Genomic DNA, 118,277 nt, shown 5'->3' on the forward strand with positions numbered 1-118,277 from the left:
CGTTCTGGGCCCGTCACTCTCCTGATTCCCTTTCAAGCTGCATATTTCTCTTTTCAAAGGTGTAGTTACACAAGAGTGTCCCCCGCCACCCCAACCCCCCACCCCAAGCTCTTGGCCAAACACTGGGTCTGAGCGCCTTCCCCAAGCCTTTTAACCCCTTGCTTCCAGCCCGGCATCTGAAGGCGAAAACAATCCTCGGAGCCCGGCCCTCCCACTGCCTGTGATAGGCTGCCTGAAATAGCAACAGCCCGTGTCACCGAAAAGGGCAAAGCCTTCGGAAATAGAAACAAAGTTGGTTACAAATCACACTGGTTTTTTTTTTTTTTTTTTTTCACCCTTCTTTAGCAGGCGACCATGGGGAAAGTGACCACTGCCGTCAGAGCAGGCAGCCCGGGTGGCTCGGGGCCGCGGGGGCGCCTGTAACTTCTTCGCGACCATGGTACCTGTTGAAAACAGCGAGGGCCCCGGGCTGCTGAGCCCCGGGAGGACAGCAGCCGAGACCGAGGGCAGCGGCGCAGCCAGCGGCAGCCGGCATCCTCCCTGGGCCAGAGGTAAAGCGAGGCACGGGCCGGCGGCGGTACTCGGCTCTCGCTTGCGTGTGTGTGTGTGTGTGTGTGTGCGTGTGTGTGCGCACACGTGAGCCGGCGAGGTGCGTGGAGAGAAGGGGACAGGATCCGGTGGGAGCAGGAATGACAAGGAGCTGAAGTGTGATGATCCAGGTCCCACTCCTGGCGGGATGGATCCATCGGTTGTATTGGCTGAGTGGAGAACGCTTACATTTTGGGAAAACTGACCCACCAGAGAGTCCCGTGTGTAAACACACACACACGCACACACACGCACACACTTTTTCATTTATTGGCCCAAATGGGCAACCTGTAACAAGTGGACATTTAGAAACCCCGTGTTTTACATCAGTGTTTTCAGGAGGCTTCACATAAGTATTAGTTACGTAATTAATGAACACAACTTTCTTTTTCACGCTCCCAGCCTCCGTTTGTGAAGAAGACTTTGTAATGAATTCAAGCCTGAAACCGCTGCTTGATTTGCTCCTGCTCTCTTTCCAACAGGCCTTTCAAACTGAGGTGCCTTTAATACTCTTTCCTTTCTGAGGTGAAATCTGAAAAAGTTTTAATTCATTTCAGTGATCTTGGCTCTGCGGAATGCTGTTCTTCACCTCCACGTTGACAAATCCCACAAACACGCTGCAAGCTCTTGGCTGTCCTTTCCTACTCTTCCAGTTGGTTCCCAAAGGAATAGAAACCAATCATGATAGGAATAGAAACAAACACAAATAATTCTCTCTCTAAGGTTTTCCTCAGCTCTTCTCCCCTTCACCATTCGATAGGTTCCCAGGCCAGAGATTGGAATTTCATGAATAATCCAGAACACTAAACGATACAAAAGGCACCTACCTTTCACCTTGCAGTGGATCTATAAAGTTATGTTTGCACCCTGGGTTTGTCTGATCTTGGATTTGAATCCACGACCCCTCTGTTGGAGGCGTGGACTGGGTCCTCGGCAATGAGAAGCTATCGGCCCTCCCTTCCCTGCTCCCTGCTCAGCTTTTCTCCTGCTTTCCCACTTCTGGTCAAGAATGAAGGTCTGGGGTCGTCCTTCAGGATGGCTGAGTCCCTCTCTGAAGCAGAGCTGCCCCTTCCTCCACATGCGTTCTCTGGCTCATTAGTCTCAGAGCAGCCCAGGGAAGCTTGTATTTGAGGGTTCAGGGAAAGAATCGCAATGTTCTCTCTGAGTTCCTGAAAGACTGAGCTGCAGTGTTTGCTGAGGTGGCCAAATCAACAAAAGAGTTCACTAAATAGTCGTGATAATGTCACAAAGAAGAAAAGAAACTTTGTCCTGAGGGGGCCTCGGCAGCAACAATTAAAAAAATGTACTATTTAATTTTGATACAGCTTTGAAAGCATGGTGTACTCTTAATAGGTTAAATTGTGCAAGTGCACAAGTATCCTGAAATAAGGTCACAAGTATGTGTGTTTGGAAAGATTGAATATATTCACAAAATGAATTTAAAGTACAAGTGTTTGTGTTCTAAAGAAATGATAAGTGGGTAAGTACCGTAAGTTATTTTTAAAATTTAATTCTAAATGAATCTCTGTTATATAGAAAAGGAAGCCGAAATGTTTCCCCTAAATCTTAAATAAATACAACTGATTTGTGCTATAGTTTACATTTAGATGAATACATATATTTTAGTGTCACTTGTCAATTTTCCCAAGTTGTCTGACACATCTCTTGGTCCCCAAAGGCAATTATATGTCTACCGAATTCATAGTGCAGGCTCGCTGTGTGGTTTGGGATGATACTTTAGTCTGTTTTATGAAGATGTTGAGGCGTCATACAATAATGCTTGCCAGATACCTCTTTTGACGTCTTTATATTTCAAACTTTCATAGTTATATCCAGGAAATTCAGAGTATTTAAATATGCTCAATAATAATCATTCTAATCCTACCTTTGACGATTGAAGTTTTTGTATATTCCTAGATGGGAAAATTAAAGCACAAGGAGGAACTAGTCATACAACCCAGGGGAAGATAATTAAGTCATTCGAGAGACCGAAAAACAAACAAACAAAAAATTCCCAAACTCCATGATTGCACATCCAAATGCTTTTCTGCCCAATGAGGAGTGTTGGCAGATCTTGTTTGGCCATCCCTCCTTCAGCTGGTGAGAATGCTTTTTTCCAGTGATTAGAAGGTAATGAACTTAAATTCATTTTCAAGAAATTATGACACAAAGTGCATATATTTTCAGTAAATTTTTTAGTTTATAATCTACAGACATGTTATAATTGACTTCATAGGAAGGGTTGAGCTCAATCCTGGTGCCTACCCTAACATACATGTTATTGGAAAAGTGCAGTACCAGAACATCTCACACAAGAGAGCGAAGATGTGCAGTTGGCTTGAGTTCACTCAGTGCTGGTGCACAACTGAGTGTGGTGTTTCTGGCTCGGGAGGCCAGATGCCTGCTCTTCCATCTCAGGAGATGGGTCTCCCAGGCTCTTCTAATTTCATGTTTCGAATGACTGGCTGAGGGGATGATTTCCTTAAGGCCCCCTCTACCCCAGCAGCAACTGCCCCAATGTTCTGAAACCAAGAACAATATTCATTGTATGAATGCAGGTTCTCAGCACGTTAGATCCAGCTGTCTAATGCACTGGAATTCAGGTCACTAGAACTGGACTCACTGACCCAGCCGAAAGGGCTGGGCTCCATCCTCCTCAGACCCTTCTCAATCCAAAATGCCACAGCCTGAGACATAAGAAATGCATCCTTGGGCTAATCAGATGAGTGTTCAAAGGCATTTTTCTCAGACTTGTTTAAATCTGTGAAACTCCTTTTGATAAAGGAGAAGCTGAATAGGTGATCGATATGTAAGAGAAGTCATCATGTCGCTTCTCTGGAGATAAGAGGGGAGGTAGAGAAAGGAAAAACTTGAGGCCGGTGGCTTCCTGCTCCCTTCTCACCCCTTGTATCCCCGAGCAGACTCCTGGGTGGACCACATTAGCAAACCACAAGTCCATCACCTCTCTGTTCATGCAGGCCATGCTTAAAGAGGTCAGGGCATTCTTACTATGCTCCCACTGAGTCTTGGAGTCCCATGGTTAACCTAAACCAGGCCTCCTTGAATTCAGTCAGGCCTAGTTTTCTCAGGCTTCTTTAGGCAGCCCCATAGGAAGTCTACTTTTCAGAAAGCTGAGGAGACTTTTAGAAGCAAGCTCATCCCCAGAGAAGAGTAAGTCAGACCAACTGGCTTGACCTCATAACAGAGCCTTGGTTGTGAGAGGAACAGTTCTAACAATGAACCAGTCATTTTGGGAAGACCCAGGGCCTTAGCCATTACCATTCCTCCAGGCTTTCCATGTATCAAAGAATGACAAAACCTCTGACAAAAATTATTGTGTTTTAAAAACACACGTATTTAATAAATTAATGGCTGATAACAACAAAAAGTCATTGTATGAAGCTTGATATTGCCAAGGGAGGGCCAGGATTTATAGACATGTGAATCTATGAGGTGCTGTAGACTCTTTTGTCCGAAAGTAAGACCAGATTTAAAGATAACCACCTCTCTTCAGTCAACTTTTCTCTATGATTGTGCATAACACATCACTTGGAAATGACATCAAAAGTCTTAATTTGAGGCTTTTTGTGACTGTGAGTCTCCAGCAGGGGGCTTCTCCAAGATCTAGAAAGAGAGAAGGCTCTAACAAACATGGCGGCACGGTGTTTCACCACAAACACTGGGTGGAGTGTCGCTCACACAGCGGGGCTCTTGTTTCCTCTGGAGATCAGTCTGACCTAGAGAGGGCAGAGAGGTTGCCACTTGCCACAGACTAGCTCCCAGGGGCCACTGCGCAGCAGACACGCATTGGTGGGAGTCGGCTGGTGGCAAGGCCTGACAGACACTGACAGAGCCTTTATGCAATGTGGCTGACCTGGTGGGACTGAAATTAATCAGTAGGCACCAGTGTGCCCGAGCTGGTTTTACAGCTCATGTCTGTTCCAATAGGTAAGTGCCCCTTTCCCAGCTGTTAAACATTTGTAATATCACCCTTCTTTCTGGTAGGATTGCTGTCAGGAGCCAAGGTCTCTGAGATCCCAGGAACAGGTCTAGTGGTAGCCCTTTACTTACGATGTTTGTGAATTTTCAACGGGGTACTTTTTAGTGGGCTGAATCTTCTACTGGCTGGTTAAACAAGCAAAAAGAACAACCAGTCCCAACAAAGAATGACTCCGCCCTGGAGCTGCCTAAGGAAACTTCAACTGACATGTGGAAATCAAAGGTGAATTGGCCAATTTTAAAATGTTATTTTTAATTGCTGTAGATATGTGGGATTCTATTTTTCATTCAAAAATAGTTCTTGAATATGGTTTTGTAGGTAGAATTTTTTCAATAGTAGGAACCTAGGTAATACTTAGCCTAAGGGTGTGAAATGTTCTAAGAGCTCCCAGTGGCCCTCCATTAGTGTGCAGTTGGCTTGTGCCTCTAAGCATTGAAATGGCTCTTTACGCAGATTGGGTGGGAAAGCACCAGTTGTATGCGATTCTTAAAGATCCAGAGTTGGGGCTCCCTAGTTCATTTTTCTTCTCATGCACAGTCTTCCCCAAGAAAATGAATTATTGAATAAAATAGGGGATGAAAGCCATGTAAAAAGACACCGAATTTTGGAGGGGAGGAAGGGGGAAAGTCGACATAGACTTCTTCCCAAGGAGCTATCTGACCAAACTCCAAATAAAGATATTTTCTCATCCATCTTCCTTCAGAAAGTACCCAGTCTCTGTTAAAGGCAAAACTTGAAATCATCCCAGATATTTCCCAGCTGAAACTTGGAGTCAAATACATAATCTTTGTAGTAAATCATGAATTCATAGGGTTCTTTTCAATTTATGTTTGGTTTGTTTTGGCTCATTGGTATCATTTTAACCTCCTATGTCACAAGAACAGTCATTTATGCATTTGCTAAACGGCTATGCCTTGGTGATATACTAATATTTTATACAATTTAGTAGAAGTACTAATAAGACTCAGATAAATGATCACATAATTTTAGTTTTAGTAGCGTTCATTCTTTTCTGAACAATTTCTCACATTATATTGTTCTGCCAAAATACGAGGGAGAAAAATGCCATCCTTTGTTTGACTTTTAGGAATTTTTTTTTTCAAAGATTTTATTTATTTATTTGACAGACAGAGATCACAAGTAGGCAGAGAGGCAGGCAGAGAGAGAGAGGAAGAGAAGCAGGTTTCCTGCTGAGCAGAGAGCCCGATGTGGGCCTCCATCCCAAGACCCTGGGATTATGACCTGAGCTGAAGGCAGAGGCTTTAACCCACTGAGCCATCCAGGCACCCCAGGAGTATTTTTTAGCTGGAGTAAATCAAGTGTAACTCACCTTGAAGCTGTTATCTGGTGCTTCCCCTGGAAGTAATTCTTTCTCAGGAACACTCATGACTCAGGTCTGCCTGGCATAATGAGGGTCTGGGGGCTGTTGGTTACATCCATATTATTTGCTTCAAAATGTTATGCTCCTGCCTGTACCTGCTTCCACACTTTGTGGAAGTCGGAGTTAGTAACAATGTGCAGTGCTAATTTAGAAACCTGCCCGAAATGATATTTCAGCCTCAGATGTGCAAGACTTTTACGAATGGAGAGAAAAGTTGTGATTAAGATCAATTTGTAAGGTGAGAGAGCATTCCCAAACTAATGAAATATTTCAATTCCACTGGGAAACAAAATTGTTGAAACCCCAAGGCAAAATTACGGGAAGAATTTTTCACGAGGTAAGCCTAATTATGTAGGTACTGCCAAAAATGAAGGAATTCAAGAATTTATGGAAAGGCATAACTGTTATGCTGGGATCAAGGTATCATTTTACTTCCTGCACTATCAGTAAGGGAGACTGTTTCCAAGTTTTACTTCCGTGTTATGGCGATTTTACCCCACAGATTCAGGCTAAACAAATCTTTATGGTACGATTATTGTGGGTCAAAGGCTTCTATTACTATTATCGCTTCTTATCTTTGCAACAACCTCAATGAGATATTATCCCCAGTTCACAGATAAGCAAACTGAGGCTAAGAGAATAACAGCAAACATTACCATACCCAACGCAGTTTTCATTCTCATGGATTCTCGTAACAACTTTATGAAGTTGGTAATGTTGTTATCTACATCTTGGGAGTGAGGACACAGAGGAACAGAAAGGTTAGGGGACATGTCACAAACTAGCTGGTAACTTGTCAGGCACTCTGACTCCTGACTGTACCTTCACCCTTCAGCCCAGGCACCTCCAAGGGGGAAGAAAGGGATGCTCTCCAGGAAGCATGGGTAACGTGTGCCAGAGTCTCAGTATCCTAAAATCCAGTCCAGGGTTTTGCCCACCTGACCATTAATACCGTCCAGCACTGATGTCTCTACTTCCTGCTCTGTTCTGGGATCTGATCTGGGATTTGGGGTCTCTGTTACACTCCCTTCAGAACTTTATTGCTTTTTATTATAGCTACTTCCCTAATTTTCCATGCAACATGTCTTTGGCTATAAGGTTATGGGTTTCTGGGTAAATTATATATTCTGGTACCTATAGGAGTTCTGACCGAAGGTACTGTGAGTTTGGGCAACTCATGAGAAGTAGGAACTACGTCTTTCCTCTGTATTTCCATCAGGGGTCACAAGCACGTAGGACAAGGAAGCACCATCTTGAGCCATCAAATCCAGATATAAGGTAGGAAATCTCTCAGCGCAGTGCTCGCGGTGACCACCGTGCCGATTGCACTATTTATCCAGATGAACCTCTCACCATCTGTGCCCAACACAGTGCCGGCCCGTGGTCCATCCTTCATCGTTACATGGGTAAATGGATTAAGGGTTTGTTCAGCTAAACTAAAGAACATTTTCCTTCAGCAAGACTAAGTGAGCTGGATACTTCAGAGTGAAAAAGGACACAGAAAACCTTACCCATGGTTACAGATTTTTCCACCTCATCAGAAAGATAAGAATCTAAGTAATTACAAGATGATTGCTTAGCCAATGTTGAGTCCACTAAAACTCAGATATGATGCTAGACCCTAGGTCCAGTGGTGAATAAGAGACAATCATGTGATGTAGATGCTTATTACCAACTGGTGGAGAGAGAAAAGAGATCGGGGAGCCCACGATGGAGAAGGTAGCCGGATGAATGATACTCTGCTAGGACCCAGGTGGGGGGTGGGGTGGGCAGCTCTACCAGCTTTTAACAGATTCTGGGAGATAGGAGAGCGAAGCTGAGTTAAGAAAGCATAACTGAGGTCAATGCATTTGCAGAGAGCATTAGAAGCAGAGAAAATAGCTTGTGCGCCAGTTCTCAGAAGAGAGAATGGCACATTCAGGGACCTACGGATATTTCTGTATGACGAGAGCACAGAGTTCATCCAAGGGCCAGAGTATGGCAGAGGAATCTGAAGATGTAAGCAGGGACCATATCAGGAAACCTTCGTGCTAAGCATCACGAGAGGAAGGATTCTTCGGAAGAGGCTCTATCAATTTAGAGAAACCAAGCCAGTCTCCCCACGTGATCACAGTGGGGACAGGATTAGGGAGCCCCAGAGAGCCTCACCTGCATGTTGAAATCCGCTTCCTGGGGTCACCATTCTTTTAATATTTCAACAGACAGAGCTCCAGCCCCTCTAAGGTTAGATCCACATGCCTCCTTGCTCCCCACCCCTCTCTGCCCATCCTCAAACTCACACTGTCTCCCTTAGGAGCCTTGTGATCCTTCTGATCACTTTTTGTGCCAACTTCCCGCCTCTACTGATTGTTAACTTTCACCTTGTGCAGCGAGTCCTTTCCTCATGTCATTGCTCTGATCCACGTGTCAATCACCGCCCCTTTTCCTTCCCATTCTCAAATCCCATTCATAGGAGCTCTTTGTGGATCGCTATAGGACAATTAAATATTTGATGGGCCCATTAAAATTCTCCTGTCAAATCCACCGTAGGAAATTTCTTGTAAACTGACATATGTAAAACACATATGGCTGTGACCCTGTTGTTTCCTTATGTGGCTTTACAGCCCCCCAGTCCCCAAAACCCGACAACGTGTCCGTTCTTTTTCTTCCATTTTTCCTCTTTCTGGACATTCTTCTCCATTCTTTCTTGAACTCTCTTTCTCTTGCTCTCTCTGTTTCTTTCTGTCTGTCTGTCTCTCTCTCTCTCACACACACATCAGAATTTGTCCTTTATATTATATGAAACCTCTTGACTTTTTTTGTTCTCTCCCTTTCCCATAGTCCACCTGTGTATCATCAATGTGTCCCATGCTCCTCTCCCTTAACACCAAGAGAGCCATCCAGGTATTTACGTTTGGTAAATAAAGAGCCCTTCCTCAGAGTTTTGCATCTATAGGGTTTACAATCTTATTTGTTTCTTCCCATTGTATTTCCCTAATTTAAAAATTTTAAATGCACTAAGGGTAATTCGCTGTCATTTTCAAGTACGTAGACTCCTTTAACAACTCCTTCAACAACTTTAAATACTCACATCATAGTCTTTGAAGTTTTATATTTATTGATTTGAAAATATGGGCTGACAGAAACTTACTGTGAAATCAGGGGACCTTTGCCTTTTTTTTTTTTTTTTTTAATTTTTCATCATGTCTGCATACATCTGAAATCTTAAAGTTCAGGTACGTGTGTTACTATTTTCTTTCCAACATCCACTAATCATTGATGGGATGAAGACCCTTTTTAAATATTTTATTAATCCTCCAAGGTCCCTAGCTCACCCCAGCTTGCACACATTGAGAGCCCCGCCCAGGAAACCTCCGAGGTCTCTAGGTAAGATTGTCTGCTGGTTTGTTTGCCTCATTCATCCCCCCACCCCAACTGTCTGTTAAAAATATCCATAAAAACATGGAAAAGATGGAAAGAGATGCAAAATCGCAAAAGCATGAAAGCCAGATATAGTCATCAGTGAGTTAGGATTTAACCCTAAATAAGATGCAGGCATGGACTTAATTCATAAAAGGCAGTGAAATTTTAGCTTTGCACAAACTCGCACGGGGCATCCCTAATTGAAAGACTTTTCAGGAACCAGCTAAAGGGCAGTCATCTCCACAGACCCCTGGAGCCGCGCTGGCAGAGGGTCGAAGTTTTGCTCCACAGCCTGATCTTCCCAGCCATCTTGTTACCGTTCCTTCTCTTTCTCTCTCAGGAACTAGTTTCCAAGATGTCCGCACCTCCGGTCAGGTAGGAAGGACAGTGGCTTATTGAATTCAGGGACATGAAATCAGTGTTAAGAAGGGACAAAGCCCGGAGGAGCCACTGGAATGGTGCCTTCCAGAAGTTGTAGTTTGGCAGGTACTTGTTTTGACAAGCGAAGGACTATGGGCCCCTTTAAACCAAGCAGGAATGATACCTCTTATTCCTAGTCAGGGGCCTAAAAACTGGAAGCCAAAAAATTCCTTCCTCAATCCAATGGAGTCACACCAGAAGAATAACTAACAGACATCAGAAATTTGGCTAGCAGCTGCAATGTAGTTTTGAATGTTGGTGAGGTCCGGAGTTGACAGCCAAGAAAGAGTTCTTGAGACATCTTTGGTGCAAAAAGGTGGTTTTATTAAAGCACGGGGACAGGACCCGGGGGCAGAAAGAGCTGCTGCATCTGGGTCATGAGGGGTGACCGATTGTAGACTTGGGAGTTGGGGATGCAAAGAAAAGGGAGGTTTTCTAATGAACTTATGTATGCTGAAGATGACCTACGAGACACTGGAGGCCTTGCCATTGTCAAGTTAAGCATTAACTTGAAGATAGTTGGGAGTTTCCTTCTGGAAGTTAGGTTATGGATAAGAATACAGTTTTCTTGTAAATCACTAAGACACTTTGTAAACTGATAGAGGCTTCTGTCTTTTTTGGACTGTGATCTTTAGTAGTTAACCATTTGGTTTGTTTGTTCCCCCCCCCTTCCTTCCCTTAATTTTAGGGCAGCCAGGAGTGTCTGAGGAATGTCACACAGATCCCATCTGGGGCCATGGGGTGTCAGCTCACACTTGGCCCTCAGCTGGCCTTCTGCTCCCTCATCAACATTGCACCTCCTGGCCTAGCTAAGAGGGAAGTAGTGGCTAGAATGAGGTGCGTCAGACACTAAAAACCCACTCACTCTCACTCCCTTCTCATTTTCGGCCTTTCCTAGCTGCGGAACTAAAATATTCCAACGCTTGCATCTCATTCTCTCTTGCCAAGATGGACCATGGAACCCACTGGTTCTGGCCAATGAGACGTTTGGGTGAGTCTTCAGCTGGGTCTGAAAATGAAGCTGCCAAAGACAGATTAGAGAGAAAAGCATCCAAATGTATTTAATGTAGGTTCTGCACGTCATGGGAACCTCCACTAGGAAATAAAAACTGTAAGAAACAGCTAAGTGTGTGTACACTCGGTCTGATGATGAGTGGACAGGCATGGAGTAACATGGCAGGTCAAGCTGTATGAGGTTAAGCATAGGAAGCTAGGAGACGCTTGGCAAGGCATGTTTGTTCAGATCCTTCGTGGTCTCTCTGTGTCTTCAGAGATAAGATTGCTCCTTTCCTCTGGGTGTAGGGAGGGCATCTCTCATGTGAGGGTTTACTACCTGCTTCCAGGAAGAAGGGCAGGGGGAAGGTCAGAGGGATCCTCCTGCTTCTGCTATTTTCTCAAACTCCTTCAGCTTAAAATACTCAATAAGCCAAGGTACGTTTTAGGGGTAGCATATCCTGAAATCCATCATCTTCCGCGGTACTTCTAGACAGTTTCCTCCCTGATAAAAGCAAAAAGGCCTTGCCCCATGCCTTCTTCCATTGTCACCTGCCTTTGACTTTGGCTTTTTATGCGTGGAGCTGCAGCAGCCACCTTGCACATATGGTGGCAAATCGGGGACAAAAGCCAATCCTCTGAGGAGGCAGGAACAGAAGGATGGATAGAGTGTGAATCCTTGGAAACACCAAACTCAACTTGGTATTCTCACTAATTAAACCGTAAATGCCATAATGTTTTTAATCCTTGTTTTTTAGGTTTTGGTTTCTCACAGTCAAAAATATCATAACTGCTCTGGGGGCTGGGTAAAGAAAAGGCAGCAAATCTGGCCATTGGCAAGTCCATTTTAAAAACAAAGGCAAGGAAGGGATGCATTTTGAGATTTCTTTTTTAAGGGACCATTCGTAAGTTTTGGAAAGCATCTGATTTCTGTTCTCTGTAATTTTGTAAAAGTGGACTCTGAAAAAAGAGATTAGGACAATGTCTGACAATGAGAATAAATTGAGGTGATGACGGCGCTGAGGTTGGAGGTGCAGACAGACCCTTCCGAAACTTTAAGGAGTGTGAGGACGAGAAAAACCGCAGGCGTAGAATTATCTGGAATCTGTGACACGGAGGATAAATGGGAGATACTCCTCTAGGTGTACATAGAGAGCACAAGAAGATGGAGACCGGAAATGAGATGAATATATACGATGAACACCTACATAATTATCATAAACAAATAAGGGGAGCAAGAGCCAGGGACAGACGAAGAAGCCCACGTAAGCAGTGTCCCCTCTGTGCACCTGCCCAGACCACAGAAGTCAGAGAAGATTGGTTTCCGGAAAGTGTGTCCATACAAGTCCTACTGAATCAAATCTGAGATTTGAAAAATGAAAAAGAAAGCAAAGTTCCTATCCTTCTGTTTTAGAAAGGTCAGACCCTAGCAGGTGTAGAGGGAGGCCAAATTTTCCACTGGGCTGAGTTTCATTGTATGCTAAAGAGGATTAGGGGGCCCGAGGAGGGGGAGAGGGGTTAGAAGAAGGCTAGAGCCCAGTGTTTGCCACCACAGGGGGGCCCACACATGGCCTGGGGCTGAGAGGCAGCATCTGGGACCTTTTTGGCCGCTGTTGGAACCAGCTCAGCTCTCATGGGTCTGCGGGAGCTCTCTCTGGTCAAGCCAGTGCTCCTCCATGTGACATCCAGTAAGCCTAACGAGCTCTTGTGTCAGGCCCTGTGTGGGTCCCTTGAGGGTGATACTCCTACTCTCAAGGCGCTCCGGATCTAAAGTGACTGGCATAACTGAATAAAATGCAGGGTACTGTGAGGCCACAGGAGGAAAGGCAAGGGAGAGGAGAGAGAGCAATGCTAACCAAAGAGAGGCCGTCTGGAAAGGTTTTGCAGAGAAGGGGAGTTTCAGACTGTATCTTCAGAGATGACTCAGATCTCCCTAAGCTCCGAAGTTAGGGGAGAGACATGCCATGAGGGGGAGCAGCTCCCAGAGAAGCACAAGCCCCGGAAAGTGCATGGCATTTTCCAGAAACAGCAAGTGGTGAGGTTGGGCTGAAGAGCTGGTGCCTGGAGACCACTGTGGGGCCTGCAAAACTGAGTCCCGGATGGGCCTGCTGCATACAGTCTGAACATCTAGAGAACAAGGCCGTGCACAGGGCTGCTATTTCATAAAGCAGAAATATATGAGCGATAATGAAACAATTTATGGTCTCTACATCGGTGCTGTATTAACAGGCTAATAACAGTGCTGAAAGCTTTATAGAAATGCTAATGCTGTGCTGCTCAGACGCTAAGTATTTGTGTAAATACAGAGTTGTATATGCTCATTGTTCCAGAATATTCCGCATTCATCTTTTAGTCTACTGACAGGAACTTGGGAGGAGAGGACCAAGGATCCGTATTCTGGAGTGCTGTTATCATTCATTCATTTATGCAATCACTCAAGGAACATTCACTGAGTATTTATTTACCTTGTGCCAAAGACCAGAGATGAGAATACAGAGATAAAGAAAGCGGAGTTTTTGGCTTTAAGGACTTTCGGTTGAACAGAAGACAAATGAATAAATAAATGAGCACCTTGAATGACAGGCGCCCTAGAAACATACTCTTTGGTCAGGAGGACCACCCAGGGCTTAAGGGTGAGGCTGCAGAATAAGGCAGAACTGGGTGACTTTACTGGGAGAGATAGCACTTGAGATGACTCTTGAAAGACGAGTTGGGATGAAAGATACTCAGAAGGAGTGGAGAAAGGGGGAGACCACGTCTGCAAGGCCATTTGGGGGTCACTGCAAGTTTTTCTTGAGCAAGCCATGAAGTAGGGGGTCTTCTCCATTTCTGAGACCTTGGCATGGGGCCAAGTGGTCTAATCCCTTGGCTGCCTGCCAGAAGGACTTGCGCTCGCACGCTCTGCCGGGTGTGGTAGGGCTTGGTGAGCAGGCAGGTGTTCACTGTGTGTCCTTTATGCGCATAGGCTATAGTCAGTGTACAGGGAAGAAAGGAAAGCAGAGAGCCAGCAGCAACTCAAATATTATGGAAAACTGAGTGTCTCGTGCATGAGCCAGTTAGAACGTGGCTTCCTGTGAGTCACCGTGAACAGCAGACAATGCAGCCTTTGTGACCTCGCCAAGGCAGCAGAGGCTCCTGCCCTCTGTGTCTTCCGTGTGGGTCTCGGGCGTTCGTGTGAAGCACCTTGCTTGTGAGTGCCTCTCCTGTGAGCGGTTTTACCTTCTTACCTTGTTATAGAATCCTCATGACACCAGAAGGCACACTGCTGGTCTTCCGGCAAAGCAGCCAGACGCAGGGGGAGGCACGAGCCAAGGGACGGCGGGTGCCACTTGCATGTGGTTTCTGTGATGTCTGAAAAAGGCAGAGACGTCTCTGTGGCCCTTTTGGGGAAAATGAATGAAGGAAGGGCCCCTGTGAAGCAAGACCACGAACAAAACGGAGAGAGATGCTCAATTTCACCAAGAACGTAAAGTGCAAAGTGTTTGACTTCATGGCTGGATGTTCTTTGAAAAGACATTCATTGGAATTCCTTGTCCTGCCCTCTCCTTTAGCTCTGGCTGCTTTTTCTGGGCACAGCGAGCCGCCTAAACTCTCCCATCAGTGTTCAGGCAAACATAAAGCCCACCTTCCTGCCACATGTTCTTTCATTGTTCGTGCCCAGATCTCTTGGAAAAGAGATTCCTGCTTTCTGATGCCCATGGGATAATGCCTTGCTTTTATCATCATCAACCAAAAGTAGGTAGAGGAAAAAAAGCCCACTTTTTATGTTTCTCTTCATTGTCTTTATATGATCAAATAACTCCAGGAAATTGTCCTGTGGTGGAAGTCCCACGTTGGCACAGGGCCACAATCCCAGGAGCATTAGGCACTAACCTTCTACAAGCTGCTGGAATTCAAAATCCCAAATGGGCATCGTGAAACGTGTACAGGAACATCGGCAGTACTAAGTAGCAGTATCGAGATGAGTGGAAGTTGTTTTGGTCGGTATCCCTTAAAGCAGATCACAAGGAAGACAAACCCCTCAAATAAGATGCAGACAGTGAAGACCTTAGCCTAATTCTGTGGCATATAACGCATGTTGGTAGGCCCCTTGTGTGGGAATAAGGCCAAAGAATGTCTTAGTGTACATTTTTAGGCTTTTAAAGGCCAACTCCCTAGATAGATTGATCGATCGATCGATAGATGTGTTATGTAAAATTATTTTAGAACTTGTAATTTTATAAAAATAATTTTTAGTAATTCATATAGAAATAACTTTATTATATTTTTTTAAAATTTTATTACCATATTTTAAAAGAATTTTTATTATCATATTTTGAAAGGTTCTCATCCTTGTGCATGATAATTTATTATATTTTTAAAACTCTTAGCTGCTGGGTCTCCAGAGGGACATTGACAAACCAGAATGGGTTCCAGACCCTTTGCACACATCCCAATTCGGCAGTGTCCCGTGAACACGGACAGAAAGAACAAGGCATATGAACCTGAGTCCCGAAAATGGACAAAGAAGCAGGGTCTCTCCCCTGTCAGGAGCATTTCCCCCACAATACAAGAAGTAGGCTTGTGACTTGCCCCTTGCCTCACACCCACTCCTCCTCAATTCACTACCTCAGACTCTGTCTGAAGGAGAATGATAGAGCATCAAAGGAAGGGATCTTGTATCTCAACGGGTCTTTCTTTTGGTAGGAAACCCTATTTCCCACCCAGCAAAGTGGGAAAACTAGGAAGGTGAAGCAGAAGGACAGAGTGGCAAGGACAGTCTTCTGCTATTCAAGCGGCTCCAGCATCTGTTCTGCCCTGTCCTGGACTCTGTATCCCCATGCTGCCCTGTGTCACTCAAAATCCCCTCCTGGGTTGCCTCCCTCAAACTACCTTTTAAGTGTTTCATTCTCCGATGTTACTTATTTCTTTAATCTGAATATCGGTGACCAATTGCCCAAACACATAGAAGCTAATCAATATGGCAAACAGAGATAAAATGAATGACAAGTAGAGATACCAAGTAATAGGATATTCTTATCCAAATGTGAGAATTTGACCCGATTCTCCTTGTGCTACCACACAAATATGTTGTTTTAGCACTAATTTTGGTGTGTGTGTCTATGTGTGTTTGTGTATAGTGAAATATGAGGATATTAAGACCACAATGGGGAAAATATGTGGAAATTTAGGACATGAATGAACCTATAAGAGAGTGCTTTCAAGTCATTTTACAAGTAAAGATTAAAGCAGTGCATAATAAATGATAGATAATAGAGATATCACCAGAATGTTAAGTTTCTTGGGGGGCAACTACTAACTACATCTGGTTTCTTTCGTTGCTACAGATATGCCTCCCATACCTAGGAAAATGTCTGCTGTGTACTGGTACTAAATATTTGTTTTCTAATTCACTAGATAAACCACTGATTTAATTTTCACTTAATGGTTTGTGTTCACTATGCTCATGAATTAAATTCTATATTATTGTGGATTCTTGCATTTTTATTTGTTCCTCCCTCTACATAGTCGATCTTTTTTAGATTATTTTTTTGAAGTCACCTATGTCCCAGGATCCTGGAAATGTAAAATGCGTTGGATATTTCTTATGAGAGGAAATTCAGACCAACTTTATTTGACCTGCTCTTTTTCCTAACCCCCTACAATGGCAGGGTTAAAGGGCCCTTGCTCAGCCTATGATAAAAATGTGCCCGCATACATGTCTACTCCAGTCTATGCACATCTCAGGTCTTTTCTTCTCCATCTCCCTTGCTGCTTTCTCCTCCTGTAAATGTTGGCATTCCCTAGGTCCCAGTCCTAGTCCTGCTTCTCCTGCTCCTGCTCCTCTGTTTATTCTCCCTAAGTGATCTCATTCATTCCCATGATTTTAAATCCCAGATGCGTGCTGCTGAATCCCAAATACATATCTCCAGCCTTGACTTTTATTTTATTTATTTTTTTAAAATATATATATATATTTTTTTTCTTTTTTAAAGAATTTTAAATAGAAAACTGGGTTTTAAAATCACAGAGTGTGCATCACACATTTGCTGTACTAACATTAGATTATAAAACTGGGTGCAGTGTCAATTTAATTGCCAGCTGTAGAGAGACCAGATACATGGTAAATGATCAGTATTCATTGCTCGGTTTTCTTCATGTCCAAGATGCCATCACAGTTGTTAAGACCTTAAAAGATAAAATTAGGATTGGCAATTATAATTATAAGATGCCATTGAAGGTAAGATACAACTCTACTTCAGAGTTCCCAAAATGTAAAAAATCTGTATCTGGAGATCAATGAAATATGATACTGTTATTAGCCATTAAGAAATACTTACTGAGGGCCTTCTATTGTCCATAGTTTTAGCATTGGGAACTGTTAGGTATATAAAAATACTATACATACCAGCCTTGACTTTTAAACTCCAAATCTGTATATTAGTCTGAATTGACATTTTTAAAAAGATTTTATTTATGTATTTGACAGAGAGATAGAGAACACAAGCAGGGAGAGGGAGAGGGAGAAGCAGGCTCTCTGGTGAGCAGAGAGCCTGATATGGGACTCAGTCCCAGGACTCTGGGATCATGACCTAAGCCGAAGGCAGCTGCTTGACTGACTAACCCACCCAGGCACACTGAATTGACATTTTTAACTGAAGGTCTTATAGATAAAACAACAAAAACATTTCAGTAAATCTAAAACAGAGATCTTCTGATTTCTACTCCTTCTTTTACCCCCACTTATAACCAGTTGTCTTCTCAGTCTTCCTTTGGTCAGTATATTTCCCTGAACAATATATAGGCCTGTACACAGGGTATTGAACATTGTAAAATCACCCAGCCAACAGCTCAAACCATGGAGGCATCTTAGGTTCTGACCCACCTCTTCACATTCTAACTCCAATTCATGAACAAGTGTAGTCATTTTTACCTCCAAATTCCCTTGAATCTGTCTACTTGTCTCCAGGTCTACTCTGAACATCCAAGTCTAAGCTACCATCATCTCTTGTTAACTCTAAGGCAACATACTACTCTTTGTTATCAGTCTTGCTCCTGGAAGAACTAGTCTGCAGCCAGCAGCAAGGAACTCTGAAGTCAATGCCCCCATACCGCACAGTGTGCATCAACCCCTTTATACTTGGAAAACCATAAAAAGTTGTCACTGTGACTTGCAGAGCCCTGTCTGAAGCATCCCCTCTGCACCTCTCCAAATGTAGTGGATCCTATTTACCTCTCCAAGCTGCTGTGCCCCACATATGATGTACTGGCTGTCCAACAGTTCCAGAAACATGCTTTCCTGTGTTACACCTTGCAAACTATTGTTTCCTGTTGCAGCAATGCTCTTCCGTTGGTTAGTTTTTGTTTCGTTTTGTTTCTTTCTTGACAAGTTACAAATATAACAGACATCCACATACCTCTTTCTGAAAATTAATGACTGTTTAACTTTTGTTATTTTTCCTCAGTTTTTAACATTAAATTATAAAACAATATGAAGTCCCTTTTGTTCTTCTTCCCGCTAAGTTCCATTCCCCTGCCTCCTTATTCGGAACAAGTAATGGGTGCTATTAGTTCCCTCCCTTGCATCCATTTCTTTCTTCTTTCTGGTGCAACTTTAACTTTGTTAAGGCACACATGCACGCACACACGACCAATATCCTCATATGTTTTAGCAAGAGCCAATTGTGGCCGGATGTGGCCAAGGAGATATGAGGTCAGGTTTCCTGGAGGCTGTGCTTCATTTTTCCCCAGGTTATACCAGGGGACACCTGTAGCACTTCTTGAGGGTCCTACCCTCTCTACTCTGCCTCAGAGGTTTGCCTTTAGAGGACAGCCTGCAGCAGGATCTGAGGAATTGGGCTATCTGAATTTCTGATCCAACGCCAAAGCAGGAAATAAATGGTGTTCTTGTTTGCTCAGTCTTCATATCTGTCATCTGCTTATCTTGCATAGCTCTCTACTAGTAACTAAAAACAGCATCAGCAACACGAACAGAAGGAAGTGACTTCCTAAATGTATACCCTCTCCTCCCAAAAACGAAAGAAAAGGATTTTTCTTTTTACATCTGATCATTTTTGTTAATATATTATTTTATTATAACATGTTTTAATACATTCCTTATATATTTATTATTTTATTATTATATATTTATTTTGATATACTTTAATATATTTATCTTATTTTTATTATTATATTTATGTGTGTGTTTCTACTCAGTGCTCCGAGAAACTTCCTTATATAAGGTTAAGTCTCCATTCAGACATAAAGTGTTTAAAATAACAGTGCAGAATTGACCTCTCTGTCTCTTCTCTCTGCCTGTAGGTTGCGGCATGTTTACTCTCCTGTCATCTGCCACAGCTGCTGTCAGTGGCCTCCTGGTGGGTTATGAACTTGGGCTCATCTCTGGGGCCCTTCTTCAGATAAGAACCTTATTAAACCTAACCTGCCATGAGCAGGAAATGGTTGTGAGCTCCCTCCTCATCGGGGCCCTTCTGGCTTCCCTCACTGGAGGGGTCCTGATTGACAGGTCTGGAAGAAAGGCTGCCATCATCTTGTCATCCTGCCTCCTTGGCCTCGGAAGCCTAGTCTTGATCCTGAGTTTATCTTACACAGTTCTCATAATAGGCCGCATTGCTATAGGGGTTTCCATTTCACTCTCTTCGATTGCCACGTGCGTTTACATCGCAGAGATTGCTCCACAACACAGAAGAGGTTTTCTCGTGTCCCTGAATGAGCTGATGATTGTCACTGGCATACTTTTCGCCTACATTTCAAACTACGTGTTTGCCAGTGTTACCCATGGATGGAAATACATGTTTGGCCTTGTTATTCCCTTGGGAGTTTTGCAGGCAATTGCAATGTATTTTCTTCCTCCAAGTCCCCGGTTTCTGGTGATGAAAGGACACGAGGAAGCTGCTAGCAAGGTTCTCAGAAAGTTGAGAGGCGTCTCGGATACATCGGAGGAACTCACTATAATAAAATCTTCCCTGAAAGACGAGTATCAGTATAGATTTAGGGATCTGTTTCGATCAAAGGACAACATGAGGACCCGGATAATGATAGGCTTGACACTGGTATTTTTTGTGCAAGTCACTGGTCAGCCAAACATACTATTCTATGCATCAACTGTTTTGAAGTCTGTTGGTTTCCAAAGCAATGAGGCAGCCAGTCTCGCCTCCACGGGGGTTGGAATCGTCAAGGTCATCAGCACCATTCCTGCCACTGTCCTTGTAGACCACATTGGGAGCAAAACCTTCCTCTGTATCGGCTCCTCGGTGATGGTAGCTTCACTGGTGACCATGGGCATCGTGAATCTCAACATCCCCATGAACTTCACCAGTATCTGTAGAAGCCATAGCCCTATCAACAAGTCCCTGGATGAGTCTGTGTTTTATGGGCCAGGAAATCTGTCAGCCCGTGATGACTCTCTTAGAGAACTCTTTAAGGGGATGACTGCCCACACCAGAAACTCCCTAATGCCCACGAAAAATGATGTGGATAAGAGAGGGGTGACGACCTTTCCAAGTGCTGGACTGAGCCAAGCTGAATACCAGACAGTCACAGACCCTGCGGACGTCCCAGCTTTCTTGAAATGGCTTTCCTTAGCCAGCTTGCTTGTTTATGTTGCTGCTTTTTCAATTGGTCTAGGACCAAGTAAGTATTTTATTTTTTTATTCCTTCCTTCTTTGCCCTTATGAATGTTAACAAATTGCTTTTGACCATCAGAGCATCTTACGGCTATGGTACATTTTACATAAAATTACTAGAAGTAAGATGGAGATAATACTGGCCACCTGATGTTTCTACTAATGTGGAAAGTATGCTTGGCTCATACCTCCTTTGTGAAATGTGCAGGGCTGGTATTCAACAGAAAGATTAGTTTTCCATTATCTGTCACATGAGGATAATTTAAGAGCAATTGATTGGAGTAAACCAGACCTCGAAAGATACTTATTGCCCAAGAGAATATATTGTTTTGTGAAAGCAGTTTACTGGGATAACATTTTCTTCTGTATCATTCCTGAGTTCTTTATAAATGGAAGAAAAAAATCAATCATTCAGATTTTCTTAAAGGCACACTCCGGGAGGCATTCAGTAAAGAATGAGGAATAGGAAACAATGAGCTGGGAAGGAGGGTGGATTATTCCTTTAAGGACCATGTGTTTTATCACCAGAGTAACCTCCCTGAGCACTTTACTCATTAAGCAGGAGAATGGGAGTCAAGGTACTCCCATTCAATACAATATAAACAATTTACAGGGAGATAGCTACACGGTTGTCTTATTTTATACAGCCAGTCTATTCCAATGACGAAGCTTAAACACTTCTCTTGCGCAAACTCTCTAGAGTTTTCTAGAACAGGTTGTTGCAGTTCCTTGGCTTGCAGCCTCTTACCCAGTCTAAAACTCTCTTTAGCGAAGTAAAGTGCACCTCTTACACCTTTCTTTTATTCTCTCAGCCTTCTCTCCCCTTCTCCCTTTCTTCCCTCCTCCCTCACACAAAGTCTTGTTGTTGTTTACGAGGATCAAGGACCAAACAAATGTGCTCAAATAAAAGGAAGTAGTGGAGTTTGGGAACATGAGAAGACATAGGTTATGCTGAAGAAGAAGGAATCTCATGGACAAATTTTGGTTTCTGGTGTCAGTGTTTCCAGAAAGAAGGTCACTTTAGAGCTTGCTCTGGTGATGTACGGTTAAGTCATTAACTCTTCATTCAGGTGATATGTATCAAGTGGCTAGTTTTTCCCAAGAACAAAGAACTATGCCAGATGTTGGGGAAATAGTAATGAACAGACAGACACTGTCCCTGTCTTTAAGGAGATTACACCTGACGTCACTGAGCTATATTCCCTCTGTCTGCTGCTTTCTGGTCGGGGACTGGTGGGTTTGGCCTGCTTAATCTCAGTTATTGAATAACTGGATTTGCACAGGGCGGATCCGGCCTCTCCTGCAGCTCTGTTTCCTCACCGTGCAGTGGGCTGTGAGATCAGCCTCTGGATATTGACTCTTTCAAATTCTAGAATGAGAGAAGGAATCTTATTGACTCTGCTGTTTGCTATGCAGAGTCATAATTGGTTGTTCACGGACACCTCTAGGCCACATAGTCCAAACTATGCATGACCAGAGCTGGCCCTTCCTCTGGCATTAAGAATAGACGGGTCTGCTTACGAGACCTGTACATGGACGGATAGAGTAAATACTACAATACCATCAGCTTCTGATCTCTCTGACTTGTTTCTGAACCCTGGCCCATCTTGTTAGGACTTAACAAAGATAAATATTATTAATGAACAGTTTCCTAGAAACAGGTTTCTACTATATTTCAGGATTTAGTTATCTTGGGTGTGTACCTGGGAGACATTTGTCTTAATCAGTTTGGGTTGCTATAACAAATCACCAAAGACCATGGCTTAGACAACAAAGGTTTATTTCTCACAGTCTAGAGGCTGGCAAGTTCAAAATCAAGGTGCTGGCAGATTTGGTTGTTGGTGAAGGCCCCCCTCCTGGTTTGTAGCTGGCCATCACTTTCTTGGTGTGTCCTCACATGGCAGAGGGATGGAGAGAGAGAGAGACCTAGCTAGCTTTATTATGTCTCTTCTCACAAGGGCATTAACCCCATCATAGAGCTCTACTTGATGACCTAAGGACCCTCTACAGGCCCTACCTCCAAATATCACATGGGGAATCAGGACGACAACATATGAGTTGTAGAGAGGACACAAACATGTAGTCCAGACAAATACTTACGTCGTTACTCTGGTACAGGAAGCTAATGAACTTTGAAAAAGCATCTTATACTTTTATTTTTAGAAACTCTTTAAAGTCTACCAGAAGGGCAAGAAAGAAGTGTTGGTTTGTACCAAGGAACAACTTAACCTTCTTTGTGAACTTTCCTGTATTGATAAGTACAGTCAGTTTTGCTCATATGATAAACATCAGGTGATAGTGTCCTCACTAATTTCCTTTGCCAGCATCTTTTTTCTATAGATTTATTATAAAACAAAATATTTTTTACATCAATTTTCTTGATACGATTTTTTGAAATATCAAGAATCAACTAAGAATCTAAGGAAAGCTTAGCAAAAAGAAAAGGATGCTTTCTTTGTTTTAAGTCAGAGACGTTGATCTTAAACTTCAGAACCCACCCATTCATGGTCAGAGTTTTCCCCAGCTCATACTATCCTTCTCCCTTTAGTTTTTGGGTGACTTTGAAAAAAATGCAGCAAATTCTCAGCACTAATGTATCAATCGATGCATTATTTTATTAGAACAAGAATTCCTCTTTTCAGGAAATTTAGTTCGATTTTGGGAAAAAATATTGGGGGCTGTTAGTTATGTGCCTTTTAGGATCCTTTAAATAGTATTCTATGCTAATTTTTTAAAATGTGATTTGGGCTTTAGATTTGACTAATATTTATTGACACTTCTTACTTCTTACTTTTCATACTTTGGAGCATTTCATTTTACTTTCACCACAAGCCTGTGAAGAAAGAGTATTCACCAAATTTTATAAATGGTGGCACTCTATCTCAGAGAGGCTAAATAACTTTCTCAAATAGTTGAAAATATCTCCTGTCTTCTGAAATTCAGTGGTATTGCCTCGTCGAGGACACGAATAGACAGTCCAGTGTTGGTCTTGTTAGTAATGTTAATTCCTTTTAGTTCCCTCTACCATGAAAATACATTAGAAGTAAGAATGAATGGAAATAGTGAATCACTGTCCACTGTGCTTTGGGCCACTCTGCATTTTATGCAAGAAAGAGATAGTCTGTCTTTTCTGAAAATCTGCTCTGTAAGCGAGCATGTCTGTTTATGAGGCTGAGCTATCCCGGATAAGAGAGGGAGGATAATGATAAGTTTTGGTGTGTCTTCACTTGAATAACTGAACTTGATTCAGATAATGTTTTATCTGATAATGTGTATTTGGTTAGAATTCAAGCTCAGAAAAAAAAAAAAAAAAAAAAAAAGAATTCAAGCTCAGCCATAACAGAGACCAAAGTAACAGTGGGTGAACTAAGGGAGGAGTTTGTTTATCTCTCATTTAGCACCTGGGTAGTTCTGGGGGCTGTGGAGGCTTCCAGGGTCAAGTGCCAGAAGCCTATAGATGGTGTTCCCAAACCTCCCTGTAACCAGTGCTTTACTGTTGGTTCTCTATCATGATGACTACTTAGAAATACTAAGATGCATTTTAAAATTTCATCACCCTTTTCTGATGGCTAATGGGCCCTTGGGAAGAAGCAAAAGGCAAGAAGTACAGTCAATGAAAGGGAGGCTGGGTGTAGAAGGGCCTGGATAATAAGGCACTGTGAGCAATTCCACCAGGGAAGCAGAACCACTGTGAGGGATGCGGGCAAGGAATTTCCTACTAGGGTTGCGCCTCACACTGGGGAAGATGAGAAGGGAAGACAAAGGGGACGGTGAGAGGAAAAGAAGAAGGTTGTTTCTCAGGGTCACAAAGGGAAACTGGTGAAGAAGCCTGTGGAAGCCTGTGGAAGCCTGTTGCCTCTGCCTCAGGCTGTGGCCTGAGGTCTCTGCAGGTCAGCAGGGTACAGGGAAGAAAAGCTGGACTCAAAGCCAGGACAAACTGGAATCTGTGAGAAGCAACTGGAGCCCGTATCTGTCTCTCACCGGATCAACTCTGAGGACACTGGTCACCTTCAGAAAAACAGGTGTCCTTCTCCACAGAATCCTGACTGTGTGCCTGGTCTAGTAGTAGGAAAGGCTAGAGGAGGGGACCCATTCACTGGCTGCTTCCCCAGACCAGCGAGGAGAGGCAGCATGTCACAGCAATGTGATAAGCTGCCGTGATGTCTAGGACCCAGCACGGGGCTGATGTGTCACTTTGGTCTTCCAAGTTTCTTGCAAATATATTTTCCTACCAGCCCTCACCAAAAACTACACAGAGGAGGGAACTCTGGGAAATGTAGTTCCAGCTCTGCTAAATGGACACAGTATAGAACCGCCCAAGTAAGAAATTCTGGACTCAGAAAGAATAGCTGTAAATATGGAAAAAAAATATTCCAGAAGGTCAACGGCCCTGAATTCTCTCTTCAAATGCTGTGATAGGTATTTATTTCTTTTAATTAAAACATTAATTGTTAAAATGGATGACTAGCTTCCATTCCATCTCTTTCTGAAAAGAGATGAGGTCATTAAATTAATGTCTCTTGGCTTTTGTTTCTCTAGCTATAAAACCAAAAAACACTCATTTGCTAATGCACTGTAAAAGCCTCCACATTTATTTTCTCAGGGGCATTCATGATCTCCCTTGAGCTGATGATTCTCACTTATCTCTCCAATTCTATGGTGTCATATGGCTTCTAGTTCCTTTTCTCCTAATGAGTACTGGATTTTTCTACTTTTATGCTTTACTATCAGCCCAAGGTGAGAAGCCCAAATGTTGAATTATTTTCTGCTTTATGCCAGGGAAATGTCCCTTGCTGTCATTCAGTCTGGTGTCCTGGGCCTTTTCTCAATCCAGTCAATGACCAAATGTTCTTGCATTTCCCCTCACAAATGGCTCCTATGTGTATCTTTTCCTTCATTTCTGCCATCCTAGTCTATCCCATATAAGCTCATGCCTAGATTCCTGGAAGACCCTTCTTGTAGTTCTCTAAACACTGCAGGTCCTTCCCATGTTCACCCATCCGCCATGGGAGAGCACCTTTGTTACCATGTTCCTCATGTCAGCACGGCTCTCGAATCTTCCATGGCCTCCTACTTTCTACCAAATCAGAGAAGTCAAATAACTTTCAAGATGAAACTAAGATGAGAAATGATCTAGCCCAACATATTCCTTTTGTAGAAAAGGAAGAAGTCCAAGAAAAAGAGGTGACACAGATTTAGGACTAGAACCCCAGGCATCTGGAGCCCCATTCCATCCTCTTTCTACAACTATCTGACCCATCTCTGAGGGAAAGAGGGTGTGATTTTCAAGGCCCACCATCATCTTACCCAGCTCTATCTGCATGCCTGCACATCTCTGGGGGCACCATTTACCTTGTAGTCATTGGCTTTGTGCTCTGGGCTACCATTCATACAGAAGTACATGTAGACGCCTCCTCATGCCAGGAACTGCAAAGTGAGGGACACTCCCTGCCCAAGTGCAGTGCTCTCTGTGCTGCTTTATCTCCACTGCTCCACACCCCAGTCAAGGTCAAGGGACACAGGCCCTGGTGGCCCTTCTCATTCCCTTCTACTCTACCCAAATCCTTCCTATCTTTAAGATTTAGTAGAAGTCTTAATCTCCTTTATGAATTCACCCCGTTTCTTAGAGACCTTTATTTGTATGAACTAGGAAGTATTTCTAGTGTAACGTAGTTCAAGTCTGGGAGACCAAGAGCCTCAATTTAGAATCAGAAAAGCTGGGTTCTTCCAATTCCAGCCTTCCTGCCTACCGGCTGTGTGATCTTTAAGTTAGCTATCGTCTCTGAAGCTGTTTCACATCTATGAATTGTGCATAATAATGCTTGTTCCATCTCATGGGGTGTAGTGAGTGTCCTATGAGCTGATGCACGGGTGTGTTGGGGTTGCTGTTGCATATGGTGGGATTAGAAGTCACAACCGGTGTGATAACACGACTTAGTCCTTCATGATGAAATGTATTTCTTCTGTATGTTTGTTTTGGCTTATTAAACAAATATAGTTATTAGAATAAGCTCTTTAATGGAAGAAATGACATCTCATATGTTCTTCCTTCTCTGCCTCTAAGTGAGCATTGCGAAAGTCTGTTTGGAAACCACGAAGGAATACATTGCTCTTTCTAAGAGGGAGGTTGGGGAAGAAGGGGTTTAAAAACGAGATACGAAAATAAGATCTCGAAGTGTGTTTTTACATGGGTCAAGCTGTCCAGGGCAGGCCGAGTGCCACATCAGCTGAAAATTAGAAGTTTCTGCACACACTACTGTCCCTGCCAGTCACTGTCATGAGGCTTTTGGCAGAGCAATCCATCACTTGGCCATAGTTCCAAAAATCTCTTTCTAGTTTTGCTCCAAAGATAAAATGTTGGGAAGTCAGGAGCCTTTTGGCTAAGATCAAGTGTAGAAATAGGGCTTTTCTTCGTTAAATTGTGAGGAGTTCTTTGGGAATTTCAGACTCAGAGTATCTAAATGTAGCTCTGGGTTTGTTTTGGATACCTCTGCTTTTTCCTGCTGTATGGACAGTTCTTTTTTGCAAGTGAGATGGAGAATCTCATGGTTGAAGGAGGCTTGGGTATGGGAAAAAGAAATGACCCTTCATCTCATGGTTTCTCCAACTTATAACTGCAGTTCCAAGGACTGAGCTGGATTACATGTAAGTAACAAGGTATGGGTTCAATTTTTTAGAAAAGGGAAAGCATAGACTTTGAAGCAGAGCACCTCCCAGAGTCGAATCTCAGCAATGCCACTTACCAGCTGTGCAACCTTAGGGAAGTTAGTTAACTTCTCTGTGCCTTATCTTGTATCACTTACAAATGTGGTTACAATTCACGGTTATCTCATAGTATTGTGAGGAGTAAGTCAGCTCATAACAAAGTCCTTAAAGACTGGCCCTAAAAAGTGCCATATAAGCACTTGTTGAGTAAAATAAACAGGACTAAAGAGCTGGGTATTTACATGGGAGACGGGGAGGCATGAGTCGGAGACAGAATCCCAAATCTTCCCCTCTAAAGAGAAAAATCAGTTATTTCACACCCATAGTTTGGGATGTTGATTCTTCTAGAGTATTTAGAAGGGATCTGGTAATTGTCCTTGTTTTTCTTGCCAAGAGTCAGTCGTTTATGTCCGTATTTATGCAGTTTTTCTATTGTAAAAGAAAACATATCCTGGGAATTCCAATCCAGTCACCAAAATTGTATTCTTGAAGATTGGTATAAACTGCACAAACTAGAGTTTAAAGAACGCTTTTATTAGAAGCAACGTTTTCATACCAGATCTTGGGTGCATTATAAAACTTATAAACCTGAAGTGATTATTGCCCAGGTATTTCATTTACAGCGTTTATTGCTTGTAACAGATGCAAATCCTTTGCATAAACAGTAGTATAAAGGGAGAAGTACTTGCTTTTATAAAGTAAAATTGAAAGCAAGACTAAGACCATTTTTATTAAACCTTCTTAAATACAGGTTGGCTTAGAACAACATTCCTTCATCGTATTAGATCACAACATAGTTTCTCCAGCCAAAAAAAGTGTTTCTACTTTTAGGTTAAAGCATATGTCCTACATCATTTTACTTTCTGGTCCTCTGGTTCCCTAACTGTAAAATAATAAGGTTGTTTTAGAATCTAAATCCAGGAGGAGCCATGAATTTGACTGGTACCAAATAATCTCACATTATTTTATTTTATGCATTTAAAATGTTATTCAAAGGAATCCATAGTCTTCGCCAGCTTGCCAAAGGGTTCATGACCTGAAGAAGTTAAGAGCCTCTGACCTCCATTTGTCAGTCACTAATACAAAAACTCCTCCATCGAGTGAAATCAAGATATAGACTCCATTGTTTTTATTAGAGACCTTCCTTTATTTGACTTTCCATACTTCCTTTTTCACTTTAAAATATGTCCAAAATCTTAACCTTACCCTCCACTGTGTTTCTGGGCGGCTCCTGATCATCAGTTAGCTCCTTTTACTAGCTGGATATTCATCCATGATTGTTCAAACTTCAGGGTAGAACAAAGATTCCTGACATTGTGGGTACATGGAACTACACGAAGATGTCTCTTCTACTCATGCTTCAAAAGTAAGACACAGAAGAGCCCAAACCCAAGGCATGCAATTATTTTCTCATGAGTTCATCTGAGGTGATATTTGTAGAGAAACCCAGCCCTCCTTAAGTTAACCACTGTGACATAGAAAAAGTGTGTGGTTATTCTTTTCACAATAATTAGGGCTTTTCAAAATCCAAACATTCTTATGTTCATAAATTAATTAACCAACCTCCTCTTCCATCTCATGACTGGAATCTCTTCATGAAAGCAGATGGAAGGAATTTGTCCAACGTCACATGTCAAGTTCAGTAATGAGACCATGACAGTTATCTTTTAACTACCTTTGTATTCACTCATTCAAGCAGAACCTCACCCTGGAGGCTGAGAGACAGGTACCACCAAATCACCTCCCTGAGTTCTTCTACCAAACAGACAGGAGTTCCAGCAAGAAAGCAATGTGGGGGGGACCAACAGGAGAGGGAGGAAGTGGTGGGGATTCGTTCATTCACTCGTGTATGCAGCGTGTGTGTATTGCTGGCCCCAGTGCTCAGTGTGGCGATTCAGGGATGGGTGGGCGATTCGGGGACGGGTGAGTGGGGTACACAACTTGCCCTCATGGAGCCAGTGGTGGGAACAGGCAAGAAGCAAGAACATGAATACCTGTACAATACAGTGTCAGGAGGGGCGAAGTGTTCAAATCTAGGTGGAGGTAAGAGTGGTAAAGAAACAATGGAAGGATAAATGAAGGGGCACCTGTGGAGGAAGTCGAATGGTCACAGAAGGCCTTTCTAGGGTGGTGACATTGGGCCATGACTTGTATAGAGAAAGCAAAGTGAAGATCTTGGAGCAGGGAGTTTTAAGCAAGGGTGATGGCAGGTCAGGTGGCATTGAGGGGACACGAGCTTGAAAGTTTAGAGGCACAGTAAGAAAGCCTGTTGAGGCTGTGACACAGAATGCTTGAATTCTGATCAGGCTTTGGCATCTGGCTGCCTGGCCTTGAGTCCCAGCTCCAGTGTGTAGAACTTTGGGCAAGTGAGTGCCTCTTTCGAGTTTTCAGTTTCCTTACTAGAAAATGGGGCAATCCTGTCCGCTTCACAGAATAATTGTGGGGACAAGTGAGGCAATCTGTATAAAACATTCCTAGTTCATTGCCTCGTGTGTGGTATGGACTCTGTTCAGTTAGTTATTAGTGCTAATAAATGTCAAACTTTAGTCTACACATGACATGAATAGTTCTGATAATGCCAACCCTGACATTTTGCTTAAGCCGTGTCAGGACTTAAGCCGTGTCAGGACACGTGGGAAGTGCTCCATGGCCCCAAGTTGAATTATGATGCCATAGTCTTCCTCACCTCCTTCCCATACACTATTCCAGTTGGGTCAAGACTAAAAAGAATAGATTTGTACTTTGAATTATAGGCTAATTCTGGATTACTTACAGTCAGGAGATCTTCCTAGAAAATCAGACAGATTTTACAGAAAGCCCTGAGGCGTTGGGGAAGGATGAAAGGTGTCATATAGCCTGAGAAACACTCTAATGTCCACCCTTCTAAGTTGGTGCAACTGGTTTAGTTGTCCTGTGTGTCCTATGTGCACACAAATTCTGCCTCTTTTTTTTATTATTATTATAAACAGAGATCTCAAGTAGGCAGAGAGGCAGGCAAAGAAGAGAGAGGAGGAAACAGGCTCCCTGCTGAGCAGAGAGCCTAACTCGGGGCTCGATCCCAGGACCCTAGGATCATGACCTGAGCTGAAGGCAGAGCCTTTAACCCACTGAGCCACCCAGGTGCCCCCAAACTCTGCCTGTTTTTACTGCTGTTTCCTCCAGCCCAACCTAGAGCCTGGCCCACAACAGAGGCTCAATGGATATGTGTTGGATGGGTCAAAAAAGTGTTTCTGGGACTCTCTCAGCTTCTTGACTAGTGGTTGATATATCTTGATCCCCTGGTATATATCTGAGTCAGCATATAGGGAATTAGAGATAAATGTATGGTGTGGAGAACTCTATGTACATTGACCAAAAGTTGTAGCTGAATAAAGTTACTCAATTAAGGACACAAGGCTATCTCTAGTATTTGATAACCTAAAGTTTGTGTTTTTTAAATTTCCTAAAATTAAAGTCATTTTAAAAAGTTTATAGTGTTAAACAAGATCCATTTCCAGATTTCTATTTTATTTCTCCAAATACAAAACCCAGCCCTTCCCTTGAACACAAAGATTGAGATTAGCAATCTCATGGGTTAATTTTTCATACCTTGGTTTAGTAATTAGATGTATTTGAACCTGACTCTTTACAAAAGAAGACTTGAGACCATTTCTTCACAGTTTTCCTAAGAGAAATACGTGAAAATCTGAACCTGACATTTGGGGTTTGTTTTTGCTTATTTAATTAATATGAGAGTTTTAGAAATATTTCAGTGGATTATCTCAGGCTTACCAAGCCCATCAAATCCCTCAGATGTAAATGGGCACCCTGTAGTTAATAACGATAATAAAGGATCTTTGCAGGAAAATCATACCATAGCCACAAGTAATCAAACTCTCAAGAACTGCAAACTGGCTAATATTTTAGCTCACTTGCAAGCTAACAAGTTATCCTGTCATAGTTTTATGGATTTTGGAAAACAACAGAAGAGTTCTTGATCAGAGACAGAGAAAATTTATTACCCCCCAGAAGAGCAATGGCCAAAATATCAGCATTGCCCTGTCTTCTTAAGCCCCAGTACCAATAGGGCAACATGAAGGGAACCAGATGACATCTGCACATACACTGGGTCACTTTTGAGAAGAGGAGCCCCAAGTCTAGGGAACCCAAATGTTTTATAATAGACACTAAGCCACCCTGATGTCCTCTGTGGAAGAAGATACTCATTTACTGGTTAGTAAACAAGCCTTTGCTCCAGAGGAGAGACTGTCTCTGTCTTCCAAGGCAGTTTGTTCTACAAACATCCTTAGAAAAAGAGCCCAGAAAAAAACAGTCCCTGTTTTTGTTCCTAAGATATGCAGAACTGCAGGAGAGCCATGGAGAATTGTCTCACAAGTCAAGCATCCTAAAAAGGCCACTCTTCCTATTTTAAATAAAAATCTAGCATTTTTTCAAGGCTCAAAAACTGTAGAATCTAACTTTTTGTTTGGTTTAGATTTATGGAGTTTAGCCAGCTTTTTGGAGGATGGGTATCAGTAGGAATCAGAAGACTCATCTGCCATAACATTTAAATTTAGATTTTATACCCAAATAATTCTAGCTCTTCAAAAAGAAATTGTTTGTGTGATGGTAGCACAGCTAAAGATTTTGACAATTCCCAGGGATGTGAAACAGCAGGTTCTAATTTAGAGGTTTACTTAGCTGCTTTACTCCAAGATATACTGGGTTTACAAGGGAGAAGCTTACAGACCAGAAGTACACCCAATGTTTCAAAAAAGATTTTGATATTCTCCATATTTTTTTCCTAGAATCTAGGTCTTTAATTTTCAGAATCATCAAAGTTGAAGTTAGTTTTTGTGATCATCTTTTTTACCCCCCTGCCATTCCTATGGGATAATTACATTCCTTTAGAGAAAAGGCATACTACATAAATTATTATGCTTTAAATATGAGAGTTTCAGTATCAACTGTAGCCATTAAACAATCACATTCATACACTGGTTTGTGTTAAGGATAAGTTAAGTGTGTAAGTTTAAGATCTTTCACATTTTTTCTTTTAAATTTTAGGTTTTAGTTATCACCCATATTCCCATCCATATTGTTTCTTTTTCCCAATTAATGAAGTTAAAATCCATTTTCATTGATTAAAGAGATGAGTTATTCAGTCCTCTGATGTTAACCATTAAAATAATGTGAAGTAGATAAAAATTAGTGTCTGAATAGTTTTACACTAAGTTTGTATCCAGGCAAAGGAGGAAAAACTTAAAGACATATGTGCCCTTACCTAGTTAAATCCTCTTTTCCTCTTTTGAGTTAGATGATGGAGCCGGCCAGTACCTAACAGAACCAGTCTAAAAATTGCATTTTTGTATCCTGAGCACAACTCAACACACAGTGAAATGACACCATCAATTCTGTTACCATGGGCAACTGTTCACATAAAACAACAGTGTTGAACTTTCCTCTCAGTCCTGTGCCCTTGAGAACTGTGAATATCAGACAGTAAAGACATTACAGAAACAGACAAAAGTTTAAAACACTATGGTAATAAACACAAGCATTCCTTTTTTACTTTATTGTTTTCCAGAACACGGTGTTAAGAATTTTTCCAGGGAACATTTCTAACACTAAAAATTGTAATACCTTTCTGATTAAAGTGAAACATCAATCATCAAAAAAGCACAACATAATATACTTGAAGCATGACATTCCAGTTATAGTTTAAATAAGAGAAGGTTAATTTCTTGGAAGACATTTATTTTTCCATTTTGAATCCAAGTTCAGTGGTCTGAAAATTCAGATATTTATGCTCCTGAGGGTTGATTTTGCAGAGTACTGCCTCAAGGATATGTCAAAGAAAATCAGCTTCTTGATTTTTAGGAAAAATCTGTTTCCTACAATTTCTTCTTCCTCATCTCCCTAGTGATAATTGTCCTTCCACTTAAAGTGGAAGAAAGCACACCTATTATCCATTAGAAAACTTACAATGATACATGTTCCCAAATTATAAAAACCTCAGGAACAATAATCAAAAAGATAATTGGAAATATTAGTGTAGGTGTGGTATTGAAGAATGATTCTAATGACTAGATAATAGTCCTTTCAGAGGCCTACATATTGCCAACAATTTGCTTTCAGCAAAATTAAAGGATGACCTAACCAAGTGATCAGCTGATAGATCATTACAAATAACTTTTTTTGTTAATTCAAAGAACTGAGTGATTCTTGTATCATAAAATTTCTTCAACTCCCCATCTTTTTTCATTATTCTTGAGAATAATAAACTTCATCTAAAGAGTAGAAATATATCCTGTTATTCTAGAAGTTACATTCCACCCACACATACATAATAAACAAAAAACTCCCTGTCTGTTAAGAGAGGTTTCTTTCAATAAATTTCTCTTTTCGTATCTCACAGTTAATTCTAAAGATTTATAATATATTTCTATAATTTTGACCCATTTTGTGTTAATTATTGTGTTAATAGTTGAGAAAAATTACCTAAAAGTTTTTATGGAACATTAAAAAAAAACTAAAATTTCAGTTTATGTTAATTTTTGTCAGAGCACTTATGATGGAGTGATCAAAAGACTTTTGAGTTTAAAAATGCATTGAAAAAAGATAAAATACTGAGTTCAAGTGAAAAACAATATAAAATCTACTTTAAATACCTTATTCCTGTATTTTTTAAATGGATGATGACGAATATCAGATAGGTATTGTGTTTCAATTCTACCGGAAATATTTAGAAGAGTGAAAAGTGCTCTCTTTTATATGTTAGAGCTTATAATAAAATAGAAATTGCATTATTTGATGTCATTTATATTTACAGTGAGAAGAAAATTTGATGTTGACTTATAAATGAGAGAAAGTACTTAGTTTTTCAAATTATTTTAAAGCTACCCAGTAAGAAAATTTAAAGACCAACACCAAAAGCTTTTACTTATTCCCGACAGGTACTTGTTCACAAAAGAGTTTCATGATCAATTCTGACATTTTTAAAAATTGAGAGTTATTCCATTGAGTTCAATTTTCCCTAAAATGTTTTCAAAAAATTATTTCAGTTAGTGTTGACTAGAAGTCATTAAGAAAGACTGGGGAAGATTGAGGCTTTATTTTGTTTCTTTTCTTGGTTTATTTAAGTAATACAAGACAATATTGTTGAATGAAATATTTACTTTAGAAGGGGCCAGGCATGAGCCCAACTCAGAGTAACTGAGAGAAAGGGGAATATGAGAAATAAAAATAAGAACAAATGAAAGCTACCACATCATAGCTGATGTTGGAGATGGTGGTCCATGGTAGAGTGTCTTTTATTAAAGAGCATCCCTTTGCCACTTAGAGAACTTAATGAAGCCAGGATTTAAACATCTGTTTGGAAGGAAATGGGCATATGTCCCTTTCATATTCACATTTAAAGGATCTTTTGGCAGACAGAGAGCTGGGTGTGCCGTGTACCGCTTGCCTAGGCAATAAAAGCCATGGGATTTGGCTTCATTTGGGCAAAGTATCGGAACACCGACTCCTCTTCAAATCAAGTTGTTGAAAATTCTGCCTCCAGAGTTGCTAGGAATTCCCTGGCAAGAGTTTAAGACCTCCGTGAATCTTTCATACTTGGAGCTAGCATGCCAGGAGGTTGAGGAAGACTCAAACCAAGGCAAGACAAGGGCTTAAGGGACAGCCTCAGTGGCTTATAAGGAGGGGTCGAGGACGAATGTGGCATGTTACCTACCTGTTGACAGGCGAGGTCTTCCACATGGATTGCCCCTACTAAAGCAAAGCCATGCCTTCCACATCACATGGAGACACCTCAACATATTTGTCCTTCACATCTTTTCGTGATGCTCTGTGTGTCTATAAGCGCTGTCTGCAGATTTCATCTGGATCAGGCAAGTTCTGACGGGCGGCCCTGGTGATTTAATACCATGTGAAGGAAAGTGCCAGGCAACTTGTGTCCTGGCAAGTCCAAAATGTCCTCTATCCTTGCAGCACAGGGGAGGCCTTAACGACATGTGTGGACTCTGACATTTACAGAGGGGCATGCTGTTGAGCTCATTTTGGAGTGCCAAGGTAAAAGGTGGAAGGATGGAGGTCAAGGGGGATTGTTCCAGGGCCAGCTACACAGTTGTGGTGGCCCTCCCTGGAGAAGAGGTCACTGGGTCTCTGAATACTCCATGGATTCCTTACAAACAAATAGCGCAAGCATTCCCTGTGGGTCTGTCATCAGGGCAGCAGAGAACGAGGACACCCAGAGAGAGCCAGCACTTCTTCACCGTGGCGGTGGAGATAGGTTCATTTTCTCAGGGAGAAATGAGACCACCTCATTGGAAAAACCAGCAGTAATTTGCAGAAGTCTTCCACTTGTCCCTGCAAATGTCAACATATGAAATCTCCATGTGATGGTTTCCATCTCTGTGCTCTTGATTTATGAGTTGAAAGAGAGCTGCTGCATTTTTTCTACATTGGACATTCCCAGCACCTTTCCAGGGACCATGGACGCCTGTCAGATTCTGGCCTCATCTTGCTCCTAAGACAGCCCTAGGAAGACTCTTACCCTTTCAGTCAGTTTTATCTTGTTGCAGGAGCCATTTCAGGACTTTATTTCACTTTCTGGATTTGACAGTCTGTGATTTGGGGCTGCTGAAATCATCGTTAAATAATATTCTCTTTATTTTTGACTTGACAGACTCCTTTTTGGGAGATTTGACCATTCCTGTCAAAACCCTTGTCAACTGCTACAACACCCAGTTTGTCAATATTAGATAAACCAAAACATCAATTCTTGAATTCTTTCTATTAGATCAAGAAACAAGTAGAAGCTTTCAGCAACGATATATTATTTTTAGAAACGTCAGGTGCAAGGTTTGCCTGACAATGTCTCATCAAAGATAGAGGGAAGTCTCTCTTTCAATGTCCAGCTCGTGGCTCACTGGCTGGTTCGCATGCCCAGTTGAATGCATGCCTAGGACGGGCTTTGAGTGTAGACTGTGGGTCCTTTTAGGCAAGCCTTTGACAGTTTAAACTGAGTGCTTGTAACTCGAGATTTGTGATACAGTCCCATCTTCTTGTGGGTGAGCTCCACCACTTTCTGTGATGGTAAGATCAGCACATTCTCATCTGATGCCAACATGGGTCTCATGACCCCAGCAATGATTTTCCAAGATCCCACCAAGTAATTCCAAAAGGTGGTCACGGTGAAAGGTGGGGAAGGGAGGAAGAGGTTTTGGAGCTAATGAAGTGGGAATGGAAGTAGGTTAAGAAAACTTCTATGAACTCATCTAGAAAAGAAGGAGTGACACTTCCCCACCTCCTCCTCATGGCTGCTAGAGTAAAAGGTGATGAGGGATTCCCCACAACACTGTGACAGATACCAATGGCAGAGAGGGGTACAGGGCACTGGTCAGTGGCATAGACTATTTAACTTCAAAACATTGGATTTACATAATTTTATCTTGCGTTTGTCCAATAGCAGGTCATTACAAAGGCTTCAACAAACTATACGGCTGTCATTCTACTCAGACAGAACCAGATCCCCAGTTTCACAAAACTCAAAGACAAGTTTACCTGAGCACTGCATGGGTCTCATTAAGAGCAAAGTGATCCTACCAAGGATATAATCTGAAAGAACCTCATATGGTTTGGGTGGTAGGAAGTGGAGCGGAGGGATACAGAATTTTCTTTTCTTTTCTTTTCTTTTTTTTTTTAAGATTTTATTTATTTATTTGACAGAGAGATATCACAAGAACGCAGAGAGGCTGACAGAGAGAGAGGGGGAAGCAGGCTCCCCGCTGATCAGAGATCCTGATGCAGGGCTCAATCCCAAAACCCTGCAATCATGACCTGAGCCGAAGGCAGAGGCTTTAACCCACTGAGCCACCTAGGTGCCCCTGGGATACAGATTTTTCATTTTGAATTCCCTGTCAATTAGAATAGTAATAAACATGTTCCTTTTGTTACAGTTATCTTCCGTGCCCTAATGATAACCCTATGGTGGATTCACTTGGAAAAAGATAATCTAGAAAAAATGTTTATTCAACTCTCTGCTATAATCAATTTATTTTCCTTACTTTAAAAGAGCAAATTTAGTATGAGCAGATGTTTGCTGTCCGGAGTCTGGTCTTGTCAGGGGAGGTGAGTTGTTAAATTTGAGGCACATCTGACAGCCCCATACCCACAAAGGCCCATACCCACAAATGAGTGGTGGCTGGCATGGGGGAGGGGCCCTCCCCCACTGCCTCCGGTGGGCTAGGACACTGCAGCTGGTCTGTAACTGCTGGCTTTCCAGCACAAGTTGACTTCACCAGCAGTGAACGAGGGCTGAGACAGCTCCTACGTCCGTCCTTTCTGCAGAACCAAATGCTTATGTTCTGCATTTACTTATTCATTAACAAATATTTATTGAGCTACCACCAAGAGAGCACCATGAGTAAAAAGCATGAGTTTCATGGACTGAGTGCCAGGACTCAGTGCTCCCTCAGCCACTTCCGAGCTCCGTTGACCTTGGCAAATGATTAACTCTGGAAGCCCGAGTTTCTTCTCCTCTAAAGAGGGATAATAATAGTTCCTGACTTGTAAGATTTGGGGAGGATCACTAGAGGTAAGGTTCATAAAACACTCTACCTCTTGTAAGAATGTGTAGCTATTTTATTAGGGTGCGTTGGGCTTGATGGGCTGGAAGCAGAAGACAAGTGAGTTCTTGATCCCATCGGGCAAGTCCTGTAATGTTCCCTGTCACTCTCGGATCATGAGAAGTGCTCTGATCAGTTTCGGTGCCAACAACAGTCTCCTTTCAGAAATTCAACCATTCCATCAAGTATCATAATCGAATTTTGGAGCTCTGTTTAATTCAGAGCTACAGTCCACTCAGCTTGACCCCCATCAGGAAGACCGAGTGGGAGAAGAGAGAGCCGTGGGCCTCCTTCCCGTGCCTTCCTGGCTCCATCTCCTACCCACTCATTAACTGTGATGTTGGACTTCTCCATGGGAAGGGGGGGGACACACAGCAGGGGGAGCCCTGGTCTGGTGTGGGCTCTGAGCCGGGCAGAGGTCCAATGCTGCCCCTCTCGCTGCTCCCCAGCAGGTGACCCAGCCACCACCCTCACCACTTGCATTCTCAGACCCGCGTCCCACACCCCGCCTTCCAGGATTATTGTCAGGCTCTGTCAGTGTCCCTCCCAAATCCTTTCTCACTGGGCTGGAGATGAGAAGGAAGCACATTTCCTCTCCCCTCCTGCTGAGGAAGGACCCAGCCCGGCTCTCCAGCCACAAACCACGAAGGCCTGGCGCAGAGGGCAGAGGACAGAGGGCTGGCCCTCCGTTGCAATGGGTTTTTATCATTTTGCTGCCCCACACCCACTCTTCCCTTTCTTCTAGTGCACTGGCTGCTCCTGAGCGAGATTTTTCCCAGTGGAATTAGAGGACGAGCCATGGCTTTAACTTCTAGCATGAACTGGGGCATCAATCTTCTCATCTCTCTGACATTTTTGACTCTGACCGGTAAGGACTTGTTGTTTTCCTCTAACACCTTTTGTGCTCCTAGGACAAATATGGGAAGGGAAGCAGACTCACCTAAAGATCATTTTACTGTGGACGAATTCAGAATATGCCAAAGTAAAAGAAGGTACCTGATGCACCGACCACCCAGTTTAAAGTTATGACTCTTAATTCATTTTTGACCGCACCTGTTCTTTCCCCAAATTATTTTGAGTCACATCTTGAATATGATGTCATCCCAAACATGATTTTGTCTATAAAATTTCCACATGGACGTCTGAAAGATAAGACATTTAAAAACTCTACCTGTCATATCATGATCAAGACCCAACATATTAATAGTCATCCCTTGGTATCAGATATCCAATCTGTCTTCCCATTCTTCCAATTGTCTGATAATTATTTTTTTTATACTTTGCTTGAATCACGATCCAAAAACATAACTTACAATTGATTGTTTCTTATAATTTGTAGGTTTTGTCTTCATTTCTCCCTCTTCTTCCCCATCTTTATGTTTTTAATGAAGAAACAGAGTTATCTGTATCATAGAGTTTTTCCCATCCTGGGTTTTGCTGATTATAATCCTATCACATGACCTTCTGTCCTTTGTGTTTCCAGTGAACTACTATCTAGATCTGGCGGTTTGAACAGATTAAGATTTTCTCACTTGCTTGTTTGTAAACTCCTTCACAGATGCTGGCGTGCATCCTGCCATAAGGACACAACCTCTCTGTCTGTCTCCCACTTTGTCATGTAGGCTTCCCTGAGGATCATCGCCCGGATCCGTTATTTTTATTCCATCATTGCTTCTAACTTTTGATCATAGCTACTTCTCTAAGGAGAAGTTCTTCTCCTTATTTATTTGCCTGACCTTGAAGTGTGAATCAAAGGAAAAAGGCAAGAAAATTGCTTGAAACTTTCTCTTTATTTTCTAGTTTTCCAAATAATGAGGTAGTTCCCCAGCAGTCTCCAAAATTGACTGATGAGCTCTTTCCTTTCTTTCCTCTTTCCTTCATGCATGTGATATGAATATTAACGAATGCATATAATATATAAATTTGGAAAAGTGGATATATACTCAAAAAGGTATAGTACTTCTGAATTTTATCAACCACTTCTTTTTTTTTTTAGTACATCTACTTTAGGAAATAAACTTTCAGAGTTATTAATTAAGTATGGTTTGGGTTCTTACATAAAATTTCAAATGTTTATGTCCTACATTTTTAGAAATAGACCCAGATTAAAGGAAATGAAGGAATTGGTTATTAGCACCAAGCATACCGATATTACTGAGATCACATGCATAGACCTGTGCCTTTTACCTTCTCTCTCTCTCTCTCTCTCTCTCTCTCACACACACACACACACACACACACCTTTATCTGCTCTTTGATATGGAAAAAGAGAAATATAAGAGAAAAAAATGGATGGAGCACAGCATAATGTATAAACCTGACAAATCACTATGCTGTATATCTGAAGCCAATGTAACATTGTGTGTCAACTATGCTTAAAAATTTTTTTTAATTAAAAAATAGAAGAAATAATGGAAATGATCAGGGGTGAAAAAAGAGGACACAAATCCCCGGGAAGGATCACTAATCTACTGGAGAGTTAATGCACATTGAGAAGCACTTCCGCGTTTAGAGCAAATTTTCAGAAAACACGTTCACCTAAAAATCCTGGAATGAACCTGTAGATGACATTTCACTAGACTAAGCTTGAAATTCAGTACAGGTTTCTCTCACTGTCTGAAACTAGAGCGTCTCTAGGAAGCTTTTCAGAAGCCAAGAGGGTGTGATGCAGAGGAGCAACTACCACTTTTGGAGAGCGAAAATCCTCTTGGGATTTCTCTCAGTTAGCAAAAACAGATACTAATGTGGATCTTTGAGAAAAGCAAAGTGGCATAACGCAAACTTGCAGAGAGCATGGAAACCTGTACTTACTTTCAAAAAATCAATTACCCAAGTAGAAGACGTAAGGCTTCTGATTGGCAGCAAGCCCTTGGACACCAGCCTTTTCAGGGCAACTTCAGCCGTATCAATAAAAGCAGTGTGTTCTGGGGAAACTGACCCACTGGGTGGTGGTCAGGATGCAGCTGCATTGAACTCAGCTCTGAGTAAACTATCCTAAGAGGATTGCTTAGAGATTTTCAGAGTGTTGCCCTGTGTCCACCATGGGGGGTGGGGGTGCACCTGAATGGGTGTGGGACCTGTGGTCTGTGTGGGCAGTTGCAAGAGTTCAGGGTGTTTGGCTGGGGGGAGAAGGTGCTCAGGGAAGGGAGGGGGGCAGGCCGGGATCTGCATGGCTGTGGGCTGTCCTGCTGTCATGAAGAAGGGATGGAGAGCAGACCCAAGTGCAAAGCAGAACCTCTGAGCTAAAGCTCCTGAAGGGGAGACTTGGGCTTCTGAATCAGGGAGGAGGACCTTTGTGAGAGGCGGGGCCAGCCCACCATGCAGTGAGAATTTCCAAAGGGGTAAGCTCCTCGTTACCGAAAGTACTCAAATGGACCAGATGGCAGGTTTGATGAGGTGAACTTTTGTTTTGTTTGGGTTTTTAATCTGTCTGTATCCTGGTTTCCTGTCCCAGAGAGGAAAGGAGGACCCTTTCTACAAGCACTTTATTAAGCACTCACTGGGGCAAAAACCTGTGCCCGCAGCAAGAGAAGCACAGAGGGACGGGGCTTTCATTAAAACCACCCTAAGAGCTGTCCTGCAGTCCCTTCTTCCCGCTTTGCCTCACCTCAGCACAACTGACGGACAGGTGGCTAATATGCTTTGATATTTCCAGGCTGTATCTGCCGTGCCACCTCACTACAGACAGTTCTTCTGGCCTCTAGGGGGGATCGGTGGGTGCAGCTGTGAAGGGCTGTTTGCCCTGTTTCTGGCTGTGGTCAGTCAGAGCCTGTGCTGGTAAAGACCCGGCTTCTTCCCCGCTGCTCCCCAAGGCTGGGCTTCCTGCTCCTGAGCCCCCGGGGTGGGGCACGATACACACAGCAGGCTCCCGGTGCATGGGGGCGGGTGAAGGGGGGTTACTTCTCGCCACTTCATGTGACTTGACCAGGGTCAGGAACCGCCAAGGGACTGTACCTGTGGCCAGCAGCGGTCAGAGGCCACTCTAGGCTGTCAGGCCAGATAGGACAGCACCTGAGGGTGTGACTGCTTGCAGATGACTCTTCGCAAGTGAGTGCCTTTCCTTAGAACTGTTCACACTTCTTCCTCTGAATCCAGGAGGAGGCATTAAAACACACTGCCAGCTACTAAGAGGAAATACTGCCAACATGAAATGATTTATTTGAATAATAAGGGTAAAGAAGGGTGAGCTCATTTCAAGAAAAGTGCATCTGTATCAGTGTCTTTAAAAATGTCCACCACATAGAAACTCAATTGCCACAGTCGTTTCTCCTGAGAGGGGGACATGCGAGGGTAAGGAGCCAGAGGAGATATTTGACCTTCTGCTTTCGATGTTTCTGCGTCATTTGAGGTTATTTTACTTTTATTTTATTTTATTTTATTTTATTTGTTTGCAATGAGCAGGCATATTACCATTTCGAAAAAGAAAGGCATGCTCCGAAGAAGATGGCGTTGGGTTTAAATTGTGATTGTCACAAGGCTGTAAGAGAGAAAGCTGCGTTAGTCTGTAAAAAGGAAACTTACAGAGATTGGCTATATTTTCAGCTTGTGGTTGCTACTTCCCAGGATACTACCAGCATGTTTGAAAATACACGTGTTTTTATTTATACCCCAAGAAGCAGCTTGTCCACAAAATGGGGTCAAAGCAAGGCAAAGCACATTTTTAATCAGTCTCTCTTGTCCCTTGTAGAGCTCATTGGCTTGCCGTGGGTTTGCTTTATATATGCAATCATGAGCCTCGCATGCCTGGCTTTTGTCGTTGTGTTTATACCCGAGACAAAGGGACGCTCTTTGGAACAAATATCAGTGGAGCTGGCAAAAGCGTAAGTATTATGTTTATGCTCTCTGAACAATGCTCCAGTAAAAAAATATGAAGCTTTTATATACAACCAAATGATGACCCAACATCTGAAATTATTTCAGGATATTCCCTTTGGCCTGAAACCATATCTTAAAGCACAATTTCAGTTTTGTTTTTTTTTAAGATTTTATTTATTTACTTGACAGAGATCACAAGGAGGCAGAAAGGCAGGCAAAGAGAGAGAGGTAGAAACAGGCTCCCTGCTGAGCAGAGATGATCCCTGGACCCTGAGATCATGACCTGAGCCAAAGGCAGAGGCTTTAACCCACTGAGCCACTCAGGTGCCCCCACAATTTCAGTTTTTGTGCCGTGTGATGAATCTAGGTGACTAAGCTAAGGAATTAAAATAACCAGTGCTTTCTAGCAGGTGAACTTTTCAAAGTTCTTTTCAGTAAAGCCCGAAGAACCTCTTCTCATCTCCCTAGGTGCCCCACGAAGGAGGGGATTTTTTTGATTGGGGTTTCAGGTAAATCTTGGAATGTCGTGCCCCTCCCCCACCTCCCCCGCACCTCATGCCAGAACCATGGGCCTCCTTCCGCTCTCAAACGTGTAGGTCATCTTGAAGCCCTAACCACCTGTGAAGGCTGAGATGAACAGGAACACCCTTGGGTTCAAATGATGGCATTTATTCCAAATACGGCACAATCAAGATGAATTTCAGAAGCTGAAGAGTTTCTCCTGCGGATGGCAGCTGGAAGATGGTTAATACATCTCACAGAGAGAGATTGTTTAAGCAGCTTAATTTAGGCGTGGGCTGTAGAAAACTCTTTCCTTTTGAGTAACAGAGCTCAGATCTCTAAGTGGTGAACTGCGGGGAAGGAGGGGATGCTCAGGGGCCCGGAATGAAGCAGAACTTGTTCTTCTTCCTAGCAATAAATCATTACACTTGACAACGTAGGGATACTGGTTCTTGGGTTTTAATGGGAGGGTCCTGTTTATCTACAGTTTGGGAATTTCTTCTAAAAACACTCTCAGTGGGCCAGACAGAAATGATTGGTACGGGAATCTCATGGAAGAATGAACCTGCGAGGTGATTTCATGGTCACTCTACATGGACATATTTATTCAGAGTAGGATTTGGAAAACTTCTGCTTTGTATTTTATGCACTTAGACGTGGTTTGCATTTTTTAAATATTTCACTTTAGCAGGCAGAAAGACCTCTCTTAATTCAAGCTGTGAGTTAAATATCAAATTGTAGTTAATTTTTAATATAGATAAAGCCCTGTTTTTTAAAAAATACAATGAAAATGAAAGTTATTCATTTACGGGGAAATCTAATTGTCAGAAGGCTGGCTAGACCCTTGGCCTGATCAGCACATTGCCTGGCTCTATGCAAGTTGAAGCCAACTGAGTTTCTTGGGGGAGCGCAGAATCTGAACAAGACTATGAACTACTGATACACGATTCAAATAACTGAGAACCTCATTTCTTATGCATCCATTTGGGGCCTTGATTTAGATTCTAGGCCTTTTCCAGGACTAACACGCCAGGACTCTGAAAACTTCCAAACCTACTGTCCAGTCTTTATTTCTCATTCTGCTCTATCTGTGTTTCCCATCAGTTGTCTGTTGAAGTGTAGCACACCATCTCCACATGTCATGACTTAAAATATACTACTCCCATTTCCCAGGATGCTTTGGTTTGTCTGGGCAGTGCTCTTGCTCGTTCTCCTCCTGGGCGCCCTCATGGGTTGACATGGCAGGAGGGCCAATCAGTCTAGACGGTGTAAGAGAGCCTCACCAAGGTGGATGAGAGTGGGTGCTGATTTGCTGGGGTGGTTGTGTTGTCCTCCGCAGGGTCTTGCTCCCCAGAAGGCTGATATGGCTTCCTCACATGGCAGATTCTGGGCAACGTTCCAAGGCAGTGGAAGCAGGAGCTGTAAGGCCTGTGAAGTGTACATTCTAGAAGTCACACTGCAGTACTCCAATTTTTTTTCCTGAGACCGGTCCAGAATGAAAGGGTGTAGAAATTGACTTAAGCTTTTGATGGGATAAAGGAAACAGAATTTTTTTTAAACCACATTAATCTACCACCCCTGCTCTTTCTTGAAATTCTCTTTTCGCTCCCGTGAAACACTTTTCTTTCCAGCAATTTACCTCACACACACTTATCTCTTTATCTCTTTCTATTACGACATTCTGTATATCATTGACGATTTAACTCAACATCCTTATGCCTTAGAAGACAACGCAAATCCTCGTCGTTGAAGTCCTGCATAAACTTAGCCCTGGAGCATATTTCTTTCTCCTGGATTTTTAATATTTTCTTGTTCCATTTTCTTCTCTACTGCCTTAGCTAAGACCCTGTCGACTTCACCTCCTTAACGAAGTTGTAACATATTGCTTTCCAGGAATGGTTTCTGCTCATTATCCTTCCTATGAAACCTCTCTGTGCAGTGCCTAGTATAATACTGATTCCTAGCAGAGGATCAAAAAGTATCCACTGACCAATTTGATAACTTGTAAACAAGGCCGGTGCTAAATTCCTTATTGGGGCGGGGGGTGGGATTCATTCATGGATAACGGTGTAAAAGCACAACATGTTTTGATCCGGTCTCAGGATATGAGTTAATCTATAGTCTAATACAGCCTGTGCAACGGGAGGAGGAAGAGGCATGTGGGCAGATTAAGTGAGACAGTCTGGCTTTCCACATCTCTACCTTCCCCTCCACTTCAGATATTGTTTAACTAATTCTTTTATGATCATGTGTAAGGCACCCAACACTGTACTAGGAAAGAACTGAGAACATAGGAGATGAGGAGTCCCAACTTCTTCCGTCGAGGAGGCAGGCAAGAAAATACAGAGCATCACAAAGATTTCCCATTGTTGGCAAGCACAAAGGAAAATCACATATATTAGAGGATGTCATTTATAACATCTTCCTGAGAGAGAGAATACCGAAGCAGAATCCTGAAGGAGTGATCTGGGCCAAGAGGAGTACGTGGGAGTCAGAGGAGAATCGCACTCAGAGGCCAGTGTGCTCACTGGTGGGGTCTGAAGAGGACAAGTTCTGGGTGGGAGATCGAGAGATGAGTCCAGAGCACAGGGCAGAAGCAGTCAGGAAGGGTCTCGTCCATTTTGGTAAAGAGTTTGAATTTTATGCTGAAGGCAGTGGGGTATATTTAAAACAATAGGGCAGGGGATAAAAGTTAGCTGATTTTTTACGGAGGACTCTGGCAAAATATAGAGATTGGAAGGGGGGCTGCTGAGTGAGGGAGACCAATGGGAGTCTTGTGAAGAAATGGGGTAGAGAACTATGGGGCTGGATGGCGTGCACGGATGAAATTAGATGACTTGGAGCTGGATTGGAAAAGACAGTTGAGGGAAAAGAGAAAACCAGGATCTTTCTCGAGAATAGAGAACTAACCCCATTTGGGGACATCCACCGAAGTAAGACGAGGAGGAGGAAGAGCAGGCTTGGGAGGCTGAAGTCTGGCGGGGGCTCCCGTACCCCACTGAGTTCAGTTGGTGCGTACTGTCTGTGGGCTCCTATAGGACACACGAGGGGAAGGAAGAAAAGACCAGTGTGTGTTGGAAGCTGGTCCTGGACATATCAGTGTGTAAAAGGAAGTGCGTATGAAATCCGGGGCAGACCCACATTTTGTGAAGCCTAAGCTTTTCAGGGCCTTGTTGAAGGAAAAAAAAAGATACAAATTATGAATGTAAAATTAGGTGTGACTGTGTGTGTCTTACAAGAAAGAGGCTGTGAAGTGAGGGGCCCCGGGGTTGAAGTGTCATTGCCCTTATGGTAGGTCCATCTTGAGCCTATGCACTTTTTAACTACCTGTTTATTAGCTGGGGGAGTGAAATTTCTTTAAAAATAAAGGTTTGCTAAAATTCTTGTGAACAACACTAATTGCAAAGTTGAGCTGGAGAGAAAGCAATTATGAATGAGCTGAACAAAACAAAGGACCTACTTACTCTATTATCACTCCCTATTACATTCTTTTTTTAAAAAAAGTCTAACTCGAAACCGGAATGAATAAATAATTTGGAATTAAGGTTAAGAAACTTTCAGGTCTATTTTTCATATGGGGCTGTTGGAATGTATCAAATTGCCAACCAAATAAAAATATGAGGACAAAACTTGAGAAAAGCCAATCTTTCTATCTAGTAGACCCCCAGAATAAGACATTCCTTAGCAACCTATCATTTGGCTACCTAAAAACGCAGCAAAACTTATTCAGAAATAGGGTGGGGAAGGACTCTGTCTAAATTCGTAAAACTCTGAGTTATGAAATGTTTTTGAAAGAATCACATTTCTGTGGCTTTTGAGTCATGCGGTTACCCAAATTTAAATCCAAACCTTCAGTGATAAATTGCAAAGTAAGGGAAATCCGAAAGCCCAAATCCTGGTCACCCTAGATGTACCACACTGGTGCTAGGTGTTGAAGAATAAGAGTAGATACGAGGTCTGATATTGAGAATTATAAAGGGTGGGGGATGCCGAGTAATACTGCAGGTGAAATTCCCAGTGGCAGTGAAGGCATCTCCCAGGGTGTGAGTTGTGGCGCAGAGAGGAAATCGTTGCTCTCAGAAACCTTGGCTGACTCCTATTTCTGTAGTACTATAAGATACATTTTTTTTTTTTTTAGATTTTATTTTTTTATTTGAGAGAGAGAGAAAGCATAAGTAGGTAGAGGGGCAGGGAGAGAAGGAGAAGCAGGCTCCCTGCTGAGGCTTGATCCCAGGACCCTGATATCCTAACCCGAGCCAAAAGCAGACACTTAACCCAGGTGCCCAGCAAATGTTTCTTTTAAATTGGAAATGTAAGGGCGCCTGGGTGGCTCAGTGGGTTAAGCCGCTGCCTTCGGCTCAGGTCATGATCTCAGAGTCCTGGGATCGAGTCCTACATCGGGCTCTCTGCTCAGCAGAGAGCCTGCTTCCCTCTCTCTCTCTCTGCCTGCCTCTCCATCTACTTGTGATTTCTCTCTGTCAAATAAATAAATAAAATCTTTAAAATAAAAAAAAATAAAAAAAAAAATTGGAAATGTAAGTAGCCTGAATTTTGTCAGCTGTCTAAAGTACGTATGGAGTATGTATGTTAAACCCGGTTTCCAGCAGGAAAATGTCAGAGACAAAAATAAAAGGAAGATAAAATCCGTGATGGTATTGAGAAGTTATGTAATCAGCTCAGTGCACTCAGGTGGGCGGGAAGCCCAGGGCGCTCACTGGCAGGCGGGAGCTGAAGTCAGCTCGGAGACGGTGCTGAGGGAGTCTTCTCAAATTTAGGAGTTACTGAAGAAAATGAGTCCAATTTTGTCACCAGGGAAAGAGAGTGTCCTGACATGTATAGCCCAACGAATCCCTACGGAGGAAGAAAGGAAACGATTTCTAATGTGAAAATGACTTCCAAGGTGATATTACAGTGTTGCTTAACATTTTCCTTTCTCATTCAATATTTTTATGGGGCATCTGGGTGGCTCAGTGCATTAAGCCTCTGCCTTCATCTCTGGTCATGATCTCGGGGTCCTGGGATCAAGCCCCGCATCGGGCTCTCTGCTCAGCGGGGAGCCTGCTTCCCCTCCTCCCTCTCTGCCTGCCTCTCTGCCTACTTGTGATCTCTGACTGTCAAATAAATAAATAAAATCTTAAAAAAAATTTTTTTTTTCCTTTTTCCTATTTGGCATTCAGTTCTTTTACTTCCATTACTGCAAGGCTGAGAAAACAAATATTCTTCCAAGGTTATTAGGTTTCTTATAAAATAAACAGTGATTCAGCTGAGAGGTCAGAAAAGATTTCAGCAATAATGTAATTTGAAAGGATTTTATTCTGAACTTCTGCCCTGCCAGCGACCAACTCAAGATGGGGTGTTGGCTGTATTTGCTATTTCAGCTGTGACTTTTATGCTTTTCCTTAGTTTAAGTGGAAACAGAGAGAAAATGAACAAGTTGACGTTTTGGAAATATATTCATTCTGAGACTTGTTATTTTTCCCTTCTAGCAAATTTATTGTATGTGGTCATTCCTTCCTTCCTTCATCCAAACTCACTTGTTCGAGAAATATTTACTGAGCATCTAATATGTGCCAGGCACTCGCTGTTCAAGGTGCCACAGCACAGTACTCAGTGAGCAAAAATGCCTTGAGAATTAAAACATGTTGATTAGAGAGGGAGTGAGTGGGGGGCTACTTTTGATCCGGTGATCGGAGAAGGTTACCTGAGAGGTAACACGTAGGATAAAATCTGGGTGATAATGAGGAGTCGACAAAGAAAGGACAAAGGAGAACTGGAGCAGAGAGAACAGCTAGCACAAAGGCTAATCCGAACACACTTGACCTGTTCCAGGGGCAGCAAGAAGGCCACGAGGTTGAAATTTGTGAGATTCAGTTAGAAAGTCAGTGGAGCCCTGCAGGCCCAGCAAGTTTGGATTTCTTTTTTCTTTTCTTTTCTTTCTTATTTTTAAAGATGTTTATTTACTTATTTGAGAGCACAGTAGCGGGGTGGGGGGGGGGTGGGGACAGAAGGAGGGCAGGGGAGAAGGAGAGGGAGAAGCACACTCCCCCGGGAGCAGGGAGCCTGGATCATGACCTGAGTGGAAGGCAGACGGTTAACCTTAACCGACTGAGCCACCCAGGTTCCCCTTGGATTTCATGCTAAGTGCCATGGGAAGCTACTAAAATATTTTCAGGGGGTGATGTGAGCTGATTTACATTTTGAGGTGTGCCAACTGAGCCTCTGCTGTCACACAACTGAACATGGCTGAGAAAGCATGTAAACCCGGTGTTGGGTTTTTCTCACTTTAAATCATGATCCTCGGGGGCGCCTGGGTGGCTCAGTCAGTTAAGAGTCTGTCCTGGGCTCAGGTCATGATCCCAGGGGCCTGGCATCGGGTTCCTTGCTCGGCGGGGAGCCAGCTTCTTCTCTCTGTTGCCCTCTCCACCTCCTGCTTATGCTCTCTTTCTCTCTCTGTCAAATAAGTTAATTTTAAAAAAATCACGATCGTTGACCTCAAGTGGCCTTCAGTGCTGCCTGACAGTGACATATATCCCAGGCCTATGGACTGGAAACCTCCCCACCTCCTTAGCCCTGTTCACTCCCACTGATGACCTTGTCTCTGACTTCACTGAAGAAAATGAACACAATCAGAAGGCAACTTCTGTACACAACAACCCACATAGTAGTGTTTGTATCTAAATACACCATCATCCTTCCGGGTTCTCTCTGTTAGTTCTGTCATTCCTGTGTGAGGCCCAGCACTTCACGCTCTCCTCCATCCCTTTTCCAGGACATTATCCAACAGTTGTCTCTGTTCAGTCTTGCATCATGAACATTTTACCTCTCGACTGGATCCAACTTCTCACCAGCAACTGTGTGATTTTTTTTTCCCCCATCTTAAAAAAAATGGTCTTGATTCCATTTTCCTCTTTAGCTTGTGCTGTTCCTTTGCTACCATTTATAGCCAAGTTCTGGAATATTCATTGACATCAATTTCTCTTTCTCCATTCTCTCATGAACCTGCCCCAATGAGACTTTTAAGGCTACCACCCTAGCGAAATTGCTCTAACATCCCAGTGACCTCTACATTGCTAAACCCGGTGATCAGTCTCATTCCTAGATGCTTAGGATTCATCCATGATAATCTCTACACCACACATCTGCACTAAGTCTCGTTAAATCTGTTAACAAAACATACCGTGAACCTGACCCTTTCGATGAGTGCCATGCTCCATCCCAACCACCACCTTTTCCTTGGACTGGACTAACCTCTACACTGTCTTCCAGCCCCTGCCCTCCTCAGTCTATCCTCGAACCAGCAGTTTGATTGAACTTCTAAAGATGTCATTCCTCAGCTCAAAATTCTGTGGTTCAAATTACATTTCAAATAAAATGCGCACTTCTGTGGCTGCCACCTACTTCTCTAAGCTCATCTCATCGTTCACGTACTAGCCATGCTCTGACCTTTCTGGAAACAGAGTGCTTCCAGTTTTTCACAGGGTTTCCTCCTTAACTTGTCAGTTTCTGATCAAATGTCACTTCTTTAGAGTGATGCCAGCAGTGTGATAGTCATCTCCCATCTGTTTCCATTTTTTTTTCCTGTTTATTTTTCTCACTAACACTTTCACTACTCAAAATTATATGCTTATACACTTGTCTCCTTTATTAAAAGATAAGCTCCTTGAAGCAGAAGTCTCTATCTGCCCAAGTAACTGGTTCAATGCACAGGGAAAGATCTTTGAAAGAGGATCAAAGGTGGTCTTTGTTTCTAAAAAACGTAAACTACCAGGGCATATTTTTATACTGATGGGAATAATCCCGTAGAAGAGAACTTCTTAATGCAGGAGCAAGCACATAAGGCAGAAGGCAGACAACACAGACGCCAATAGAGGCATACTGGTAGAGTTTAAGAAGAGGAGGAAAATAAAATAGGATCTGGGACACTATCTCCATTAGTTCTATGTAATACTATCCTTGGACTTCGCAGGTAGGAATGCCTTGATTTACTGGGAAGTCGCCCTCCCCACCTTACCCTTTGCATGAGCTTGACCAAAGTTCGGGGTAAATCTGAATTTCATGGTACATCAAGGCTTTGCAGTAAAAACGTCTTTTCGGGCAGGCTAAAACCTTAAAGCCCCAGGGTGGTTTAAAAAAAAAAAAAAATAGCCTGTACTTTTTTTTTTTTTCCCCCAAGTACTATAAACTACGAGTGACATTTTCATTAGTGCCTTTCTCTTTCAGGAACTATGTGAAAAACAACATTTGTTTTATGAGTCATCATCAAGAGGAATTAGTGCCAAAACAGCTTCAAAAAAGAAAACCCCAAGAGCAGCTCTTGGAGTGTAAAAGTCTGTGTGGTAGGGGACAACCAAGGCAGCTTTCTCCAGAGACCTAATGGCCGCAAACCTTGCAAATGTTGGTAAAGTAGGACAACAATTAGAAGGGTGTCTTTGTACCAAGACACATTGGCCACTCCCATGTTTTCTCCCTGGTGTTGTGGAGGTAGTTTTAGAGACACCCTGAAATTATAAAGGCAAACTTTAACCTCCACCTCTTGTAAGGTAAAGGAGGTACAAGATTCCGTGATCCCTTTCTTACTCTGCCTAGGACTCCAGGTGAAACAGATCCTGGCTGGTTCAATACCTCACACCCTTTTCACAGAGCAGCCTTTGAGAAACGATGAACAAGTAATGCGATCAACTTTTGCCTTAAGGTTATGTGTGTGCAGAGGCCAGTTGCGGCTTCATGATCCAGACACCTCAGTGGCCTGTACACGAACTCACAGGTTTTTGCCCACTATGACAGTACTTGCACTGGGCCTTCTTATGAAAAAGAACCGGGACACAACGTGGAGAGTTGCACCTATGTTCTAGATTAGGAGAGGATCCTGGCTAGGATTTCAGTGATAATCCCTAATTATAGTTCAACAAGTACAAAGATAATGCAGCTTATTTTATGAACTACAGTGTAATACAAAATTCCCTTCTATGAATTTTATGTATAAAATATTACAAGAAACAATTCTGCAATAGTTGAGAAAAGTAAAACATTTTTTCCATCCATTTGGAAAAACACGACTAGAAAGGGCTATTTCAAAATCCGGGGACCATTTTTACATAGTTGTACCTGTTACTAAAACTTTAGAAAAGGGTCAGGCCATCAGGTGATTGATCCCAATCTTTATAATCAATTAGGTGTGAGTTATTAAGTCCAGCTTATGAAACTCTCTCCTTGGAAGGCTTTCATGATGACTTACTAGCTATCCATAGCTTCCTGCAATCCTCTGCGCTCCTCAGGACTATCACTACCTCAGGTGATGGCACACGAGCTGTAACCAATGCGGCCTTGCAGACAACGGCAGATGCAGTGAGTGACATTCAGACAGCAGGACAGTTCCCTCACCATGTGTTCTTCTCTAGGATGAAATGGAGGTCACCGACTGTAACAGGAACTTGGGTTTCCCCCACACAACAGTGAACTGCTCTCTTCTGTATCTCTCCAGCTGAATACTGGGACTCGGTGAGGTGTTTTTCCCAACTCGGATATGATGACAGAAAATCGACAATAAAGAATCTCGATCTATTTAAGTAGTGACCCATTAAATTACTATTATAAGCTATGGGAGACACACGAAAACTTAAAGTATGAATAATCTAACTTGAAAAAGAATAAAACATGTCCGGCCTGAAGAATAGAGAATCCTAAGAGCCAAAACCCATTTGTTATTTAGACTGGAATTTTCCTATTGGCCCCTAACAAACTGTGCCAGTTTGATGAGGGTACATGATCTAGGAATTCCCCTATAAAATTGAAAGACTATCAATCTACGTAACAGTGACACTGTATTAGCAGAGACTCAGAAGAATGACTTAAAGTCCTGACTCTGAAACGTATTACATAATGAGAATTGGCAGAGAAAGTTCTGAGGAAGGGAGATTTGAGATTTTACTTCTACCACAGCACATTTCCTATGCAAGTTGGAGCACGTTTTTTGTGTTTTATTTTGGAAAGAGAAAGAAAAGTGTGTTCTGTAAATGATCAATTTAAGAAATTTATTATGAATCCTCAGCGGAATTATATGCGGAGATGATTTAAAAAAAATCAAGACAGGTAATTGATACGAATTTTCTTTGTCAAGCACCCCAGATTGTAAGATATTTAACAAAACTGTTACATGTTCCCTTCGAAGTTCAAAACTGTATATATACATTAGCAATTTCTTGTTTTAGCCATTCATCATAAATGGGTAGGAAACTGTTCATAAACTTAGGTTTATCACTAGTGATTTCAACTGCAGTATCTTAAACACTCCTGTATTTTTCTTTTACTGTCCTGAGTATGTAACTAAATAATTCTGTCTTCAAACAAATTTTTACCCAATACACACTTAACCAGAGATTTTTGATTTCCAAAAATAAAAAAGGGGGAAAACTTATCATTTGTATGTATATATTCACAGTTTTTATTTATAAAAAAAATTTACAGCACTTGTGAAGAGCCAGCAGAAGACATCAGACGCGCTCATTCTTCCCAGCTTTGTTCAGTTTAGCGGGTTATCCGTGACACTTCGCCAGGCGATGCTCACACGGCAGCCCTGACACCTGACCCAGTTAGATTGTCTTTCTTCCTTTTTTCTAAGAAAGCATTTTGATGAGCTACTGATTACCTATTTCTCAAGTTACTTGAATACTGAAAATATTATGGTATCTGGATCCGCACCTTGGCCATATAATCATGTCCCCCCCCCCACCCCCTTTTCTCTTTCTGTGAACATTACCAAACAGGTTACTTATTACTGTTAAAGCTAAGTGGAAAATCTCATTTTTTAAAAGTAGTTTCCCAGAACCTGTGACTTCTTTACTGAATTGTATCTTCTATATTTCATGAGGTTTACCCTATCCTACTGGATCTTAAAATGAAGCAAAAAACACAATGTAAAAAAAAAAAACAACAAACCCAAAAAACAAAAAACAAAACAAAACAAAACAAAAAAAACCAGGAGAGAGAGAATAAGAGAAGTTTGAAAATCACAATTAAGTTTTTCACAAGAAAGAAAATATAAAAGCTAGCCTTTGTCCCCTGACTTAAGAGTGAGAGGCACCGCAGGGGAGGGCATTGAGAGAAAAGGGGATAAAAAAATAAATGTAAAAATAAGGTATGTTTTTCAGTGCAGTATGTAAGCTAGATTTGGAAGACTTTATAATATCGTAAGGAAAATGAACTAGAACATGGAGGATTAGATGCTGTGATTTTTCATGAAACTTCCAAAACATTTTGAAAACTCAGGTTTTAGTGGGAAGATTGTGTTGGAATATTGTCTCTATTAAGTTACTACTAGGAAGTTAATTAGACTCTCCACTCAGCTTTATTTCTAAGTGAAATTACTGTTGGTTCTACTCAACTCCTAATCCCAAGTGGTACGGCACGGGTGCAGCCTGATCGTGTACTACCCCAAGGCTCCTGGGTGAGCCAGAGGGCCAGTGTTTCACAAATGCACATTTATTTTAACTTTAAGAGTCGCAATCCCAAATACTGAATAGTCACTCTTCAGCTCCATTAAATAAGACACAGCAAGGGGGAAAGACCTATCTTGTTAAATGGCTTTCAAGTTCAAGTTGAACTGTATTATAATTATACTGTGGCACAGAGGCAGCTTGTGGGCACTTCTTGTTAAAACAGCACAATGTATCAACTCCTGACAAGACTCTTAGTATAGCCTTCAGCACCAACCTAAGATTACTACTTTCCTACAACTAGAGGTGAGTCTTAACCAGAATAACACAAGTATATATGAGGTACAACCCATCACAGCTTCTTTCTCATATCCATCTTGTAGGTAAGAGGTTTTGCTTCTTAAAACTACACCTTTATAACTTTTAAAAGATATTTAACATTTTCTATCATATTAAATTAGCAACATAAAACATTATGCTTAATCTATAAAGTTCTACTCCGGTTTGCTCCCTAGAGTTTATATACATATTTTTATTTCTAATCTGCAAGAAAAAAAAATTCCTATTTAATATTTGGTAACAAGAGCAGTAAAAGATACTATACACATGTGGCATATATATATTTACAAAATACACTTCAAAAAGAAGCCAACACACTTTAGCAAAAGTCTAAGCTTGCATAGATTAAAAAGAAAAAAGAATTATGAATACAATTTTTGTTAAAATAGAAAATGGGGAGTAAAAGTTACAGAATGAAGAGAGATCTTTTCCAAACTTTTATTTGTGCACATTCAATTGAAAAAGATAACTTTTACAGGTTCTTTGGTGCCCATATTCAGCATACAAAAATGTAAAAGACTATTCACAAATAAAACACATTAGCTCAAACTGGGAAGAAATAATGACAATAACGAAACAATTTAAGGTAGTGCACACTGTGACAGCTCTGCTTACGGGGACATGAGAATTACTGCGAAAATAAATAGAATGTCCTTTTGTAAAAGCAGCAATGTCATGTCTTGTAAACTTCCTTTTTATATTACAGCAAGGTTTGAAATAAAATCCAAAGGGCTTGGAGCTTACACTGTAGCCGTGAATGAATAAAAGAGTCTATTTCCTCAATTACTGTTGGTCCAGTTTTCCTTTTGTTTTGAGTCCAATGTGCAGCAGGTTTTAAAAGGTGCTCAGTTAGGAATTCTAACCAATTACATGATGAATTATAAAATTTCTTTCCTGCTTTCAAACACAAATGGGTAAATCTGTTCCACAGCAGTTGCAACAGCCTTTACGTTGGGCCCTGAAACGGAAAATGGGGTGAGAAGAGCGCTAGGAACGTGCATTTCCCAGAAGGGAAGACATTCACATAGTTTAACTATTGGACTGACTGTTTAAAAAAAAGTCTGCACTTTATATAATTATACAGCCAGAACACAAACCAACAGAATAACATTTTTTTTTGGACAATTCAAGGAAATCTGAAACACAAAATGCTGCTATTCACCTTGTTTTAGGGCAGTGTGAAGACAGTATATATAAAAATATAAAAATCTGACAGTGCTGTTAAATGCTGATTAAAGAAGAAATGATGAAAGGGACTGACATTTTGGTCACTATCCTCTTGGTCATTGTAGCCTGGCTTTTGGTTAGGATACTGCTGATGCTCACAGCTCGCAGGAGTACTGAGGAACCCAGTAAAGAAGACAAAGCTGCTTCCAAAGTACTGGGAAACCAGAGAGCTGTTATTAACTAAGTGGTCTAAACTGTCCCCCCACCCAGATTTACTAGTCCTCATTACCCACCACCTGTTTAATATTCATCTGGCCACTCATCTCACAGCTTACTCAGTAAATTAGGGAAACACACATGCAGGAAGGGGGTGAGGGTATATGTGAATTAATCCATATAATGCTTGGGATAACTTTTTAAAAAGGTAACCTTCCATTTAAATAGCTAAAAAGAAACATAAAAAGAGACAATGGAAATATTTTCATAAAACTTATTTTGAATAAAAGCAGTGTCACTAAAGTACACTTAATTCTTTTGAAAGATGCTGAAAACGTACATATTATACCCACTATGAACTCTCTGAAGGTACTGACCACGTGTTATCCAGGTCTGCTCCTTCCTGATTCCCCTTGCCTCCCCAACACAGGATAGTGCTTTCCCTGTAGGAACTACTCAGAATCTGTTCACTGACTTGTTAATGTTTCATAGAATGTTACAGATGTAAATATGTAATGTATACTAATTAATCCAATTATCCTCTTTGTTATTATGTTAATTATCTATTAACTCAGTAAATATAGATTTATAGGTACTTATTGATAGACTTCGGGGCTTCTCCGAAGTCTGGGCTCCAAAAGAAAGAGATAGTTGAAAGAAGGGGACACATGGATTTATTCCGTCACTCCATTTTAAGATTCAGATGCTGGCAGGAGGCTTTAAAAGTTTCCAAGGAAGATGTGAAAACCCACAGGATGAGTCAAAACTAAGCTTACCTGTTGAGAGTCTAAAGGTGTTAATAATGTGTATTTTCCTCTAAGGACTAAAGGAGTACAAAGAAAATTCAAGAACCCCAAAGAAATTTTCCTGAACTTATTTTAGCCAAAGATTGGGCCTGACTCCTAAGTGATGTTTCTGTACCATTTATAAATACAGTACCTTTAAAGCCATCCTGTGTGCTAATGCTCTCTATGCCTAGTTGCTTGAAACCACCACTTCTAAATACTTACGACTCAAGAGATATAGAACAAAATACATATGAAACATGACAAAGAGTTACCAATGATATTTGACTATTTTACTTACGTAAAACCTCTTCTCTATTAAGTTTATAAAATGGGTTTCTCTTGAATATTTTATTTTATTTTTCTCTTGAATATTTTAAATGCAAGATATCACAAATCAAAAAAAAAATCACACTATGAAAATATATACTAAAATATTCTTAATAGCTCCAAACTGGGAACTATCCAAATGCTTATTATGGACAGTGTAATTCAGATGCTGGATACTACACGGTAATAAGAATGAATGATCTCTAACTATATAGAATAATATGGATGAATCTCACACTAAAATAATGAGTGGAAGAATACAGACCTAAAATAGCATCTATACAATTTTAAAACAGTATATAAAAGTAGGGAAAACTACAGTGTTAAAAGTAGAGGCTGGTTCCCCTTGAGGAGCAGAAGTGACTGAAGGGGACAAACGAGACATTATTTCCATTTTGATATAGGCACCTCATTCAAACCATAACTGACCATAAGCTTGGGTTCAATATCATAAAATACCTGTTACTGTGATACTTCCTGTTGAAAAAATCTGTAATGTAGCTCTTAGAGATTTTATCCGATAGCACACAGCAGGATGAAGTTCAGGTTCATAACTATACAAAAAAAAAAAAAAAATCACAATGAATATAAATATTTGCAGGCTGACAAGTCATTACAAATTGGGTAAGTTGTCTTGACTCCGCAAAGACCCACCTGGCATGAGGTCTGTTGTTCTTCGTGAATTCCGGCAAACGGATTTCAAATGGCATGTTACACACCGCCAAAACGTTCACAACCTTAAAATCTGTAAATATTACCTGCAGGAGAGAAGGACAACTTAATGAATTGTTTTGAAACAAACAAACAAAATTATCAGGAAAAAAAAAACCAAACAAAACCCCCTGCTCATCAGGGCAACTGTAAATAACTGTTTCAATCCTCTAGCTTCCTGCTCAGCAGCGAGTAGGCTTCTCTCTCCTTCTAATCCTCCCCACCAGTAGTTCTGTCTGTCTCTCTCTCCAATAAACAACAAAATCTTAAAACAAAACAAAACAATTAGAGCACATGAAAAAATGCTCCACATCACTCAGCATCAGGGAAATACAAATCAAAACCACAGTGGGACACAACCTCACAACGGTCAGAAAGGCTAAAGTTAACAAGTCAGGAAATGACAGATGTTGGAAAGAATGCAGAGAAAGGGGAACCCTCCTACATTGTTGGTGGGAATGCAAGGTGGTGCAGCTACTCTGGAAAATAGTGTGGAGATTCCTCAAAAAGTTGAAAATAGAGCTACCCTACGACCCAGCAATCGCACTACTGGGTATTTATCCTAAAGATACAAATGTAGTGATCCGAAGGGGCACATGCACCTGAATGTTTATAGCAGCAGTGTCCACAACAGCCAAACTATGGAAAGAACCTAGATGTCCATCAACAGATGAATGGATAAAGAAGATGTGGTATAGAGATCTACAGTGGAATATTATGAAGCCATCAAAAAATGACCTCTTGCCATTTGTGACATGGATGGAACTAGAGGGTGTTATGCTGAGTGAAATAAGTTAATCAGAGAAAGACAATTATCATATGATCTTACTGATATGTGGAATTTGAGAAACAAGGCAGAGGATCATAGGGTAATGGAGGGAAAAATGAAACAAGATGAAACCAGAGAGGGAGACAAACCATAAGAGACTCTTAATCTTGGAAAACAAACTGAGGGCTGCTGGAGTGGAGGGTGTGGGACTAGAGTGGAGTGGGGAGGCTGGGTGATGGACATTGGGGAGGGTATGTGCTATGCTGAGTGCTGTGAAGTGTGTAAGAATGACTAATGAATCACAGACCTGTACCCCTGAAACAAATAATACATTTTATGTTAATAAATAAATAAATAAATAAATAAATAAAGACAGTGGGGGGAGGGGAAGAATTAGAGCACACAAGAAAGAATAAGCACATCTTAAACATCGATACGATATAGTATTTTAGATTATGAGTGATTTCTTAATGCCATGCAGTTGACCCTGAACAACAGAGGGATTAGTACCCTGACCAGTCAGAAGTCCACCTGTAACTTCTGACTCTCCAAAAACTCAACTACTCATAGCCTACAGTTGACTGGCAGCCTTACCCATAAAACAGTCAATTAATACATACTTTGCATCTTATATTATATATTGTATTCTTACAATAAAGCTAGAGAAAATAAAATGGTATTATAATTGTAAAGAATGGGGCGCCTGGGTGGCTCAGTGGGTTAAACCTCCGCCTTCGGCTCAGGTCGTGATCTCAGGGTCCTGGGATTGAGCCCCACATCGGGCTCTCTGCACAGCAGGGAGCCTGCTTTCTCGTCTCTCTCTGCCTGCCTCTCTGCCTACTTGTGATCTTTCATTTAAATAAAATCTTTAAAAAAAATAATACAATTGTAAGAAAGAGAACATATAATATTATACTATGTTTATGGAAAAACATCTGCATATATGTGGATACACATAGTTCAAGCCTGTGTTATTCAAGGGTCAACTGTAATTAAAGGGAAATAAAAGGTCAAAAACTTAATCAAAAAATTAAATGAAACCTGAGATAGTTGCATGATTAAAACACCTGGGTCTCTGAATCTTATGTTTAATTTTTTTAATACTTTAAATGGGATATTTAATCTACAAGGATAGGATAAAGAAGAGTAATTAAAAATTTAAAGCAGAGTTCTCTTTCTAGAGTCAAAATGGAAAAGTTGCCACTCAAAAGTCAATAAATACTGAGTGTACTCTGAGCTCCAAAGGTCATTTTCTTATATGCAGTAGAAAAGAATGATATTTCTATGAGTTTAGTTAGTTTATGTTTGTTTTTTTTGGGGGGGGATAGGGTGAGAAAACTGTGTTTTTAACTGGGATTTTTCTCAACACTTCCAATGTTATGCTAAGACAAGAAGCTCCAAGGCTAAAAAGTAACTTCAGCCACTCCTACCAATAACTTGAATACCATAATATCCTACTATGTTTTGAAATGTTCCCAGTAAAACCACACTTCTGGATTAACTGTTCTCCAGCTTAGTACCTGCACAAGGCAGTTGATGAGTCACAAAACTGTCCAAAAGGGCACCACCATCAGTCAAGACTCTCAATATCATCACTTTCCTCAAGCACCAACCCTCCCTCTACCCACCAGAACTTCAGTACCTTTCTAGCACCTTCCACCTCAAGGAAGACCAAAGAAGTCAGACAGAAGCTCAACTTTTCATCAGTGTTCATTCCATACAGCCTGGACCCACCTCTTTGGGGACCACAGCTCATCTTTATCTTTCTTTCATTTACTCATCACTTGCAAGTGATGTAAGAATTTCATAATACGTACTAAGTTTATTCAAATTTATGCCTCCATAAAATTATATTTGATAAAGTTAACCTACTAGCAACAGTCACTTTACATGTGAGAGCCCGCCAACCAGTGTGTACTTTTTGTGGACCAAACCACAGATTTGACACGGCAAGCCAATCTTATAAATGTCCCTTTTTATACAATGTGCATTTTGTTTAGAATTTATGTCATTTTTAATACCTCTGATTTTTACAGAATGCAGGCTTTTCTGACTTCTTATATACAGGTGTATAGCTGGAATTAGTTATTCATGTGAATTCTTTTCAACTTATAATGTAGTTATTTCTAAAGCACAGATTACTTAAGTTTGGCATATTTTAAATAATCATAATATCCTATTATAATGGTAATGTTCTCACTAACCATAATACGAAGGAACACTGTTTACTCTTAGCTATTAAATGCCTAAATCTAGCAGGTTCCATTCTAGTATCTTTTTTCTTCTTTATAATTTATGTGATAGCTATCTACAAATAAAAACAAAGACACTTTAACTAACTTTTTACACATATGCCCTACTCTCTACTCTCACCATCCCGACATACCAGTCTTGAGATAATCAAAAACAAGATCTTTTTGGTGAGAAGTGAACAGCCTAGAAGAGTTGAAAAGGCAGTTCACTTGTAAGGCAGTAAGTCTCTCAGTGAGCAAGGGGTTAGTGAAAATGCCAAAGTCCTTTACAAGTACTCACATAGTTTAGAGTTTGCTACTAAATTTTTATACTGAAGGACAGTAAGAAAAAGGTCAATCATGAAAAGAGTTATCTGTGTGATTTCTTTTTTTTTTTTCCTTTAAAATTTTTATTTATTTGAGAGAGAGGGGAGAGTGAGAGCATGCACAATCAGGGGGAGTGGCAGAGGTCTCAGAGGGAGAAGCAGGCCATCCCCAAGCAGGGAGCCCCGAGGCAGGGCTCAATCCTAGGACTCTGAGATCACAAACTGAGCCAAAGTCAGACATTTAACTGACTGAGCCACCCAGGTCCCCATCTGTGTGATTTCCTTAGTCTATCAAATTAAAAAGTTTAACTCTATAAATTAAATCCTTTAATATTTATAGTTTGGATTTTTTTTTTAAATGTTACCTGAAAACCTAGTTTCTGAAGACTGCGGGCTAAACGTCTGGCACCAAATTTAGCTTCTTCTTCACTATGGTTTTAAGGAAAGAAAAAGATTATCAGTTACACAGGAAATAAATTTTATACTGACAAATATGACAAACTGTACACATGATTTCAAGTCTAGGAAAATATCCTTTCCATGAAGGAAAAATTTTAAAGTTAAAGTAAGATATCCAATTAAAATTTACCTTGTTGCTCCAGTGCAAATAATTTTTCCTGAGGACCAAATTGTAGCTGTAATTCTAGGTTTTCTCAGCTTCATTAATACTTTCTGCAAAAGAACAAAATAAAACACACGTTTACATACTAAGCATTAATTTTCACTTACGCTCCTGCTCCATATGGCCATTTCAATAAAAATGTAATTAGTACTCAATGCTTACCCAAGACTGAAATAAGTAATTGCTCTCCAAATCACCCATTCTGAATTTAAGTACCACACTGAACACAAAGGACATATTAATTAAAAAAGACATTTAACTAATTAAACATACAAGGTCTATATCAACCTCTTACTATATACTTGAAATCATGTACTACAAGCATGCAAACTTTTCAACTCTCATTCCACCCTGGCCACGTAACTGAAATTTGCAATTTGCATGGATCCTTAAAGATGCCAAACGTATTCAAACCTCAGGGGTTTTGCAGTAATTGTTAATATTTTCATGTGGAATAGTCTTCCCTCAATATTCTCACTTTCATTCAAGTCTCTCATCAGATGTCAGATAGAGGTCTTCCCTGACCAACAAAGCACCCATTCCCTCACTGCTCTCACCTCGTATCCTACTTTACTCTGCTTCACGGTACTCATCATTATATTGTATCTTACAGTTGAGATGACTACTACTACAGATTCAAGTTCAATATACAAATCTTGAGCATAGGACAAATGTTGGAGCTAGAGATGTAATTTTCCTTAGATATGAAAGGCATTTGAAGGCTGTGGGTTTGAATGAAATTATCTACAGAGTGAGTATAAATCACTCAAGGACTAAGGTCCAAGAGAACAACGTGAATTTAAATTTTTATTACCATTTTTCATTTATGGAAAATATCATATGCCCATTATGCATAAGAGATAAATGTTTACTGAATACTGTAACATATAAATGAATTGGATATTTCTCCTTAAAACTTCTGTTACTTTTCAAGTTTCACCCTTTCTCTGTCATATGTCACATTATCAAATGAGAAAGCTATAAAGTCTGGAAGGATAAAATTTAACAAAGAGCCAAATTAAACTTCAATTAAAAGATATTATCAAATTTCATACACAAGTGGCTGAGAAACACTAAACTGAGTTTATTCTGCATTTAACTGTCTTTCACCACCACCTTATCCATCAATTCAGCTTTTTCAATTAACCTCCTACGAAAAATGACTTCCCTATCACATGGCATGCTCAAGTTCCAAAGCAGTATTAGGCACTTTATTAACCTTCTTAGCAGGTATCTTCATTCCTTTATTTAGGTGACGATGGCAAGGCTGATGAACTTGAAAATCTTTAATTGTAGGTCATTGCAATTTTTAATTGAATTTAATTCATCTTAACTTAGTTTCTAGAACTAAGAGCTAATGATAATTTACTGAGGTATACTGGCATCGAATTTTTAGAGCTTAGAGCCTTCATATACATTCATAATTTTCATAATAAATGTATAAGATCTATATCTCAACATCATTTGGTTTATAAAAGCCAGTGAACACACACTGTCCTTTGTAATATTAATCTCAGTAAGGTTAAAAGCAAGTTATCAATGCTTCTATTTTAAATAATACAAGTCTAACAAAAACTAAAATTAATACTGTCCAGGTTAGGATATGAACCATATTATTTTCAGCAATTTATTCATAAAGAATACCAACTATTTTGGCTAAATAAAGAGGGGTACTAACATATACTACAAAAATCACAACATACATATTATAGCATCATACGTATCATACATCATTCATGTAACCAAGAAACTATATGTATAAATATTTTTAAAGATTTATTTAATCGAGAGAGAGAAAGTGAGAGAGAGTGGGGGGAGGGCTAAAGGGAGAGAGGAACTTAAGCAAACTCCAAGCTGAAAGCAGAGTCTGACGCGGGGCTCAATCTCAAGACCCTGAGATCATGACTTGAGCTGAAACTGAGAGTCTGACACTTAACCATATGTGCCACCCAGCAGCCCCTAAAAAATTATATTTGAATAAGTATACACCACGTATAAATGTCTCCTTCTTCATTTAAAATAAATTGAGAGAACAATCAAATTCTAGTAGCCTGTGAATTCTTTGCTGAGTCCTGGAGATGGGGAATATCCAAAAGCTGACACTTCAGGGGAGGAGGGGCCACTTCTACAAGGCTCAGTGTTGTATTCAGTACAACTGGCACATGGTAATGTGCTCATAAACTATCTGTATAGAGAATATGTTTTAGTATATGATTCATAGCACTATAAAATTAGTCTATGCAGCATACATACCAAAATTTAGATACTTACTCCAACATCACGCTTATAAATTACATTTGCTCCCTCCAAAGCAATCTTCCTTAAGTTCAAATGACATCTTGTTCTAAAAACACAGACTACATTTGTAATTAGAATGTCCAATGCAACATCACTGTCTGCATCCATTGGGGTAGTTTAAAAACTTAGCTTCCCACCACGAAGATCACATCCTGAGAAATAAAACAAAATAAAGTAATTAAATATTCTGTTAATTTATTTTTCACAAATAATTCTGAAAATAAAAATATAAGAAATTATTTATTTTTTAAATGCTACTCAAAGCAAATCATGTTCCTTTTCTTCCCTATTAAAGTCATTTTTAAAAAGTTAACAAGCATGTCATATAAAATCTTTCAAAATTTGGGACTAACTTGTATTCCTTACAATTAATAAGGAACTTTTACATGCCAGGAGCCTACCAGACTCATCTCCTGCTCCTTGCCTTTACAACGACTATGTTTCAGGTGTAGCACAGTTATGGCAATTCTCCAAATATACCAAGTTCAAGGGGTGGACTTTGTGGTCCCAATGTCCAATCATTAATGGTACTATTAACCACCTCATACAACTTGCAAGGGTTAAAAAAAAAAAAAAAAGGACCCACTTTTCCTCTATTTTAGGTAATTGGCTTACTTAAAGGAGAAATATTAATTACATTTGTTAACAGATTTTTCTCATTTACCAGTCATTCATTCATTATTTACTTATCAAGTATCTTCCATATAGTGAGGACACCAGAGGATGAAAACGAGTAAGACAAAATCTTTTGTCTTCAAGGAGCTCTGGCAAATAGCACAGCACAATTTTTGTCAAGATTTCAGTCTTCCAAAATGTACCTTTCAAAACTATGAGATGAGCATTTCTATAAACAATCAAAAGTAAGCCATAGTTTTTACTACGTATACGACCCTTATCCAGCTAAAAAATGCTCTTGGACTAGGATTCTATGTTTATTTATTTATTTGAGACAGTGCACATGAATGCGCATGGGAGGGGCAGAGAGACAGAGAGGCAGAGAGTCTCAAGCAGACCCCGCGGAGCCTATGTGGGACTTATCTCACAACACTGAGATCATGACCTAAGCCCAAACCAAGAGTCCAAAGCTCAACTGACTGAGCCATCCAAGTGTCCTTGATTTCCACTTCTTACAAAATAAGTAACAGTAATTCAGCTTAACTAACACGCAAAGAGAAAACCGGAAAATACTATTACCATTATAATGACCTTTAAAGAGTCGTTGAAACTGCAATATGAAAAACCAGTATTCTTTATAAGGATTCAAATTATTATATGATGAAAATAATGCAGATGCCCAGAGTCCCAACGAAGAAAATTCAAGCTTGTTTTCCTGTCTTTTAGTATCTGATAGAACGCAAGTCAGACCCAGCCTTCTAGCACCTCTCTGGGACGATGGAGCATTCAGCTCTGTGGACCACTTCTATCTAAGCCTCATCAGGTTCTCTCATGATTATGTTCCCTTCAATCTGCTTATCTTCTTATTTTGTTGTTTTCTGTTTGTCTGGGCAACCTCAAATAATTTTTATGTGCAAGGAGTGGGGCAGGGGTAGCAGTAGATAGCTATATGGGTAGACAGATGCATAAAGAGGACAGAGGCAGTTATCAATACTGATCTTAAACTGTGGGATCAATAACTGACTCATCACTTAACCAGTTATGAGAACGCGACAAGTTATGCAATCTCTCTGGGCCTTGGTCTTCTCATTTGCGGCATGAAATACAGTGCCCTACCACAAAGTGTTGTAGTGGTTACAGAGAAGGTATAAAAAGTACTTAGCGCACATATCTGGTAACAATAACACAAAAGTGATGTTACTATAGATCAAGTAAGTTTAAATCAGCAGGCAGAGCAGAGATACCTTAGTATCATTTCCCATTATTCTATTAGAACCCAGATACTGAGCCACCTAGACCTCACCATGTCTCCTATGTTGCTAATAAAAACTCTGCACTAACCGTGAGGTGAAGTAGCTCTTAGCTGCTCACCTCAACACCCATCCCATCCTTCCTTCACAGTGAACAGAACCCAACAGAATCTAGCTGGGTACACTGTGGGAGAAATGAGTACTCAACACACTTCCAAGGCTCCCTGCTAACGGATATAGCCCAGAGGCCACATGGCCCTGTCATGGTTAATGAAATGTAAAATGAAATGGTTTTGTGTCTTTTGGGAAGAAAAGACTGCTTAGAGTGATCAAACTAAGCCAGCAAAGACCCCGTTGTGCTTTTCTACCCTTCTTCACTTTTATTGCCTGGAGTCTGGATGTGAGAGGTGGAGCTCAAACAGGCATCTGGGATCATGAAACTATGTGATAAGGACAGTGGAACAGGACGGAAGACCGAAGATGCCTGAATGGCCGATACAGTGCGACTCCTTATTATCACTGCACTTCCTAATTCCACACTTGATGACTGTGAGAGAAAAATCAATTTCCACACCGACCCCCACACATTTTAGACTTTTGTTATATGCTGCCAAACCTAATCCTAATGGATATACATCCCATGAGAGAGGCTACAGAAAGCACTACTTAAAGAGAAACTAGGAAGACACTATGTCAAATTTACTGTTTCACACAGATTTTTTTTACATCAAACAGGTTAAAACAAATTAAGGGGAGAATACAAAGGCAATATATAGGGTAAAAATAAGACTGGGTATAAAACAAATCTTGGTGAATGCAAAGGAGCCTCAAAATTAATACAAAATAGGTGATTATGTCTGTACTTTAGCAACTTAGATTCTAAAAATGAGGTTGCAGGCACAGTTCATCTTAAGCTGTTCAATGTTCACATTTTATGTGAATATAACCTGGCAAGAAGCCTCAGAAAATACTATTGCTCTCATAGGTTTTAAATCAAGGATATAACATGAAGTCAGTACTTAAAAAAGAAAGCGGCATCCTACATTTTTGAAGCATTACAAACAACTGAATGGTGAAAAGCTCAAAGCTTTCCCTCTGAGATCAAGAATCAAGGATGCGAACTCTCACGACTTGTATTCAACACAGAATACAAAAATATTCAGAATAATTAGGCAAGAAAAAGAAAAGGCATCCAAAATGGAAAGGAAAGAAGTAAAATTGTCACTTCTTGTGGATGACAGGATGTTAAATACAGAAAACCCTAAAGACTCCACCAAAACAGCTATAACTAATAAATGGATTCAATAAAGTTTCAAGACACAAAATCAATATATAAAATCTGTTCTGTTTCTATATGTTAGCAATAAGCTATCAGAAAGAGAAATTTTTAAAAACTCACTTTATAACTGCATCAAAAAGAATAAAACACCCAGGAATAAATTTAAGCAAGGAGGTGAAAGACCAATACACTGAAAACTGTAAGACACTGATGAAAGAAACTGAAAATTAAACAAGTAAATGGATATACCATACTCAATTGAAAGAATTAATATTATTAAAATGTCTATGCCGCCACAAAACAATCTACAGATTCAATACAATCTCTATCAAAACTCTATTGGTATTTTTCAAAGAAATAGAACGAACAATTCTAAAATTTGTATGGAACCATAAAAGCAATCTTGAGAAAGAACAAAGCTGGAATCTGATTTCAAACTATATTACAAATCTACAGTAATCAAAATAAAATGATACTGGCATAAAAACAACAAAACAAAATAGAGTTTGGAAATAAAACTCATGCCTATATAGTCCCCATATTCAAAAGAATAAAACTACACTATCATATACCATACACAAAAATTAATTCAAAACGGATTAGAGACTTAAATGCAAAAGCTGGGAATTATAATACTAGAGGAAAACAGGTGGTAAACTCCTTGATGCCAGTCTTTGCACTGAATTTTTGGATCTAACTTTATTTTTTTTTTAAGTTTATTTATTTATCTATTTACTTATTTGACAGAGGGGGAGAGAGAGAGAGAGAGACTGTGCCCACAAGCTGGGGAAGGGGCAGAGCGAGTGGGAGAAGCAGACTCCCTCTGAGCAAGGAGCTAGGGCTGGGGCTCAATCCCAGGACCCCAAGATCAGGACCTGAGCCAAAGTCAAATGCTTAACCAACTGAACCCCTGATTTTTGGATCTAACTTTATAAGCAAAGGCAACCAAAGCAAAAATAAACAAGTGGGAGATACACCAACCTAAAGAGCTTTTGCTTGCAAACAAAATGGAAAGGCAACCTACAGAATGGGAGAAAACAGTTGCAAATCACATACCCAATAAGAGGTAAATATCCAAAAAATATAAAGAACTCCTATAACTCAACAGTAAAAACCAATAATACGATTAAAAAATGGGTAGAGGAATTGAAGAGACATTTTTCCAAAAAAGACATACTGATGGTCAACAGGCACATGAAAAGATATTCAATGCCACTAATCATCAGGGAAATGCAAAATCAACCACAATGAGATATCACTGCATATGTGTCAGAAAGGGTGTTAACAAATAACCAAAAAAAAAACCCAAATGCTGGTGAGGATGTGGAGAAAATGGAACTCTTGTGCACTGTTGGTGGGAATGTCTATTGGTGCAGCTGCTATGGAAAACAGTATGGAGGTTCCTCAAAAAATTAAAAATAGAACTACCATATGATCCAGCAATTCTGCTTTTGGATATTCATCTGAAGAAAAGAAAAATGTTAAATCGAAAAGATACATGCACCCTATCTTCATCACAGTATTATTTACAACAGCCAAGATACAGAAACAACCTAGTGTCCCTCAGTGACTGAATGGATAAAAAAAAAGATGTGGAATAGGAATATATACAATGAAATACTTCACAGCCATAAAAAAGAATGAAATCTTGCAGTTTGTCACAACATGGATGAATCCCGAAAATATTATGCTATGTGAAATTAATCAGACAAAAATTTCATTTATATGTGGAATCTAAAAAAACAAAACAAATAACTAAAAAATACAGAGAAGAAACTGGTAGTTGTCAGAGGGAAGGCAGGGGTTGGGATGGGTGATATGCAAGGGGATTAAGAGGTACAAACTTCCAGGTATAAAATAAATAATTCACTGGGGTTAAAAGTACAGCACAGAGAATATTAGTCAGTAATACTGCAGTAACTTTGTATGGTGACAGATGGTAACTACATTTATCATCATAAGCAATTTGTAATGCATATAAATGGGGAATCACTATGTTGTACACCTCAAACTAATATAATATTTTATATGTCAACTATACTGCAATTAAAGAGGAGGTTAAAAACAAGAAATACCTATTGGAAAATAAGAAAGGAAACATAAATGACTTAAGCATTTGATCCAAGAAATCAAGTACATAACAATCACAAATATATAAGGAAGAAAATAATAAAACTAAAAAAGTAAACATGGTAGAAATAAAAATTCAACTCAAATATTAAGATTCTAATAGTTTTTTATATGAGTATTAATAATTTTCCATTTTTTGTACAGTGTAGTAAAACACATATATTAGTTACTATAAGAAAAATAAAGCTAATTCTTTTTTGATTTCAATTATTATCAATAACTTTCTCACTGCCCATTGTTTAATCAGGTGTTCTGTCCTGTGTCTCAGGTAAATGCCTACTATAAGTTGTCAAATATTTTCTTCTAATAAAAAGCAAAGTTCAAAACTGCACCTGTCCTAACTTTAGGAAATGCTATATTTTTAGCTTTTTATTAAATGCATTATAATTGTGGTCGAAAGTACAAACTTCTGGTAAATAAGTAAGTCCTGGGGATATAATGTACACCCTGGTGACTAGAGTTAATACTACTGTATCCTGTATTTAAAAGCTGATAAGAGATTTTAAAACTTCTCATGACAAGAAAATAAATTTGCAACTATGTGTGGTGATGAATGTTAATGACATAGTGTGGTGATTATTTTGCAACTCATACATACATTGAATCCATTGCATCATTAAGTTGTATACCTGAAACATAATGTTACATGTCAATTGTATCTCAATAAAAACTTTTAAGTCAGTCTTAGAAAAAAATGCATCATAGAAGTGGAAGCAGCTTCTTCCTCACTCAACGATTTTAGGGATAAGAACAAATTTATGTTTTAGGTTTCTGACTTTCAAGCGGTATTTAAAAACTACTCAGCGAACCATCACAAACTGCAACCTTAAAGCATTACTTGGAAAACACCGCCACCTCCTGGCTCTTAAGACAAAGTGCATCAAAGACTACAGGTACACCTTGCCAATATTGTGGATTCGGTTCCAGACCACCATAATAAAGTGAAGAACTCAATAAAGCAAGTCAAAAAAACTTTCTGGTTCCTCAGTGTATATAAAAGTTGTGTTTGCACCATACTGTAGTCTATTAAGTGTGCAACAGCATTATGTTTACAAAAATCACTATATGTACCTTATTTAAAAAGTACTTTATTGCTAAAAAATGCTAACCATCATTTGAGCTTTTAGCAAGTCAATCTTTTTCCTGGTGGAGGGTCTTGCCTTGATGTTGAAGGCTGCTGACTGATCTGGTGGTGACTGCAGAAGGTTGGAGTTGTGGCAATTTCTTAAAATAAGACACTAATGAAATTTGCCAAATGGACTGGATCTTCCTTTTACGAAGAGTTTCTCTATAGCATGGGACACTGTTTGACAGCACTGGGCCACTGTTAGAATTTCTTTCAAAGTAGAATCAATCCTCTCAATCTACTAAACCTACTACTTCATCAACTAAGTGTATGTAATATCCTAAGTCCTTTGCTGTTGCTTCAAAATCTTCACAGCCTCTTCGCCAGGTATAGACTGCATCTCAAGAAAACTTTTTTGCTCATCTGTAAGAAGCAACTCCTCATCCATTCAAGTTTGCTCATGAGGTTGCAGCAAGTCAGTCCCATCTTCAGGCTCCACTTCTAATTCTCATTTCTCTGGCTTTTCCTACCACAGCTGCAATCACTTCCTCCATGGAAGTCCTGAGCCCCATATCATCCATGAAGGTGGACAAACAGGGTCTTCCGAACTCCTGTTAATCTGGGTATTTTGATCTCTTCCCACGAATCACAAATGTTCTTAATGGCATCTAGAATGGTGAGTCCTTTCCAGAAGGTTTTCAATTTCGTTTGCCCAGATCTACCAGAGGGATCACTATCTGTGGCAGCTTTAACCCTATGGAAATGTATTTCTTAAAAAGTAAGACGTGAAAGTTGAAATGAGTCCTTGATCCATGGACTGCAGAGCGGCTGCTGTGTTAGCAGGCATGAGAATAACGTTAATTTCATTGTATGTCTCCATCAGAACTCTTGGGTGACCAGGTGCATTGTCAATGAACAGTAATATTTTGAAAGGGATCTTTCTTTCTTGATTCCTCAACAGTGGGCATAAAATAGTCAGTAAACCATGTTGTAAACAGATGTGCTGTCAGCCAAGTTTTGCTGCTACATTTCTAGAGCACAGGCAGAGTAGCTTTAGCATAATTCTTATAGGCTCTCAGACAATCAGAATGGTGAATGAACACCGGCTTCAACTGCAAGTCACCAGCTGCATTAGCCCTTAACAAAAGAGCCTATTCTTTGAAGCCAGGCATGGACTTCTCCTCTCCAGCTATGAAAGCCTTAGATGGCATTTTCTTCAATCTAAAGCTGTTCTGTCTATATTTAAACTCTGTTGTACAGTACAGCCAGCCTCATGAGTGAGGTCAGCTGGATCTTCCGGGGAGCACGTTGAGCTTCTTCACCAAGACCTGCTGCTTCACCCTGCACTTCTCTGTCATGGAGGTGGTGTCTTCCCTTAGACCTCATGCACTGACCTCTACGAGCTTCAAACTTCCTTCAGCAGCTTCCTTAGCTCTCTAGTCTTCACAGGCTTGAAGAGAGTTAGGGCCTTGCTCTGAATTAGTCTTTGGCTAAAGGGAATCTGGTGCCTGGTTTGATCTTCTATCCAGACCACTCGAATTTTCTCCGTATCAGCAAGAATGCACACATTCATTCGTGTGTTTACTGGAGTAGTACCCTTAATTTCCTTCAAGAACTTTTCCTTTGCATCCACAACTTGACTACCTGGCACAAGAGACCTAACTTTTGGCCTACCTCAGCTTTTGACATGCCTTTCTCACTAAATGTAATCGTATCTGGCTTTTGATTTAAAGTGAGAGCTGTGTATTTCTTCCCTTCACTTGAACACTTAGAGGCCTAGTTTCAATATTGTTGTGTCTCAGGGAATGGGGAGTGTGAGAAGAGATAGAGGAAAGACCAGTTGGTGGAACAGTCGGACATGCACAATATTTCCTAAGTTTGCCATCTTACATGGGTACATTTTGTGGTGCCCCAAAACAATTACGGAGGTACATCCAAGATCACTGATCAACATAACAAATATAGTAATAATGAGTTAAGTCTGAAATACTGAGAGACTTATCAGAGTGCTGGAAAGATGGTGCCACTAGATTTGCTTGGTGCAGGGCTGTCAGAAGCCTTCCGCTTGCCAAACACACAGTATCTGTGAAGTGCAATAAATCCAGTTATGTCTGCACTACATTTTATATCTTCCATGCCAGGAAAGATATTTAAGCTGAAAAGGCTACAATAAACATTGTCATCAAAACAAGTCAAAAATACCCCTAAAATCCAGTAAAAAGCCAAAAGAACCTAAAAAGCCAAAATAAACCTGAGGATATAGAAAAGTAGATTCTAGCCACTTCAAGTGTATTCGAGTGGCATCTGAGGTTACTGAGGGAGGGGCCTCCAACGCTCTAACCACAGAATTACCATCCATGATTTGAGGAATGGCATAAGTAGGGGAAGAAGGAATATAGAGCAATTTGCAAGCAACACGAACCCTCATGGTCTCCTGGAAACTGGTCTTTTCTACAAGCGAGGCAAGCCATCCAAGTAATCTCTTATTCTTTATGAAGCTCTCAAAATAGCACATTAGGAAATAGACATTTTGTGCCCAGATTCAAACAGATTACTTGACAGCCTCTCAACACATGCCTGTGACCAAGCTATCATTTTGCCTTCTAAAAGACAGTGTTTTTTTCACATCTGTTTAATAGCACAGGAGATCCCTTACTTATTTTCCTCTTCTGGAAATCGGTGGTATCATTGCAACCTCTCAAGGTGCTTTTAGGATTAAATACAGTTATCTATGTCCAGTACATGGCATACAGTATGTGTTCATTAAATGGGAGCTATTACTGTTTGATGGATTCACAGGTAGTTGAATTTTACGGTCAGATAGTATTATTTAATGAACTGACACAAAACCTTAGAACAGTCAAATTAACAGATGGAAAGAGTTGAGATCTCAACAGATTAGGCAGGGATCAGCAAACTATGGCCAATGGGCCAGTGGCTATTTTGTAAAAAATAGTTTTATTGGAACATGCCATGCTCAAATATTTACCTAATGGCTATGTGACACAGCTGAGCAGTTATGAGGAAGACCAAATGACCCGCAAGTCTAAAATAGATACTGTCTAGGCCTTAAAAAAAAAAGAAAAGGTTTCTTAATTCCTGGGCTAGCACAATGAGGCAGTATCAATAAAATAAAATGTAACACTGACAAATTTTAAAGCCCATATTTTTATTAAGATAAACAAAATATCTGCTTGTCATGGTCCTTGACTGAAGGCTGGTTTGAACAAACCAGCTGGAAGAAATATCTGAGAGCAACCAGAATGGATCTGAGTGGTAGATGATACTGGGGCATTACTATTCACTTTGTTACATGGAATGATAGAGTGCTGATGGAGACAAATATGCTTATATTTTAAAGATGCATACTAAAATATTCATGGAAGCATGCCATGTATATAATTTACATTAAAATACAAGAATTTTTCATTGTCTGAACTATGAGTAACACTAGATTTGGGTATGGTTTCAGATGGCCCCCTAGATGTTGGCACCTTCCCACAGGAATCAAACAAATTGGGACGACCTACTCTGAGGTACAGAACAGATATGGATAGTAGATATAATTGTATTTTAGAACCAAAAAATGCTGTGCTACTATTTAATCTCAACAACTGTTAAAACTAGGGGATAGATATGGGGGTACCCATTATACTATTCTCCCTACAATTCTATCTGAAAAGTCTTTAATAAAAATACTTTACATCACACTAGGTCATACTAAGCCAACATGAAATTGTAATTACTTAGAAAACAAACAAATGAAAGAGGGGTTAGATAGGAGTGTCCAGAGCAAAGGATGTGCGATAGCCTTTTTTTGTGACTGAAACATCTAGAATGTCCTAACATTATCATTTAAAGAGGGCAATGATAACCAGATATCCAGAGGAAAGTAGGATGGTATGAAATATAAAAATAGTGTGTGAGGAAAGTCTCAGGACATTTAGCACAGGAAAGAAAAGACAGCAGTTGTTCTCAAATACCTGAATAAAAAGGGACCTGAGAGAACCAGTTAAAGTCACATAGAAGATCTCTCAAAGCTACACCAATAAACAAGTACCTGCAAAGCAGTCGGCTCTGCAGAACAGAAGTATCGAGACAAGGGGCAATGGGGCTAGAGAATTAACCAACAGTTAGGAATGTTACAGGAGTCTTCCATTCAGTGGATGAAGAGATTAGGTGGTTTCTAAAATCCCATCTAATTTTAAAATCCCAGGTTCTAACATCGTAGAAGCAGACATGCTATAGACACACTTAGGAATTATACACTAAATTCCGATTTTAGTTCTAAAGCTATTATGTTAGTTTAGTTAAATTAACATCCCAATTCTCAACTTACCATTTTCCCTTCAACATTCATTTGTGTTCAAAGGGGCAGTAAGGAAGACAGGTGTTAGTTAGCAGCACTAAGGGGCAAAGCATAGGCACATGACCCAAACCCCAGTCCTTCACTCGTGTGGCAGCGTGCCATTCCATCAGAAGGACATCATCATGCATGGCACAAAAGCTTTTTTAGGGGGCCATCCTTAGGGTTGGCATTTTTGTGTTCTATCCGCAGGAAGAAAATTTTACTAACAGTAGTCCTGGCCTCAAAAACGCTTGTACTTTCCAAAGGAAAGGAGTATGTATTACGCCACCTGTATTACATAAAACATTTAACAAATACTCAAGTATGAAGCAAAAAGTATCTGATATACAAAACCATTATCACATTAAGTTAAACAGAGAGTTAAAGCATCTTCATTACTTTTGCCTCTACCTACTATCTATGACTTAGTCTAAATACCAATTCTGAAGACCAGTAAGCAGGTAGCATTCATGTAAACAGCTTGCATCAAAATGAACTGTTAAAAATTTTTAAATCCATATTAAGAAAACTAAAAAAATACTGTTGGTTTTTTTTTTTCTTCCTGGAAATTAACTAACAACAACTGGGGCTTTGTCAGCAACTATCTACTTTAAAAAATAGTTAAGGAAAAAATATTATGCTTCGGTCAACAAAAATATTTGTAATGGTGCCTAAAAGGTAGTGGAAGAAAATTTAAACAATGCTGATTTTCTGAATGAGTGCTTAGTAAAGATATGCCAATGGTTTACACTCTTGTGAAAAAATTTCAGTTAAAAAGATATTTTGTGATTTAAGAATACTGGGGTGTCTGGGTGGTGCAGTTGGTTAAGCGTCCAACCCTTTGGTTTCAGCTCAGGTCCTGATCTCAGGGTTGTGAGATCGAGCACCGAACTGGGTTCTACATTTAGTGCAGAGTCTGCTTGAGATTTTCTCCCCCTCACCCTCTACCCCTCCTGCTCATTCTCGCTCTCAGTCTCTAAAATATATACCATGATCCCAGGGTCCTGGGACGGAGCCCTGCCCAGTGGTGAGCCTGCTTCTCCCTCTTCCTCTGGCCCTCCCTCTGCTTGTGCAGTCTCTCTAATAAATAAAAACTTTAAAAAATATATATGTATATAAATACATCTTTAAAAAATAATCTAATATCCATCTCATATTAAAGTTTAAACAGTAGCCTGCTTGAATTTCACTATTTCATTATGTACTAAAACCTACTTATAAAGAAAACCTGGATCCTCATGGAAGCTATGTGACAGTGGACTCACTCTGAACTGTTCTAGACTTATTTGTAAAATGTACACAACACCATTTACTCATCACATGATTATTTTGAGGAATTAATGAGCACCTCGCAAATCATAATAAGCTCAATTAAAGTAATGCCATATGAGTCAATGCTAATATTAACTTATGTGTTATTACAGAAAAGAAGAGAAATAATGTATTTTACTGAATACAACTTGAAATTTGGGGAATCAAACTCAAAAGATGAGATTACAGGTACATCAATTCCTTATTTTAGATCCATTTCTTTCTTTCTTTCAGATTTGAGAGAGAGAGAGAGAGAAAGAGAAAGAGAAAGGCATACAAGCAGGGGGAGAGGCGGGGGAGAGAATTCAAGACTCTCCACTGAGCGTGGAGCCCTATGGCAGGGCACAGGGCTCGATCTCAGGATCTGCGAGATCATGACCTGCACCCAAACTGAGTCAGACGCTTAACCGACTGAGCCACCCAGGCACACACTGGAGAGATTTCTTAGTATTTCAAATAAATGGTCTTAATGCATGACTTTTAGGTAAGATAGCAGTCATTTTCTGATTACATAAAAAATACTCAAAGAAAAGTCATTCACAGTTCTACCAAAGTGATCATTTTTTCCTATGCTCGTATAGGCACATTTCTAGGCTGCTGAATCCTTTTACTTATCTGCATATTAAACAAAATTGAGATCACATGTATATGCGGTCATGTCTACTGAACAAAGTATTTTGTCAAAGTCTTTGGCAATCTGAGATATGAGACAAAGCAAAATTAAATTAACTGGTGAGGGTGAACTTCTTAAATACTAATGAGGGTGAACTTATAAAGTATTGCTCCTCATATTTACTCTGTGTTAACTGTCTCGGATCCCTTGTTCATTTTCCTTCTGAGATTCCTTACTGATTTATGCAAGCTCTTACATGTTAAAGAATATTAACTTTTGCCTGCTTATACTATTTCTTCTGCTAAAATTCTATTTGTTCTATAGCTCAGCATCACCTTCAATCAATTCTATAACAATGAACTAGAAATCTAAGCATTAGGCCTCCTGCTAGGGGACGGGGCTCCAGCAAGAAACAAGACCTTGCAGAGGGAATAGCAGGTATTCTCAGCTGTGAAGTGAGCTGAGAGTATGAACTAGTCATACATGAAGAAGGGCCCGCATGGCTCGAGTGGAAAGTATGGCAAAAGATCAGGCTGCGAATGCAGGGAGGCGTCAAATCATGCCTTCTGGGCTATATTAAGGATTTTCACATTCATCCCAAGAGTAATGGGGAACTAGAAAGAAGCAAGAAATGACATGACGTATTTGCTTTTTAAAAATATATCACTGGCACTTTTGTAATGGGAGAATGGACTGGATGATAAGAATGGGCAGGAAACTCAGTCAGGGTCTAGTGGAGCAGTCCTGGTGAGAGAGGACAGCAGTGGAGAACAGGATGGATGAAGATGAAAAGTAGACAGAAGACTGACATTTTGGGAGATGAGGGAACAGAGCTTTGTGGCTGATATGGGGAAAAGGAAACGGGAGACGGAGGATGAGTCCAGGTTTGTGGCCTAAGATACTACGTACTGAGACAGAAACACTGGAGGGAGAGTAGGCTGCAGGAGATGGGACAAGGAGGAGGAGTAAGGATGCTTTTGGAGAAATGTTGAATTGAAGGAACCTGTGAGACACCCAAAGGGAGGTCCAGAGCAGACAACCAGATAAGAGATCATCACTCAGGACAGTTCAGTCCAGATTACAGGTAAAAATTGGAAAGCCCTAGTATAGAAGGTAACTAAAACCATGATGGGTAAAAAAAGAAATTAAAGGAACTAAGACATCTGATCCCTAAGACCAAGCGAGGATATCCCTACTCTTGAGTCCCATTACCATGTTGCTATGTAAAACACTATCCCAGCATTTTCCCACACTACAATAAAATTTCTTATTTATTTATGTTTCCTTGATAGACAACAGACTCCTCAGAGACATGATCAAATCTCATTTATTTTTGTACCAAGCCTTAGCACAGGTCCTGAGATACTAAACACATTCCAAAAAATGTCTGCAAGAGCTTAACAGTTTGAGATCAAAAAGCAGTATACACACACTCACTCATTCTCTCTCTCTCTCTCTCACACACACCCTAAAGTTTAAGAGCTTAGATTCTGCAGTAGATCACTTGGGTTAAATCCAGACTCTATCATTTACCAGTAGTGTCATGTTAGGCAAGTTATTTAATGCCTCTGTGCTTCAGTATCCTGATCTATAAAAAAGAGGTAGGTAACAGAACCTATCACAGAGTGTTGCAAAAGACGATGTTTCATGCATAACACTTAGTACAGTACTTGCACATGGTAAGCATTCATATTTAGCTATTCTCATTTCTACAATTATAATCTCCTTGCTTCATCTTCCATGAATAGAGAAATGCTCAAAAATGGAAAGGATTTCCAATTATTCATTGTGGTCCTGAAGCTCTGGAACACAAAAACAGATCATGTTCCTTCAAGTCTAAAAGCAAGGGGGTAAAAACAAGGAATATAATTTTGATATTATCTAGTAAGCAAAATTAATATTTCAAAAAATAAATTTAGCATTTTTTAAATCCCCAGTAATTACAAAACCATTTCAAACCAAGTGTTGACTGTGTGGGGTTTGGGGCAGAGGGAGAGGGATTAGGAGAGAAAGGGAATAGGAAGAGAGAGAGAAAAAGAAACTGACCAAGTTTATTATGTATAGGTAGGTCTAGCTGTTCCTTGTGTTAGCTAGGTACAGCAAAAACAGACAGAAGAGTGATATTTAAAAATCAAATTGTAACACAACTGTTTATCATATTCATTTCTAAGTGTAAATTTATTATGTTCATTTCATTTTATTTGTAAGGCATCAATTTTCTCTAGCAGGTCTTACATGTCTGTATTTTCCCATATTATGGGCTATCCATTTTAAAAACCAGTTTATCACTTTATAGAGAATCTTGATATTTGTCCTAACTTATGCCCATAAATAGCTATAATTTCTGAGACTAATTAAGCCATTACCTGATAATAAGCTAATAAAAGAGCATACTTTTAAAAAGGTTATTTTTTTCTTTGTAAGTGTACATGTTAACTCACCAGGTGGCTAACAAACCAAATAACCCCTCTTTCAGCTTCTGGTTGGTATTAGGGTTGACAACGCATCACGTTCAAACTTCTCTGTATTCTGCTTTTTATTCAGGGGTGTGAATACAGGGTGCAAACTCGAATGCTGACAGCTCTTCAAGAATTTAATCAAGAGAAAGAATGGCAAGGTGAAAACACAACATGTACAATTTTCTATTTTGGCAGTTTCCTTGCAACTGCTTTTACAGGTTTACCCCTCATGTAAACCATGTGCTCTTTGTGCAGACAACCTACTTAAGGTCTATGCCATGCATGACCACCATTTTAAGAAAAGAAAGGTAAGTCAGCTGGTGGGAAAATAGTATACAAGGTGCAAACTTTCTGGCTAAAAAATAGTTTTTACTATTTAGTAAGAAAAAAAAAGTAACATAAATAAAAGCAAACAGGATTAGAGAATGAATACTCATTCTGCATGTAAGCACCATTAAGAATTCCTTATTTTTCTCAGAGCTGTCAGGTTTTTTTTTTTTTTTCTTAAATTTATTTGACAGACAGAGATCACAAGTAGGCAGAGAGGCAGGCAGAGAGAGAGGAAGGAAAGCAGGCTCCCTGCTGAGCAGAGAGCCCGATGCAGGGCTCGATCCTAGGACCCTGGGATCATGACCTGAGCCGAAAGCAGAGGCTTTAACCCACTGAGCCACCCAGGCGCCCCAGCTGTCAGGTTTTTAATTGAAGGGGGGCTGCATCACTCAAAAACAGTATGGAGAATGGAGCTGAAGAGTAAAAGAAAATTCTAACTTTTTTAAACTGGAAATTAAGATCTTTGAGAAAGTAAAAAAAATTTTAAAAACAGCACAATAGTAAAGCTGAGTAATTAGATAACATACAAGTAAAAGAAAGGATTCTTATATAGAACATAAAACAAAAGCGATAACGAAATTTTCTCATTGGAACACCAGTTCTTAACTATTAAGAAAAAGATAAAACAAACAAAATGAAAACTATGAAAAGCCTCAATGCCCCGAGATATTGTTTAACTAACCTTCATGGGGCTCTAATTTTTTAAAACCTTTCTGAGTTGTTTCTAATGGGCAGCCAGTAGAGAGCCACTGGGCTGAAACGCCACAATAGGTCATCAAAATAATGGAATTTCCCTTTCAGCAGGTCCTTAAAATGGGCTCTATTCTCAGATCAGGACTGTTTATCATTAAAGAACATCAAGACTTCTGCACACTGTTTACCGTGCATTGTTTCCTTAACTGGATTCACGCATGAAACCTTTACAGTCTGCCTTGTCCTCTGCATGCTCTGAGATGTTTACGAATGTGTGGCTCACCTCTGAATCTGATGTCACAGCTGAAACTCCCTCCTACTGGGCCTCTCCAGAAAATAAAACACTAGGCACTCCTGATTCTCAAAATTCTCCTTCACCATCCCCTATTTACTGGCTTCTGAGGCACCCTTCCTACATTCTCCTTCCGTCTCAAATACTTCTGTCTCCTCCTCAAACTTGAAGACCTTCACTGAAATCCACGACAGTCCTGAAAAGCTCATCAACAGGTTCCAGAGGTGAGGGACCCCTTGAAATTGTATACATAAAAATTTGGGTGCATATATGAGGAGGCCCCATTTTTCCCCCCCATATTCTCAATGGATTTAAGATCCCTGAAGGTTATAAATCACTCCCATAAATCCTTTTTTTCTTTAAGCTTTCCAGGCTTCAACTGCTGTCTCTGAGCTTATGGCTCCTACATCAATCCTAACCTATCAGAGATCTGAATCCATAGTTCTAACTAGTTGTTCGGCATATTCATTAAATTAAACCAACATATACGAAATTAATCAGTCCCCTAAGAAATACTTGGGGTTTCTTAACTCCCACTTTCAGTCAATGGAGCCACCCTCCAACACTCACACACCTGAGTCAGAGATTTCAGAATCATCCTTCAGCTCTTCTTTTTCTCTTCCACCCCATGAATTTTTCATCTAGCTTCTTTTCTGCATCCAAAGCATTGGCACTTTATTTTAGGCTTTCTCATGTTCTTATGGCTACAGCCTTCTAACGGAGCTCTGCCTGCAATCCCCGTGATCCAGTCCATCTACCAAATAAGCTGCCAGAATTATCTTCCTAATTGTGCCACACCCCTGCTTAAAAAGTCTCTTGGCTCTCTTGCACAAACAAAACAGAACCTCGCTTGGTTGGCTTGGAATGCAGTGAGCTCCAAGTCCCCAATTTACATTTTGTAATTAATCTTCCACTTCCAACACCCTTTAACAATCTCAACTTTCTACCATTTCTCCTGCAATAGCAGACCTTTTCCTAATTTTGTATTTGCTTACGATGCCCTTTCCTCACTGCTTCAACAGACTCATACTTTTAATTGGATTCACTGAACATGCAACTGATGTGAACCAAGCACCGTGGCTAGACACTGGAATTACAGCTCGGAACAAAATGGTCAGGTAAGGCACCTTCACAGCAGCTGCAGAATCTGACAACAAACAGACACGCAACTAAAACAATGAGAGAATGTGATTTAAGTTATGAAAGAAATAAGATGACAAAAGAGAAACTCTACGGGGAATGATGCAGGCAGGCTTCTTACCTTACTCAGAGAAGACAAATTATTAAAATGAGATCTTGTGGAATAAGGAGCCAGTCATGAAACTCTGAGAGAGGGAATCCAAGCAGAGGGTGCTGCAAAGGTACTGTCTGTATCATACACTGTGTGCAAGACTGTAGGCACCACTCTCCTTGAGGACAACCATTTAATACAAACATGTGTCCTTAGAATTTGGCTTCGCTGGCAAATGGTCATCGACTCAATAAAGAGTTGCTAAATTAAATGAATAAGAACAACCGAAAGAGAGAATGGTGGGGCTGGGGAATAAGTAGGAAGGGCAGACATCTTCCATGATTACAAGTAAGCTCTTAGTCTCCCCCAAACCACTCCAGTTCTCTAGCAGCATCCTATTATTTCCTTATTTACCTTGTCGCTATGTTCTGCTTAGTGCTCATACAGCTAACAAGTTATTCTTGGTTTTCGTTTAGATCCCCAAATCCTGAAAAGTAATTGTGTTTTAGGAGCTTTTACAAATACAGGAACATGTTTCTGATGTTAAGGAAAGAACTGTTTTAATTGAAACATACATACGGATCCTCAGCGTTTTTGATATATATATTCCCTTCCCTTTCACTCAAGAATTACACTCTCCATTGTAACCCCAAGGGCCCTTACTCATCCGTATCCTAAATTCATTCCAGGATAGCTAGTCAGAGACTAGCTAACAGGTCAGTTACTTTTAACAAACATCAATTATCAATTGAATGGGTATGGGTATGATAATGAAGCCATCCTTCCTCTCTTTAGGAAGTGAGAGTAGGGATAAGTAACACAAGACAACTTAAGAATGTAACTTCAGGGGCACCTGAGCGGCTCAGTGCGTTAAGCCTCTGCCTTAGTCGGGTTGTGATCTCAGGGTCCTGGGATTGAGCCCCACATCGGGCTCTCTGCTCAGCAGGGAGTCTGCTTCTCCCCGCCTCTCTGTCTACCTCTCTGCCTACTTGTGATCTCTGTTTGTCAAATAAATAAAATCTTTTAAAAAAAAGAATGTAACTTCAAACATTCGATACTCTTTCAATTTAACAGGCCCCAAACAAAAAGACTAGAAAGAGTGAATTAAAAGGCACACTTTCTTAATGGACACACAAATTAAACAATTATCCAAGCAGTACTGTATTATGCACTAAAGCAGAAATTTCAAGATCACTAGTCAGCCGGAGGTTTTTTCCGCTATACTGACATAAAGATTTACATTAACAATATGCTGCTGAGAAGCTGATAAACATATTATTCACATGGCTTTATAAGTTATATACTGTTGAGCTCTGTCACATACATTACTCTAGGTCCCCCATTAAAAAAAAGGAGAAGAGAACTGCATTAGGAAATCTGGTGTACCTTTGAGATTAGCATACCAAGTTCATGCTGAGGAAGGTCTAATGAACAGGTGAATATGCCTTCATCTTGATTGTGCCTTCCACATCTACCCTAATGTGACACCAGCAGGGATTCTGGGATATGGTCAACCCATGAGCAATTAAAGGATGCTCATTACAACGTCACTAGGTTACACATGCATACAATAACTGGAAATAGCCAAGAAGCTCACTGTAGCCATAAGCTGGTAAGGGGGAAAAAAAAAAGGCTTTGTTGCTCAACCAAGTATGTGGGAAATTAAAAAAAATGAGAGGGTTCTTTTTCCATAAAAGCTTCAGGTTTCATGAATCTTAGCTAAGGTTCAAATAATGATAGGTTCTATAAATGTTGACCATAGTCATAACCAAATTCCCATCTTCATATTTGAACCTCTGGATTACACATTAGCTTTATTGTCTTTGTATCTCAAGGGCAGCAACACCTATCCCTGAGAAAGTTTGGTAGAAAGAACTCTAAGGAAACATTAACAATGTGTCAGTCAAACTTTTATTTCAAAACAGACCTTTATTCTGGGCAATACTGACACCTTAGAGACCTGTTTTTGTAAAAATTTCCCACTTTCGTCCTTCGAATATCTAAAGCTAAAGGATATAGGTTAAGTGTGCATGTATACATCAATATATCTATATCCATATCTATAAAGATATCAGTAAAATAGCCATGACCATTTCTTTGCTTATTTTTCAGATCCACAATTCATGAAGGCTATAGGAATAATGTTAACAGTACTCTATCAATACAAAATCTATCTGGCCAATGTAGTGACTACGCAACTAAATCAGCAAGATCAACTAAACTTCATTCTCTTTAAACAGGAAAACAAAAGCCACATCTCCAAATACAAGCATACTGGCCAATTTTCTTAGTATAAAACCCAACTAAAACAAACAAAAACAGCACAGCATGGAAGAAAGAGTTATAAAACTCTACTCCTGTACATTTGAAGTAAAACACATTTTTAATAGCATGTTTCTGTAACACACATTTTATAAAAATATTCTATCAACTAAATCCAAGAGCTGGATAATAGCCAAAACGGGAAAGAACAGTTTGCCATTCAGTGTATAAATGAAACTGTCAGCAGTTTCAAATGCCCATATAACTGAACTAAAACACTTGGATTTAACTATGAAAAGTTAACCTTTCCGATAACCCCCTAAACAAAGCCACCATGATCAAGTTATTCCCCTGATTAGGTAAGCCTCAGTATATGGTGCCAGCCTTACCATAAACAAATACTGCTCCAATCGTATGCAGTCACTCTTGAGCCACCTGAATCACTGGAGCAGAGCAGCAGTTTCAGCTACTTCTAAAATTACAAGAAAGCTAGTATGTAGAACATTTATGGTGACACAGAAAACTCAAGTTAAATGGCTTGACAAAGACACCAACAAGTTTCAAGTTTACCACCATTTCAGGTTATACGAGCAAAAATAGTGCCCTCTAAAGAAAGACGAATTCTGCTAAATGAAACCACTGGGTCTATTCCCTTTATTCAGAAGCACCATACAGCAAAATAAGCGGTCAGGTCCACAGGGTAATAGCATTTCAATAGCTGCAATGTGGTGCCAGACCAGGCTTTGTTGGCCTTCCTTTTCCAAGAAACAGAGATGTCTCTTTTTACTTAGTCCATCTGCCCTAAGTGATAACCAGATGCCTGTGTGATACTTCAAAATTTAAAAAGTGCTTTCTTCCCCGCCAAAACCGAATGGCAGAGATGAGTCCAACAGTCAGTGATTGCAAATCAAGAATTCCAATGCTTTAACAGAAAGTCCCCAGAGGAAGAAACAAAGCATACAGCCGGTTCATCTTTAATGTGCTGCCTAGTACCGCTGCTGGGAGGACCAGCTCATAGTTTTTTAGCTCACTATGCTGCGCATTGTTCTGGTACTTTACACTTAGCTCTCACAGCAACCCCCACAGGCATGGTGCTAGTTTTAACCCCATAACACGGTTGAGGTTTTTGATAAAAAAATGTTCTGCCTCACAATGAAAAGACCTCTAATTGATGGGCAAAAGGAGGTTAGCACATGATTCTTTGGAACTATTTAACTAATAAAAAATTTCCGACTTAAAATACTAAGGGTCACCCACACGTGTCCTAAGAAAACACAACATTGACTCTGATTTGCAGTATTCTTGCTTGAATGAATTCTGTGTGGTCAAAGTTGCCAGCCAAACTTTTGTGCTGCATTTTCTTGGTGAAATTTTAAACAGTTTCACTATTGACTCCTACATGAAGGCCAATTTGAACTGTCCCCAAAATCACCTTAGTGTATTTTTTTAAACATTTAATAGGATCCCTAGCAGCATGTTTCACATACAATACAAGCCATTTAAACCAAACTTTGAATTTTATCACCAGTTGCAAGATGAAACCAGATGAATACAATTTCTGATATAACCTGATTATTTTTCATTTATGACATACCTCTGGAATCGTGGTTTTTCCACAATTACACATACATACATTCCATCTCCCTACCTAATAAAAGGCTGTATCAAAAGTCAAATTTGCATCTATGGCCTGGAAAGACCTCAAACATGCATATACTCTTTCTCCTTTTTGAAACTTCCCAAGGTGGTATTCAGGGGACAAGAGAAAAGACTGCATCTACTCAAAAGAAAAGACTGCATCTACTCTAGGCAGTAAACCATTATTTTTATTGTCTGAATTGGTTTCAAAACAAAAACAAAAAACATGCCCTAATCATGTCAGAGAAATTTTTGCTGCTTTTAACTTGTAGCCAGCATAAAAAAGTTGAAATTTTAGGCATCAAGAATTAGATTACTAATTAGATCAGATGTCTGAAAGACTGCCCTCATCTACCAGAGAGCTTCCTGAAGTGAAAGAAAAATAAATAAATATATATATATACATATATATATATATATATCCTTTTATTAGCATGTTAATCTTCAAACATGCACACACATTTACATGACATTAATACACAACAGGATGCCAACTCACAGTCCTGATCCTCAACAAACCTCTAATTTAGCAGGCATGACGAAATCTGTACACCAACAGCACCAGGCAGTACGTAACAAAGGATTTAAAATTCAGATTTGTGTGTCATGTTTTGGTATTAAGGTACAGTGTTTCTCTGCTATCTATAAGGTCACAAAAAACACCTGAAGAGAAACATCTTTCATCCTGGTGTCCATACCTGATTTGGCATCAGGCATCTTGAAGGTGCAACAGATATGAATATAAATTTCAGGAAATCCTTGTTTTTCAATTCAAATGTCACAACACAGCTAAATTTTCAAAGCACTACAAGTTTTCAGTTAGAGACACTGTAGAAATACTCTACTATAAATTCTTCTAAAATCAATATAATTTTATTTTTCAAAGCAATAATAATTTCATCACATGGTCGATGATGCAACAGAAGGAAATCAATCATCAGATTATTACAGACCTCCTTCACCTAAAAACACTGATACCCACTCAACTAGATTATACAACATTTATTTTAAATGATGTGATAGATTGTAAGAAATAACACTCTCAAAAATTCAGTTGCATATTTCACATGTATTTGTTCTACTTTAAAGCAATTCTGCACATTTTATATACGTATATAGTAGTTCTTCTTCATCTGTGGCAGATATGTTCCAAGATCCCTAGTGGATGCCTGAAACTGTAATACCAAACCTTATATATACTAAGTTTTCCTACAGAATTATGATAAAGTTTAATTTATAAATTAAGCACAGAAAGGGATTAACAACAATAATAAAACAGAACTGTAACAATATACTGCAATAAAAGCTACGTAAATGTGGTCTTTCTCTCTCCCAAAATACCTTCATGTACTGTACTCACCCTTCTTTTTGTGATAATGTGAGATGATAAAATGTCTGTGTGTTGAGATGAAGTGAGATGAATGATGTAGGTACTATGACCTAGTGTTAAGCTACTATTAATATTTTGAGGACCATCTGCTTCCAGACCATGGTTGACCAAGGATAACTGAAACCATGGGAAGCAAAACCACAGATAAACAGGGAACTACCATATATCCACAAAAATTTTGAGACAAAAATTTTCCACATAAAGAAAAACTTGTGGAAATCACTGAAATTGTTTCCTCAAATTTGGGAAAATGTAATTTTAGTCAAATATTCACATGCAAAATAATCAGAAATGACTGATGTTAAGGAAACTTTTTTAGAATAAGAATTATGAAAATCTTAGGTTCAATTAAAAGCACACAGTAAAATCTACAATACTGTCTTACCTTTAAAAAAGTGACTATGTCTAGAGTTTTAATACTACCCTTTGAACTTCTAAAAACACTTTAATTCAGCAAAGTTACAACATTTTGTACATGCCTTATTTCAATACAGTCTTTTGAGTCTCAGCATGAGGCTCTTAACCTGTTGTATTGCACAAATAGAATGAATACAGACATGTGACATGACCACTCCAATTCTCCAAATAAAGGGGAGGGATACAGAAGGAAAATACAACAAAGTAACATTAATGAAAAAGATATATAGGCGAACCACATATGTTGAAAAATCCATAAGAAACAAATAATACAAATAGCACAAAAAATCATTTTGATTGAGACATGATTAAATAAGGAGAGAAACTAAAACACCACCGAACACTGAATATGTTATAGTAAAGAGCAGGGAATGCAGAAACTGGGACTGTTACTAAAGATGGAAGATAGGGCTTGACCCCCACTCTAACACAGAAGGGACAGAGGTGAACACAAATAGGTCTGGGTTAAGTCAGCATGATGGCAACCCTGAGATTGAGGAAATATACTAAGTTTCATAGGCACTATAAAAATCTTGGGACACAACAGCCAACAGCCTCGAGTGTGGTCATCCCCCAGGATATCTTTCACAGAAGAACAGCTTTGTGAAAAGATTAAACAATCCTTGATTCTTTAACCTAAAGGTGACAATACTGTGTTTTTCCACTGAGGAGTCCTAAAATGCAATTTTAAGTTTCCCAATGTTTATACTTCCCATTAAAGGAAACTGCCCACCTCTTTGCACATCCGTGAACTTCCTTTAACAAGAGACACTGAACCTCAATTCATCTCAATTCCATGAAAATGCCTGAGTTAAAAGCTCTATTCCGGTACCAGTCAACCAATCAAGAACACTCAGTAGCGACCATTACAGTTTCTGATTTTGAAGGCAGAGAATATGAAAAGAGGGGGCTGACGATAAAGATGACACATTTTAAGACAAGCCAGACTTAACAAACAAACAAAAAAAAAAGTGGGAGACAAACAGAGGCTGTGGTTGACATAATTGCTTCTATGACTTATCAGTTTTATTTTCATCTTTAATCCTCGATTTAATAAAAAGAGCTTTATTCTCACTGGACACAAAAATTATATTCTCTAATAGGTATATGTAGCCTTTTCAGTATGCCATAGGGAAACCTCAGTTACTGACCTGGAATGATCTGGGAAGGTATAAAACCATTAAACAGAGATGTAAAGCATAAAGAGGTAATATAAGCTGATAAATATGTAACTGGACTAGCCGACTGTGAATAATTCATCAGAACAGATAGCGATAAAAGTCCCTTCTCCATTTGTATGAACTGCCATTTTCTCAAACTTTAAGAGCAGATTATGCTCCAATAGCTGAAATTTTTCCTTATATTTCTCTTTTTCAATTTTCTCAGGGATTCTGTAATTGGGTCTTCACACAAAAATCACACCAAGCTTGTTTCCTTTTTCTTTTTTTTTTTTCCTCGAGCCCATTTTAAAGCACTGTTCTTAACCCTAAATACACAAACCCACGCTGGTTAACTGCTGGTGTCGCTTTGGAACTGCAGGTGACAGATGCAGCCAGAGAGCTCACAGATGTGGACTGGCTGCACTGTGAGTCTTATTGCAATGAGCACACTGACAGAGCCCGCAGATGCACATCTCCGCAGAAGGAGACTGAAAAACCGTCATTCCGAAACACATTTACTTTTAGGGCTCTTACTGGCTATCATTAAGCGCTTATCCTAATTCTCATCCTTGCTTAGCCCTACCCACAATTCATTTTTCTTCCTTAGCTCCAGACCCTTCATCAAACCTAATTTGGTTAATAACAATAATAATAAAGCGGGGCTGTGGGCATTGCCAGCATCAGGAACCGGCGAAGGTGCCTTCCCGCCGCGGCAAGGCCGCTGGAAGTTTTCCGGGAAGCAATGGACCCCCTAGCATCTCTGCACGATCCTTCTTCCTCCGGGTGAGAGCTTCATACAGGCAGATGGGGAAATCACCCTTCTCCTGCCTTCCCCGGGGTGGCTAACACGACAAATAAAAATACCTCTTTTCTTATGCTACACCCTGCCTGATAACGCTCGAAGGCACGGACGCCCCGCCCCCACGCCGTTATCCCTGATGAGCTCCCCAAATATCACCCTGTCCTCCTAAGAAGTGGACCCTCCCTCGGCCCCGGGACCAAGTGCCCCCACCTTAGTTCCTCTCCTCCGGTCGTCCGCCCCCTCACCTCCCACCCGCAGCACGGCCGGGCTCGCACACACCAGCCCCGGCACTCAGGCCGCCCAGTCGCCCGCGCTCCCCCCGCCCAGGGTCGCCTCCGGGGTTACCGTGGGAAGAGGGGGCGGCGGCAGAGAACGCGGCGGCAGCGCTGCTGCCGGTTACGTCGGACGCGAAGGATAAGCTGGAGGACAAGGATGATGATGAGGCGGGCGCGCTCCCCAGTCTCCATGGAACTCCCGCCCCGGCCCGTTGCTAGGAGCCCCCGAGGCTCGGGCTCCGTCTTTCTCGCTTTGTTGTTCCGGGTACTGGGCGGCCGCTTCTTCCCCGCGACAATAAATAGACCAGACGCAGGGGGAGCATAGAGACAGGGCGCGGGGGCTAGAGCGCCGCCGGACAGGGTGCCCCTGGGTTCCTCGCTAGCCAGTCATTTCCGGCTCTCACTGCTCCCGTCACTTTCCCCCCCGCCCCTTTCCCTACTTTCCCTTCCTCCTTCCTGGTCTCCTCAAAGCAGGCCCCTCCCGCTCCTGGGCTTGGCGACGTCCGGGTGTTGGGGACCGGGACTGCTCTTGGGCTAGACTTTTTTTTTTTTTCTTGAGGACCACCTAAAAAGATTTTGGAAAACAAAACAAAACTGCGTGACCGTTGTACCTTTTTAGCTGATATTTAAACATGAGTACGTAATACCTGACATACAGTGTAATATAAAAGGACTTTAGTTTTTTTTTTTTGTCAAAACCACGGAACTTTCTCGTTAGCTCATTCAACTTAAAGGTCCACTATTTAACATAGTTAGCAAAACTAGTTCTCAACAACCGAATTTATTTTCTAAGATATTTTCTGTCTGAAAAAGTCCTATTGCGCTTTTTCCGTTAGACGCGTTCCGATAAAGGTTTCATTAAGGACTTCTAATTGTGGTCCCCAAATACAGCGATAGGCGGTGATGGCGGACGGAGGGGTGGAGAGGTGGATGGATGGATAGATGGACAGACAGAAAGATAGGGCAGGGAGTTTAGGTCACACTTCCGTCGCCTCTCCCTTCGCTATTCCTTACTCAACTTGGGTTTGTGGTCGGGGCTCCGCCTTGGAGCCCGAGCACTTCGGGGTCTTTCACGCGGTGCAGCCAGATCCGGGAAGGATGGACGGGGAAGAGCGCGGCTTCAGGCTAGGGCTGGAGCGTGGGTCCAGCCGAGGCTCAGACCGGCGGGCGTAGGAGGGCGCTCACTCGCAAGCTGGGCCCCTTGGGGGCTGAGACCCTTCCACGGCTCTGCGCCCAAGCAGCCCTGGAATGATCCGGGGACCCCGGGAGGCGCACACCCGCCAGTTTGAACGGCCGCGCTGGGGCCAGATGAGCCCTCGGGGGTGGCCTGAGAGACGCTGCCGGCGGGAGCGAGACTCGAGTAACGGCCTGGGGAGCGCCAGGCAGTGCAGAACCTTGAGCCGCCCCCGGAACCCTACTCTCAGGCAGGCACGGGCCTCCGTTCCCGAGCTCAGCTGCTGTAGTCAGGAGCTTCGGCCCCTGGTTGAGGCCGGGGGCAGCTCTGATTTAATAAAAGGCCGCAAGGCGGGATCATGGGGTGCCTGGCCTCTGATTGGTGTGACTCTTGGATGAAAAATGGTAAAGCCACTGGCCTTTTGGGAGAAAAGAGGAGGGCTGATTTCAGGGGATTTGGGAGTAGGCGACCATTTGGGTATTTTATTATTTACTGGGTCGCAAAGAATGCTTTTTGATCTTTTGCTTCCCACTCTGTTCAGAAGACTAGCTGAGCATTTGAAAGCCCTGTAGATCTATGGAATTTCCATTTTGTTTCAATTTCTGTACTAATTATTTTAGGATAATATAAAATAATTGTAGCTTGTGTTAGGTGTAAGTGAAGAAAATAAACAAGAAGCTTGATTGGAAAGTTATGTCTGTGTGTTAGTGGGGAGACGACTTTTTGGAGGTAAGGTCCCCGGTTACCCGGAAGGGATGGGAGTGAAAGGGATGTTCATAGTGCTACCGGCAGAGGGAGCAAGAGGCTAAAAGTTTGCTGTGCTGGAGCGTTAGGGTGGATGGGGCATCCTGATCAAATCCAGGGAAAGAGTGACATGAAATAAAATTGGAGAGAGACTAAGGCCTTAAACCTTCAGTGCCTTGTAGACATAGAAGAGAGATTGGATTTTCTTCCAAGTGCTGGGAGAAGTGAAGCGTTTTAATGTGCAGCATAACGTGATTTACCAAGGGAATGGGCAAGGGAAATGCCGTAATCCGATGATCAGTGCCATTGCTGTAAAGTCAATTTTCCTGCAACAGTGACCAATTTTAAGGTCTTTATGAGGCAACTTTCTCTCAGGGGACTAGCAGGCGACCTGGTATAATGCATGTCTCTTACTTTGGAATCCCTTTTGTCATACATTAGTCAACGATTTGTCTTACTACAACGGTTCCACATTCTGGAAATGGATTTTGGTTTTGCTGCAAGCACCATTCTCCATAGTCCTATGAATGTACACTGCCACATTAACCCATACACTCTTCCTTTTATCAAGAAATTCACAAGTAAAAGAAGTAAGGCAATGAGATACAGTCTGTGGGCTTCATTGGTCTTAGAATATGCTCCATTATTTAGGTGCCCAGTAAGATTATAATATCATTCATTATTCAGGTGGTAGGTGGGGTTAGAATATACAGTATATGTTCCAAACCAAGACTCTCCATTAACACAGAAATTGATAACTTGGCTGGGAAAATAGTGAGATTTATCTGTTAGATCAGTACTACTTAAAATGTGGTGTATGGACCAAACCCAGTTTGCAAACTGCAGTGAAATCAGCAATGAAATAGCTATAGAAATTGAGAGGAGACTTTCAAAACTTCTAGTAATTTGACACTAACATGGAATCTAAGCATGCAGTTTTATATTTACGAAAGCATTTGCCTGCATTGGGTTGCTAACTAAAAACAATCAGACAAACAGTGATCCTTCACAACAGGTAGCTATGCCCACTAAGGCTTCTAGCCTTATTAACTTGGTTTTAAAAAAATCAACCTATTGGAATATATTGGCTACTTCTTGTTCCCTTGGTGCTATGATACAGACAAATGGTTCAGTAGAGGAGCCGTTCTGAAAAAGATGAGCAGTGATGCAGGATGATACTTATGTAGCTGTTAAGAGGTCTTTCTGCCAGTGGATTTACTGATGATGATTATATAGTATCTATTCTGCCAATTGAAACAACTAAAATTTCTGCCTGCATAAGGTTCATACACTAACCAGAACTGTAGATCCCCAGCAAGGCAGTGGAGTCAGAGATATCTCATTCCTCACGACTCTTCTCAAATATCTTCCACTATGCCCCCCTTACCAAATAAAAGTAATTTCTCCCATTATTCCAATTGAATGGTGCACAAATTAGGGGATCGAGTCTGAAGCTGTAACCTGCCTTTACAATCCCAGCCTGTTTCTCTCCCTGTCATGGATAGAGTCTGTAGCAAAGACAGTGAACTAAGATGCAGGGTGATTGACAGAGTTGTTAGGCCAGTTTCCAAGAGACAGAAACAAGAAAGGCAAAGTACCTACTCAAGCTTACTGTCTCAATGAGATTTCTGATAACAATCAAATGGATTTCCCCCAAATGACATTGACAGACAGCCAAGGAAATTTTAAGGGATTGCCAGAAAGCCTTTGTCCTTGCAAAAGGCCTCTACTGGTGTGCTTGTCTAAGACAACATCCCAGTCTCGGTATCAGCAAAGAGATGACAACAGTTGCTGGAGCTGTCCCTGGAAACTCCTTGTTGCTACTCCTGTAAGGAAGGGTCTTTGAGGATAATAGATAAAGGAAATCTCAACACTTAGAGTGGCTGACCAAAGATCTTAGTTCTCTGCTGGAGAAGAGAAGAACTTCTTACCCTTATTCTTGTCCAACAGGTTGCGGTATATGCTCAACTTTTGCACAGTGAGTCTCCTTTTTGCCTTTTCTTTTCTTTTTGCCTCTCCTTTTCTTTTTAGTTTTTGTTATCCTTTTCCCCATCCCCTCTATTATATATTTGTGCATTAGGGAAAAATGCATTATTTATTGTTTAGCTAGATGGGGACCTTATCAAGACTGACTACACTTAAATATCCTGAATTTGGGCTAGATGTGACTTTGAGTTTTCCCCTCCCACTGCACAGGAATTAAGCACATTTTCAATTACATAAGGTATAGTTGCTTTATGTTAAGAGAAACTATAGGTATGTAAAAACCAGTGTGTGTGTGTGTGTGTGTGTGTGTGTGTGTGTGCATGTGCGTATGTGTATACATATGTGCACTGAACAGCCAAAGGATAACATGTAGGAAACATGTATTCTTTTGTCAGCTCAGAACACCTCTCTTCCTTTGGGAAGAGTACTCTCACCTCTTATTTGGGGAACTATGCATACTCTTTAGCTTTCTCCAATCCAATGTGCATCCTAATGGGAGTTGCCGTAGTGATAATGATTGGCAGAGAGGCGGATTTCTGAGCTAAGCTTGGGCAACTGTATTGAAATGGAGTTGTCACTCCCACTGCCAAATTCACCTTGTGTCTGCTCTGTGAAGATGGATCTTGATCCTAAATATTCTTGTTTGCTAGCTATCAGAATGTTAAGTTTTATCAATAGAAAAGGCTGGAGAGACACTGAAGTAGGAAGGTGTTTTGCTTCCTGGTTCCAGTGTTATCCCCCGGACAGGCTCCTGAAGCATGGAAGTCTTCTCTAGAATCTGCCTCCTACAGCACAGATGGATCCCCTTGCCCACTCAGGGGTCTGAAGGACAGTCAGTGGTAAAGGAAAATCTTCCAGGGGGGCATAATTAGAACAGTATATTTGTTTGTGCACCATGTCTAGAGTGAGGGGTGACTAGAATGGGCAATTGCTAACAGTTTTTCTAGATGTACAGGGACTTGGAAGGAATAAGATTGGAAGACTGGTGACAAGGAAGTGTGGGGAAGAGATATATAGATCAATTTCTCTAAATGGGCACACATTGGGAAGGTATCTGTGTCGCATTCTGCTGCACGCTAAATGTATCCATTGCAGGAGAGACTGCTAATAATCAGGAGAACAAAATGGCTATTTGTGGCTGTCAACCAGCCTCTTACCCAGTCATCCAGGGCTTGTTCAACGGGCCCTTGAACAAAATGGCCATGGCAGTAAGGATGCAGGCTCTGCATGTGCTCAACAATCTGGACGTCTCCTTAACCAAAGCTCATCTTGACACTACTGTTAAGTGCCTAATTTGCCAAGAGTAGAAAACAACATTGAGATCTTGATATGGCCCGCTCTCCCAGGGTTTGAACCAGCTGTCTCATGGAAAACTGGTTCTACTGGACCTCTTCCATCATGGAGGGGGCAAAGTTTCATCCATATTGGAATAATCACATATTCTGAAAATAGATTAGCCTTTACCCCTTAAAATGTTTCTGCCAGCACCACTATCTGTGAACTCACAGAACAGTCTATCTGCCAGCAGCGCTTCCCACACAATGCGGCATCCAATCAGGGAACTCATTTCCCAGCAAAGGGAAGTGCAGCAACGGGTCCATGTCTATGAAATTAACAGATCTTCCCACAACTGCAATCACTTGGAAGCAGCTGGCTTAACTGAAGAGTGAAATGACTTACTGAAGACTCAGCAATAGCCTTCTTGGGAGGCAACACCCTGGAAAAATGAAATTCTTACAGGATATATTTTGAATCAGAGAGCGTCACATGGTACCCTCTCTTCCATTGCTAGAATAAATTTGAACCAAGGTACGCCAGTAGGAGGGGCTCTCCTCACAATTTCACCTAATAAACCACTCAGAATTTTTCTTCCCTTATCTGGAAACTTTGACTGCTGCTGGTGTAGAGAATTTAGTCTTCACGGGGAGAATGCTTCTTTCATGAGTCGTGTCAGTGGTTCTGCTAAATCAGAGGATAAGACTACCACCTGGCCATTTTGGGTTCCTTATGCCCCTGCAACAAAAAAACAAAAACAGGAGGTAATTTACTGGCTGGAGTGATTTTTTTCTTTTCTTTCTTTTTTTTTTTTTACTTCCACTAAACATTTACTGCATAAATATCATATAAATGTATAAAGAATCCATTAAGACATTTATTTCTATAAATAAAGTATACAGAAAATTTACACACAAATTAGAGCAATTTTGAACTCTTACACTTAACTAAATTAGCAACAAGTGAAATCCCTACCCAAAGCTGTAAACAGTTAGTGAAATGATATACTTTTTCTCTCTCTCTTTTTTTTTTTTTTTGAATATAGGCTCCCTTGCCCAATATGGGACCCAAATTCATGACCCTGAGATCAAAACCTGAGCCGAGATCAAAAGCTGGATGCTCACTGACTGAGTGACCCAGGCTCCCCTGAAATGATATATTTAAACAGTGATACTGCTTGAGAAATTGGCTTACTTACACACAGTATAGGCAAGAAAGACAGTCTAGAACCCAGAAGATTCTCTGGGGTCCCCTTAGTACTTAATATTATGTCTAATATTTAAGTTAATGAAAACTTATAGCAACTGAAAGGAAATGGTAGGATATTTGAGGACTCAGATCTTCTGGAATTGAAGGTTTGGGCCACTCCAGAAAGCCAAGAATCCCAGGCAGCTGAGTTTCCAGCTGATGGTAGAGGAAATACAAGATGGGTAGAAGAAGATGAAAGCTATAGATACGAACCATGACCTTGTGAACAATTACAGAAATGAGGACTATAATATCTTTGCATGTTTTCTGTTGGCTTATTATATCTATGTATTTATTTGTGTTTACTAATCATTTTCTTCCTTAATCTCCTTCCTAGCTTTATATTCAAGTTGTTGGAAGTTGTATTAGTTTCCTAGGTCTGCTGTAACAAAATACCACAAATGTGATGGCTTAAAATGACAGAAATTTGTCCTCTTACAGGCCTGGACCCAGAATTCCAAAATCAAGGTGTTGGCAGTGTTGATTTCTTTTGGAGGCTCTTAGGGAAAATGTGTTCCATGTTTTTCTCCTAGTTTCTGATGGCATCCTGGAAACACCTGGCATTCCTTGGCCTGTAAATGCATCTTCATACTGTCTTCTCTGTGTGTGTCTAGGTCTCAAATTCCCTTCTTCTCTCTCTTATAAGGACACCAAGCTTTGGATTTAGAGCCCACTATAAATCCAGGATGACCTCATCTGAAGATTCTTAATTTAATTACATCTGCAAAGACTTTATTTCCCAACAAGGACACATTCACAGGTACTGGGCACCAGAATTTAAACGTACCTTCTGAGGCCGCAGTGCAACTAACTATAGAAGTTAATTTTACAATTGGTCTTTTTTTTTTTTTTTTAACTTCCTTAAATATTTTACTTTTTAAAAGATTTTATTTTTTTGATACAGAGAGAAAGAGAGAAATTGCACAACCAAGAGGAGGGGGAGAGGGAGAAGCAGTCTCCCCAGTAAGCAGGGAGCCCACAAGGGGCTCAATTCCAGGATGCAGGGCTCCATACCAGGACCCTGGGTTCATGACCTGAGCAGAAGGCAGACACTTAACAGACTGAGGCATCCAGGGGTCCCTATAACTGGTCTTTAAGTAATAGAATATTCAGTGGAACAATGGCTGAATTTGGGGATTCATATATTCATATAGCAATGGATACAGTGTGTCTGAAGACTCTGTTTCTCCTTATTTGGGGAAAAGATGAGAATTTCACTTCTAAGAATAGCAGTGTTTTATGACACAGAAATACAGCATTGCTTTGTTGTCGGGAGGTGCCTCTGGAAGTTCCCCCGGTCAGGCACTCCCGTTAGCGTCAGCAGTTTCTCTAGGGTCTGCCTCCTACAACACATGTAGCTTCCTCTCCTGCAGCTCACCCCTAAAACCTACTCCCTAACCTGAGCTTTTGTAGGAGAGCCCCTCCAGGGAGACAGCTCCCAGTGACCTACTATCCCCAGCAGTTAGAGGGGGGATTTCCTGTGACTTCTGCACTTGATCTTAGCCAAAAGGTCAAGAAGCGATTCCCTGTGACTTCTGTCTGGGAAATATCCTAGTAAATTTCAGGGAGTCCTGGCCACGCCCTCTCCAACAAGGTCGGCCGCTCAGAGGTACTGGGGCCGGCGGGGTGGGCTGTGTACAAGGCTGTTCTTGGCACTTCATCTCCGCCCCAGGAGTAGTGCCTGTTCCTGAAATGAGAGGTTTTTATATTCTTTCCAGTTTTCTTGGTTTCATGCTAGCCAACCCCTTAAAAATTCTTTACATTACACTGTCTCTACTCAAAATACTGTGCAGTTTACCTCTCCTCACTTTCATGGCTCCAGTGATGTGTGAGGAAAAGGATATGTGACCAAGTCAGGCCAGAGAGTGTCCTACCCCAGGATTTATTGAGGTGAAGCTGGGAGAAAAAAAGCAATTTCCTTTTCTAGTAGTAATACTGGGAAGGTGTGAACTGAGGGCAAAGGACTGACATAATCTCTTCTGTAAGAAGGACGAGTTAACAAAGCTGACACAGAAAGAGAAGCCAAGACAGAAGATGGAGAAAAAAAGATGGAAAAGCTCAATGGTTTAAAGAAGTCGATCCTCCTCAAATGTCTTTATAACTGTAATATTATCCCTATCAATAGCTAATGGTAATTTTTAATACAGTTAATCAAATTCTAAATTTCATCTGAAAAAGAAAATGCAGGAGCATGACATAGATACCTTTGCAAATATATATATGTATAGATATATATACATGTATACATATATAAATATACATGTATATACAAGTATACATGTATGTGTGTGTATATATATGTGTATATATGACTGCCAGATCTAAAAACACATTAAAAAGCAACAATAATTAATATAGTGTAGAACTGGGACAGGGATGGACAGAAAATGAATGAAAAAGAACAGAAAACAAAGATCCATGTATTTAAAGAACCTACTAAATGATAAAGGTATGTTTCAATTCTGTTAGAAAAGGGTAATCAATCAATAAATGGAATTAAGACAGTTAGCTATCTACTAGAAAAAGTATATATATATACAGTCAGATCTTTATTTTGTAACAAAAATACATACCATGTGGATTAAAGAGCTCCATTGCCTCCAATTTTAACCCCTTTTTGGTGGAGTTCTTGGGACATTTGTCAAAGATCCTCTGCTTTGTTAGGATTTATCATCAAATCTTGATCCATATAGTTTTTTTTTTTTTAATTTAAGATTATTTATTTATTTATTTATTTAACAGACAGAGATAGTACAGAGAGGCAGGCAGAGAGAGAGAGGAGGAAGCAGGCTCCCTGTGGAGCAGAGAGCCCGACGGGGGACTCGATCCCAGGACCCTGAGATCATGACCTGAGCCGAAGGCAGCGGCTTAATCCACTGAGCCACCCAGGCGCCCCTTGATCCATATAGTTTATTCACAAATGACTATGTAACCTTTTTTTTTTATCCTACAGAAATAACACATGAGTACATTTTCTTTGTAGAAATTCAGACAACACAAACATACACGCACGAAATGGAGTTTCTTCTGTTCCTCCTCCTGTCATCCCACTCCCCACCTCAGATTTAACACTGTTGTGAGTCACCTACTTTATATGATTCAGAAACTCTCCGCTGTTCTGGTATTCTGGTGGCACCTCAGAGTCTTTTTTTTTTTTTTTTTTTTTTTGTGCTGCTATGAATTAAATTTTATGTTTATATTTACTCTGTTAATGGAGTTGAATCTTGAAGAGCTAGAGATATAAGTATTTTTAGGTTACCGACTTGAAACAAAGGTTCCTTTGGTCATTTAATCAATAATTCAATCACCACTACCATAAAGAGCATTATTTTGAAATATAGAAAATCATTTCGAAAATGCATCTCGCCCTCTAGTGGCAGGAAAGTTATCTACTTAATTTTTACTTTGGAAAAATTTTCCGTGGGGCACTTAACAACTCATTAACTTGGGGGGAACAGGGTGGAGATTGATGCGGGGAAGGTATCCTTAGATATGTATTGTTTGAAAGAAGTTACAGTACGATCCATTTTAGATCTTGTTGGATTGTTCTATAAGATTACTAAAATACTAGTACTATTATAAAGAGAATTTTAAAAATAGGCTGTATACATTTCCGTCTAGTAGAAGACAAAAATTAAATAAGAAAACAAATAAAAAATTAAACAGGTAAAAGAAAGTTAAGAGAGAGAGAAAAACACAGAAAAAGTGGAACAGGGGAGCTTGCGGGGCTCTGTTGGTTAAGCCTCTGCCTTCGGCTCAGGTCATGATCTCAGAGTCCTGAGATGGAGACCTACACTGGTCTCCCTCTGCAACTTCCCCTGCTTGTGCTCTCTCTCTCACATACTGTCTCTCTCTCCCAAATAAAAGAATAAAATCTTAAAATGAAAAAAAAGAAACAGAAAAAGTGGAACAAAAAGAAAGCATAAAGATAGTGGAAATAAGTTATAAATTTCTACTAACCATGACACATGTAAATAGATTAAACTCACATGTAAAAAATGCCAGAAAAATATAATAGTAGATTAGAAATAATTTAACTATATTCTGTGTATAAATATGTTGAGTTCAAAAACAGAGATTGTTCTGGTGGATTACAAAGATAAACAAAAAGAAAATATAAGATTTCCAAAGATTCTTTTAAATTTAAAGAGTAAAAATTATGAAAATTAAAAATGAAAATTGGTCAATTACCAGAATCCAATGGGGGGGGTAGGGTAATTGGATGGTGGGCATTAAGGAGGGTATGTGATGTGATGAGCACTGGGTGTTACATGCAATTGATGAATTATTGAACTCTACATGGGAAACTAATGATGTACTATATGTTGATTAATTGAACTTAAACAAAAAAAAGATTCCAGAAAAATAGTAATCATAAAAAACTGGTAGCTATATTAATATCAGCAAAATAAAAGTAAAAATTAGTAGATACATGTTTCAAATTTGACAAATTTATATCAGAGTAAATATGCCAATAAATCTCTGAATTATTAATAGGTAAAGCAGATAAAAATAATAGAGATTAATATAATTCATAAGATTTTTATTTCATTTAAAGAACAAAGCCTGAAAATTCATGAGCTAAGTATCCAACTTGAGAAGTTAGAGAAAGAAAAGCAGAAGAAATTTCAAGAAAATAGAAAAAACACATGATAAAGACAGAAATTAATGAAATAGAAAACACAAAATACAGAGGATTATACTGATTTTTTAAAAAGGGTAATAAAGTAGACAGCCATTGTATGAGTCTGACCAAGGAAAACAAGAGATAAAGCTTAAATAAAAGCAATTAGAAATGAAAAATAAAGTCTTAGCCTCAAATAAAGACCAAAAAGATAAATAAAGAACACTATGAACAACCAATTTCCTAAAACTGATAACAGCAAAAATGACTCAGGAAGAAAAGAATGAATCTTTGGATTCTGGTAATTGACCAATTATCTTACAGAAAACTACTGAAACTTGTGGGAGAAAAATCTAGAAGACTTTCTTAAAAGCAAATGCTGAAAAGAGAATAAGAAGGCCAAAATTAAGAACAAGGAAGAACTGAGAAAGGTAAATGATCATTAGAAGGTGTTCTTGGCTCAAGGAGCTTTGGCCGGTCCTGAGAACTGGGACTTGCATTCACTCAGTGAAGGGCACAGCAATAGCCCAGTGATCGCACTAAGTGGGAAGTTGAAGAAGGTCTTCCTGACACCAAAGTGAGACACAAGAGCTATATCCTGAGGGTAAGAATGTACCTGAAGTAAACAAGTTTTCTCATGGCTGTTTCCATCACTTCAGTGGGGCAGAAAACTTCAAACTTCGAACTTATATTAAGGTGATTTCAGATGGATAGGTTTCCCTAGATACCTAACAGAAACACAGACCTCTCCATAAGAAGGTAAATTTCTATTAGGTTTCAAATGATCCCTATTAATAGGTTTTCTTTCTTTTTTTTTAGACTGTATTTATTCATTTAAAAGAGAGAGAGAGTACACAACATGGGGAGCAGCAGAGGGAGAGGGAGAAGCAGGTTGTCTACTGAGCAGGGAGCTGGAGGCAGGGCTCAACCGTAGGACCCTGGACTCATGACCTGAGTCAAAGGCAGACGCTTAAACAATTGAGCCACCCAGGCGACCCCCTATATATAGGTTTTCAAGTCCTATTCCCCACACATATATAGTTCAACTTACACAGGCACTTAGAGAAAGAAGACAACAGGAGCAAGAACCAAAAGAAGCAAGAGATAACAGAAATAGAGCCATAAATATTTAATATTTGGATTTAGGTTATCAGATAGGTAATAAAACAACTATGCTTACTATTTAATAAATTAAAAGCTATATTTGAAATACCTTTAGGAAAAAAATTACATAGCAGATTTGAAAAAGGTCGAGATGAAATTGCAAGAACCAAAACGATATTATAACTGAAATGAAAAACTTGATTGATTTTTTTTAAAAGATTTTATTTATTTATTTGACACAGAGAGAGAGATCACAAGTAAGAGGGGCAGGCAGAGAGAGAGGGGGAGGCAGGCTCCCTGCTGAGCAGAGAGCCCGATGTGGGGCTTGATTCCAGGACCTCGAGATCATGACTTGAGCTGAAGGCAGACACTGAACCCACCCAGACGCCCCTTGATTGATATTTTTAGCAGCAGAGCAAACACAACTGAAGGCGGGATTGGTGAACTAGAAGATAAATTAGACAAAATGTTTTGAAAATGAAACAGAGACAAAAGGAAAATACAGACGAAAAGGTATTGACATAAAGGATGGGGAGAAATGATTAATACACATTTAATCAGAATCCATGAAGTGGAGGAGAGGGAAAACAGGCAAGGGTAGTATCGAAAGAGATAATGACTGATACATGTGTGATTAATAAGCATTACAAAGATTTGTAGTTGAGATTAAGTAAGAAAAAGCGTACAGTTACTATCATGAATATGAATGTGGACATCATTACAGATGCTATAAACATTAAAAAATGATCAGAGGATATTATAAACATTCATATACAGATAGCAATGGATTTGATAATGGATTTGACAGATTCTTAGGAAGACATATTTTGCCACACCTAAGAACTTAAATTAACAGCCCAAATTTTTCTACAAAGAAAATTTCAGGCCCAGATGGCTTTTGTGGATACCAAATATTCTGGTATCAAGCATTCAAAGAAGACAAGCAGCTCTAACCTTATATAAAATGTTCCAAAGAATAGAAAAATAGGAAATATTCATAGATTTATTTATGAAGCTAGAATGACTTGTTACCAAAACATGACAAAGAGAGTCTGAGATCTGAAAATACTGGTCAGTTTTAATCATTAGGCGAAATTCTTGAACAAAAAAATTCAGAAATGATAGTCTTCTCAGACCAAACGGGAAAAAAGAAAGAACTTCAATCCATTTCTTGAGGCATATATAGAAACGAATTCAAAATAGATGCTACACCTAAAGGTAAAGCCTGAAACTATGAAACTTCTTGAAGAAAACGCAAGGGAAAACTTGATGACCTCAAATTGGGCAAATATTTCTTATATATGATATCAAAAGAATACCTGCTAAGGTATGAATATATTGGATTTCATCAAAATTTAAAACTTTTACAGTTTTTTTAAAAAGAGTTATTTATTTATTTTATAGAGTGGGTGAGGGACGGAGGAAGAGGGAGAGAAAATCTCAAGCAGACTTCCCCCGCCCACCCTCTGCTAACAGGGACTGAATTTCACAACCTTGAGATCATGACCCTGAGTCATCACCTGAGCTGAAATCAGGAGTTCAAGGTTTGACCTAGTGAGCTACCTACATGTCCCACAAACTTCTACTCTTCAAAAGGCATGTGACGAGAATAAAATGGTAAGCTATAGACTTGGGGAAAATACTTGCAAATCATGTATCTTATAAAAACTCAAAAAAATTATAAAAACACAATTATAGCAAAACAAGTCAATAAAACACAGAACAAAAGACTTTGACACTTTGTCAAAGAAAATATACAGGTGGCAAATAAGCATATGTAAAGATACTCAACATCATTAGTCATTAGAGCAATGCAAATAAGCCACAATGAGATATCACTTCTGGAAATGTGAAAGGGTAATTCATGCAAAGACTTGTACACAAATGTTCATGACAGCTTTGTTTTTAATAGCCCAAAACTACAAGCAATGCAAATATCCAGTAACAGGTGAATGGGTAAACAAATGGTGGTATTTTCATAGAATGGAGACATGAGAAATGCCAGAATTTCTACTCAGAAGTAAAAAGGAACAAAATATTGCTATAGGAGAGAACAACATTGATGAATCTCAAAGTAATTATGCTGAGCAAAAAATGATGTCAGCAAAATGAGTACATACTGTCTTATTCCATCTGCAGAACATCCCAGAAATTCAAACTACTATATAGTGACATATATCATATGTCATATATCAGTATTATATATCATATATGTCATATATCAGTGGTTCTCTGAGGATGCAGGAGAGGGGTGAGAGGAAGAGATTATAAAAAGGAGCATGAGGAAACTTTTCAAAGTGACAAAAATGTGCATTATCTTGATTGTGGTGATGGTTTTTTGAGTGTATGTATATATCAAAACTTACAAGATTATACACTTAAAATATGGCAATTTATTATATGTCAATTTTACTTCAATAAACTGTTCAACCTACTAGCCAAAATGTAAAAAGGGAAATATACCATGACCAAGTGAGTTTATCCCAGGAATGCAAGGTTACTTTCATATATGAAAGTAAATAAATACAGGCACCTGGGTGGCTTAGTTCATTAAACATCTGACTCTTTTTTTTAAGTTTATTTTTTATTTTCAGCATAACAGTATTCATTAAACATCTGACTCTTAATCTCAGCTCAGGTCTTGATCTCGCGGTTGTGAGTTCAAGCCCCATGTTGGGCTCCACCCTGGGTGTGGAGGCTATTTTTTTAAAAAAAGTAAGTAATTATAATTCACTGAATGAATAGATTAAAATAGAAAATCAGATGAATATTTCAATAAGAAAGCATCTGATGAATTTCAATATGCACTTATGACTTAAAATGTAACTTTTATAAGGTCATCAATAAAAGTAAATTTCTTGAACTGATAAGAAGAATCTACAAATAATAATAATAACTTTATTGCAGATATCATACCTAATGGTGAAACACCAAACACTTTCCCTTTAAGAATGGGACTTAGACAAAGAAAAATGCTGTCAAACTTCATTTTGTTTCAACCAGCTCTCTAGTTGAGTACTAGCCAGGTGAGTATGGCAAGAAAAACAAATTAAAGATACAAGGATTTTTTAAAAAAGAATGGTTATTTCTAGAAGATGAAGTGATTATATAAAAAGGAAACAGAATAAAAATGGAATTTAGCAAGGTTGTTAAATAAAAAATAAAAATATAAAAATTACTTGCATGTGGGACACCTGGATGTCTCGGTTGGTTAAGCCTCTGCCTTCAGCTCAGGTCATGATCTTGGGGTCCTGGAATCGAGCCTCACATTGGGCTCCCTTCTAAGCGAGGAGTCTGCTTCTCTCTCTCTCCTTCTCCCTCCCACTCCATTTGCTCTCTCTTTCAAATAAATAAAATATATTTTATTTTTTTTTAAAGATATTATTTATTTATTTGACAGACAAAGATCACAAGCAGGCAGAGAAACAGGCAGAGAGAGAGGAGGAAGCAGGCTCCCTGCTGAGCAGAGAGACCGATGTGGGGCTCGATCCCAGGACTCTGGGATCATGACCTGAGCCGAAGGCAGAGGCTTTAACCCACTGAGCCACCCAGGCGCCCCAATAAAATATTTTTTAAAAATTAGTTACATTTCTATAAATCAACTAACAACAAGGAACTAGAAGCCACTCTAAGTACTTCAAACAGTAAGAAATTGAATAGACAAAATTGGAGGAATATGAAATCACTGAGAGAGTTGAACTTCCAGATATGAACCTCAGAACAGCAAAGAAGCATCTTCCAAAGAAGACCACAAAAAGTAAAAACGTCAGGTGACTGCATTCAGTAACATACCACCAATGCTGTAATTCAGGAACCTGAAATGAGAGAGCCACTTCCCGGCTGCCTCTCAACTCAAGGACTGCGAAATGTGACTGGATTCTAGAACATGGCTACATACAAACTTCATACCTTGGTGACCTTGCCTCCTAGCCAAAAACCGATGAAGTGACAAAAAGATGACTTCTGCCTTACTTTTGTCTCCCACATTGCCTGTAAATGTATGTAATTGGTGGGAACTAATTCACAAAGATAAAATTAGCTTCAAGGAGATTCTGCAAGATGTAGATTTTAGCTTTCCAGACTCTGCTGCAAGTGTCAGTGACAACATAGCAGTCACCCTAGAAAAGAGTAGGAATGAAAACTGAGGGTCAACCACATGTACTTCAACTAGCAACAAAGAGTTCCAAGAATGTAAGAAAAATACATAATATTTATAGAATCCTCAAAACAAAGCATGGATGAATACTTATAGTAAGAAATACAAGACCTTTATGAACAAATTATGTTATTGAATTAAATTGAAGAACACTTACACAAATGCAGAGATATACCATCTTTACAGGGAGGAAAACTCAGTATCCAAAAGTAATTTCTTGGGTGCCTGGGTAGCTCAGTGGGTTGAGCCACTGCCTTTGGCTCAGGTCATGATCTCAGGGTCCTAGGATCAAGTCCTGCATCGGGCTCTCTGCTCAGCGGGGAGCCTGCTTCCCCCCACCCTCTGCCTGCCTCTCTGCTTACTTGTGATCTCTGTCTGTAAATAAATAAATAAAATATTTAAAATTTTTTTAAAAAAATAAATAAAAATAAAAGTAATTTCTTTCTAAATTGGTCTATAGATTCAATGGAATTTCAATCTAGATCCCCAGAAGATTTTTAGAGGAACTTCACAAACAAGCCTGAAGAATATGGTTGGGAGTAAAGAGTGAGACTTGCCCTATCACTTAGCATAATTTATTATAAAGCTGTATGATTAAATGATGAACTATTGGTGCAGGATTATATCAATTGACTTGTGAAACAGAATAAGGAGCCATAGTCAGACTCATATAGGGAAACATGATATATATCGGAGGTCATGTTGTAATTCCATTGGGGAAAGAATGGACTAATCAATTATCAGTGTTAGGAAAATGGGTTATAAAATAGGACCCCTACTTCACACCACACAGGAATATCAATTCCAGCATGATTAAGGACTTAAATGTGAAGGGCAAAATTTCAAAACTGTAAAAAAGAAATAATGGAAGAAAAAAAATCTATGATCTCAGGATTGGGAAATGTTTCCTGAACAAGATACAAAAAGCAATAATCATAGAACAGTTCAAGTTTACAACATTAAAGTGAATGTCCTCCCTCCATGAAGAAACATGGAAAGAACAGAGGAACTTAATGCAAATCAGTAAGAAAAAGTCAGACAACCCATTGAAAAAACAGGGTGAGCATAAAATGTAAAGAGCATTTCACAGAAAAAACATGATAATATGAATAAAAATGTGAGTCAAACATAGGGAAAGATGCTCAATCTCATCTTGTTAGTAATTATAAGGATAACTCTTGCACTGAGATACGTGCACAAAAATATTCAAAGCCACATTGCTAATAGCAAAGTGATTTTTAAAAAAATCCAAGTTTCCTGAAAATAGAATGGGTAAATTGTGGTGTATTTATGTAAGGGAATATTATATAGCAGTTGAAATGAATAAAATTAGAAGCGATCACAGGGTTTAATCAATTGAAAATTGAGTGTTATGAACAAAGACTACATAGAGTATGATACCAGCTCAAAGATGAGCAAAATTAAACAAACTTAAAAAGCTCTTTTGAAGAAACACTTTTTTAAAAAAAACTAATAAAAACATTTTTTTTCTATAAGTAAGGGTACTATAAACAAAAAATTCAGTGAAGTGTTAACCTTATTGGGAGGAAGACAGGAGGGCTGAAAAGTCAAACTTTGAACATTTTAATGTCTTTCGTGTTTATATTATTGGTCAAGCCTGGAGTAGCAACATATTCATTAAAGTAGAACTAAGACCAGGATGCTTCTTATCACCATAATTTTCTCCTCTTTGTTCTAGAAGTTCTAGCCAATAAAATGAGATAAGAAAAAGAAATAATGGTAATAAAGTCAGAGTAAAATGATTTTTATTTGCAAATGATGGTGTTATCAGGGGACCCCAATAAAATCAATTAAAAATTTACCCAGACTAATAAAACCCTTAATGAAGGGACCAGTTTCTGTAACGCCGCCATTTGTTGGTATCTACTATGTGTCAGAAGCTCTGCTTGACACTGTACATTCATTGTCTCAATTATTCCTCACATACAACCGTCTGAGGTATCCTGGGATCTCTTTGAAGATGAGGAAAAGGGTTAGGTTGAGTAACTTACTCAAGGCGCAGGACAATTTGAAATTTGCATGGTCTCATTTCAAAGCTTGCGCTCTAAAACACTTTGCTATATTGTCTCCAAATAAATGCTGAAAGTAAGATACTTTCTGTATAATAGAAATAACCAGTCATCAGGACACTTGTTCAATGAAGAATAATACTTGGATACTTATAATGGCAAGCATTATCAAACTAGGATAGTAAATGTCTTACCTAAAAGTGCATAGACCAAATACATAATGATGGAATATATATATAATGCAGTATGATCGAGACTTTCTTTCCTGAACAATGACACAGAAGACATTTTTTTGTTTATTAACATACATTGTATTATTTGCCCCAGGAATACAGGTCTATGAATCATCAGGCTTACACATTTCACAGCACTCGTGATAGCACATACCCTCCCCAATTTCCATCCCCAGTCACCCTATCCTACCCCCCACTTCCAGCAACCCTGTTTGTTTCATGAGTTTAAGAGTCTCTTAGGGTTTGTCTCCCTCGGGATCCCATCTTGTTTCATTTTTTTCCCTCCCTACACCCCATGACCGCCACCCAGTGGCGAAGACATCTTAAATTCTTCTGTCTTCCCTTTATAGACAGCATGCAGTGTGCTATCTTTCTGTTGACTTGTTTTTTCTTCAAAAGAGTTACAATAATATTACTGATCAGTTAATGATTATCCTCTCTGAAACTATACCTTGATTGGCTTGGGATCGTTTTTGTATTTCTCCTCTAGACTTACTTCCATTAGCAATGATTCCCCCCCCCCCCCCCCCCCCCCGCCTAACTTTCATCTGAGATGGTAGTTTTATACATAAGGATTGATTTTAGGATATTTTCTAGGTCGTGGACACTGAATACTTATAACTAGTGTTTCCTAGCTCATTTATAACTTCCATCAGAATCTTCATTAATTTCGTTTGTCCTGTAGACTCTCAGACTTTCAGAGAGGTTTGCTGAGCTGCCTGCTTTCATACCTTCTGGATTTGAAAACGCTGGGAACACCCTCACCTCGTGCCCGACCTCACCTCTTTCCCCACCTGGTGCCTACTTGTTCAGCTTGCCCCTGAAGGTTCTGTCCCACCATCCCCTTCTCACAATCTTAGATTCAAGTTCAGTTTCAAGTCAGTTTTGGAATCATAAATTAGAGCTAGAAAGGACTTGGGAGATAATTTGGTTTTATAAGTAAGGAAACAAAGGTCCACACTATTCTTCCTACTCATTTCCTCCAGAACGTGGTTCTCCATCAGTTGGTTTCTACTGAGAAACAATACCCATTCAGTAACAATGAGGATCCCTCATTGTGAAAATACAAAACTGGAAATGAGAAACAAGGCTGCCACCCTGTGGTATGATCTTGAACAGAGAGGAGGGATTTATACAGAGAACCATGAGAACTGAGGAAATTATGCATGGTGAATTCTCATTAATTAGAGCGGTAATGACCAACTTTTGTAATTGTCATTGTGATTCATTTTGTGAGATTTACAAGAACGTGAAATTCTCTTTAGGCGACATCTGGAAGTTCTGGGGCAGCCATTAGACCAGATGCTAAAGTCCCAGGAAGATATAATAATTGACTGATCAATGTTCACAGACTGAGAGATCTATGGAAGGAATATATATATATGCATATACATACATATATACGCATATATACATATATATGCATATACATACATACATACATATGCGTATATATGTACGCATATGTACATATGGGGGGCATATGCATATGTATGTATGTATATGCATATATATGTCTTACATATATTATATATTATATAGCTTATCATATATATGTTATCTTAAAAGTAGGTCTAGATAACACAATCTTATTTTATAAAACCAAATTAAGTAAAATAATGTGCTATAGATCATTAAATTCTTAAAATTCTTTGTCCCTCCCTTTTCTCACAATCAAATGCTTTTGGCATGATAATCATGTTATATAAATGAGATAATTTAATGAAATAGAATTAAATGAAGTCTAAGTGAAGCAAATACTTAAATATGAAATATTTAAATGAATTTGCTTTCACTAGTTATGTAAGTGTTGCTCTAATTTGAGCATCACAGAAATGGCCACTAAGATCTATTTGGGGCTAAACATAGAAGTGGAAGCCTGAGGAGACTTATTAGTTGAGTTGCACAAGGGTCCCCTTGGTAGACGTGATGCTTTCAGCCAGCAGACATAGGGTAAGAAAGGAGGCCATGAAACATCAGTTTGCCAAAAATATTTATTATATCAGTAACTACTCTAATCCTAGACAATTGCAAATTGCTTGTTTCAAGTATGCATGCATCTGCCCCATCTCCCTTAGAATTCATGAGAATGGACAAGGGTGCCATATCAGTAACTCTGAGATGGGGCTGCTCACCGTAAGACAGCCTAACATTCTTAAAGGAGCCAAATAATTTCAAGGCAGCAATTTCTTTAATTAATTGAATGTAGCTAAAAATATATGAACCCCATTTTATATTTTTAAAACTTTAAAAATCAGGAAAGTTTGAAATGGATCCTATTTGGGTTCCAATCTTACCACCTCTACTTAGGTGCTAACTTAGGCCAAGTTATATTTAATCTCTCCAGCCTTTAGCTTCTCCTCTGGAAAATGGGGCTGGTTATACCTACCCAGGGGACTGTAGGAAGGGTTAGGCAGGAAAAGGAATTCGCAGCACATAGTGCCAAGCTTAACACTTAGTGCTCCATAAACATTAAGCTGCTAGAATCTTCCAACAGTGGAGCTGTGGGTGCAACCGGACTCTAGGTGTGCTTACAACGAAGCTATCAAATTTCATAGAGAAAACCCTAACTTTTATTTCATTTTTTAGGCATTCAAAGCAAAGATGTGTCAGACAAAAAAAACACGGATTGCCAGTTGGTTTTCTCAAAGTCAGGGCACTGCATTTTCAGCCTGGTGCCTGAAAGTTCTTGGCATATCAATAATAATAGTAATAATAATAATAATAAATCTCTTGGTAAGAAATTCAGGCTGAGTTTGTGAAAAGAGTGCTGATTTTCTAACCAGATGGTCTTGGGTCCATATTTTTACATCCACCTCTTACTGGCAATGTATTCTTGGGCTTGTTTCCCATGTGTTAAAATAGAATAATACCATGTACTTACATAGTGCTTATAGTTTAATGTAGTGGCTATTATAGCATCCTACATCAGGAGATAATGTATGTAAGCATCCTTTCTACAAGTCTCAACAATTTGTTTGTTGTTGTAGTTCCCTTGAGATTCTTTGATGATGGAGAAATCCTGAGATTCAAGTACCTGGGAAATTGATTTACAAATCCATTTTTTCCTGATGAATAGAAAAATAAAAACAGGAGGAGAACGGTTTGGGGGCAGTGTTCCAGTTATCACTGTATTGCCTCGCAGCCCCAAATGCCCTATTTTGCAGCTGGATTTTACACCCATTTCTCCTTTGCAGCTGGCACAATGCTAAACTTTGTCAGTAGAGGGCGCTAGAGGGACATTGCAGGAGAAAGGGGCTCCTTTTTCAAAATCACTTTCTGTGCTTCTTCCAAGCAGGGTCCTTTTAGCGGCCAGCTTCTGCAGGCCAGGTCCTACAGCACTCTGGCAGCAAGCAGTGTCTTGGGTCCTGGGGGGACCTGTAACCAGTATCTCCTCTCGTGGCCTTCTGAGGTGTGGCACCTTTGGTGGATGGCTTTCCCTTGCAGAATTCCCAGAGGGCAAATTCCCAGTGAATCTCAGCCATGGCTCCCAATTTGCCAGCCTCTGTTTGCCTTCAACCCAAAAGCCTTCCGTGCGCTCTGGCCTGGCTGGAATTCATTGCTTGCCAGTCTGTGCTCCAGTCAATACGGACCAGCTCTGGCCTGGAACAATCAGGGACCTACTCTGTCCAGTGGACTTCTACAATGATGCCCAAGTCCTAGCCTTGGGAAGAGGGCCCCTTTTCCAGGTTTGCTCCCTTTGAGGGTATACTTTCTCAGCCCCAGTTCTTTCTACTTAGTCCTCTGCTGTAGTTAATTTTTAAATTTTTCTTATTTTTCCTTTTTGTGGCTAACCTTTTAAATTAAGCCTTCATTGTTCAGATTACTGTATGGTTTCTGATTGGATACCAACTACAAAAGTGGGTCCTTCATCCAACCTCTGTGAAAACTCAGTTAACTCTATTCCACCACAGAAGTAACTGTCTTGTGACAAAACATCCTCTGCCCCTCATATCTTCCTGTAAAGTTAGGAATATAGAATGGAGATTTTTGTTTCCTTATGTCAATCACATCCCTTTTGTCAATTCATCTTTGCCTCAAGATGTATAAATTTCAGTAAAAGTTCAAATCGATATTGATGAGAACCTGTAAATGTTAGACTTCTCCGGGTTATTCGTTGATTTAATTTGGTAGGTGTGTACTGTTCTAGAATCCACCTTCCTCACACGGCAGCTGAACCTTCAAACTGAGGCAATTGGGAAAGGCTTCATGGAGTTGGCAGCGTTTGAATTAGATGTTGAAGGAAGGATGGGATTTCACAAAACTGAAATATAGCCCCCGTCATGGGACTTTTCAAGAATAAAGAAAAAAAAAAAAAGCAAAGGCATACCTGTTTACCAGGAACAAACACACTGGATAGGGAAGAAGCAGGAATAGAGTTGAGAAGATGGTAGAGTCCGCTTGTGGAGGACCTTGCATGCTAGGCAAAGAAGTTTAGAGAGATACTGTATTTTCATGTCGATTTGTCTTCAGCGTAGAATAGTTGAATTGGAAAGTGATCCTAAGACCTAATCAAGGACACTAATGAGAAAACTATTATAGGAGCCAAGATAGGAGGCCATCTGGACCCATTATGATGGAACAAGGGAGAGTAGGGAAAATGGAAAGGGAAGAACAGAGGTATAAAAACTACAGGGGCGCCTGGGTGGCTCAGTTGTTAAGAGTCTGCCTTCGGCTCAGGTTATGATCTCAGGATCCTGGGTTCCAGCCCTGCATTGGGCTCTCTGCTCCTCTCCCACTCCCCCTGCTTGTGTTCCCTCTCTCGCTGTGTCTCTCTGTCAAATAACAAATAAAATCTTTAAAAAAAAAACACCCCCCCCCCAAACTATGTACAAGAAGACTCCATTAGAGACTGAACGGGTAGATGTAAGAGAGGAAATCTTGATGATTCTAGGAGTCCAGTTGATGTGCCACGCAGAAGCAGGGGATCATGGGAAGACAGAGCTCGTGTTGATTTTCCAACCTAGCTGGAATATGCCGTGAGAAATGGAAAGTCCCTATAATAAATAAAACTGCTATGCTGATGTAATTCAAACACCAAATTCACTTATTTACCCATCCATTCTCCTACTGTTGCTTTAAACTGTTCAGTGGGGGAATGAATGAAAAGTTGACAAGCCTTCTCACTTTTGTGTTCCTTCTTGGGTAGGAGACAGTGTTAAGTGTCCGGGAGTCTCAATCCAGTAATTAGAATATCCAACCCATGATGTTAATAAAAATTCTGGACTATATTATGTGCTAAGTCTCAAACCCCCAGCACAGGCCAACCTGGGGCTGCAAGAGACAAAGGGGCATAGAGTTGGCCTCATCTCAGTTTCTCCTCCCTTTTTATTTCTTCCTTTACCCTCACCCTCCCAGTTCCCCACCTTGAAAAGTTGAAACAGGAAGGAGCTGTTCCAGAGACTCACAAGGGGCAAGGAAAGAGCTCACAAGAACAGGGCGTCATTACAATCTGACTCTGTGTGATCTGGACCCGGCAGACATTTAGCACCAACTTTTCTCTTACAGGCACTGTCCTTCGCTTCAGACAGATGCATCTCCACATCTGGAGGCCAGCTGAGGATTTATTGTGGATTTTAACTTACTGCTTGAGACTCTTTGCCCCTCCAGGTTGTGTGCTTAGACTTGGTCCACTGTGCCTTCATGCTTATTCTCTCTCTCCTGTAGGGGACAAGCTCTGGGTATATAGATCCCAGCACACTTTTGGCTTCACCAAAGAAGCAGCCAACCCTCCCGCACCCCCCTCAAGCAGAAATAAAACGTTGAGCTGCATTCACCCAAATAATGCAGGCTAATCCCCCTACCTTAAAGTCAGCTGCAGCTGATCAGCAAGCATAATTCTGTCTGTGGACTTCATTCTCTTTTGGCCTTTATTCCAATCAAGCTTCAACCAGAGAAGCAGAATCAGTAGGAGATATATATTAAGAGATTTATTGCAATGAATTGGTTTATGTAATTGTGGGGGCTGATTAGAAAAGTCAGGGAGGGCAGCTGGATGTCTTGGGCATGGGCTGAAATTGCTGTCTACAGGTGGAATTTCTTTTCCTTCAAGGAAGCCTCAACTCTGCTTATAAAGCCCTTCAAATGATTGAATGATGCTCATACAAATTATGCAAGACAATCACTCTTACTTAAAGTCAAATTTAATTGATTACGGACTTTTGATTTAATAACTGGGACTATAGCCTAGGCAAGTTGACATATCAACTAGACCATTACTGTTCATTCTGTCAGCTCCATACACACAACTCTGTCAGTCCGAACACACCTCTGTAAATGATAAATTACCCTCCAAATAAAGGCAACAACGAAGTCGCCCTTTCACCTGACATCACACATCCTGCATACAACCAAAACACACTAACTCTTTTCTTCAGAACAGGATGCAAAGTGCTGGGCTGATATCCTGGCTGAATTGGATTGTTGCAGTTTTCCATTTACTTTATTACAGGGTCAACGCCTAATTTTATGTGTTGATTTGACTGGACCATGGGGTGCCCAGATTATTGGTTAATCATTATTTCTAGATGTATCTGTCAGGGTGTTTCCAAATTACATTAACATTTGAATTGGTAGACTGAGTGAAAGAGATTACTCTCCCAGATGTGGATGGGCACAATCCAATCCACTGAGTGCAATGGTTAGAAGAAAAGGGCAGAATAAAGGAGACCTTAATCTCTCTGCCTGACTGCTTGAAATGAGATGTTGGTCTTCTTCCTGTTCTCAAATTTAGACTAACACCATTAGGTTTACTGGTTCTCATGCCTTTGGACTTGGACCAGAACTTATACCACTGGGGGTCCTGGTTCTCAGGATTTTGGACTCAGGTTGGAACATCATTGGCTTTCCTGGATCTGCAGTGTGAAAATGACAGATCATGAGACATCTTAGCTCCATAATTATATAAGCTAATTTCTTACAATATCTATCTATCTATCTATCCTATCTAATTGGTTCTATTTCTATTAAGAACCCTGACTAATACACAGGGCAAGATAGGTCAACCCTCACTTTTCAAGATTCAATATTTGCAAATTCACCTATACTAAAATTTATCTATGATCCCAAAAACAATACTGGAAGGCTTTTATGTTTATTCTCAAATGTACAAAGAAAAATCCGAGTTGTCACTGGGCTCATTTCTAGGTGAGCTTACCAACAAGGATATGCTCTGCTTTCCGGTTTCAGTTCCCATACAGAGATGACCAGAGAATGGAGCAAGTAGGAGATAGAACAGTGTAGTGCAAGAAATTCCAACTCCAGGACCAATGAGCAGTGTTTAAATCCCAGATCTGGCACCTGCTAGTGGAGCAGACTCAGGTAAGTGACTTAACACTTCGGAACTTCATTTGCACTTAAAAAAAAAATTAAACACTTTTTTTTTGATATGGTTGTAACATTTTCACTTATGTAAAACAAAGAAAATAGAATCTACCAAGATGAGTCATTTTAGGATTTTAAATTGCAATCTATGTTAAAAATGTGTGTATATATATGTGTGTGTGTGTGTGTGTGTGTATATATATATATATATATATATATATATATATATATATGAAATATAGACATCTTTCCCCAAAGAGCAACAGTTCAATATTTGCTAACTCTATTAACAGTGGCTTTATAAAACATAACAAGAAATAAGGAGAATTGATTGTACTAACAGATGCCCTAGGATATTGCCTGGATATTCTTCTTTATTTCCATTGTATGACCCAGTTTCTTTGTTAATCGGGTCAAATCAGTCCACCAAACATAGTAACCACCTTTTTTTGCCTGTTATTTCAGAGTCATGGGACCCCAAAGTGGCTGAATGGCAGTCTCAGCTTCCAGCTCAGTAGAATAATTTTTATGTCTCCTGGTAGAAACATTCCTCCCTTTCGGACTAAGAGTTTTAGACTGGCAGAGTGTGTAAAGGTCATATAGACGAGTAGCAAAAATTTTGATAATGAACCACTAGGGATAATAGTGACTGGAACATTCCTATTTCCACACTTTGATTCTTGGGCCTGAGAACACTGGCTATGGGAGGCACAACATGTATTAGATGCTGACTGAGAGCATGTGAAGACTCTTGGAGGACATTGTCCCAGCTCAGCAAGATATTGGCACTTAGCTAGGGTTATAACTGTCTTCAAAAGGCTGTTCTACTATTCTGTAAAGCTAGCTGGTTCAGGATAGTGGGGTACATGGTAAGACTAGTGATTTCCATGAATTTGGGCCCACTGCTATATTTATTTGCTGTGAAGTGAGTTCCTTGTTTGGAAGCAATGCTGTGTGGAATCCCAACAGTAGATAAAGGCTTCATTCTGTAAGTGTACTCTTGGGCACAGATGGAATCTGTTGCCCACAGGTGAAATTTCTTCTTCATCAAGAAAATCTCAACTCTGATTTTAAGGGCTTTAAACTGATTGGCTCAGGCCTTCCCAGATTATCCGGACTATCTTTCTTCAAGTTAACTGATTATGGCCTTCAGTCACATCTACAAAAGATGTTTATTCACACCAACATCTAGATTAACGATTGAATAACTAGGGACTTTAGCCAAATAGGCATGTCAAAAAGATCATCGCACCATGTAACATAACGTTTCCACAGCTTCTAGGGATTAGGAGGTGGTCATCTTTGGGAAGTCATTATTCTGCTTACTAAAAATGGATAATATAAGGCAGGATAAACATGAAAAGTAAGAGAATATGATAAAGGAATAATGGGAGTGAAAAAAAAAAACCAAGATGAATCCTTTGGTGGAGTCAGTACATCACATTGGCTACATGACTCTGAATATTTGCTATGATTTTTCTACTGATGATTTGTCTATGACCTTTCAAGCATCTACATAAAAGAAGATGTATCATTTCAGTCACAGTATTAAGAAGAGAAAAAAACTAGTTGACAGGATAGGTACAATCATGCCTGGTATTCTGGAACATTAGTGAAATTGGTGGGCATACTCTTTTAGGTTCTCAACAACACCCTTAAAATGAAAGCAGTAGCAGATGACAGAACTCTAGTATGAAACCAATACAGTTGAGTAAACGAAGCTTACCCACAGATAATTTGAAGTGGCCCACAACCTGCTCTCTACTGTTTCACTGTACGACTAGGGTCAAGTTTTAGGGTACTTGACAGTTGGGATGGATTGTGCATGCTTCTGGCTATTCTCTCTCTTTGTTAATTATCATCGCTGAAATTTACATAGAGAATACTTTGTGTTGTCCTTTAAGTTAAAAAAATTGATTTAACAGTCAGCTGAGCTGGAGCAAAAATAATGCATTGTTATACACAAGAAGTTGGATGTAGATATATTATTAAAAAGAAACCACCTCACTTTGTCATACAAGACGGAAGACAGTTCAAAAACAGGTCCAAGTATATGTGGGAATTGTGTATATGATAAAGTTGACATTTTAAATTAATTGGCAGAGAATGAATTATTTAATAAATTATTTTGTAACAAATCACTATTCACTTGGAAAAAATAAGTGAAATCACTTATTTATAATAAGCAGAAATAAATTCCAAGGTTAACCAAGATTTTAGAAAATTTTAACAGAAGAAACACTTTCTTTAGAACCTGTTAAAGTTCTATACCCTTACTTGATTTCTGTCTGGTTGTTCTACCAAATGTTGAATGAGGGGTGTTGAATTCTCTAACCATAATTGTGGATTTGTTTCTTTTTCCTTTCAGTTCCATTAATTTCCGCTTCACATATTCTTCACCTATTTTGATTGGTGCACACACATTTAAAATTGTTATATTTTCCTAGTGGACAAACCATTTTATAATTGCATTAATATACCCCTCTGTCTCTGTAATTTCTTGTGCTCTGAGTCTTTTTTTTATGATATTGATATGGTCACTCCTTCTTTTTTGG

The 118,277-nt window shown here is 40.0% G+C and overlaps 2 protein-coding genes across 12 annotated transcripts; one reads left to right on the plus strand and one right to left on the minus strand.

Annotated features, from left to right (window-relative positions):
* The first annotated feature begins 256 nt into the window (after positions 1-256).
* SLC2A12 (solute carrier family 2 member 12) lies at positions 257-53,965 on the plus strand. Of its 8 annotated transcripts, none has more exons than XM_032339458.1 (5): positions 257-551; positions 19,086-20,417; positions 38,468-38,590; positions 42,410-42,542; positions 51,259-51,792. In XM_032339458.1, the coding sequence occupies exons 1-5, from the start codon at positions 437-439 to the stop codon at positions 51,410-51,412; spliced, it is 1,857 nt and encodes a 618-aa protein (XP_032195349.1). In that variant the 5' UTR covers positions 257-436; the 3' UTR covers positions 51,413-51,792. The 8 variants fall into 8 exon arrangements, with proteins under 8 accessions (XP_032195349.1, XP_032195353.1, XP_032195354.1 ...); XM_032339462.1 differs by lacking the exon at positions 51,259-51,792 and adding an exon at positions 43,134-47,212; XM_032339463.1 differs by lacking the exon at positions 51,259-51,792 and adding an exon at positions 42,948-43,120.
* On the minus strand, positions 53,878-91,311 carry TBPL1 (TATA-box binding protein like 1). 4 transcript variants are annotated; one of them, XM_032339467.1, is made up of 8 exons: positions 89,896-90,827; positions 84,533-84,615; positions 64,238-64,416; positions 61,934-62,016; positions 61,710-61,773; positions 57,962-58,065; positions 57,767-57,861; positions 53,878-55,767 (listed from the first exon to the last, which is right to left on the minus strand). In XM_032339467.1, exons 3-8 carry the CDS (start codon positions 64,370-64,372, stop codon positions 55,688-55,690), a joined length of 561 nt encoding a protein of 186 aa, XP_032195358.1. In that variant the 5' UTR covers positions 64,373-64,416; positions 84,533-84,615; positions 89,896-90,827; the 3' UTR covers positions 53,878-55,687. The 4 variants fall into 4 exon arrangements, with proteins under 4 accessions (XP_032195358.1, XP_032195359.1, XP_032195357.1 ...); XM_032339468.1 differs by lacking the exons at positions 84,533-84,615; positions 89,896-90,827 and adding an exon at positions 90,844-91,311; XM_032339466.1 differs by lacking the exon at positions 84,533-84,615 and having other exon boundaries at positions 89,896-90,826.
* Between the last annotated feature and the right edge of the window lie 26,966 nt (positions 91,312-118,277).

The sequence above is a fragment of the Mustela erminea genome, chromosome 4, assembly GCF_009829155.1.
Source record: "Mustela erminea isolate mMusErm1 chromosome 4, mMusErm1.Pri, whole genome shotgun sequence".
Classification (NCBI taxonomy): Eukaryota; Metazoa; Chordata; class Mammalia; order Carnivora; family Mustelidae; genus Mustela; species Mustela erminea.

Excerpts from the sequence above, each read along its gene's own strand:
- SLC2A12 (XM_032339458.1), top strand. The coding sequence starts at position 437 with ATGGTACCTGTTGAAAACAGCGAGGGCCCCGGGCTGCTGAGCCCCGGG. Across the intron at positions 552-19,085 it reads GCATCCTCCCTGGGCCAGAG|GTTGCGGCATGTTTACTCTC; the intron begins GTAAAGCGAGGC and ends CTCTGCCTGTAG. Across the intron at positions 38,591-42,409 it reads GACATTTTTGACTCTGACCG|AGCTCATTGGCTTGCCGTGG; the intron begins GTAAGGACTTGT and ends TGTCCCTTGTAG.
- TBPL1 (XM_032339468.1), bottom strand. The coding sequence starts at position 64,372 with ATGGATGCAGACAGTGATGTTGCATTGGACATTCTAATTACAAATGTA. Across the intron at positions 62,017-64,237 it reads TTTATAAGCGTGATGTTGGA|AAAGTATTAATGAAGCTGAG; the intron begins GTAAGTATCTAA and ends GTTCTTTTGCAG. Across the intron at positions 58,066-61,709 it reads TTCAGAAACTAGGTTTTCAG|GTAATATTTACAGATTTTAA; the intron begins GTAACATTTAAA and ends TCTCTCCTGCAG.